The 106090-nt window shown below is 49.3% G+C and overlaps 2 protein-coding genes and 1 pseudogene across 2 annotated transcripts; 1 reads left to right on the top strand and 2 right to left on the bottom strand.

Annotated features, from left to right (window-relative positions):
- Positions 1-5684: 5684 nt before the first annotated feature.
- BCAS4 (breast carcinoma amplified sequence 4) lies at positions 5685-65327 on the bottom strand. The gene is made up of 5 exons (XM_065892968.1): positions 65139-65327; positions 49194-49265; positions 40056-40157; positions 33615-33749; positions 5685-5807 (listed from the first exon to the last, which is right to left on the bottom strand). The coding sequence occupies exons 1-5, from the start codon at positions 65316-65318 to the stop codon at positions 5685-5687; spliced, it is 612 nt and encodes a 203-aa protein (XP_065749040.1). The 5' UTR covers positions 65319-65327.
- LOC136134594 (ferritin heavy chain-like) lies at positions 7152-14144 on the top strand (annotated as a pseudogene).
- Positions 65328-86621: 21294 nt separating the features above from the next.
- PARD6B (par-6 family cell polarity regulator beta) lies at positions 86622-101002 on the bottom strand. The gene is made up of 3 exons (XM_065892981.1): positions 100937-101002; positions 96086-96308; positions 86622-87451 (listed from the first exon to the last, which is right to left on the bottom strand). Exons 1-3 carry the CDS (start codon positions 101000-101002, stop codon positions 86622-86624), a joined length of 1119 nt encoding a protein of 372 aa, XP_065749053.1.
- Positions 101003-106090: the final 5088 nt, after the last annotated feature.

Here is a 106090-nt window from a genome sequence, read left to right as displayed (position 1 = left end):
TAAGCCTCAGACCGCTGCCCCTCCCCAGCGGCTTGCAAGCCTAAAGTGCATCCAGCTGGTGCTTACCGATAAGAATTTTGATGCTTTTAAATCTACAGCGAGCACACAGGCCTCACAGAGGAAATTCTGTGACAGCTGCTCCGAGTCAGAATTGCTTTGAATTCTTTCAAACCCAAAGATGGTTGTGCTCTTGACCATAAGACAAAGCGAGGGGTCTCCCTGGTGGTGCAGTGGTTAAGAATCCACCTGCCAATGCAGGGGACATGGGTTCGAGCCCTGGTCAGGGAAAATCTCACATGCCACGTAGCAACTAAGCCCGTGTGCCACAACTACTGAGCCTGCGCTCTAGAGCCCGCAAGTCACAACTACTGAACCTGCGTGCTGCCACTACTGAAGCCCACGCACCTAGAGCCCGTGCTCCGTGACAAGAGAAACCACCGCAATGAGAAGCCCGCACACCACATGGAAGAGGAGTCCCCGCTCGCCACAACCAGAGAAAGCCCGTGCGCAGCGACGGAGACCCAACACAGCCAAAACTAAAAATAAATAAAATAAATTTATTAAAAAAAAAAAGACAAAGCAGGATTTTGCTTTAAGATGGGAAGGAAATGCCTTGATGCCTCCAGGTGCCTGGGTCAACAGGTCATCTCGAAAGAACTGGTAATCCTGGAACAAGACCCCTTTGGGGGTGTCTGCCTAGCTTCTAACCTCTTCTCTGAGAACTCCCCTTTCCACCCCAAGAAGGAGAGCTTTTATCATGAAGGGATGTTGGATTTTGTCAAGTGGTTTTTTCTGCATCTCTTGAGATGACCATGTGGGTTTTTTTTTACTTTTATTAATCCAAGTGTGTTGCACTGATTGATTTCAAGGTGTTAAACCAACCTTGCGTTCCTAGGAGAGAGCCCACTTGGTCATGGTGTGTAATCCTTTTTATATATTTCTGGATTCAGTCTGCTGCTATTTTGTTGAGGACTTCTGCAAATGCAAATACCTGTGGGGCCAGGCAGTAAAGAAATCAGTGAGATAACTTAGATACCAGAGAGACCCGGAGGGCGCGGCCCTGCTAAAGGGACTCAGCTGTGGCTCGTTGTTGTCTTGCAAGAATAGGAGCCCCATATTGCCTTATTTTCGTTTTTGAAGAGAAGCTGGAAATCCAGTTCTTAATGTGAACTGCCCTGATTTTTAATTGCTGGCAACTGATTTTAATTGAAGTTTTTGAATAGGGAAACACCAAGATATCAAAAGTTTAAAATAAAATGGAAAGTCCACTTCTCACCCACAGTAGATATTCACCATTCTCAAATATTTGTTTATCCTCCCAGAGAATTTGAATGCTTTTCTTTCTCACACAGATGGTAGCATATCAGGTACCTTTCCCTCCACTTTGGCTTTTGTGATATCTCCATACCAAGTCACAAAGAACTCCCAATCCATTTTTACATCTTCATAGGATTCCACCCATTCATGCATGTGTGGAGGTACTGTAACTGAACCAATCCCTAATTGATGGATACTTAGGTTCTTTCCAATCTTTTGCTATTTCAATGAGCAGTGAATAAACTTTTGCATTTATTGTTTCTCTTGTGTGTGTATACATATATTGGGAGGCTAGATCCCTAGGGGCGGAACTGGGCCCTAGGGGTCTAAGGGTATATACATTTCTAATTTTGATAGGTACTGCCCATGGACCTCCATGAGAATCATGTCCCACCACCAACGTATGAGAATGCACATTTCTTCAAAATTTCACCAACAGTGTCATCAAAAACGTTTTATTTTTGCCTGCATAAGTGAAAACTAATTTCAATATTCTTTATACTTACAGATTGAGTATCTTTTCATATCTTTAAAATGACTTTTGCATTTTCTGTGAAATACCTATTCATAACCTTTGCCATTTTTCTGGGGGGTTTCCTCTTATTTATTTGTAAGAGATGTTTATGTATTAGGGAGATTATCCCTTTGTAATACAAGCTGCAAATATATTTTCCCAGTTTGTCCTTTGTCTTTTTGGTCATTTGTCTTTTGAATTTGCTTAGGATTTTGTCGTTCTGTTTTAAGATTTTTTTTTTTTTTTTGGTTGAATTTTCTGTTTGTTTTTGCCATGCAGAGGATTTTAAATTTTTTAATATAATCCAATTCTTCATCTTTTATGGCTTCTGGATTTTTTTTTTATGACTCTCCAATGTTTCTGCCTCCTTATTCTATAAATTCATTTTACACATTTAACTCCTCCTTAATCCATTTGGAATTTTGGACCCGTTCCTGGTGTACAGAATGAGGTATGGAACTCGCTTTATTTTTTCCAGATGGTTACCCAGTTGTCTCAACATGAAAATCATTTTAAAACAGTTCAGGGCAAACCATACAGTTCTGCCAACCTGTGGGCCGCCGCCTTGAAACATCTTACTTTGAACAGACGTGAAGTTCACATCCACGGGGAAAGTGGGAATGATCGACCAAAGGGCCTTGCTCTTATGGAGACTCGCAATGGCCTATACCCTGGCGCCCCTGTCCAAAAACAGCCACCAATGAAAGAAAAAGAGAAAGAAAACGATCACCCTTTCGTAGGCTGCAAAGTGACCCTTGCCGTGGGCTTTGGGTTTGACCCTCTCAAGTCAGCGTCAAGGCTTTCGCTGATTTGCTAGGAGACACATCCGACACTTGCTCTAACGGGGGACGCCCATCAGGTCACCTGGCACCAGGACAGAGCACTAGCGGCTCAGAGGACTGAGGTCAGGAATTCCTGGCAGGCTCTGTGTCCTGGCTTTCCCTCCCCTTAAGTGTCGCCAAGTGTCCCTGAAAGTTCATTGTTTGGCACTGCAACCCCAGGAAACTTGGAAAGGCCAATTCTAGCTCATTAGTCACCTTTTCCCCATGGATATTGTCATACAACCTTACCCCTCCTCGCTGCCTTGTGGGGGGGTATCCCCAAAAGAGTCCCAGGACAGCAAAACCAGACGGTGCGAGTTGGACTCTGGCAGCTCTCGCTCTCCCGTGACTCGTTCTTACTCTGAAATGTCAGGCAGTTCTGAAGCCACTCACTGCTGAGGCTCTTGGATGCCACGAGCCAACTGAGAAACGCAGGACAGCGGGCCTTTCCCCCACCCAGCCTGGTCACCATCACAGCCACCTGTTACCCAGTGCCCATCGCCGGGCCCTGACACAGGTCATCTCATTTCCTCCTCAATACACCCCAACAGCCAGGCGCCATTATTCTCTGTATCTTACTGTGGAAGATCTTACTGAGGCTAGTCTCAGAGAAGGTAAGCAACTAACCCAGGACCACACAGCTGAGATGTGCAGGAGATGATGGCGCTACCCAGGCAGGCTGACCTCACAGCCTATAAGCTCTTAGTCATGGTCCTGTGGGTCTCTATTTTAGGACACCTCTGTTGCTGTGGCTTAATCCTGTGACATTCCCCTTCACCTCTCCCAGACCCTTCGTTCGGCCTCTGGAAGGAGAAAGAAGCCTGGGCGTCTTCAGCGATCAACATATAGCCGGTTTTCCAGAAACTGCTGTCCTCACCACTTGTCTGGAAAAGGAACTTGCCATTGAATCTCTGCTCTCCCTGAGCAGACCAGGGCACGGGGAAGATCTAAGCTTCCTTCGTTAAAAACAGTCCCTATCAATACATCACGGCCACGACAATGAACGGTCAGCAGCCACTGGGATGCCGCCACAGGCTCAGTGTCCGCCGGGGGAGCCAGGGACAAAGCTGACACGCTGAGTATACACACGCCACTCCGCCTCCAGTTACAAGGTACAGAAGCTGGCGACACCAGCACCGTCTATGCTGTGAGATGTCAGGGTAGTGTTAGTTTGGATGGGGGTGGGGCACTGGCTGGAAGGGAGCACGAGGGGGCGTCTGGGTGCTGATCATGCTTGTGTATTTCTAGATCAGGGTGAGGGTTAAGCAGATGTGTTCAGTGTGTGAAAATTCAGTGACCCATACACTTAGGTGCACCTTTCCGCCTGTAAACTTTACTTCAATAATTGAAAATAACGTCTTGACATTTTTAAATAAAGAATTATGTTTACTTTACAACAATTATCTCCGCAAAACGCTGGCTGTACTTGAAACAAGGGGTTCACTTATATCTTTTAGTTCAAAAAATCCTCCTAAGGAACTGCCCTGGTGGCGCAGTGGTTAAGAATCTGCCCGCCGATGCAGGAGACACGGGTTCGAGCCCTGGTCCGGGAAGATCCCACATGCTGCGGAGCAACTAAGCCCGTGCGCCACAGCTACTAAGCCTGCGCTCTAGAGCCCACGAGCCACAACTACTGAGCCTGTGTGCCACGGCTACTGAAGCCCGCACGGCGAGAGCCTGTGCTCTGCAACAAGAGAAGCCACCACAATGAGAAACCTGTGCACCGCAATGAAGAGTAGCCCCTGCTCGCTGCATCCAGAGAAAAGCCCACGTGCAGCAACGAAGACACAACACAGCCAAAAATAAAATAAATAAAATTTCAAAAAAAAGAAAAGCCAAGTGATTTGCTTATTAAAAAAAAAAAAGAATCCGCCTGCTAATGCAGGGGACATGGGTTCGAGCCCTGGTCCGGGAAGATCCTACATGCCGTGGAGCAACTAAGCCCGTGCGCCACAACTACTGAGCCTGCGCTCTAGAGCCCACGAGCCACAACTACTGAGCCCGCGTGCCACAACTACTGAGGCCCGCACGCCTAGAGGCCGTGCTCTGCAACAAGACAAGCCACTGCAATGAGAAGCCCCTGCACCGCAAGGAAGAGTAGCACCCACTCACCGCAACTAGAGAAAGCCCGTGGGCAGCAACGAAGACCCAAAGCAGCCAAAAATAAATAAAATTTTAAAAAATTGTTCTAAAATTGGCAAGACTCTACTCTTTTTTTTGCTTTGCTACCACGATCTCACTAGATTCATGATGTCAGATTTCCTTGAAATTCAAATGCTGGTCTGCAATACAGGTGTGTGTGTGTGTGTTTTCTTGGCTCTGGGAGGGATTCCAGAAACTAGAAATATCCATCACCAAAGTGAGGAATCCAACATTTCAGAACAATAGCAGGAAACTCATCTACATGAGAAGAAATTAAAGCAAACACACCTTGGAGGACTCCAGGGAATCTGAATGATCTCTGCATTCTGCTGGGAATCTGAAGGCCAGCTGCACCCTCCCCTCAGGCGAGGGGCTTCATAATAAGCAGATTCTGAGGATCAGGCTTGAGCCAGTGGCAGGAGCACCCATCAAGGAAACATTTACACCCAGGAGACCTGGACACGTTTATTGAGACGGTTCACAGGGCCAGTGGGCACTGGGGTTCACACAAACCGGCCGACACGCATGGACTGGAGCCACGCACCCTGGGGGCACCGCGCGAGCCCCTCACAACGTCTGTGTGAAGCCCTTCCAAGGCAAAGGGAAATCCAAGGCCCCACAGCCCATCCCCCTGGGTGACCACCTTGTCCAGAACACCAGGCAGGACAAACGCCAGTGGAGAAGGCCTTCTCCAGTTCATCTGAGGCACTGCCCACCTGTGGGTTCTAAATGCTTCTCCAGACTCTGTGGGCCCATGTGAAGCAAGGGGGAAAATTCAGAAAACGCATCCACAACAATAAAACAAAACAAAACAAAACAAAACAAAATGAACAATCTGCGCGGCACACAGAGTTCACTTCCCGACGTCCCTGACGGCAGGACCGCAGGGCTCACAGACGCCTTTGGCAGCTGGGGGCTCGGTGCGTTGCCTCCCCGGCGTCCACAGGAAAATAGTCCTCGGTTCTGTACAACGCGGGCAGCTCGAAGGTCGGGGCCGCCGGCGTCCACAGCTTCTGGAATGACAGAAAACCAGGTGCCCCATCAGCCTCGTGAAGCCACTTGTTCTGAGACCCAAGAACTCCACTTGCAGGAGTTCATCCTGCAGGGAGAATAGCCCAGTTGACCAAAGACTCCATGATACTTTGGTGACACTGCCTGTGACAGCCAAAGCCGGCCCATTTGAAACGTGGTGGGGAGCTAGGTTGGCAGGGCTGGTCCGTGTCCACGGAGCCCTCCACAGCATTAGAGAGAACCGGGCTCTGAGGAGGGATGACTGAGAAAGCCAGGTGTACCTTGTGCCACCGCGTGCCAAGAAGGGCCTCGAGCCGAGACAGCGCCATGGGCCAGGCCCTGGGAAAGCTGGGGTCGGGCCGATGCTTCTTTGAATGTGCGCCCATCTGTGCTGCCTGAAGGCTGGGCCATATGCATGTGTTACTTTGTTTTTTTTAATTGAACCATTTTAAGAAGTGCTTACTTATTTCTGGTGTGGATTTTTGTTGCAGGGAGGTTAGGGAGGGGAGATTTTGCATCAAGCAACCCTCCTCAAGCTCTAGTAACCCTGCGGGTTACCCAGGCATCTCAAGGTCAAACCAGTTTTACAGAGGACGGCCTCAAACAGTGCTTCTCAAATGTGACTGCACAGGGAACCTCCTGGGAGACTTATGGAATGCTTATGCCCAGGCTCCGCCCCCAGAGTCTGATGTCGTTGGTCTGGGGTGTGGCCTGGGCATCGGGGTATTTCAAAGCTCTCAGGTGATTCTCACGTAGAGCCAGGGCCGATCCCAATAACTGTGACCTGCTCAGAGGAGGGAGGGTCTGCTAGGCTCCGGGGCAGGAGTGTGGGGCTCCAGGGGTGCAGAGGGAGGAGGGCTCTGCACATCTCCACCTGGGGTCCCTCTCACCACCTTTCTGCCCTTCCCCCGCAGCTCCGTCTACTGTTTGATCTCCAGGCCACCTCTGCCCGCTCAGCCCAGAGCAAGCTATGCCCCAGCCTTCAGCTACAGTCACAGGTGCCAGCACACAGGCTCCAGCCCGTAGTTAATAACAGCTCCCCCAAGCCCAGCCCGTCCACGAGCTCTGCACTGCACTGGATGTGTACTTACCCACCCCCATGCTTCCTCCCCACAGTGACACCGTGACCATCCTCCCTTTCGTGGGTGGTTGGGGGAGACTACGCTCCGGGAGGTGCCTTACCCACCTCCCACCTGTCCGAGTATCTGTCCACTCAACCACTACCTCATTGAATGCCCAGGGCCGGCCGAGGGCACAGCTGTGAAGTAGACGCATCCCCAGCCATCATGGGCCTCCCTCTCTATCTGGAGAAAAAGGAACCAATAGGAAAACACCACCAACGTGCGATGAAGCACCAAGGCCCCTGGAACCCAGAAGAGGCCCATCTCATCCTGGAGGGATCAGGAGGTATTCAGAGGCTGAGCACCTAGGACCCCAACCCCCCGGCTGGAGGGGCTGCATGGAGGGGTAGCCGGAGGTGCAGTGGTCCAGGCTGTGGACACCCTGTGCACAGTGCTGAGTGGTGTGGTGGGCCGCGGGCACTGAAGCAGCTCAGTCTGGAGTCAGGCCGGGTCAGAGTGTAGACAGGGATGATGCTGCAAAGCAGGGCCAGATGATGTGGGCTCCTGGAGGCTGAGCTAAGAACTTTATCCTAAGAGACCAGGGATGGGGAGAGAGGGAGAGAGGGAGAGAGGGAGGGAGGGAGGGAGGGAGGGAGGGGGAGAGGGAGGAGGGAGGGGGAGAGGGAGGGAGGGAGGGGGAGAGGGAGGGAGGGAGGGGGAGAGGGAGGGAGGGAGGGAGAGAGAGAGAGAGAGAGAGAGAGAGAGAGAGAGAGAGAGAGAGTGTGTGTGTGTGTGTGTGTGTGTGTGTGTGTGTGTGTGTGTGTGTGTGTGTGAGCTAAGTGTTTTAGAAAGAGCAGAGACTAGACTGTAGGGGAAACGGGACCAGAGTGGAAGCTGTTGCAGGTAGGCATCCCTTAAAGGTGAGAGTGGCTGGATTTGGGGTGAGAATGAACAGATTCTAATGTCTGAGCCCCAAAGCCCTGAACTACCGCACCCCCCAGCCCTCTCTCTGCTGCAGAAGGAAACCACAAAAGGGCTTCAGATAAGGTGGACCGCACTCGGGTGTCTGGGGACCCGCTTACCTCCCTGAGTCTCCACGCATCTGGAAAGCCAGGACAAACAATTCACCTTGGCCAAGGGTCTGCCTCCCAAAAGGGCACAGGGAACATTGAACCAGCCGGCCCCGGGCCAGCCACTCGGCTCAGCCCGCTTGGGGGATACTTCGGACGCATTTGTCCCCCCTTCTCCCAGCACCTTCCCGGGGCTGCCACCCACCCCTGTGGGCTGGACTTGAGTCCTCTGACAGCGCTGTGACCAAAACACAACGGGGAAACGAGCCCCAAGATGCATCTCACAGCCTGAGGGATGCAGTCTGTGGATAAGCCATCGTTTTAGAATATCCTCACCCAGTTCCTCCTGAGAACTGGCCGTTGTGATATCTAGAAAATGCAAGATTCAAGTAATGACAGTTCAAAGACCAGCTCCCTTGTCCTGACACAAGGCTTGGGGGCCAAAGCACACTTGGTGATCCTGAAAAGACAGGTTCCTTTCTCTCCTGATCTCAGGACCCAGGCAAGGCCTCACGGGCCCCAAGGGTGAGTGGCCAGGCATGGCCAGAGCCGGTGTCCCTCTCCTGGAGATCCTGGGCCTCTGGACTCCCTGTTCTTTGTCAAATGGTTCTTCCAACAGGGATGGGGCTTCTGCCTCCTCCCTGAAGGAGACAGGCTTCCGAAAAAGGAGAAAATCAATATAATTATGAAGGAAACAAGGAGAAGTAATCCTGAGACTCCTTAGCAGCTTTAGATATAATCGTATCTTGAGTTCCAGTGAGATCTAATGCAAGCAGTGGTGGCATCTTTGCTGGTGATGGAGTGGAAACGTCCTTCCTGCACTCAGAAAGCAAGGAGAAGGGGGACGCAGGGAGAGGTGAGCCTTGTGCCAGCGCCCAGCCAGGCGGCACTGTGGATTATTAGACAGCAGCTACGCGTGCTCACCAGGACCCCACAGGGGCCCAGGAGAATGAGCCATTCCAAACAAGCTTGCTTCCCTTTTCAAAGGGGCCCCCAGCCAGGAAGGTGGCGAGGAAGGCCACAGAGGCTGGTGCAGCTCTATGCTGGCCCTGGACCGAGCCCCTGCCAACATCTTGGGGCACGTGGAAAATCTGTGGGAAAGTGACTCACAGCTCATTGGAGATCTGGGCCTGCAGTCAGCCAGGAAGGGGGGCCCTGAGCTGAGCCAGGGGGCTCCGAATGTGGCCACTTCAGCCCCAAATGCTGCTCTTGGAGAGTGGGTGGGCATGGGAAGGGCGTGGGATGTTATCTCGGCCTGTGCAGCCTCCACGTCCCATTCTGGTATCAGCATCTTAGCCGTCTTGTGGAATCACTGCTGCCAGCTCCCCAGTGGAGCTGCTCTGCCCACCTCCACAGCTGAAGGATGAGTGAGAGGAGGCCTGACCCATCGGGGCCGTGATTGGTCCAGCAGTGAGCAGGTGACCCCAGCTCACCCAATGAGAAGCAGCCTTGGGACTCTGACTCTTGGGACAGGGCTGCTTCCTGCCCCCGTCCCCCCTTCCCAGGTCCCAGTGAGGACGCGCCCGTGAGCCTGGCAGTCACTTCTGACACACTGAGGGGCCTGCCTGAGAGTGAAGCCAACACAAGGAAGCCGAGTTGGGAGGGGAAGCAACAGAGTCCTGACAGTATCATTTGAGCACCTGAATCAAATTTTGCCTGAGGTTAGTATCACCTTGGGACCTTTCCTGTTCTTGAGACCACGGGATTCTCTTCTTTGCTTAAGCCAAGGTGACCTGGGCTGTTGTCACTTGCAACCAAGCCTCCTGCCTAAAGCAAAGAATAAATCCACAGTAGTGCGGAGAAGCGCTTGGAAACCAGTGGCGGAATCGGCAGATGAGGGCCGGCGTGTGAGGCTAAAAGCAGCCTGAGGCCCCAGATGTTGTCAGGGTAAAGCAGGACCACACGCCGGAGGCCAGGCCCCAGTCGCAGGCACCCCGGACGCCAAGGAAACCCAGCCCTCTCACACCCAGGATGACCTGCAACAGGAGGAGTTGTCCCCATCGCAGAGGTCACAGGGGCCAGGGAACCACAGAGCCGGGGTTCACTCAGGCCTCTCCGGCTCCAGGTCCAGTCCCCGCCCATCGCCCTACTGGGCTCCTGCCTCGAACCCAAATCCTGGAGAATCTCAGAAGGGACTTCAGAGAGCTCCCCCTTTCCCCCCTCACCTGCAGCTGGTACTGAGGTCTTCTCCAGGGGCGGCCAGGTAAGCCAGGAGGACTGTCCAACTCCCTGGTACTTGCTCCAGGCTCCCACCCTCGCCTGCAGGCGGGAAGGTTCCACCAGCGGGACAGGATGGGAGGCACAGAAACCTGACACCACAGGTCCAGGGCTCCGCCGCCCTCCCTCCCGGTCCCCCACGCCCCCATCAGCCCGGGCTCCCAGCTGGAGGAGGGTCTCTGGAGCTGGGGCGCTGGGCCTGGCATGCTCTCCTGGGTCTACACAGCCTCCCACATCTTCCTCACTTCCACCCCGGACCCCCGAGTTCCCAAACCTGCAGCCCACACACCAGATGCATGTGTGTACTTGGTCGGCTGCATGATTTTTAAAAACTGGAATTAACTGCAAACATGTAAAAAGTCAGCAGATTTCTCAGGAAAACCAGACTGCCAGCTAGCTACTCTTGGAAAATCAGATGATCTGGAAGCTCCCGGTGGCTGGGCAGAGGAGCTACGGGTGCTCCCCTGTGGGCCCCAGGGCCCACGGGGCCACGTCACCTTTCTGGAACCTGCCGCTTCCGGTGGTGGGTGCCTCGGGGTTGGCCCTCTGGGCTGTCTGCACCACCAAGCAGCTCCTTTCCTGACAAAGCCCCCAGATGGCTGTTGAAGCACGTGGCAAGGGGGAGCCTCAGGCCAGCCTGGCTTCAGGGTCTCTCCTCTGAAGCCCCCCAGTCGGATCACTGTCTGCCCACCCACCTCAGGGCCTGTGCCATCTGCCCACTCCTGCCCCCAGAAATCCCGCACGGCTCCTCGTGAGTCCTAGCCCGCCTCGTATCTCCCTCTTGGAAGCCCCAGCTGTACATTCCCGATCCTGGGCTGCTTTCTCTTTTTTTTTTTTTTTAATTTTACTTATTTATTTTTATACAGCAGGATCTTATTAGTTATCTATTTTATACATATTAGTGTATATATGTCAATCCCAATCTCCCTGGACTGCTTTCTGTTCAGGCCGGGGTCAGCACACTTGTTCTGCAAAGGGCCAGATGGTAAATATTTGCAAGCCCCATAGTCTCTGTCACAGCTACTCAGCTCTGCCCTCCCAGCACCAAAGCAGCCACAGGCAACGTGTAAAGTAATGGCATGGCTGCGTGCCAATAAAACTTTATTTACAAAGATGGGGGCAGGCTAGACTTGTTTTTTTCAGTTTGCCCCAGAATTAAATCTATCTTCCTAAATAGAACAGGAATGACAAACCCATCTCTGTATCTCCCATGGAAGTGGGCACTAAGTGATAGGTCACCAGACATAGGATGCAGGATTTAGGCCCAGGCCCGCCTTGCTGACTGTCCCCAGGCCGGAGTATTATTTGGTTGGCTGCTCTTGGGTCATCACTGCAACTCCAGCCTGTCCTGGCTAAGCATCCCCCACCTCAAAAGAAAGGCCACACCGCTGTCCCACGTGTGGGCCAGGTTCTGAGGTTCCAAAGTGCGGGTCATCCTCTGGGAGGCTGAGGCCTCAGGCTGACCATGGGTGGAAGCTCAGGTAGCCAGAGACTCACCCTCATCCCCCAGGTTAGCAGGCACCTCCAGCCCCAGGGGACTTGGGAGAGGCCCATCCTACTGGGAAAACAACAACTACACTTCCTGTGGCCCAAGCTGCATACATTATCTCTAACCCTCCAGCACTGCTTCGAGGGTTTCTCTTCCTCTTGAGCCTCACTTTCCTCTCTGTAAAATGAGGATAATACCGTCGACTTCTTGGAGTCCTGCCTGGAGCGCAGCAGTGATGCTGGAGGTGCTGTACCCACCTTGGGACCATGAGGACAAAAGCCACTGGCTAAGGGTGGTAGGGCAGTAGCCAGGAGAATCAACTGGCCACTCAGGACTTCTTGTCACACGAAGGAAAAACACAAACCCTATTTGGTTAAACCACTTCAGTCAGGTTTCTGTTATGCCGCCGAACACAGCCTGATGGACACGTGCTATTACTCTCACCAACACTCCAGTTAATAGCAAGTTGCCCAAGGTGGCACAGGTGGTAAATGGGTGGAGCCAGGACTCAGCCCAGGTTGTTTGTATGATGAAATGGAGTGATCACCAAAACAGTGAAAACTTGTAGATCTCACAATAGTTCCAAAAGGTAAAATGGAATTCCAAATAACTGACGTACGCATTGCCCCCTCCAGGAGCTCCACTCCCCTTGAGTGGGCGCTGCGCGCGGTGACTTGCTTCCACAAAGTAGAGTAGGGAGGAGGGGGTGGAGGCGGGAGTAACAGCCTGGTGGAGACACCTGGCAAACGCTGCCTCGGCCAGAGGGTCATGGTTAACATCATCAGTGCTACGTCACGTTGACAGCATGTCCCCTGGATCTGATGTGATGAGAAGGGCACTTCACCTCTGTGGTCTTCCTCCCCCAAACCCATAACCCCAGTCTAACCAGGAGAAAAACATCAGATCAGCTCTAATTGAGGGACAGTGTACAAAATACCTAACCAATAATCCTCAGAACTGTCAAGGTCATCAAAAACAAGGAGAGTCTGAGAAGCCGTCATAAGCCAGAGGTGGCTAAGGAGACGTGACAACTAAATATAGTAGGGAACAGGAAAGGACATTAGGGAAAAACTAGTGCAATCTGAATAAACCACGGAGGTTAGTTAACAGCTGTGTATCGAGGTGGGTCCTTTAGCTGCGACAACGTACCACGGTAAAACAAGATGTTCACAATACAGAAAACTGCGTGAGGGGTATATGGGAACTCTCTGTATTATCATAGCAACTTGTCTCTAATTCTAAAATAAAAAATTCTACTGGGTGGGAGCGGGGTGGAGGGAAGCAGACAGAGAAGAAACTCTCCGTCCATCAGCACAGACCAAGCCCCCGGCCTCTCTCGCTTCAACCAGTGACCGAGTAGTGAGCACTTCTTGAGTGCCCAGCCTGTTGGTGGGCCCTGCAGGCTCCCGGCCCATTCGTGCCCACAGCCGCTGAGAGAGGCAGGTGTCCCTACTCCCATTTTCCAGAAGGGGAAACTGAGGCTCAGAGAGACACTTGCCCAAGATCACCCAACTGGGAACTGGCAGAGCTGAATTCAAACCCAGGCCCGCCCTGCCCCAGCACTGAGCCAGGACACGGGTGGCCCTGGGGCTGAGTGGGGCTGGGGGCTGAGCTCTCGCCCAGGACCTGGGATGTCCCTCCAACGTCTGCTTGCCAACCTTGGGACCCTCGGGAGCGCCCCCTTTAGCCTATTCAGAGATCACAAACGGGCGGCCTTTGGGTAGCGTCTGGCCCGCAGGCATGACTGGATGGGCTTATGCAAATTTAAAAATGAGTCTCCTGAGTCCTCGCGGAGAGTCGCCGCGGTTTCCTGCTTCAAAAGCGCTTGGAGGGAACCTGGCGCTCGTCCCCCGCTCCGGCCGGCCGCTCAGAGCCAGCCCTCGCCACCACCTCACAGCGCCCTCCGACAGCCCCAAGGTCCCCGCCACCGCTTCACCTCGGCCGCCCGCCACGACGACCGCGTCCCCCTCGCAGGTGCGCCAGAACTACCACCAGGGCTCGGAGGCCGCCATCACCCGCCAGATCGACCTGGAGCTCTACGCCTCCTACGTCTACCTGTCCGTGTCGTACTATTTTCACCGCGATGATGTGGCTTTGAAGAACTTGGCCAAATACTTTCTTCCCCAATCTCGTGAGGAGAGGGAACACGCTGAGAATCTGATGAAGCTGCAGAACCAACGGGGTGGCTGAATCTTCCTTCAGGATATCAGGAAACCAGACCGTGATGACTGGGAGAATGGGCTGAATGCAATGGAATGTGCGCTACACTTGGACAAAAGTGTGACTCAGTCACTACTGGAACTGCACCAACTGGCCACGGAGAAAAATGGCCCCCATTGGTGTGACTTCATTGAGACTCATTATCTGAATGAGCAGGTGAAATCCATTAAAGAATTGGGTGACCAGGTAACCAACTTGCGCACGATGGGGGCCCCCGAATCTGGCATGGCACAGTATCTCTTTGACAACCACACCCTGGGAAATAGTGATAATGAGAGCTAAGCCTTAGGCTGGCTTCCCGTAGCCACAGGGGTGACCTCCCTCGTCACCAAGCCAGTGCATGCACGTCTGGGTTACCTTTACCTTTTCTGTAAGTTGTACCAAAACATCTACAAGTCCTTTCCTTAGTACCATTCCTTCAAATAAAGTAATTTGGTACCCAGGAAAAAAAAAAAAAAGAGTTGCCTGCCAACATGGAAGAACCAGGATGGTTCAGATAAAGACCAAGGGCTTCCCTGGTGGCGCAGTGGTTGAGAGTCCACCTGCCGATACAGGGAACACGGGTTCGTGCCCCGGTCCGGGAAGATCCCACATGTCGCGGAGCGGCTGGGCCCGTGAGCCATGGCCGCTGAGCCTGCGCGTCCGGAGCCTGTGCTCCGCAATGGGAGAGGCCACAGCATTGAGAGGCCCGCGTACCGCAAAAAAAATAAATAAATAAAATTAAAAAAAACCCATCAAGTTCCTGTTTCTCTTGAACAATATAGCTACCTGGCCGCACTGGGCCCATATTCCTGCGGGGTGCGTCCAGCTGGCCCCTCTCCACTGGGCATGTGCTGTCAGGCTTGCCACTGTCCCCGCCAGGCCTGACTCACTTGTCCGCAGCACCTGCCGAGCCCCGCGGGCATCTGAGCTGGCAGCGGCTCCAGGCTCACGTCACCGTGGGGCTGTCGAGGAGCTGGACGCTTCCCATCCGTGGCCCAGGCCCCCTGGGGTGGGGATGGCCCGCCTGGGCCGCTGCCGAGACCAGCGGCTGCTGCCCTATACCCGAGGTCCCCTCCAGTGCACTCCAGGGCCCGGGAGGCAGGTATGGCAATGGGGCCGTTTTGTGGAGGGGAAAGCTGGCTCGGAGGGGACAGCGTAGGCCGCGTGTCCAGGGTCACACAGAGTCAAGCGGGCTCCTCTGAGCTCCTGGCATCGGCCCCCACCTCAGCCATCTCGCACGGCCCTCACCGCGGGTCCTGGCCTCCCTCCTCGGCCCCCCTCACAGGCTCTCTGCGCCTCAGACCACGCCTGCCCGTCCTGCCTGCAACGTCTGTGTCTGCTCCAGGGCCCCCAGGCTTCCATCCTGACAGCTGGGAGCAGAGCCCCTCCCATTTCTCTTAAGCAGCCCTGCGTGTCCGCTCCTGCCGGAAGGGCTGGGCTTGCCGGCCTCACGGTGGCTGCACGGGAGCTGCCCTCCTGCCCCTGCCTCTGCCGTCCCGGTCACCTCGGCTGCTGGTGGCAGCGGGAGGCTGCTGCAGCCCTGGCGACAGGAACAGGTCTGGGGGCTCCCAGATGGGGCAGCCCCTACCCAGGGGGAACCCCAGCAGCAGGGACAAGCTAGTGTAATCTTGTTAGAGGCGGTGCTGACCCCGGCAGCAGCCCTAGACGGCTTCCAGGTCCCCGTGGATTCGGCTTTTAGCTGGACGAAAAGCTTTAACACGGAAACCAGCAGAGAAGGAGCCCCAGAAGTTCTGCCAAGATACTGGCTACTAAATTCAAACTCATATGGGGTCTAGGAGGAAAGACAGGACACCAGGTAGGCAGAGTCATGGCACAGCCCCCTCCAGAACTAGGTCTCTGACCCGGAGTCTGATCTCTCCAACCTTGGCCCCTCTGCCCACTGCCCCGGGCCCTCTGCCCTCCCAGCACCATCTCCTGGAGGAGGGAGGTGTCTGACCTGGGCTTTGCTTCTCATCACCTGGCCACTCAGTGTACCTGTCTAATTACCATGGCCTTATATGTATACTGGGCACCTGCTACATTCCAGAGACTCAAATCTGAAGATCACAAAGGCTCTTTACAGACGAGCAAACTGAGGCTTTCAGGGGTCAGTTGACTCACTGTGGATCCACCCACTAACCGGAACCTCAGTCAACCCAGGTTGCCCAAACCGGCAAGCTGGGGGCCACCCAACTTCCCACGACACATCCAGCCCATCCTCAACCCCCTCTGCTAATTCTTCCCCTATCCCTCTCCCCCTCGCCACTGCCACCCCGTCCCCCAGCCTCTGCTCTAGCCCTCAACTCATTCTCCACGTGGCAGCCTGAGGGGCCGTCGTAAAAAACAAGTCTGATCCTCCAGTAAGTCCCGCTCCTCCACAAGGCCTTCGGGCCCTGCCACCGTGGTCCCCGACGTGTGAGCAGTCCTCAGGCGGGTCCTGCTTGGCTTCCACTGGGCTAAGTTTACTAGCACTGTTGTCTGGTTGTTGGTGTTCTCATACTTTTGAATGAAATGCCATTTCTCTTTAACAAAAGGATTTCAAGCTTCCCTTTAAAAAAATCTCAAGCTCTGGGCCACTGGAGAGTGATGGGCAACCGGCACTGAGCAGCGGCCCCTCCTTCCAGGAGCTGCGTGCTCTCGCCTGTGCGGTCCGCCGGCCACATCGCTGTGGCCACCTGTCTGCCAGCTGTCTGCCACCTTGGAGCTGGGGGGATTTGACCCCAGATCCACATGATCCAGCCTGATTCTCCAAACTCCGTCTGTCACCTCCCATCACTCACAACCCTCCAGCCTGGGGCCTTCTTTCTGCTCCTGGATCTCACCAGGGTCTGCTTGACGGGAGACCTTGGCACCTGCTGTCCCCTCAAGGCCTTTCCACAAGGTCTTCCTCTGCTGGTTCCTTCCTTCCTTCAGACTCTCCTAAGGGAGGCCCAGTTGCATCTGTGTCACCTTCCCTCCTTCACGGCAGCACTGTGGAGCCTAGCCTGTTTACCTCTCTCCTCGGTTACCACCCAGCTCCCCACCAGGCCGAGCTCCATCGGGACGGGCACCAAGCCAGTTGTTAGGGCCAGGGCCCCAGCAGCAGCTGGAGCCTGGTGCACAGGAGACACTCAGGCAACGGGAAACGGACGAATCTTCTCACCACCCCAGGCAGAGCAGGAAGGGCCTGGGGGTTGGCCTTTCGCCAAGTCAGGGCCCCGGAGCCTGAGACCAACGAGGACAATCACGTCTCCGGCTGAGGACGCCTGGTCGGACCCATTCTTGAGTCTTGGGGTGGCTCAAGGCTGGTGACCCCACCCTGGCCAGGTCTGTGACCCACATTAAAAATAGAGCACACGTAGGGGCTTCCCTGGTGGTCCAGTGGGTGAGACTCTGCGCCCCCAATGCAGGGGGCCCGGGTTCGATCCCTGGTCGGGGAACTGGATCCCGCACGCACGCCGCAACGAAGATCCCGTGTGCCGCGACAGAGACCCGATGCAGCCTAAATAAATAATCATTAAAAATAGATAAATAAATAAAAAGCACACAGGGGACTTCCCTGGCGGTCCAGTGGTTAGAACTCTGCGCTTCCACTGCAGGGGCACAGGTTCGATCCCTGGTCAGGGAGCTAAGATCCCACACACCGTGTGGCGTGGCCTAAATAAATCAATAAAGCACACAATAAAAGACATGCACTGCCCTGGACGGGAGCCTGGAACAGACAACAGACGAAGAAGAAAAATCTGGTAACATCCAAAGACTGGTGTTCAGTGAATGGTACTGGACCAATGTGGGGTCTTGGTCTTGACAGCTCTCCAGGTGACGCGAGATGACAGGATATGGGAGACGGAGTAAGGGGGGCACGGAAGCCCTCAGTAGTACTGTCTTTACAAGTTTTCTGCAAATCTAAAATTATTCAAAATAAAAGGTCATTTAAAAATAAATAAGGACTTCTCTGGCGGTGCAGTGGATAAGACTCCACGCTCCCAATGCAGGGGGCCCGGGTTGGATCCCTGGTCAGGGGACTAGATCCTGCATGCATTCCATGAGCCGCAACTAAGGAGCCCACGTGCCACAACGAAGGAGCCCCCGTGCTGCAACAAAGGAGCCCTGGAGCCACAACTAAGACCCCATGCAATGAAATAAATATTTAAAAAATAATAATAAATAAATAAATAAGAAAATAAAACTCATCCACGGCAGCATATGTGAAGCACTGAAGGGAACAACACAGATAATGAGCTATTAAATAATAATACTGATGTCACTGATAATAATAATAATAATGATGGCAGCTAAACCTTATATTATCTCAGTCACTGTCCATGACAATCCTGTGCAGAGGATAGGACTGTAAATCCCATTTTACAGACGTGGAGACTAAGACGCAGCAAGCTTAAGACCCACTCGAAGCATGATGCTTGCAAGTGACGGGCAGGGCCGGCCTCATGCTTGGTCTGATGCTCTGCTGTTACCGTCTTGAAATTCTTAGTAAGTTCTGACAAAGGGGCCCCAGATTTTCATTTTGCTCCGCACCCGCCAATTCTGTAGCGGGTCGTGGTGACAGAGGTGGATTCCAAACCGGGAACGGTGTTCGCCATCCTCAGAAAGGTCACTCAGGATCGGCTCTGTGCACAGCGTGGAGCCAGCGCTCCCGGCTAAGAAAACATCACGGGGCAAAGAGTGGCCGCAGGATCAATGGCAGAGTTTGGGGGGACAGCAGTGGATGGATTTGGCTGGAGCCGGGACTGTCATACTCTTGGCTTAGAGCAGGGAAAGGAAGATCCTTTTCCAGGCCAGGGCAACAAACCAGCTGCCCATGCCCAGCGGCATGCTCAGCCGAGTGGGCTCCCCGTCAAACGGAGATTCTCCACATTCACGTCCGTGAGCCCACACCAACAGCCGGCCAGGGCCCAGCAGCTGGCGACTGTCACAGCAGAGCCGTACATTTCTCACTCTGGTGCTGGTTATCGATAGAATCCTCAAGGTTTTGTTGGCTGACCTCGAAGGTGGTCGACTCCACAAAAGGACGTTAGAAATAGCACCAATTAGCTCTGGGAAGCAGAAAGCAAACACAGACACAATCGACCATTCTGTCGGGATCCCAAACATGGGCAGCTGTTCTCCATTAAATAAACAAGCCAACAGGGCAAAAACAGAGGCGTCCACCGGGACCAGCAGGCGTGCAGAAGCTGCCCACCTCTCGCCCCTGCCCAGAAAGACTCTTCACCCAGGACTGCAGGAACCTGCTTCTGAGGCAACGCCCGGACTGTCACCTGTCTCCCTTCTCTCCCACTCCAGGCATCTGGGTGGCCTCAGGAGCCCTTCCCAATCCACCCTTGACTCAGACACCGGTGCCCTCAGAGCTCCAGCCTGGTCTCAGCCCCAGCCCGTCCTTTACCACCGGGTGGCCTGTGAGCCTCGGACGGTTACCGTCACTGCACCAATCCCATCTCTGCAGCCCCAGGGGCCCGGGCACTGATTTCACGAAGCCCCTTCACAGGAACTCACCTCATGCGCTGTCCTGGTCGGACCAGGACGTTTCATCCATTGGGCCCCCTGAGCGTGGAAAGGGATGGTTTCCAAACTCTGGGAAATAACGTTTGAGAGCGAGAGAAAGGAAAAGAGGGAGAGACAGAGAGAGCTCGGTGGAAACAGAGATGAAGGTAATGAGAGCAGGAGAAGGAGACACAGACAAAGGGAGGTAGAGGCAGAAACAAACGACCAACAGACAAAACCCAAGAGAGAAAAATATAAAAGAGAGAGAATTGAAATCGATAGAGATGTGGAAACCAGATAAGGGGGGGGGGATTCAGAAAGAGGGGAAATGGATGAAAAGGAGGAGGAAAAAGATGGAGGAGAGAGGGAAAAATGAGGAAATAAGAGAGGAAAGGAGAGGGAAGCGATGAGTAGCCCTGACAGAAAAGTGAGGCAGCCAGGAGGCGGCGGCAGCAGTGGGGACCAGGGCGCAGGGAGTGGACTGTGTTGGGAGCTGGGGAGTCGGTCCACGGGTTCAGGGCTTCTCCAGCCCCGAACCCTGTCAGTGTGCACGCAGGGACACAGAAAGACTCCCCACCCTCACCCCGCCTTAAACCCCATCCCTGTGTCAAAGAAATAACAATATTCTGAAAGGACAAAGGCCGTCTCAGAAGACAGGTCAGTCTCTGTTGAACGGACTCCATCTGGCCTGAGGGGCAACACTTTGCTCTTTTCTCACTTTACTCAGGACTCCTGGAAACCTCTCGTCTGCACCCTCCACCCCAGGGAGGAGCTCTTGGCCTCATCGGGGTCCCCACCTTCCCTGGCTGCAAAGCGAGAAAAGAGGGAGAGAGATCCTGAGGTGCCCCCAACCCATCCCATCCAGCCCAGGCCTCCGCAGGCACCTCTTCCCATCTCTCAGTCATGGCTGCATCCCCTGCGCCTAGAACAGCACCTGGTACACAGCAGACGCTTAATCGGTAAGTGCTCACTCCACCTCCCTGGGTGATCCCATTCAGCCTCAGAGCTAAGGCCTCGGGCTCCATGCTGGATACCTCCAGCCCTGAACCCCACACTCCAACCCTGGCTCCACCTGCAAAGGCATCCAGACGGACTCGATTCACAAGGCAACTTGGATGAATCTCCGGGGAATTACGCTGAGTGAGAAAAGCCAATCCCAAAAGGTTACATTCCACTTATAGAACATTTTGGAAATAGCGAAATTTTATACATGGAGGACAGATTCGTGGCTGCCAGGGGTTGGGCGAGGGCTGAGGGAAGAAGGGTGAAGGTAGTCATAAGAGGACCTGAGAAATCCCTGTGGGGTTGGGACAGTCCAGAGTAAGGAGACAGGAGCCTAAATAAAATAAAACTGTACAGAATGGATACAACTGTATAGAACTTAAAACGCACACAGGTGAGTCCAGGTAAAACCGGGGACATCCCAGTATGAGCAACACATCGTATCCAGGTTGATATCAGGGTTGTGACGTTGTACCACGGTTTTGCAAAATGTTACCATTGGGGAAAACTGGGCAAAGCGTACGAGGGCGCTGTCTCTGTATTATTTCTTATAGCTGCCTGTGAATCTATAATTGCCTCAGTAAAGAATTTCAATTAAAGACACACACGCGTTTCCCCACCTCCACCCTGGTCCCTAGCCCAGGCCACCAGCATCTATCTCCCTCTGGACCATCCCAGCAGCTGCAACCACCCAACCTCCACCCTTGCAGTGCCAGCATCTTCCTCCACGTTTCAAAACCCTCCAGGGCCGAGTCCTTGCCTGGGCCCCACACCCTGCTCCATCCACGACCCCCCACCCTGACCTGCACCTCCAGCTCCAACACGCCGCCCACAGGCCTCACCGCTCCCCTTCCAGCCCAAGACACCTGTACACTCCCCTCGCCACCTCCCCCAGGGCGTCAGCCACCTCATCGCTGTGCTCCACGTTACCTTCTCAGCGAAGCCTTCCCTGACCACCTCCTGCCCCCAGACCCACCTCTCCCTGCCCTCCTTCACCTTTCTTTCTCCCCGGGACACTTTATATATTACACTAGACTATCGGCTGCTGGAGAGCGGGAACATTCTCTGTCCTCCCTGGGTTCCGAGGATCTGAAACAGCACCGGGCTCATACAGATGGTAGATGATAAGTATTTGTTGAGTGAATGAATGAATGAGTACATGAATGAAAAGAGGGGTGGTGGGTGGAGATTTGGCATCAAAGGAGTTAAGCCCGGCCCAAGGGCTGGGGAAGGAAAGGGTAAAGGGCTGGGATTGCACACGTGGCAGCTCCTCGAGCAGCCAAGAAGGACTTAAGGGGACCGTAGTGGGAGGAAGAGGCCGGTATGTGCGCAGTACAGAGGGGGATGGGCGGGGCTGTCCTCCAAGCACAAGATCTCTCTAGGCCTCCAGGAGCAAAAGCCCAAGGTACGGAGGGAGAGAAGCCAGGGCGATACCCTGCAGGACGGGCCACGCTGTCCACCCAACTCCCGCCCCGCAGGCTCTCAAGAGAACCAGAAACAGGGGTTGGGGTGGAGGCCGAGCTCACTTTCTGGGGCCTCCAGGGGCCGAGGGGCCAAGCCTCAGCGGCTTCCCACCGCCTGGCCATTCCCGCCGAAGTGCTGTGCTCAAGCTGCTTGTGGGAATGAGGGTGGGCGTGCGGACAGGGGTCACAGAGGACCTTGGATTTGCACTCTTAACATCCCTCCAAAGCCCTGCGTGGGGCTGCCAGTGCTGAGAGGAGGATCCCTTCCTCCAGCACAGTAAACGGCAGTGGTCCCTCTGTCTAGCTGTGTAACCTTGGCCAGGTCACTTAACCTCTCTGTGCCTCATTTTTCTCATCTGGAAACAGGGCTAATAATAGTTTCTACCTCATAGGGTGTTTTACCCAAATAACCCAAAGTGCTTAGAAAACTGGAAGTGCTCAATGAACGCTGGGTAATTTCATTATTATTACGGCCCCCTGAATTCTTTTAAACGATGTCATTAGCTTGTGAACAGCCCAAGTGTACGGTTTTGTAACACTGCGTTTTTAGTATTAAATGCATTCCGCTTCGAAACATGAACACTTAAACTGAATCACAATTGCGGAAGCCAGCCCAAGGAGCCTCAAGGATTACCCAGAACACCTCTCAACCCCTCAGAGGCACGGCTCACCCTCAGTCAGGCGGCCAGGCTCGCAGCAGATGCTCAGTAATGCCTGCTGGCCAGTGACACATTACGAGGGGCCACACCGGGCACAGATATGCTGGCAACCAGCCCTGCGAGCAGCCCCCTGGCCTGTGGCCTCTGAGTTCTCTCCCAGCAATGACTGCTGCCATCTGAGCCCCTCCTGCCCACACCCCCCCCCCACACACACTCCTGGGGGCACTGTCCGTGGCCTCCGGAACCAGGTCCAGGCCAGCAAAGAGCTGCCAGACACGGGAGGGGAAGAGGCAGTGCCAGGGCCACAGTGCTGAGATCCCCAGCCCAGGTAACCATGGGCACCTCCCAAGCGGTGCTCAGTGATGTCCGGCCCTGAAGCAGCCACCTCCCTGCTCTGGCTTCTTACTCCATGTAAAAGCCAGGATTCCCCCCTCTCTAAATTTCCCAGGTTAATTATTAGGACCCTCCAAGTAATGGGAACTTTGGTCTTGACATTCCGTCTGGCAACGTGACAAGGTGTGATGGTATCAGCTGGAACACGGACCTGGATGAATTTACTGCTTAATGAGACGTGGTTTATTTTCCCAGCAGAAAGCTGACCACGAATGGAGCCAAGTTCAAGAACTTCCCAGGCCCCTTAGGCATTAAAGGGATCATCACACTTTCTCCAGATGCCGCAACTCCAGCTGCAGGCATCACACAGGTTTCTGCACTAAGGAGGGACTCACCTCCCTCCACTCATCACGTCACCCGGAACCTGCAATCGCTGATGGGAGCTGCCTGTCCTCTGTGCGGCCCTGCCTCGCTCAGGAATGCCGTGCGACCCAGTGCCAAGCTGGTGCCACGCACTGGGCCATGCTGTCCCCTGCCACAGCCCTTTCCTGGCCTCTCTTCTCCCTTTTTACTTTTTTTTTTTTGTGCACTGCGCGGCATGCAAGATCCTAGTTCCCCAACCAGGGATCGAACCCGCATCCCCTGCAGTGGAAGTGCGGAGTCTTAACCATTGGACCACCGGGGAAGTCCCACTCTTATCCCCTTTTCTGTCATGCACAGGAGTCAGAAGCATGCAGCCCACCTCATAATTATCTGCTGCAACGCCCGCCTCTGGGCGTTTACTTTCTCGGGTGACCTAGAGCTCAGGCAGGGACCAGTCTCATCACTTCTGCATCCTCTGGTGCCCAGAGGAATGCTGGGAGATGCAGGCGCTGAGCCAGTTAGCTGGGGGCATCCTGGCTGCTCCCCTTCCCTCCCCCAGCCCACGGTGGGCAAGTGACTCTGCCTCTTCCTGCCTCAGTTGTCTTTTATAAGATGAGGCCAGTGATGGCAGCCCACCTCACTGCAGCCAGCAGAGGCTGGGTCACGCGCACCGAGGTCAGCCCAGGGCCCTCAAGCACGGCGATTGCTGTGTAGACATTCTCCGTGCACCTGGCTCCTCCTTCTGTGATCCACAAGCCTCGGCACCTGGAACAGGGCCCACGGCATGGTAGGTGCCTGACAGAAGTTCACCAAATAGAAAGGGAATCACGCACATCCAAACCCTCAACCTGAACCCCTGTGAGCCCCATTTCACAGAGGAGAAGCAGGGACCCTGCTCCAGGCCACGGAGCTAGCAAGCAACACCACCAAGGTACAAACCCAGGGCCACTGGGCTCCAGAGCCCATGGTTTCATTTATTTTTAAATGTTTTATTCCGGAAATTTTCCATAGTCATAGAACACAAGCAAAAGCCAAGAGGCGGCTATGATGAGCCCTACGTGCTGCTGCCTGGTTCTGACAGCGGTCATTCATCTGGGCCAGTGACGCCTAACCTGGGGCAGCCGGGCCTCCGGGGTACATTCGACAACTTCTGGACACCTTTTTTGTGGTACGCGGGCCTCTCACTGTTGTGGCCTCTCCCGTTGCGGAGCACAGGCTCCGGACGCGCAGGCCCAGCGGCCATGGCTCACGGGCCCAGCCGCTCCGCGGCATGTGGGATCCTTCCGGACCGGGACACGAACCCACGTCCCCTGCATCGGCAGGTGGACTCTCAACCACTGCGCCACCAGGGAAGCCCTGGACACCTTTTTGATTGTCGCAACCAGGGGGATGGTGCTACCGGCATCTAGTGGGTGGAGACCGGGGATGCTGCTAAACACCCTACAATGCACAGGACAGACCCCACCCCAGAGAATGGTCTGGTCCCAAATGTCAACAGCGCCGAGGGTGCAAAACCCTGGTTTGAGTCCAGTCCATGCTCTCAACTACGCCCTCTCCAAGTGCTGCAGGAGTTTGGTCTACACACTGTGAGAAAGGGGAGAGGCCTGCGCCATGATATGGGGACCTGGGAGGGCAGAATCGCTCTAGGAAGGGTGATCTTGAGAGTGATGTGCTCTGGTTAGAAAGTGGGTATTGGGAGCTGCATTTGTCAACACTTCACATAAGACTGAGGAAATTTCAAATCCTCAGAAAATAAGGATGCCCATGGAGAGTACTTGGAGAGGGCCCCACCGAGTGCCTCTGCCGGCACTGCCTCTGGGGAGAACCAGCCCCTTTCAAGAAGAGAGCTCGTGGCCAGCCCTGGGCCCTTGTAGCCCTCACATCTGCCTGCTCAGCACAGCCCGTAGCTCTCCAGGCCAATCCCCGCTGCTGTGATATCAGCCCCCTCTCTCCCTCCCTTAGTAAAGGGGCATTGACCCTCCAGACTCTGTAGTAGACACCAATTTACTGTAGGTCTTTGCCAAGACATAGATGGAGGCCTGTGAGGCAACAGGCCCCCTGAGGAGACTTCTTGGAGGCTCTCAGGCAAGTTTTCAAAATCAACTGATGTCACATAAAAACCTGCATCCCCAACCTCCCTTCCTTAAGAAAGAGCACGGTCAGACCACTCCGAGCCTTTGTTCCCAGCTGGAGGGGAGGGCACCTGCCTCTCCCATTGGCCACAGTCCCCACACAGCCCTTGGGCCTCACTCAGGGCCCTACCTGATTCCAGGGTTCGAAGTCGACCCCTGGGGCATGAAGAATACGGGGCTCTGAAATCAAATGGGGCCAATGCCTGGCTCAGATAAAATGTTCTAACTCCTCTGAGCCTCAGTTTCTTCATCTGTAAAGTGGGAATGTTGACAGTACCTATGTAACAGGTGGGCATGAAGATGAACCAAGCTAGGGCAGGTAAAGTGCTAACTTGTGTCAACCCAAAGAAGAGCCCAGAAAACTGGCTGCTGGCACCAACACTGTCGTAACTACTATTAGTAAGTCAAAGATAATACAGTCCTTACCCTTGAGAAACTCTTAGTCTTGGGGAACAACAGGTGAAAACACAGATGACTCCCCGAGGTGCTGTGCCAACAGTGGAATGAACAGGGGGTTGGGGAGTCCAGAGGAACGTTGCCTGGGGGAATCCAGGTGGCTTCCCAGTGGTGGTAACATTCAATTTAGCCTTGAACAATGAATAAACATTGCCAGGCAGGGAGCAGGGGACCAGCGTATGCAAAGGCCATAGGCAGTGTCCACCAGATCCAGGGATGGCAGGACTGGGCTTGAGGATGCTCACAGGGGACGTCCCTGACAGTGGCGGTGCTCGGAGATGGTGCACTGTGTCCCTCCAACCACAGAGAAGTTGGGGTGCTCCCACGTAGCCCTCAACAGTGCCCCCCAAAATAAAACTCCTCCTTGTGGTAAGGAACTTCCTCCCCACTCAAAATCTTAACAAAAATGCAACACTTAAAAAAAAATCTGACCCCCAAACCAGCCTGCCAGGGGCCCTCTGTCACTCCCCTGCACATGTGCCACCAGATATCTGGAGTCAAACAAATCTGTTAATGTGTGAGTGACTCCCTGAGAGCCAGGCTGGTGGGGGATTGGCAGGGGGGCTGGGGACCCAGCACCACTCGGCCTCCATTGTTGCGTTAATATTTGCCATCTGCTCATGTTGCATTTTTACCGCAAGGGATGATGGGGGCAGAAGCAGAAGGAGAGGCCGCTGCAGGGCCGGGAGAAGGCGCCATGGAATCTCCTCTGCCTTCTTTGTGTTGCTGCCTTGCTAGGCCTCCACCACTGAGATAAAGCCCCGGCCAGGCTGTGCCTCCTTCCGGGAGTCACCCCTCCAGGGTAATTGGGCAGAGGGAGAGGGAGGGGGAGGGGGAGGCGGCCCCAGCCAGACAGAGCCTCCCCCTTCCCTGGGTGGGGCGGGGCGGGGAGGGGAGGGGAGGGGGGGGTCCGGGTACGGAGCGGGGAGGGGAGGAGGCGCCGAGCCTGGCACTGACGACTCCTACAGGCCAAGCCTGGGCAGGACAGCTCCGCCCACAGCCTCCGCTACCTCCAGGAAAGCCCAGGACGCGGCCCCAAGCCGCTGCGGAGAGAGGCAGGCATGGACACTCATCCCAGCTCTCCACGGCCTGGAGACCACCTCCGGAGAAATCTGGGGGACGGGGGCTTCCAAGGGCCATGGAAGCCTTCAGAGCATCCATTGACTAGTATTTATTGAACACCTACTGCATGCTCAGCCCGGCTAGGAAACTCAAATGCCCACAGGCAGGTAATGACAATGGGTGTCTTAGGCCAGATGGCGGCTCAGCAGCGACACTGCTCAGGGGCCGAGACCTCTGCTTTTTCAAGCGAAGCCAGAGATGTACATTCTTCTGTGAACTTGGCTTTTCTAAATGCTGGCAACTAATTCAAATTAAACACATGCATATTAAACATATGCCAAGCTGGCCAAAGAATGTATGTGGGTGGGGCAGACTGGGTCCAAGGACCTCCAGCTGCAACTTCCACCTTCTAGGTTGTGGGTCCTGCACTCGGGAAGATCATAGAGAAGGGGAGAGACACTGAACGAGGTCTAAGCTGGATCAGATTATGGCTCTGTTGCCTATGCTGTGTGACCCTGGGCAAGTGAACGGCCCTCTTCGAGCCTCAGGTCCCCTTCTCAAATGATATCATTTACCTCTGGGGTTGTTACAGGAAGTCAAGACGAGGCACCGAAAATCCTTCATGAATGCTCTCAATACAACTACCATAGTTGATGGTAGATGTGTTCGTCATGCTGCTCCCAAAAGCTGAGGGCTCCAGCTGGGGCTGGTGCAAAGTGAAGGAAGACGCCATGGGCTTTCCACTCTTCCCTGGTCCCAAATGCCTCTGAAGGCGTGGGGCCTGTGGGATACAGGCCATCAGCCTGAGGTCCAGAGCTGGGGGGTGTGCTGGGTATGACCCACAGGCGCAACAGATTTTTCCCCAAGATGTTTAACGTTTAGAAAAATTAGTTGCTGACTTTTAGACATTAGAAGATTCATATAAAACTCCATCTGCCCAGCTTTCTCCCCAAAATAGAAAAATCTAGCCATTCTTGATCCCATTTCTGCAAGGCTGCTTCTGGAAATCTCCACCCCATAGGTAAGGCAGGGGCTCTGCAATTCGCCACAGTCTCCACCGCTCCTTACTGTCTCACACCTGGCAGACACACTCATTTGTGTTACCAGATCGCCCCCTGGGTATGTGCGGGGTGAGCCGGGCAGGCCCAAGGCCACAGTCCACCCCGGCAGCCTGGCTCTGTGCGGTGTCAGGACTTGGCTCCAAGTGGTTTTGCTATTAGCCAGAGAGCCTTCCTTGGAAAGCACCTGACTGTTATCCATTGGAAAAGTAAACAAAATGACACCTCGAGGGACTTCCCTGGTGGCGCAGTGGTTAAGAATCCGCCTGCCAATGCAGGGGACACGGGTTCGAGCCCTGGTCCCGGAAGATGCCATATGCCGCGGAGCAACTAAGCCCGTGCGCCACAGCTCCTGAGCCTGCACTCTAGAGCCCGCGAGCCACAACTACTGAAGCCCATGTGCCGCAACTACTGAAGCCCGTGCACCTAGAGCCCGTGCTCCACAACACGAGAAACCACCGTGATGAGAAGCCCACGCACTGCAACAAAGAGTAGCCCCCGCTCACCGCAACTAGAGAAAGCCCATGTGCAGCAACGAAGACCCCATGCAGCCAAAAAATAAATAAATTAATAAATTAATTAAAAGAAAAAATGACACCTCGTCAACATGATGTTTTGGCTCGGCAGAAAACAAACAGCGGTCTACAACAACTTAGCACGGCTCTTCTGTGCCCCTGGGTGTGGGCCCCGAGCGGAGGGCCTGGCGTGGTCAGAACACCTGTGGCAGCCACTTGGCCATGACCAGGCCTGGACCGAGGGGACATGGGGCCACCTGACGTGGTCTCCACACCCCTCCAAGGCCTGCAGCCCGTACGGCTCCACCTCCATCTCACTTTCGCTTCCACATATGTCTGAAACCGTCTCCAGATGTGAGGGGCCCTCTGTGTGCAGAGACAGGGCTGCCTCCTCAGGCAGGGTCTCTGGGACCCAGACACATGGCCAGGAGACCTGGGCACCCTGACTGGAGCGCCTTTTCTCTCTTCCAGTTGGACAAAGGCCCCGAGACCCGGCAAGGCGAGGATTCCAGTGATCTCAAGGCACAGCATGAGATGTTTCTAGGCCGAGGAAACGCACTCCTAACCATTGAACTCTGAGGCTTGAAGGGCACCTACGCACCCTGCTCAGCTCTCATGCTCAAGTCTAAACAAGACATCGCTGACCCTAAATGCCAGCCTTAGCTCAGGGTAGAAAATGTGCCCTGGAAATTCCCCAAGCAAAGCAAATTTACCAAGTCCCTCCCCTGCTACGAACACTTCCATGGCTTTCCATTGCCCTTAGAATAGTGTCCAGTCCCCCTGTGTGGCCTGAGACCCCGCCCACCCAATCTGGCCCCAACCTCGTCTCCCACACTCCACCCCCCCGGCTCAGTCCCCATGCTGGACTCCCTGCTGCTCCTCAGGCACCAAGCTCAGTCCCACCCCAGAGCCTCGGTGCCTGCATCCCCACTGCTGGGTGCACCCTTTCTTCTGACTTCAGGCTGTTCTCACTCACCATCCAGGTCTCAGCCTACATGGCCCTTCCTCGGAGGCCATGCCTGGTTCCCTCAGAGCAAGCCAGGGCTCTCTTTAGAAATGACTAGCTACTGAATTTTCTTAGGATTTGGTCATTGCCTCTATTCTTCCACTGGATACATGCTTCCTAAAGTAAGAGATCACAGCTCTCTCCCAAGGCAACAGAGTTAGGAATGTGGGTTCATATCCTGATGCCCAGCTGTGTGGCCTTGGGCAAGTTACTAAACCTCTCTGTGCCTCAGTTCCCTCACCTGTAAAATAGGGATAAAAATAGCACCTCCCCCGTGGGGTATTGAGGGTTGAGAACAGCGCCTGGCGCTGCAGGGCTGGCTCTGTCACCACTACCGATACCTGCTCACCGCTGAGGGATTAGGCAGTCTGTCTTGAACCGTTATTTAAAGGCAAAGCTGGCTTCTCAGACCCACCAATGCTCAGAACCCTCCGTCTGAGAGTTCTTTTACTCCCCACTGCTTTAGTGGAGGAGGCCCTCTTCATCTCACAGCAAATTGAAACCAGTTTTCTAGCAAGCAGAGCCTTTCTTGGTCAAGCCTGTGTCAGCCAACTAAGCTAAGCTGTCTGAGGCCTGCAGAGGCTAAGAGACTTACCCACAGTCACACAGCTAAAAAAATGCCACAGCGAAAGAGAGGTACAGTTCTGAGTTAAAATCTTGGAACATTTTAAAAATCAACGTAAAAGTATAGTTGAAAACTTCTTTGCAGTACAGCATGGAAATATGGACCTTTGTACCATGAAAATATGTATGTTAGCATTAAAATTGAAGCATGGAAGCATGTACATTTTTACGTCTGGGCGCAGAGGGCCCAGGGTGCCAGGCCAGCTCTCACCCCAGTCTGGGCACTGACTGCGCGCTTCTTCGGCAGCTCAAGTCAAAGGCCAAAGGCCTGGCCTTTGCGGGGGATCTCGTGACGAGGAGGTACACTCAGGCTGGCATTCCCGGGCCAGCCCAGGCCTCGGCCAGCACCAAGTCACGTGGGCAGGGGCGGCTCTGGGCCTCTGGTGCTGGAGAGGGGTGGGGGGCTGGCGGACTGCTTCCCAACCCCACTCCTGGTGTGCTGGGAGACCCTAGCCCCGGCGCTGCACACCCTCCCTGGGCCTCCCCACTACAGCTGCAAAGTGAGGAAGAGGAGGGAGGGAGAAATGAGGCCAGCAGGGCAGAAGGGGCTGGCAGAGTTAGAAAACACACAGACCAATTTTCTCCCCATCTCTCTCCCTCCCCAGGAACTCCTGTTCCAGCTGATGGAACAGCAGGGAGGGTGGAAAACACACCCCCAAAAGTCCCTGCCGGGCGCCAGGGGTGAGGGCTGAGGGCCTCCTGCCTGGGCCCTGTGAGGGAGTCCCCACTGATTCCCCTGATTCTCGGAGGGCCTGGGGGCAGCAGTGAGTGGCCTATTTCCTTTGGGGGGATGGGCTTCCACAGGAGTGGGGACAGGACCCTTCCGCACAAGAGCCTCTGCCCCACGCCAGCTCCCGGAGACGGAGGAGGGCGGGTGGAGACAAGAAGGCAGAATCTGGGCTTGTGCGGAGGGGCTTCCCACTGCTGGGGGGGCCTGGTGTGGACACCAGGTGCGGGCAGTGGTCAGTGAAGCGTCCACCTTGGGTGGGCACTGAGGGGAACGGACTGGAGACAGTGTGAAATCCTGGCTTGGTGGGTTCTTCCAGGTGGAAGAGACGGAGACCCGTCCGGGTGCTCTTCAAGGACCCCACCCCCCGGACTGCAGCTCCAGTGGTCGGAACCAGGCCCAGAAAGATGCAGCAGGGCCAAGTGGTGCAGAGTGCCAGCTCCAGGCCTAGGTCTCACAGGTTCAAATCCCAGCTCCACCACGTTCTGGGTGGGCAAGCACTTCGACCCTTTAGTGCCTCAGTTTCCTCATCTGTAAAATAGGGACAGTGACTAGACCTATGTCACAGGGTGGGATGTGAGGTGCCTGCCGGGTCAAGGCCCCAGTACAAGCCGTGACAACCATTATTCTGGAAGGGCCACTTCAGCTTGCACCCCCGGGTGCAGGTGCAGCCCTGGAAACCCTCGGGTCTGCACACGCGTGTGCGCACACTTGCCTACATTGCCTGCTCCACACAAAGCCCTCCCAGGGCCAAAATCAACACGCCGGGGTTGCTGAATGACTCACCACCCCTGGCTGGGACGCATTTCCTGGAACAAGTCACTGCAGGTAGGGCTGGGGGGCCCTGAGTCTGGTAGAGATGAGAGGATGCAAGTCTCCGCATGCCCGGCCACACCCCGATGGGATCCTGCAACAGGAGTGGGCGGCGGACCCCACTTCACAGCCCCACGGGCCTGAGTTCCAACCCTGGCGCTGACCTTGGATTCGCGACTCTCCCCCTCCAAGCCTTGGCCTCTGCCACTAAATGAGGACACTAGTGCCAACCACAAAGGGACAATTGTGCAGGCTATAGAAAAAGACTGTAAAGTACAGAGACCAAGGACCCAGCAGGCCCCACTGTTAGGATTCAGCCAAGGTCCTCTGTCCTTCCTCCCCCATGGTGCTTCTAAGCCATCAGCAGGCAGAGCACTGTGTGACTGGGGGGCTCCTGGTCACCCCGGAACAGTCACCATAACTCAAGGGACCAAGAAGGCAACTCCTGACTTCACTGAAAGGCAGGAGAGACCACATTTGGCTGGAGAGGGGGCAATGCCAGAGGGCTTCTCAGAGGAGGTGGTATTAAGTTGGCTCTAAAGGATCAGTAGGAGTTCCAAGATCATGAGATCTGTGAGGCCATTGTCTAGCTGCTACTGGCCTTGGGCAAGTCCCTCACCTGGAGGCAGGCAGGTAAGCAGCACATGCCTCAGGCAGGTGTAAGACAAGACAGAGCAGTGGGGTCCTGGCAGGGACTGGAGAGTGACACCCAGGCAGGCCTCCCAAGCCAAACAGAATGAGTTCACACGGGGCCAGAGTGGCAACACTGCAACTACTCCGTTTCCTCATCAGTCAAATGGGGATAACGTTCATTCCCAGCGTACACGATGGTCGGGAAAAGTAAATGAATTAACGCACATGAAATACCTCAGCAGTGCCTGGAACACTGTAAATGCTCGATATATGAGCCTTTGTGAGAACACTAAGTGGAGACAGGGAAGGGGGCCATGCAGGAGGGACAGAGAGAACAGAGGGGGACCCCCAGGCAGGGCCCAAGGAACAGTGAGAGACCCCACTGGGGGGCAGGACAGAGCAGCTGGCTGAGCAAGACCCCTTTCCTGGAAAGGGCAAGACCCTGGAGATAGGTCAACCAGGGCTCCAACCTGGCCTTGCTACTTGAGGCAGTGTGGCTTCGGACAAGTCCCTTCACCACCCTGAGCCTCGGTCTCCGCAACTGTAAAATGGGGAAATGACAAAAGTACCTTCCTCCAAAGACTGGCATGAGAACCAGATGCCATATACAACAGCACACAAAGTGCTTAAAGCAGACCTGACATAAAATTATCAAATCCAGCTTAGAGTGGGTTCTCAAACTCAGCACTACTGATGTTCAGGGCTAGATAATTCTCTGGTGTGGGGGGCTGTCCTGTACACTCTGTGGTGTTCAAAAGCATCCCTGGTTTCTACCCACTTGCCTCCAGTTGTGACAATTGCAACATCTCCAGACACTGCCCCATGTCCCCTAGACTAGGGAATCAGTAAGCCGGAAAGACAGAGGTGCTTAAACACTGAAGGTCTCTGCAAGGCAGGATCAGTCTGGCCTCAGTTTTTCCATCAGTAAAAGGGACACAATGACCCTTCTTTTCTTACAGGGAGGATCCCAGGAAAGCAGCAATGTGGGAGAGAGAGGCTTTTGCAAGCTGCGGGCTGGCTGCCCCTCTCACCGTCCCGTTTTCTGGTCTGCTAGAGGCCGACTTGTGCCTTGGGAAGGGGGACCCCGCCTGAATTCTGGAAGTCACTCTGAGCACGTCCTTAGGTGTGGAAGGGACAGGAGGGCAGGGGCTGCTTCTATTCGCCATGGTAACCCCAGATGGACCACAGTGCTTGGCAAACAGCAGCACTTACTAACCGGTGGGTGAGGCGGCGGGCAGTCACGGCACCGAAGCACGTGGCTCAGGGCACGCAGGGGCGCACAAGGGAGGCACTGCAACACTCCAGCCACCTAGCCAGCTCCCCACCGGCTGGCCAGATGCTGTTTCCTGTCTGCAGAAGCCAGCCGTGCCCTTTGAACTCCTGTTTCCTGAGCCCCTCTCCCTGCTCCAGGGTCTGGGAGGGGGCAGGGAGGTAGGGGATACTCACGTTCCCGAAGGCGGGGAGCCCCGAGGAGCCCAGCCACTTCCGCAGGGCCTGTGAGAGGGCCCCGTGGTCCCGCTCGGCCTGAAGAACGTGGGCTTCCAGGAAGGAGACGTGGTGCCCGGCCATCTTGACAAAGGCCTGGTGGGAGAGGGGAAAGCAGTGATGCCACATCTGTGCAGACTGGGGTGTGTTCCTGGCTGCCTCCCTCTCACCTGGCCCCATGGGCTCCGGGAGAGTTCAGGCAGCACCTGCCCAGCTGGGGGCACCTTCAGAAACCCTGACAGTAACAGTGACACCTCCCCCTTGGAGGCCTGGCCTGGCCGAGCCTCCACTCGTGTCCTCTCACCTTCTCCCCCTAGTGACCCTCTGTTTAGCCTCTATTTTACAGAGGAGGTAAACTGATGCTCAGAGAGGTTGGACCACCTGCCCAAAGTCACACAGCCAGGAAGTGGCAGAAAGGGGACTCAGGCTGCACAGCCTTCTTTATGAAAAATGGAGTTTTTAGAAATCGCTCACTTTAATATTTGATGGATATTGGGGGAGTCTCAAACTCAGAAGCTGCCAAGGGGCAGGCAGTTGACAAGCGGGTGAAGTAGGATGAGTGCGGACAGGGTGAACTGGAATGCCGGGTCCCGGCCCCCAAGGGTCACTCAGCTCTGGGTCTCTAGTGCAGAACCTCTAATTTCAAAAAAAAAAAGAAAAGAAAAGACAATGCTGGGGTCAGATTCTCTGGACTAGAATCCAGGTTCTATTACTTACTAGTTGTGTGCCTTTTGGCAACTTACTTCATTTCTATTATCCTCAATTTTCTTATCTGTAAAATGGGAATAATAATAATACCAACCTTGTTCTGCAGTTAAGTGCTTAGGGTATATTAAGAGCTCAATTAATATCAGATAACATCATTTAAAAAGAAAAAAAAAGGACATTCAGATTTTATGAAAAGTGTCCAGTTTTAAAAAACGTTAGCAATAATTTCACAGTTTAAAAAAGTACTGTGCAGGCCCGGTGAAACTCATTTGTGGCTTCTGGTGTGCCTGTGTGTTGTGTGCATGTGTGTTTCCGTGGGTACCTATGTTTGTGTGTTGTGTGCATGTGTTTGTATGTGTTGTGTGCATGTTTGCGTGTGTGCCCATACGTTGTGTGCATGTGTCTGTGTGGTGTGTACACGTGCATGTGTTTGTACATGCACTGCACGTACAGCCGGGAAGGCCGCCAAAGGTGGCGGCTCCAGTGCCATTTCAGACAAGCCCCCCTCGGCGGAGGCTTTTACTATTGGAACCTCCCTGTTCCAATAGTAAAATACAAGAGATTTTCTTGCACCAGGAAGAGGCAGGAGACCCTCTCAGTGCTGGGCCCCACGAGGGAGCCTCCCTTCACTGGATGGAAAGCCCCGGTCAGCCCATCCAGCAAGGCCCACCACCACCCAGCCCTGCCTCTCCCCGTGTCCCACACACCAGCCACACAGGCTGCCCTTTTGTTCCTTGAGAACGCCAAGCCTCACCCTCCACAGGGCCTTTGCACCAGCTCTCTCCAGACCAGCAGCACTTCTCTGTTCTCGATGGGGTGAACACTGCTTGTCTCTCAGGCCCTGGATCCACTGTCCCCCGACAGAGGGGCCTTCCCCAACCACCTAATCTAACATGCCCCACGTCACTGCGGAGCCACCCCGTTTCCCCATCTTCCTAGCTCTCCTCTCCCTCTGAACTTCCTGTCTGCTTGATCACGGTCCATCTCCCTCTAGATGTGAGTGCTGGAAGAGCAGATGCTGAGTCAGTGTTGTTCACAAGGCCACAGCCAGGGCCTCGTCAGCTGGAAGGGGCTCAGCTGGATGGTGGAGGCACGAATGCACGCAAGCATGCATGAATGAACGAGTGCGCACACACGAATGAATGTATGCATGGATGATGCATGCACGCATGAATGCACACATGCATGGATGAGCCAATGCACACACAGGAATGATACATGCACGCACGCATGCATGACTGCATCTTTAGCAAAAAGACATTGGATGAACACAAGATGGTGGCACTGCTGTGCTGCCGCCGCCCTGTGGTTCTGGCAGGGGCAGAGCTGAAAGGCTCTGAATAAGCCACATCAAGTGTGTGTGTGTGTGTGTGTGCGCGTGTGTGTGCGTGTGCGTGTGTGTGTGTGTGTTGGGGGGCAGGGAGACAAGGAGCCACAGGCTGGGCAGCTTCCCCTGGCCTTGCTGGGCCTGCACATCTGGTTGTAAGACACAAAAGAAAGTTCTACAGTCCCTCCTCCAGCCGATTCCAATTTTACGCTCCCTGCGTTAATACCGTTAATACCGATGTGGTGGGGAGTATGAGGGATGCTGAGGAATGTGCGCTCACGAGGTCGGAACCGCCTCCAAAGTGCCTGCCAGAGAGGGCAGCCCGGCCAAGCCGCAGCCAGGGAGAGGCCGAAACCTGGCCAGGAAAGCTGATCCGGGGAAACTGGAAAGACGCGGACACGCATCCACACAGAGAGGGGAGGGGAGGGGACAGAAGGAGGGTGACCGCTAATCGGGACCACCCTTGGGACTATAGGTGACTTCTATATAATTTTCTCTACAATGAAAATGAACCACTTTTATTATCAGAAGGGAGGGAAGGAAGAAGGGAAGGAAAGAAGGAAAGGGGGAGAGGGATGAGAGAGAAGGGAAAGTCACATTGTTTTAAATTTTATTTGTGAGTCCTGAATGATGTATCTGAATCCTTGTGGCAAAGGCCCCCAGCTTCAGAGCAGGGCCCAGTTCAGAAAGGGTGCCAACGCCAGCACTGACTTTTGTAATCCCAGCTCCACCACTTCCTAGCTGTGTGACCTTGGGTAAATAACTTTGCCTTTCTGTGCCTCAGCCACTTTCTCTACAAAATAGGACTAATAATGGGACCTTCCTCCTGGGGCTGCTGTGAGGGTGAAACAAGTTGTTTCAACTAAAGCACTTAAGAGTCCCTGGCTCGTAGCAGGTGCTCAGTAAATGTCAGGTTTTTCTGGCCTGAAAGGTCACCCCCATGGTTCCCAAGCCTCCCCTGCCATGGGTCACACTGATTTGAGAGCTGAGTGGTCTTGGGCTCCCTGGAACCCCCTGACATGTTAGGCCCTGGAGCCCCCAGTTGGCTGGGCCGAGTGATGAGCAGGTATCCCAGATTCTGGCTCTCAGCCTGTGGGCAATGGCCACCACCATAGTGATAGCCTGTCCTCAGCGAGCATCTACAAGATGCCAGGTGCTGAACTAACACCTTCACGATGACATAGTCACAATTTACAGAGGAGGAAACTGATGCTGAGAGGGTGAGTGAGTTACCCAAGGGGCAGATCTGAGGCCCAGGTGGTCTGGCTCTGGAATCCATCCACCTCAGATTGGGGTCTGATCGGGTCCTAAGTTTTATTGTTCTCATGTCACATGCAGCTTAGTGGGAAATACATATTCTCCCATTTGCCTTGAAATCCATGACCCTCTTGGACTAACTTTTTCTTCCTTTTTTTTTGCGGTACGCAGGCCTCTCACTGTTGTGGCCTCTCCCGTTGCGGAGCACAGGCTCCGGACGCGCAGGCTCAGCGGCCATGGCTCACGGGCCCAGCCGCTCCGCGGCGCGTGGGATCCTCCCAGACCGGGGCACGAACCCGTGTCCCCTGCATCGGCAGGCGGACTCTCAACCACTGCGCCACCAGGGAAGCCCTCTTCCTTTTAATGGAGACCCAGTTACAGAGAAATATCTCTAGTCTAAGGAAAGCAGCAGTTCCGGGGGGTTGACAAGAGGCAAATGGCACTTAGCCTCAATGCTGGGGAGACTCTAGGGCAGAGTGGGGACTGTGGCAGCCGAGAGATTCACACCCCACTGAAGGGGAGAGTTGCTTCTCAGCTCCAGCTCTTCCCAGAAAGTAAGGGGGGTGTGGCTTGGGGTTGGTCTTCTAATACCTGACTGCCCAGTATAGTCCTGGATCCTGCTGGCATCTGAGTTTGCAATCTCCATCTAAAGCTTACAGTAACTGCTGGTGGGAGAGTAAAATGGTGTCAACACTTTGGAAACTGGTCTTGGCAGTTCCTAAAAAGACTTAACCACATGACCCAGCAATTCCAGTCCTAGGTATTTACCCAAGAGAAATGAAAATGTATAGCCACGCAAAAACCTGGACATGAATGTTCATAGCAGCATTATTCATAATAGCCCCAAAGTAGAAACAACCCAAGGACCCATCAACTGATGAATGGATAAACAAAATGCGGTATAGCCATCCCTACAATGGAATACTATTCATTCATAAAAAGGAATGAAGCTCTGACACATGTTCCAACCTGCATGAACCTTGAAAGCATTATGCAAAGTAAACTAAGCCAGACACCACAGGCCACATATGATATGACATGTCCAGAGACAAATGCATATAGACTCAGAGTAGATGAGTGGTTGCCAGGGGCCAGGAGTGGGGAATGATTGCTAACCAATGAGCCATCCTGTGTCTTCAGTGGCTTCCTACTCCTCAGGAAAAAGGCCCCCATGCTGACCTTGGAGTGGAAGGCCTAGACAACGGGCCTCCTGCTGCCCAATTTCTCCAGCCCCGCTCAGGTCATGACCTCCCTCATCCCTGTAGTCTGGCCCTCCCCGGATCCTTCCAGTGTCCCCGTCTCCTTCCTGCCCCAGAGCGCAGATGCCCCCCGCCTCTGAGCCTCCGCCCGAGCTGTGCCCTCATGCGCCCAGCACAGCTCCTTTCACTCACCCTCCGGGGGCCAGAAGGTTCCACTCCTTGCTCACTACTTCCCTCCAGAGCACTCGACTCCCTCTAGGTCACCCTTGGTGAATGTGGTCAGCAGAATCACGGGCCCCCAAAATATCCCATCCTCATTCCCAGAACCTGTGGCCAAAGGGACTTGGCAGGTGAATAAGGATCTTGAGCTGGGGAGACTGTCCTGGATTATCCGGGTAATCACAGGCATCCTTATAAGATGGAGGCAGGAGAGTCAGAGGAGGACAGAGCCTGGAAGATGCTACGCTGTGGGCTTTGAAGGTGGAGGACAGCACCATGAGCTGAACGAGGCAGGCGGCCTCCAGACACTGGAAAAGGCCAGGACGTGAACTCTACCCCAGAGCCTCCAGAAGGAACCAGCCCTGCTGACTCCTGCTGACACATTTTGGACTTCTGACCTCAAGAGCTGTAAGATGCTAAATTCATGTTGTTTTAAGCCACTATGTTTGTGATAACTTGTTACAGCAGCCCCGGGAAATGCTATGGCCATGCTTTGTTGCTGTGTTTCTCCTGGCTGGAACACACCCTTGGACTCTGTCTTTCTCACTGTGAGAGCCCTGCAGCGGTGCATAGTAGGTCCTCAATAAATGCTAGCGGACCGAATACTAAGGAAAAAATTGGGCTTGAGAGTTGGGCCAGCCCAAGCAAGGCAAGAACCAGGGCTACAAATCTTCCCATTTTCTTTCCTCTTTCAAACATGTGGAATAAAATTCAAATGAATCAGCTATTCCAAGGGCAAAGTTTTAATTACATTCCTGCCTCATTCTCTGCTGACAAGAATGTTAATTCTCTGTTAACTCTGGGCCCACTGCCGGGCTCCTTTCCTCCACAGCTCAGAGGGGCACACATCCCCTTGGTCTAGGTGACAGCTATTAAATTGCAGGCTCCTCCAGCCTCCCGGTCCTTCACTGTGCAAGAAGCCAGGCGCCCAAGCCAAGGGCCCCAGTTTGAGTAAGAGCTTGGGCTCCAGAGGATGTGAACTGAAGTCCCAGCTTCACAGAATTAGCTGTGTGACCCCGGAGAAGTGGCTTACCCTCTCAGACCTCGTGTTCCTCCTCTAGGAGATGGGACGGTGAGGATACTGACGTTGCAGTGCAGCCAAGAGGAAATGAGATACCATGCACCTTAGCCTGGTGCCCACACAGGTAAAAGGCAGGTGAAATAAGTCAGCATTGAGGCAATAGGGCATGGTGCGGATTGTGGTGAAATGCAGAACACATGTCTCGTCTGAGGGGCGGCTGCCACCAGCTCTACCAGAATATAGCCTAGGGGTTGGAAATGTTTTATTTCTCAGTTTGGGTCATCTTCACCTGGGAGTTTATATGTGTAAAAATTCACTGAATTGTGCACTTACTATGTGTGCACTTTATGTATTTATACCTTAAAAAATAAACAGAATAAAGTATTTAAAGAAAGGTGGGTCTAGGGTTATGAAAGCTGCTGAATTTCCAAAAGCAGCTGAAAATTCAGATTTTTGTATAAAGTACCCTGATTTTTAAATGGGTACTTTATATAAATTCTTATTTGTCATATTTTAGAGATGCTGTGTAGGCCCCGTTTTGGCTACCACCCCACTCCACTGGGTCTAAGGCCTGACACTATCAAGGCCAGATCAGCATCTTGGAAGAGACAACGAGAGAGCCGGAACAAGTCTGTGGAGCTCACAAAGAAAGCTCATTATCCTGGACTCACCTCCAGCTGGTCCACTTTGGCGTAGATGCCACGCATTTCCATCACCTTGGCCTTAAGGAGGGGGATGTTTTCCTCCAAAATCTGTGAGGTATCGCTCCTGATCTGCAGGGAACAAGACAGCTCATCAGGCTCTCCGGCCCAGCCCCGCGTCCTCCTGCTGCCCTGGGGGCGGCCAGGCTCTTCAGAGACCTCGCTGATGGCCAAGACACCGAATGCCATCCTGCCCAGGGACAGGCCCAGGAACGACCCATAGTCCCAGGTGGGGACCAACCTCACTGCCTCTCGGCACCCAGACCCAACCAGGTATTATTTACTGAACTGCAAATTAATTGTTCCCCCTGACCAAACACCCAACACCACCAGCTCCAAACTAAATACCTTTATATTGTAAACCAGTGAACTGGACCAAATGGAAAGAATCAAAATCTCTTCTCTAAACTGAAGTCGAGGTAAATCAAGTTTTTGTTACACTGGAACTAATAATATCAATGAGAAGAGTTAATAATAATCATTAACATTAATAACGAGTCCATCATCGTGCTGCTTCCTACACGCAGCCACTGTGCTAGCATTTCCTGCGCATCATGCATCTCATTTAATTTCAAGATTCTTCTGCTTGGAAGGACCCCAAAAGCGACGGAGAACTTTGGGAAGCCACATCTTTCCCTTGATCACTGAGATCGGACACTTAAGCCTCCATTTTCCTGCAGAGCCAAAAGGACCAAGCCTAACCTTTAAGTGTGTGTGTGTGTATGAGAGACAGAGAGATTCCATTTCCATGTTACCATGTCCTGACCACACAGAGAAGCAGGATACATACCACTCTCAGATTCTAGGGAGCATGTGGATCCCCTGGAGGGAAGCCTGTTAATGCTGATTTGAAGGCTCCTCCAAGTCTGGTCTGGCTTGCGTAGGGGTGGCGGGCAATCTGTTTTCTGCCAAGCTCCAAGGCTGTGCTGGAGTGGCGGTCCGGGGACAGTCAGAGAAACACCAGTGGGCTACTAGGACTCAGACTGGAGTTTGAATTTAGCTCTACCCACCATAAGCTGTGTGACCTCGGGCAAGTCACTGTACCTCTCTGAGCCCTCCTTTGCTTGTCTGGACAGGGAAGCAATCAAGACAGTCCTTGCTTCCTTGGAATGCAGTGAGGATAGAACGTTTAGCAGACTGTTTGGCATGGCATGTGAGGGAAGCTTCTGACACGGTCCTCAACAAGCCCCACCTCCTGGTGTTCATGTTCTTGTGTGATCCCCTCCCCGAGACCATTGCCTGGATCTAGAGACTGGCTTCTAATGAACAGGAGTCAGCCAACGTGAGACATGGCCCTCCTGAGACTAGAAGACTGTCACTCCATCTTGCTGGCAGTCTCTCCCACCGCCTGGTTTATGCATGCTTCCCCCCACCCCCTCTTCCTTCTCACTTGCCCTCTCCTGCCAGCTGTGAAGAAGCAAGTTGCCGTTATGGAGAAGCCTGCCTCTGGCCAATGGCTGGATCCTGCCCAGAAACACTGACTTTGCCTGGAGGCAATCCTGCCGCAGTCGAGCCCTGAGATGACAACAGTCCTGGCCAACATCTCGATGGCAGCCTGTGAGAGACCCTGACCTACAGGACCCAGCTAGGCTGTACCAGAGTCCTGACCCACAGACACTAGCACATAATAAAGATCATTGCTTAAGTCACTAAGTATGGCGGGGGGGGGGAGGGAATTTGTTATGCAGCAATAGCTAACTAATACAAGGTGACAACTCAGCAAAAAATTTTAATTTTAAAAATGTTGTTGAAAACTGTACCCATTTTCCCTCCTCTTTCTGCCTAAGTATATGAGACCTCTGGTTCTCCTGCCATTCTGCTCCCATCACTGTTCAGGATGACACTTCCCTCCTTGCCCTGGGTAGCCATTCCATCACCTGCATGTCTAAAACCAAACCCTTCCTTCCTGGTCCTCCTCCTCTGGTCAGGGCACTGCCATCTCCCTGGGCACCTGGCTCCAAGCCCACTGTCCTGAGGCACACTCCTTTCCCATGCCCTGACCCCTTGGGGCCAAAAAGCAGCCCCGAGAGGGTGGCATCTGGCACCAGGCTGTCTGGCCTCAGTCTCTGCCCTGACCTCTCTGTGCCTCGGTTTCCTCATCTGTAAAGCGGGGATCAGACTAGTGCTTCTCTCAAAAGGATGCTTTAGGGATTATACAAGATGGTCCATGTCTGCATGTGGCCCACATATGTGGCTCATTTGGCCCACAAAGTGTTTTCGTTTTTAAATTTGACTTAATTTCCAACTTTAAAACTCAAGTGGGGCTCCGAGGAGAAATGGCTGATTCTAGGGTTGGGGCAGGGAACATATAAAAGCCTGGAGCATCTCATAGTGCCAGAAAGTAAGAAAGTGTTAAAAAAAAAAAAAAGAAAAGAAAAGAAGGATGGGGCAGGTCAAAGGAACACAAGAGCCAACCTGAAAGAGCCAAATGGCCCAAACTGGGACAATTTGAGCAACAAAATAATGTAACATTGGACGATATCCCCAACTATAAGATAAATACACACGAATGTGACAGGAACAAGGCACTGAACAGGTCGCGGAAAGGGGGATGTGGTGATGCTACCGCGGAGCCAGGCCACCAGCCCAGTGATGCCGTGTGGGTGTCACGTGCCCCTGATGTGATGTGATGAGAAGGCGCCTCAGCTCTGGGGATTCTCTCCAGAAACTCACAACGCCGTCTAAGCACAAGAAAACATCAGACAAACCCAAACTGAGGGGCCTTCTACAAAATACCAAATACCCCTCACAACTGCCAAAGTCATGGAAAGTCAGGAAAGAATGAAACTGTCACGGACTAAAGGGGCCTAAAGAGACCTGACAATTTAAGGCAATGTGGTGTCTCTGATGGATCCTGGAACAGAAGGAGGACATTAACGGGAAGCTGGGGAATCACAACCAAGTGTGGCGTTCAGTGAGTAGCCAAGGATCTGTGTTGGTTCCTTGGTTTTGACAAAGGTACCAAGGTGAGGTTAACAGTGGGGGAAACTAGATGAGGGGTGTGTGGGAACTCTTTGCAATTTTTCTGTAAATCTAAAACTATTCCAAAATAAAATACATAGATATGGCTTTAAAATATCCAACAGATTAAGTGTGGATTTATAACTTCTCTTAAGTCAGCAGCTTTGGCGACCCTGGGCCCACGTCTCCCCAGGCACCGCAGGCTGGGCTGAGTAGCAACTGCTCCCTCCCAATGGCACGCGCACTCCCAGTTTCTGCAGTGGCCACCCATCCCTAGCGCCTCGCCCCAAGCCCCTGACTCCCTCCATATCCTGCCTGGCTCCTGCAGGCGCCTGCGGTTGTTAGCTGGGATAGGGAAAAGGGCTCGATATCCTCCCTTGTTTCCCCCAGGCCAAATTTCTAGAGAGAAGCCCATCCCTAAACTCGGGAGAAACTGCCATGATGCGATGAAGAACAGAAACTCATGACAAGGTCAGAGCACAGGGAATCAAAGGCAGATCTTTTCTTTCTGTTAATTTCTAAAGAAACAAGCAGCGGAGAACAAGTGAGAATCAGGAGGGACTGGTCTCAGCAACTCACGGGGGTGAAGGGAACGCGGCAGAGATGAGATTCTGGAACTCTGCCCGCCTCCCCTCAGATCCTCAGGAACTGGAGGGCCAGAGGGTCTGCGGGCCGAGCAGGAAGGCCCCTCTCTGCAGAGGCTCCTCCACTGGCTGAGACTCAGGGCAGAGGGAACTCTCTACGCCTGCCCAGAAGGCAGCCTGCAGGTCCTTGGGGGGAAAGTAGAGGGTAGTCCTTGGAGCCTGAAACACCCCCAAACCTTCCTCTTGGTTCCCCCAAGAGCTGGGAACCGAGAGACAAAAACCAGGGTATTTAACATGGGCTGGGGGGGGGGCAGGGTACTGACACCCAGGAGCGTTCACCACGTGCTGGGAACAGACCGCGTGGTACAGGAATTGCTTTCTCTTCAACCTTGTTTTATAAGTGATGAAACTGAGAAAAACTAAATGAGCTGGGCAAGGTTGCAAACCTACAAAGTGGGAGATGGAGGATGCTAATCCAAGTGGGTCTGAGGCCACCTCCTAACACCAGAGGTCTGCAGTCGTGTTCTATCAGGCTCACGCAGAGCCAGCCTGAAAAACCGAAAGTACGACCAAACTAGGTGCCAAGATCTAAATTAAGGATATTTCCCTTAGAAACCCAGATTTCTGGCTTCTTGTGAGAAATCGGAAGACCCGGCCACACTGACATGCCACATGTTCCACCTGGCAACAATCAGCTGGCGCTGGGTGACAACAGCCCGCTTTGGTTCACCAGAGTCTCCACCACTACCTACAGTCTCCCCAGCATGGCGTCCGTGGCCACCTCATGCCCTGTTCATCTTATAGGGGAGTGGAAGGAAAGGGACACATTTCTCTTCTCACACCCAACCCACCTCACATCATCACATCACAGGCATGTGAGTTCACGCTTATGCATACTTCTCAGAAGAACAAAGATGTCAGGGAAGAATCAGTGCTTTTTGAGCCTCTAATGGGATGAAACTCCAGCCAGGTCTATGGGCCGGGGGGCCTGGCAGACCCTTCCCCAGCCTGTCCTCCCAGCTCCCTGGAGCTGGTCTCCGGAGCCCAGAAGCCTGGGTAGCGGATGCAGGGGGTTATCACAGAGCAAACATGCCTCTCCAGGATGGTGCAAGGCCCAGGAAGAAGAGCCAGATGCACTTGACCTAAGAACGCACACCAACGCCAAATGCAACTGCTGGGCCGAGGCCAACGGGAAATTTTCTCCATTTATGTGAGAGATGGGAGAGTCCGCTCCCTGCCAGAAGGTGGGCCCAAGGCTACTAGGGTTTCCAAGGGCCCAGACAAGCTGCCCAAACCCCCAAGGGCACTGAGCTGAAAGGCCTCACAAATCCAGTTTCTGCGGATAAACTCATCTGTGTCGCGGCCCTCTGGTGCTTTAATATTGATGACGATGATGGGTCACTTAATACATAGCAGGCACCATGCTAAGCATTTACTTTTGATTGAGTGTAAATGACATACGGTCAAGAGCCCAGGCCTTAGCGGACGGCTCGATGAATCGGTATGTGTGTTTACATCTGTGGAACCACCACCCAGACCAACGCATGGAACATCCCCTCACCCCATAAAGCTCCTTCTGGCGTCCTCCCTGTCACGACCACCCTCCCAAGGCTAACCTCTACCTGACTTCCGTCCCATGGACTGGTTTTGCCTAGGTGTGAACTTCATATTGTGGAGCCTCACACAGGAAGCACTCGTGTGTCTGGCTTCTGTCCCTCAACAGCACATTCGTGAGAATCACCCATGTTGCTGTGTACAGCAGGTCATTCCTTTCCACTGCTGTGCATTCCAGTGTATGAATAAACAACAGTTTATTTACCCATTTCTACTGCCGACAGATACCGGGGTTGCTTGCGGTTTGGGGCATGATGAACAAAGCCGCCATGAACATTTGTGTGCGAGTGTCTGCTCCACACGGCTGTCCCTTCGTGCATTTCCACCAGCCAGTGAAGGAGAGTTTCAGCTGTCCCGCATCCTCGTCCACACTTGCTAATGTCTGTCTTTTTCATTTTGGCCGTTCTACTGGATGTAAAGGGCACATCCCTGCCTCGTCTATCCCTCGCGATCACTCTTTGGAGATGGGTACCGTTTGCAGTAGATGATTGATGGCCACAAGTTCTGTACTTTCCTTCCATGATGCAGAGGGGTCTATGTCCTTTCCCCTTGGATCCGGGTGGGCTATGTGGCTGCTTTGACCAATAAGATACGACAGAAGTGACACTGTGCTAATTGCCATACCTAAGTCTCCAGAGGCTTCCACTTCCCATCTGTTGGAGCGCTGGCTCTGGGAGGCCAGACGGCCACGAGGAGAGGCCGCGTGGAGGAGAGTGATGCCAACCGGTCCCCAGCCAGCCAGCCCTCCCAGCCCAGACGTCAGACAAGTGAGGGAAGCAGCCACCCTGGATGCCCCCAGCCCAGTAGGTGCCACGGAGCTTGGATGAGCTGTACTCTCTGTGCCCTGTCCTGGCCCACATATTAAATTGGTGGTTGTTTCACCCCACTAAGTGTTGGGGTCGTTTGATGCTGCAGTACATAATCAGAGCCACCACCTCCATTTTACAGAGGAGAAAATAAAGGTACAGAAAGGTGACATGCTGTGCCCAAGGCCCCACTGGGAAGAGTCAGAGCTTGAAGTGATGGCAAGAGGTATTATATCTAAGGTTAGAACAGGTCAAGAGCACATGGTGTGAATGCTGGTCACTTAAGAGTGATCCGGGACAGACTGGCAGAGGACTTAAAACATCAGACAGGAAGGTGGACTCTCACGCCTAATAGCCTGATTTTATCAGAAATAAACCATTTCTCTCTGGACTGTGCACCAGGGAGCCCGGCCGTTCTGGGACCTCTAACTTGATCAGTGTTTCCAAAGGCCAAAGCAGGGCCCTGGGGATGGTGGTCCATGGTGTGACATCACCTGCCTCCCAGAGGTCCCCACTCATCCCTGGCTTGGATCAAAAGAGAAAAGGAGGTCCCAAGTCAGGGCTGATAGCTGGACAGCTCTCTCTCTGTGCCACGGAGCCCATGACACCTGGGCACAGACACACTAGGTAAGCTAAGCAGCAGCTGTTGGGGTCGAGAGGATTTCTATAATCTAAACGGCATCAGCACAGAGCCTCACTGTAGGGACTGCCAACACAAAACACCTCCATGGGCCACAAAAGCATCGTACGAGGCGCATTCTATTATTAATGTAGACATGCTCATTTGCATATAAACACACTGAAATAGTCTTCACTTCCCGGGAAGTGCGATCTCTTCCATTTCTTAAAAACATGGGACTCTCTCGGTCTGGTGGATATCTGCCTGCTTTCAGTAGGGCCCGAAGTACAGAGAAATGTTCTCTACCATAAAACACACGCACACAGCACAGGGATGGATGCACCTGGCAGGTGGCCGGGGAGTCAAGGAGGCTCCCACGGGGAGCAGTGGGGACGGTGACAAGCTGGAGAGCACGTGTGCTCTCCACAGGGGTGGCCACTGTCCAGCTCTGGCTGATGCTTGCCAGGTGACAACAAGCACGCACGGGGCAGGGGGCGGCGGGAAGGACAGATCTTTGCTTTTCCAGGAGAAGCCGGGAATCCATATTTTTTTGCATGACATTCTATAAATGTCAGCAGCTCATTCCTTTTTCTTTTTTTTCCCAGAGACATCCAACATGTCTGCAGACAGGATTGGGCCCATGGGTCATCTTGTGACCTCTGTATTTAAAATCTTTGCATAAATGCACCTCTAGGCTTTGAGTTTGGAGAGGATCTTCCCGACGCTGCATACAATCTTGCGCCCCCGCAGACTTCCCACCACAGGAAGCCTTGAAGTTTTTAAGGCAAGTAAGGCCTGGCCCCTCCCTGTCTATCCAAGCTGACTTCTGCCCAAAGCTCTCATTGAGGGTGGTTGGTGGATCTCCCTTCGTGGGAGGAGGATGCACTGGGATTTGAGAACAAAAATGTCCCAGGATCGCCCGTCCCCACCGTCTTCCCAATGTCCCACTGTGTGGGCCCACACTGTCCCTATGCGCCCAGCATGCCACCCCCAAAGGCCGGTCCCTCTGCCTGAATGCCCGCCCCCCCCCCAGCAATTGAATTCTTCCTGTTCCTCTTTCAAACCCCAAATTAATCACCACCTGTTCTGCAAAGACTTCCTGATTTCCCAGGCAGAATTTAACACCTCTTCGTTTTTTTAAAAAAAAGCAAACAGTCTTGGGATTATGTGCCCAGTTCCTTCTAGAACCTCTTTTCCTTTTCAAAACCTCTGCAGCCTCGCTTCGCACCTGGAACACACCTCCAGGCCAGTGCTTCAACCCTGGAGGACAGCGGCTGGTACACAGATCGCGTTTGGGGGATCGGGGGCTGTTGGACGGGAGGGGAGGGTGGATGGAGACAGATCTGTCTGTCTTTGCATCCTCAGGCTCACCAAGGGACCAGTCAGAGAAGGTGCCCAATGTTCGGTGATGAAGAAAGGACCATTCAGGGCATTAAAAGTCAGTCTCGTTACCCAGCTCCCACCTGGACCCACATCTGAACTAAAAAATTGGTACTCAAGAGAAAAACACAGATAGGTCCTTGTGGGAATGTTTGTGTCTTGTTCACTGCAGTGTCCCCAGGGGCTGGCACAGGCGCGCTCAGATGTCTGTTGAACGTATGGGGAGAAAGTCGTACCCATCGTGGCAGGTTGCTCTGAGGTGGGATGGGAGGATACAGGGAACACACTCTGTACGGAGCATGGTACAAAGTAGATGTTCAACAAACACTACTCCCTGGGGCTCTCACCAGCGTCTCTCCAGACGCTTGGTACACATCTGCACGTCTGGGCCCAGCTGGGCTTCCTGTGCTCGCGGGGAGAGGCAGGCCTGGTCCCAAAATGGAGCTCCACCCTTTGGGCCTCCAGGCCGAAGCCACGAACCCTGGCTGCTGGTGTGCCTTTAATAAGCTTGGGAACTTCCAGAACATTCTATCAGCCCTCAGGGCCCCACAGCTGTCCGGCAACAATCCTGGAGACACAAGGAGGAGTGGAGACCTTGCCTTCCCGGCCTAGGGCACCATCTTCCACGGTCCTCCCCACCCCGCCAGGAGGAGCCGCTCCCACCAAGCAGGGTAGGAGGCAACAGTGGAGGGACCAAAGGGCTGAGGAGGGCAGGGCCCTCGATGCCGCAGCCCTCCAGGGCCAGGGCCCGGCCAGGAGGCTCCTCCTAGGCCTCCCAGGCCTGAAGCCATTTCCTGGCTGTCTCCACGTCTGCCTGGCGAACTGTGCAGAGCAAGGAAAGTTAAATATAGTCTTAGCGTCCCCGCCGACCGGCTCCCCGCATCGGGCCCGAGAGTGCCACCTGGTGGCCCACTCCCGCCTCCTCGGTGGAATGAAGGCATCTCCGGGGAAGGGCGTTATCAAGATGGCCGCCTCAGGGAACCTCGTGTGGACAGAGGGAGAGGGTGTGAGCTGCCCCCACGCCGCTGCCCACGCCGCCTGCTGGCTAAGCCGCCACGCCACCGAGGTGGCTCCCCAGGGAAGCCCAGGAAGGCCCTGAAGTCTGGGCTGGGCCTGCACCCACGGCTCCCAGGCGGGCACTCACCATGTCAGCCAGGCAGCAAAACTCTTCCAGCCTGAGGAGCAAGCCCTCGACGGTCTCCTCCACCTCCGCCGCCTGAAGAGAGACAAGATCCTGGAGATTAGCAAGCGGTTTCCGGGGAGACAAACGCCCTTCATTGTCTTTCTTCTTTTTTAAAGCAAACTACATCTTAGGATTATCTGCCCAGTTCCCTCCAGACCTACTTTGCCTTTTCAGAACCCCTCGTAATTTGAAATCGGGATGTGCCCGCGTCAGTCTTGATAACCGTGGGCACCTCTGTTTAACCCCTCTGGTTCAAGCCACCGTGGACCATCCACTCGACGCAGCTCTCAAAAGAGATGAGATAAATAAATACTAACAGGAGATAACAAAGCGACCCTCATCACCCCCATTGTTTAGATGAGGAAACTGAGGCTCAGAGAAGTAAGGGAACCTACTCAAGGTCACAGAGCTAACAAGCACTGGGGCCCAGACTCTCCTGTAGGTTTGAGTCGCCAGCCTCAAAGCCTGCTCTTATCAACACTGAAAAATGCCTCTCCAGACAAACCACAGGGAGCAAAGTCAACTGCAGGAGAGAGAGAATATAAAACTACCCTTGTGAAACGTGTCTGCTTCAACAGAGAAAGGCCTGGGATGATACTACCAAACTGTAATAGTTAGGGGATATACTGACACTAAAAAAGTATTTGTTGTTTATCTGAAATTCATATGTGACTGGGGGTCCCGTAGTTTATCTGGAAACCCTATCGATAGTGCTTACTTAGCCCTGGGGAGTAGGAACTGGGGAATGAGGTCTGACACTCTGACACAGGAGCCCTGAATGTTTTATGTTACGTGAAAGGTCCAAACCTCAGAAGTTATCAAGGCCAGGCGGTAAGGTAGATGAACGCGAAGCAGGCCACTGGGGCTTGGGGTGATCTGAGAATCACTCTGCCTACTTCTGGAGCAGCCAGCCACTAGCAGCCATCAGCAAACACAAGGCCAGCACTGCCAGAACCTTCCATTTTCAAGAGAAGCCAGAAATTCTAACTTTATGGGAAATGTCCCAATTTTTAAGTAGTGGCACAAATTCAATAACGCTCCATGGGCCAAGCAAAATAGAACACGAAGGGTCTCCCTGCTTTACTCACTTGTGTAAAAATTAGTCTGAACCCTTTTTCCCCTCGAGCATGTACTATTTTCATGATTTATAAAATACCTGTATTTTTTTTTTCTAATTACCAGGCATCTAGGAAGGAAGTTCAGCTGGAACGTGAACCGCTTCCTTTGGCTTACCAGGCCGAATCGTTCTGCTCCAGGGAGGTGTTCCCAGGCATTTCTGGGCAGGCCTGGCGCCTGCCCCCTCACCTGAAGGCCGCCCTCACTGGCCACTTGTCCCCGGAGAAATGTTTCTACAGTGCAGGAGCCGCCCGCCGCCTGCCGCCTGGGCTGTCAATACCACAACCAAATAAACGGTTGCACAAAAAAACATCTTTCCGGCTGGAGTATAAATAGTGCCGAGCTGCAGTTTTAAACTCTGCAACCTTCATCTCACAGCTGGGACTATTTCTGTGCCTGACTGGGGGAGGCTTGACGGGGGAAGGGGACCGCAGTGGAGGGAGGACAGGAAGTCCCCCCCCACCCCCCAAAAAGTAAAAGCATGGTAAAAAAAAAAAAAAAAAGTGTCCTTAATGCACTAAGGGAGAAAGAAGGAGCTGAGAGGCCACTGAGGTGGAAGGGGGAAGGTTGGTGGTTCCTTTTGATCCAGAGGAAAGTGAGAGAGACGGGAGGGGGCACAGATGCACGAGGGAGCACAGTGCAGACAATCTACGCCCCAGTCCAAAGATGCCTGGGAAGACTAAACCTGCCAGAGGGACGTGAAGGACCACGCCCCAGCTGGCTGGTTGGCCTCCTTCCCAAGACACACTGCAGCTCTCTGCTCATAGGAAGAGCCTCTCGACCTCTCCTAGCGTGTTCACAAAGGAAGTCAGTCAGTCCTGAGTTCGAACCCCATCTTTCTCTTTTGCCAGCTGTATGACCCTAACCCGGGGGCGTAACTTGAGCATCTGGGCTGGCTCACCTGTGACAGGAAGTGCCACATCCATTTGGCAGGATTTTAGGTTAACCTCACATAATAGACATGGCTAAGCCATTTAACGGGGAGCAGGCACACAGTAGGCACATATAAATGGTTGCTCTATGGATCTCTCTCACTAGATAATAGAAACAAGGGCTAATCACCATATGTGGATTATCTCATTTGCTTCTCAGGAGAACTCTATACTGTAGATGCCATAATTTCCCCCTTTCTATGGATTGAGAAACAGAGGATCAGAGAGTTTAAGTCACTTGTTCAAAGACACACGGCTAATAGACACTGAAGGGAAAATTTCACTTCTCTGACTTCAGAAGTTTGTCACCACCAAGGTGCTCCCTGGGGAGGGGGAAAGTGTGCCCACTTTACTGTTGCCTGTCAACTATGGTCTCCCCACCACCCCCTCCTCCTGGTGCCTAGGGCGGTGGCCCAAAGCAGCAGGGAGGGAGCAAAGAGAGCATTTGCTGACTGCTTGGTCAGTTAAGGGAAGGACAAGTCCCAAGGCATTCCCAACCAGCAGGAAGGATTAGCGACCCCACCGTGCCCACAGATCATTCACGGGACAATTTTCTCTCACGGTAATTCCCTAAGTGGCCTCAGAAATAAGAGTCCTGCAGGCTGCAGCCCACATGCCTTTTTAACCAGCCCATAAGCAAAATGAATGCCCTCACCATCCTTTGCAACCCCCGGGCAGAAATTGTCCCACTCCGAGGGAAAGGAAGCAAATGGCTTGCTTTAAGTGACATTCAGGGCGTGGTCAGTGGGGATGGCAGGCAGGCATCTTTTTAACACGTGTGAATCATGGCATTCACCGCCTTCTTCCACATCTCCTGCTCAAAGTGCCAATCCCAGCTTCCCAGCTGGGCATGTCAAAAGCCGAAAACGGGCTGGCTCTGCCTACCAGCAACTGGCACAAGGAAACACGAAATGATCCTCCACCATCCGTGGTCTTCTCCATCTCCACAAAGGGAAACTTCATCTTCCAGGTACTCAGGCCAAACACATGGGAGGATCCTGGACTCGTCTTTCCTTCCCACTCCCAACCCCATCCAACCTTTATGCAAACCCTCTCAGTTCTGCCTTCAGAATATATCCCAGATCCAACCACTTCTCTCCACCACTCTGGTGCAAGGCACTGCCTTCCCTCGCTGGGGCCGCTGCAGTAGCCTGTTACTCACTGGTCCCCTGCTTCCTCTTTTGCTCCCCTTCAATCTACTCCTCAGAGATTCTGTTAAAACCAAAGCCCTCCTCAGCTCAAAATCTTCCACCGTACCACGTCACAGCCACTAGAATGGCTACGATCACAAAAACGGCAAGTGACAAAAGTTGGTGATGACGTGGAGCAACTGGAACCCTCATCCACTGCGGGTGGGAATGTGAACTTGTGTGGCTGCTTTGGAAACCAGCCTGGTTTGGAAACCAATCTCAAAAGGTCAAACATAGAGTTACCCTATGACCCAGCAATGTATCCAAAAGAACTGAAAACAGAGGTTCGTACAAAAAACTTGTACATTATTCATAATAGCCAAAAAAGTAGAAATAACTCAATGTCCATCAACTGATGAATGGACAAACAACATATGGCATGTACATGTGATGGAATATTATTTGGCCATAAAAAAGAATGAAGTCCTAATACGTGCTACACCATGGATAATCCTTGAAAATATATGCTAAGTGAAAGAAGCCACATATTACATGATTCCTTTTATGTGAAATGTCCAGAAGAGGCAAATCCACAGAGACAGAAAGTGTCTTAGTAGTTGTCTCCCCCATGGAAAGGGGGGAGGGGGAGTAGGGAATAACCGCTGATGGTTATGGGATTTCTTTTTTGGGTGATGGAAATGTTCTGGAATTAGGTTGTGGTGATGTCTGAACAACATCAAGAATATACTAAAAACCACTTAACTTTATACTTTAAAATGGTAAATTTTATGTTATATGGATTATGTTAATTTTTTTTAAAAGTCCTCCGCCATCTTCCATCTCAATCAGTAAATGCCTACTGGAGGCCTCCCCAGCAACCACACCAACCATGTCCTCACCCCAGGGCCTTTGCACCTGCTGTTCCCTTCACTGGTAAAGCTCATCTCATACTTCCTTCTAGCCTTTGCTCATATGACTCTCCTTAGTGAGGCCTTCCCTGACCCTGTAGCTTCCCTACCACGCCACATCCTGCCCCAATTTATTTCTCTCTTTAGCCTTTATCACCATATAATTTACTATATATTTCACTTGTTTCTTGTCATCTTCCCCCAACAGAATGAAAGCTCCTGGTGAACAAGGGTTTTCTTTTCTTTTATTTACCTTTGTGTTCCCAGGGCCTAGAATAATGCCTGGCACATAGTAGGTACCTGTGTTTCCTAAGACAGCCTTCCAACTCTCTCCCATCTCACGTATCTTTTTGCAATATGACCTTGCCACTCTGCCCATGAAGAGGTAGGATCATTCCTTTCCACCCGAATCTAGTCTGTGACTTGCTTTGACCAGTAAAATGTGGTGGAAGCAACGCTCTGTGACTTCCGAGTCTAGAGACCTTGCAGCTTCTGATTCACCCTCTTGGAAGACAACAGCAGGCAAGTTTGCTGGAAAGGCCACAGGGCGGAAAAGATCCTGGAGAATGAGAGGTCGTGCAGGAAAACTGAGGTGCCCCGGCTGGAGCACCAACTGCCCAACACATGAGTGAGGCCATGTTGGACCTTCCACTGCAGAATGCAGCCTCATGAGGCAGCCCAGCCAACACCACGGGAGCAGAACGGCGCAGAGGAGCTCCACCAACCTACAAAATCAGGCACTATAAAATGGGGGTCGTTTTTAAACACTAAGGTTGGGAGTGGTTTGTTACTCGGCAATTGGTAACCAATACAGTGCTCAATGAATATTTGTTACAAGAAAGGAAGGAAGGAGGGAGGGAGGAGAAAAGAAAAGGGCCATGGGAAGGAGGAAGAAAAGTGCTCTCCTGGAAGAGCTACAGCCTGAGAACAGCAGCCGCGATGGCGTCTTAGTCCCCATTTGCATTCATGCTGTGTGGTCTTAACTATACCTCTGACCATCTCTGTGCCTCGGTTTCCCCACTTGAAAGTGGAGGTGGGTGGGAATCCTCCGACTCTCTGTGTTTGGAGATGGAAGCTGAGGAGGGTCAAGTAACTTCTTTCTCTAGGTTACTCTTGGTGAGATGCTCCACCCATGCAGGAGATGGCTGTGACCCCACCAGGGTCTCCAAACTCAAAAAGACACAGAAGCCAGGCAGGAAATGAATACTAGGGAAGGGGGCCATGCTTATGAATGTTTTCTTCACATTGCTTATCTCAGTTTCCCACTTTTGACAGAGACGTTTTACTTTCCTCCGAGAAACACAGCAGCACCAGCAGAATAATAAATGGCAGCTGGGGCTTCCCAGTGGTTAAGAATCCACCTGCCAATGCAGGGGACACGGGTTCAAGCCCTGGTCCAGGAAGACCCCACATGCCACGGAGCAACTAAGCTTGTGCTCCACAACTACTGAGGCTGTGCTCTAGAGCCCACGAGCCACAACTAATGAAGCCTGTGCACCTAGAGCCTGTGCTCGCAACAGGAGAAGCCACCACAATGAGAAGCCCGCGCACCGCAACGAAGAGTAGCCCCCGCTCGACGAAACTAGAGAAAGCCCGCGTGCAGTAACTAAGACCTAATGCAGCCATAAATAAATAAATGGCAGCTGACGCCATGCAGGGAGACAAGAGGGAGGGGTGGGGACTGTGGCAAATGGGAGGCCCCGTCTAAAGAAGACACCTGGGAACTTCCCTGGCGGCCCAGTGGTTAGGACTCTGCGCTTCCACTGCAGGGGGCATGGGTTCAATTCCTGGTCAGGGAACCAGATCCCACGTGCACGCCGCAACTAAAAGATCCCGCGTGCCGCATCTAAGACCTGGCGCAGCCTAAATAAATAAATATTAAAAAAAAATAGAACACTTAAAAAAAAAAAGACAAAAGGGTGATCCAGATATTTATGAAAGCTCTTCCAATTCGAAAATGTTCAAAACTAACCTAAAAAATTAAAAAACACTATGACGGCCAAACAAACCTGACTGTAGGCTGAACAGGGCCTTCAAACCTCTGACCGATTGGTGTCTTTAAAACGCAAACATCAGGCTTCCCTGGTGGCGCAGTGGTTGGGAATCCGCCTGCCAATGCAGGGGACATGGATTAGAGCTCTGGTCCTGGAAGATCCCATATGCCGTGGAGCAACTAAGCCCGTGTGCCACAACTACTGAGCCTGCACTCTAGAGCCCGTGAGCCACAACTACTGAGCCTGCAAGCCACAACTACTGAAGCCCACGCGCCTAGAGCCCATGCTCCGCAACAAGAGAAGCCACTGCGATGAGAAGCACACGCGCCACAACGAAGCGTAGCCCCACTCGCCGCAACTAGAGAAAGCCCGCGCGCAGCAACAAAGACCCAACGCAGCCAAACATAAATAAATAAAATAAGTTTAAAACAAAAACAGACAAACAAAAAACCACACAAACCCAAACATCTATGAAATGTCCAGAACAGGTAAATCTTTAGAGACAGAAAGTAGATTAGGGGTTCTTGGTGGAGGGAGAGCTCAGGGGGACAGGGTTTCTCTGGGGGGTAATGAAAATGTTCTAAAATTGATTGTGGTTGATCGTTGTGCAACTCTGTGAATAAACCAAAAGCCATTAAACTGTACATTTTAAATGGGTGGATTGTATGTCATGTGAATTATATCACAATAATGCTGTTTACAGACACACACACACACACACACACACACACTCTCTCTCTCCCTCCCCCTCCCCCTCCCTCTCTCTCTCCCACCCCCCGGAGAATCCTTCTAGAAACCACAAGGTCCACTCAGCCCAGGAACAAGGCCGCTGAAGACCTGTAGCTTTTGCTGCAACATTTTTAAAGAAGCCAGACATTTGGATTTTTATGTGAAAACTCCCACTTTTTTAAAGTTGGCATCTACTTAGCATTTTAAAAAGCAGATCACCATGCCAGCCAGAGGACACCCACATGCAGCCAGTTCAGGGGAGGGTGTGGTGGTAGCTTTGCCTGACACCTGGCGCTATGGCCTGACCTTGCTCCTGCTTCTTCCAGCCAGGCTGGGCCAGGGTCCATGAGTACATGACGGGGGTGAAAATGAAACAGGCTCAAGGACTGTGAGGCCTGCCCACATTCAGGGCATGTAATTAGTAATGTCACCTCTTCTCCAAAAGCACTCATGGTGGCCCCTTCAGATGACAGGGAAAGTAAAGGTCTTTAGAGGAAGCAGCCTCATCTCTGTGCACAGGATGGAAGGGCTGGATCAATGGCAGAAAGACCCTGGGAGCTGGGCAAACCAAGAATGAAGGGCTGGAAAGAGCAAATGAAGGGATTCTCCAGATGGCCTTGTGCTGAAATCGCAAACTGAGAGGACCGGGCCCTTTAGATGATGATCCACTTCCCAAAGAGGGGACACGGGAACTCCTTCCTCCCAGGCCCCTACAGCAGCTCAAATAAGAGTTCCCATCCCCCAGAGGGACCCTCGACCTTGAGGTGTGAATGTCTAGAAGGGCTGACTACTCTACTCTACTCTCGCCTTGACCCTGACTTCTAAGAAGGTTAATTTGGTAACAGCAACCAAAATTTTATATGCATATATCCTTGGACCCAGTAATTCCCCCACTGGGTATGTGTCCTCTGGACATATATGCACAAATGCAAAATGATGTACGTACAGAGATACTCATTGCAACAGACTTTGTTTTGGGGTTTTTTTTGGTTTTTATTTATTTATTTTTGGCTGTGTTGGGTCTTCATTGCTGTGGGTGGGCTTTCTCTAGTTGTGGCGAGCAGGGGCTACTCTTCGTTGCGGTGCCCGGGCTTCTCATTGTGGTGACTTCTCTTGTTGAGGAGCACAGGCTCTAGGTGTGCGGGCTTCAGTAGTTGCGGCGTGCGGGCTGCAGTAGTTGCGGCACGTGGGCTCAGTAGCTGCGGCACGTGGGCTCAGTAGCTGCGGCACGTGGGCTCAGTAGTTGCGGCACGTGGGCTTTAGAGTGCAGGCTCAGTAGTTGTGGCGCACGGGCTTAGTTGCTCCGTGGCATGTGGGATCTTCCCAGACCAGGACTCAAACCCATGTCCCCTGCATTGGTAGGTGGATTATTAACCACTGCGCCACCAGGGAAGCCCGCAACAGACTTTGTAACAGTTAAAGAATCCATGTAACCTAAATGTCCATCAGTAGAAGAACGGTTACCTAAATTATAATTCAGACAGACAATGAGATTCTGTTTAGCAGCTAAAAAATAATTGGTCAGCTCTCTGTGCACTCATATGGAAAGCTGTCTAAGACACAGTGAGTGAAAAAAGCACAATGCAGAAGGGGGAGGCGGCAGGTGGGGACGACAGGGGACACAGGCATGGCCTGCAGCGGCCTCTGTAGAGCAGCAGGGGCTGAGAACCGGGGGAGGCAGGGCCTCACTCAGCATTCCATGGTCACCGGGACCTTTGGATTTTGTAACATGTGCATATATTTTTTATTTTTAAAACAAACTTATTTTAAAACCAACTCCAATTCACTTAAAAGAACCACAGGCCAAATTTCCATCACACTTGCACCAAGGAATAAATTCAGATCCCGAGATAGCTTAAGAGAACCGGGGCTCATGCTGACCGTGGATGCAGCAATTATGTTTTGCAAACCAAAAACTGGAATCTATGGTTGGTCTCACGTACACAGATACAGAAAGTTAACATTGGACCTCCAGGCTTACACGAGGTCATGCTAGTGAGAGAAAATTCACCATCTTCTGCACAAGCGAAGGGCTGAAATCGCCCTCTTGCAAACACTGTGTGGAAATATTAATGTGTGTCACGCCCACCCTCCCACCTGTTCTGAGAGCCCTGAGGGCGGTGGGCCTCTCCTGCACTTTTGCTTTCCAGCTCCTGACATGGGGTCCGCACCTGGTACCTGCTCCATAAACAACTATAGAATGATTAAGTGAATAATTGTAGCTAATGCACCAGATCGCTTACTGTGGTCCTGACCCTGAGCCAAGTGTTGCCCGTGAATCATCTCATCCAACCCCACAACTGGAGGAGAAAAGGCAGAGAGAAGCATGAGCGCAAAGCCGAGATCTGAACCCAGGCCATGTGGCTCCAGAGCTGGTCCTCCTACCACTCAGCCTGACCAGGAGCAAGGGGGTTGGGGGGAGGCACACATCTGTAAAGGATGCTTCTTCAACTGATACGTGAGGCATCAGTAGCTGGTGCGGTAGACACAGCAGCAGGCAGGACCGACGAGTTTTCTGTCCTCCTGCGGCAGCTGGAAGCAGGCATTCCTGGGCATGGGGCCAGTCCCGCTAGCACTGACGGAAGCTGTGAGCCCCCGGCAGGCTGGCCATCAGAATCTCCGGAGGGGCGCTTACAAGTCCAGATCCCCAGGCCTGGGGTGCCTCCAACAGTTAGCAGTCGTGGTGACTGTCCAACAGACTGATCAGTCTCGGCCACTCCAGGCTTACAACCCTGCTGGAGGGCTTTCAGCGTTCCAATGCCCAGGTGGCACCCACACCAACGAAATCAGAGTATCTGGGGGTGGGAGCCGGGCATCAGCACTTTTTGTTGTTAATCTCAGATGATGCAGATGTTTGGCAAAGGTTGGGGACCACGCCCTACACCAGTGCTCTCACCTTGGCTACGCTCCACCTACCACCCTCACCCCCACCCCCGCGATCGATTTAACTGGATCTCCTATTTATAGATGCACGAAATAGGTGTTTTTTGCCTTTAAAGTTCTTATTTACACTGCACACACCTCCGTGCATCTTGCTTTTCTCCCCGGTGCCGGAACGGCACGTTCAGAGCTGACTCGCTGCCGCCGCGAGCTGTCCCGCTGCCGCCGCGAGCTGTCCGCTACACGGGAGCATCGCTACATGACCAGCCTGGGCTGGTTGGCACCAGGGTCACTTCCCGTCTTTGGGAACCTGTTTCAAAGCTTCTCGGTTCGTGCTGAGAGTCAGCCAGACTGGGAACTTCTAGCCAAGGTTCCGAGGTGACCCTCCCCCAAAGCCCAGCTGTCCTGTGATAAGAGATTGTTCAGAGCCAGGGACAGGTCCTTCCACTGCTGGGCAGTTCTGCGGGGAGAAATGTAGGAACTTTCTTCCGAGAAATGCTGCCCCTCTCCAAGCGCCCACCTTGGCCTTGGCTCTCACACCCCCGAAGGTTCTGATTCAGGGAGCCTGGCCAGCTCGGTGTACGTCCACCGGGACATCCACATCTGTGGTCTCCCTGCTGCCACGCCAGCCCCTCCGACGCGTTCCGGCACTGCAGCCCTAAGTCCACAAATCTGATTCCGTCTTTCCCCTGCTCACACCCAGCTTGGCCCTGCTTACAGCTTCTATCCATGACACCCCAGAATCGAATCCAGACTCCTCCCCTTGACCCCAGGCCCTGGTCTGGCCCTGTCCCCTCTCCCCTTTATCACTGAGGTCCACCCACTCAGGTACCTCTGGAGACCTCATTTTTCCCTGTCTCCAGCGACACACATGATGCCAGATCTTTGCCTGGTGGTTCCTTCCAATCTTCCTGTGTGTCGCTATCACGGCCCCTCAGGTGTCTCCCTCGTGGCATTTATCACCGTTAGTTACCCTGTTGGGTAACTCCTAGTGGGCTCATCTTCCTGACTGCAGTGCCAGACCTTGAGGGCAGGCATCGCCTCTGCCTCACTGGCCTCTCCCCGGTGCCCAGCACAGTGCCTGGCACACAGCAGGTCTTCCATAAAGATCTGAGGGGGCTTCTCCGGTGGCGCAGTGGTTAAGAATCTACCTGGGGCTTCCCTGGTGGCGCAGTGATTGAGATTCCGCCTGCCGATGCAGGGGACGCGGGTTCGTGCCCCGGTCCGGGAAGATCCCACATGCCGCGGAGCGGTTGGGCCCGTGAGCCATGGCCGCTGAGCCTGTGCGTCTGGAGCCTGTGCTCCACAATGGGAGAGGCCACAACAGTGAGAGGCCCACGTACCGCAAAAAAAAATAAATAAATAAAAAAAATCTGCCTGCCAATGCGGGGGACGCAGGTTCGAGCCCTGATCTGGGGGGATTCCACATGCCGTGAAGCAACTAAGCCCGTGAGCCACAAGTGCTGAGCCTGCGCATCTGGAGCCTGTGCTCCGCAACGAGAGAGGCCACAGCAGTGAGAGGCCCGCGCACCGCAATGAGGAGTGGCCCCCACTTGCCGCAACTAGAGAAAGCCCTCGCACAGAAACAAAGACCCAACACAGCCAAAATAAATAAATAAATAAATAAAATTTATTTTTAAAAAAAGATCTGAGGAATAAATTAATACAGAACTACATCTCTAGACAGAGTAGACTGTGCCCTGGCACCCACCCACAGACTTCTAATCTGAACATCCAAATTTGAATCCCGAAAGGGGACCAGTAGGTCACAAGAATAAGACACATGCCAGGGTTCCCATAGGCACAGGGTGTTTGCAGGTTGGACACAATAAAATATTCTTTACTTCCACAAAGAAACAGTCTCTTCTACATTTTTTCTTGAAACTCAAGGGCATTTTTGGCTAATTTATGTTTTCCCATTTCAGTCCAGATACACGGTTTGGAAAAATAGTTCCCTTTCCTCTTATCATGACTACAGAAAATTCAAAGGTTCAAGCACAAGGGTAAATGGTAACTGATATCAACTTCGGTATGAGGGATACAATGAGGAGGAGTGGGGACTGTGGCAAACAGGAGACCACAACTAGGAAACAGGGACCTAGGATTACCAGACTGTCCATATTTTAAATAAACAAGAAACTCAGATTTTCTTCATGAAAATTCTCCATTTAAAAACCCCTATGTGAATTGAACCCATCATATCAGAGTGCTGGATTCAGCCTCTGGGCCACCAGTTTGCAACCCCTGATCTAATCCACATGTGGTTAACAGGCGCTTTCCCCCATCATCCTTTGCCCACTCAAGCAAAGTCCCTCGGTGTGAGAAAGTGCTGGCTTCCTTTATTTCCTTCCATGTAGGCCATTAACCCCATCTGTGGGCAAATCTGTCCCGTGTTCCAGCACAGGAACCAAATGGAATTCTCAGAGTCTGGTCAGGAATTCACCCTTGGGTGGGTATCAGGAGTCAGCCATTCGGGAGGGCCCTGAACTCCCCTCCCTCCTAAATCACAGGGCACCCAAGAGGCAAACATCTCTCTCTCTCTCTCTCTCTCTCTCCCTGCCATCTTGAAGCAGCTTCCGGAGATCCTGCCTGAAACTTCCCCCAAAAGAGGAAGTTCAAACCAGAAAAAGAGAGAAAGTAAAACACAAAAAGCTGGTTGGACAGAAAAACCCAAAGGCACTAGAAATAGTAAAATGCTCACCTGCCGACTCATCTCAAGCCGCCCTTCAGCGGCTCCTCGATCGGGGAGGCCGTGCAAAATCCCAACACGGTTTCTGCCCCCTCACTAGCCCCGCCTCCCACAGCTCCCCCCTCTCCCTGCTGCTTGCTCTTCTATCCTGGTGATCACCCTGCTCCATCCCACCCCAGGATCTTTGCCAGTTGTTTCCTCTGCCTGGGATGTTTTCCTCCTACCTCTCAGCCTGGTCAACTTCTATTCATGCTTCAGAGCTCAGCCTAAAATGATGCTGCCTCAGGGAAGCCCTCCCTGAACACTCCCAGACAAAGTGGGGTCCCTCTGCTAATCGCCCTCCTGGACCTCTGTGCTTCCTCTTCCCTGCCCATTCCTAAGGGGTTACCACACGGGTCTCAAGCTTTCTTGGAGAGGCCTTCCCCACCCCATGTCTCCCAGACACAAAGACACCCTCTATCACATCACCCATGCCCATGTTCTCCATGGCATTCATCACAATTTAGAGGTTTTGTATGTTATGTGTTTACTGTCTGACAGTCGGGCCATGAGAGCGGGAGCCCTTGTGTGTTTCACTCCCCGCACACGGCAGGGGTTCAAGGTGTTGAACGAAGAAGGCCCACTTCCCTAAGAACCCCAGGACACCCCTAGGACTGGAGCTGGCTGGTCTGAGACTCCTACTGCTCCATTTAAAAGCCCAAAGTGGCCCTAGGACAGGGGCTGGTGCAGGAGGCACTGGCTGCCCAGACCTGTTCCCAAACCAGACTTTCCCTTTCCAGTTCATTTGCCCATCTGCAAACAGCTTCAGCGCGAGGAACTGCCAATGAATTAAGCTTTAAGTAGAGGCTGCAAGTGACTCCACCCTGGCAGTTTTTGCTTCTTTGGGTAAATAAACTTCAGCAAGAGCTCTAAGTGGCTTTATTGCCGCGTGGAGCTACAGGGAGTTCGGCTCTTCATTACAGCCATTACAAACGAGCGTGAGCCAGCCTGCGTCTGAGTTAGAGAGAGCCCTTTGTGAGCAAATGAAGTTAATACATGCAGCTTCTCCTGAAGGCTGTCCCTAGTCAAGACAAGATGAGGCTGGGTTGAGCCGCTGGACACAGTGACACCTTGCTGCTGAGAGCAAGGGGGAGAAAGAACACGAAAGATGCTCAGGTTACTTAAACCCTTAAGCAGGTACCCAACCTAAATGCCCATCCCTGGAGGCGTGGTTCAGAAATTACAGGACATTCATAGAATGTTGCTTATTCGGTGAGGGCCTCAGTTTTCAGTTATGAAGCTGACGTAACGTCCTAGCCACTGGGTCACTGCCAGGATGCAATGACATAATCCATGGACAGAGTGCTGCACGCTGCTGGCACATAGTATGTGCTCAGAAAATAGGAGGAATTATTCTGAAATGGTGGGACACGAAGAAGCCAAGGAATGATGAAGACCTACACTCTCTGATGCAGAAGCCGCCAGTGTCTTATGACTATTAAGTGCTTAAAACGTGGCTGGTCCACACTGAGATGTGCTGTAAGTTCAATCGTCCAAGCCTGATTTTGAAAACTTACTTCAGGACTTCCCTGGTGGTGCAGTGGTTAAGAATGCGCCTGCCAGTACAGGGGACACGGATTTGAGCCCTGGTCCAGGAAGATCCCACATGCTGTGGAGCAACTAAGCCCGTGCACCACAACTACTGAGCCTGCACTCTAGAGCCCGCAAGCCACAACTACTGAGCCCCTGTGCCTAGAGCCCGTGCTCCGCAACAAAAGAAGCCACCGCAATGAGAAGCCCGCACATGCACGGCAGCGAAGAGAAGCCCCCGCTCGCCATAACTAGAAAAAGCCTGCACGCAGCAACAAAGACCCAATGCAGCCAAAAATAAATAAATTTATATATATAAAAAAGAAGGAATCACTATATAAAAAAAAGAAAACTTACTTCAAAGAATGTAAAAATCTCCTTAAATTTTTTTACGCTGATGACATGTTGAAAGGATATTTTGGAGACACTTATTTTAAATACATTGAAACTTGTAGATCTAAATCTTATAGTGTTTAATGTCAATTAAATCTCAATAAAACTGGAAAAAATTAAATATATTGAAACTAATTTCATCTGTTTCTTTTTCCTTTTTTACATGGCTCCTAGAACATTTAAAATTACATGGATGGGGGACTTCTCTGGTGGTCCAGTGGTTAAGACTCCAAGCTCCCAATGCAGGGGGCATGGGTTCAATCCCTGGTCGGGGAACTAAGACCCCAGATGCCACGTGGCATGGCCAAAAAAAGAAAAAGAAAAAGAAAATTACATGGACGGCTCACATCTTTGGCTCAAATTATATTTCAGTTGGACAGCTCTTATAGATACATTCTGACATGGAAATATGTCCATACTATTTTTTTAATTGAGATATAACTCATATACCATAAAATTTACTCTTGTAAAGTGTACGATTCTGTGGTTTTCAGTGAATTCACAAAGTTTTGCAACCATCAGCACTAATTCCAGAACTATTTCATCACTCTGAAAAGAAGCCCTATACCTTACCATTAAGTCACTCTCCATTTGTCCATGCTATTTTGAATAAAGAAAAGCAAGTTACAGAACATTATTCTAGTATCACGTGGGTTTTTTTGGTAAAAACTAATTATGTATAATTATTAGTATATATGCATACCTACATTTGTAAATGCATTTTTAATATGTTTGGAATGATGTACACCAAACTGTGAAAGATGGTTATCTCTGGGAACTAGAATTGAGGTGAGAGAGAAAAAGGAGAGGGTGCTTACCCTTTATTTTAAATACTTCTGTACTGCTTCTGAGATTTAAAGAGAGAATGGCTTGACTTTCTGGCCCTACATAACTCCTGGCGAACTTCGGTAAATAACTTTCATGGCACTGTCAACATACTGGCTTCAGCTGGAAGATAAAGAGGCTAGCTTTAGATCTACTTTTTGTTCTGTGCTTTTAAAATAGAAAGTACAGCCAGAGACGAGGTATTTTCCCTCCTAGCAACAGAAGCGTACCGAGGCCGGCAGCATCCTCGCACAGACGCTGCCTGCCCGCCTCCTCCCGGCATGTAGCATCAGCTCAGAGCAGAGCAGGCCGAGCGCCCGGGCAGGGGCAGGACCGGGGGTCAGCCTCCCCCGGGGCCCAGGCTGGCAAAGGGCAGCAGCTCCGAGCGCGCCTCAGTCTGGCATCCCGGAGGATGCTGGGGGTGGTGGGGCGGTCTCAGGTAGGGATGGGAAGCGAGTCTGGGCCCCCGAGAACCGGGGCTGGAGGAGAGGGCGGGCGCGACCTGACGCGCATCTCTGCGCGACGCCAGACAGCCACCGCTCCGCAAAGGAAGGACCCCTCGGACCCCCAGTGCGGGTCCGGAGCCCCAGCGCCAGGTACGAGAGAATGCTGCGGGGAAGCCGAGGCTCCGGGTCCAGCGCGCAAGGGGTCTCCACTCGTCCACTCCTCTCCGGGGGAGCGCGAGCCCTGGATCCCGCAACCCCGAGACCCGCCTCCCCCACTTCCAACCCCGTCCCGTACCTCGGCCCCGGGCTCAGGGGTCAGGAAGAGCGCGAGCTCGCGCGCCCCGCTGCGCACGGGCTCCGGCCGATCGGCGTCCACGAGCAGCATGAGGAGCGCGGCAGAGTCCAGTTGGCGGCGGCTGCCCGGGAACCCGACGCCGCGTCCTGGCCTCGGAGCCCCGCCCCCGACCGGCTGCATGCCCCGTGGCCCGCCTGGCGGAGGCGGGGCAGGTGCGCACCCAGTGGCCGCGGCCCACGCCTCCCGGAACGCCGGGCCGAGCGGGCAGCGCCACCCAGTGGCGCGCGACGCTCACTACGCCCGGCCCCCGCACCACCTGGTAAACGATTCTCAAACTCGCTTTCAGATTGCAATCACCTGGGGCTCCTTCAAAACTTCCGAAGTCTGACGGCCACACACAACCTTTAGGGTTGGAACCTGGGCATCAGTACTTTTTATGTTCGCCAGGTGATTCTTACATAGAGCCAAGTTTGAGAACCATCGGTATAGACCACCCCTTTTCACTGGAATCCGGTGGAGCAGCGGTTCCAGCTCCCACAGCACTTTAGAATGCCCCGGGGAGTTTCTAAAAGCCCGGAAGCCAGGCCTCACCCCAGGCCGATTCAGCCGGAATCCCTGGGGGTGGGGCTTGGGCATCAGTTGTTTGTAAAGCTCCCCGGGTGGTTCCAGCGTGCATTCAGGATAGAGAACAGATATCTTAAGAGGATCCTTTCATTTAAAGACCACCCCTCCCGCCATCACCCCGCCCACAGGGCCTCTCCTAGGACAGCATCTTGTTTGCGCCGGTCCGAAAAATTAGGCAAGTCGGGCGTAGCGATCCTCTTCCTCCCAGGGGCAGCTTTTAAAATAAGCTCCCCAGGGAATTCTACAGCGCACTAAATTGGACACAGCCCCGCACCCTTAGGAGGCTAGTCTAGACCCCTTAGAAGCTGAAGAGGGTGGGGTCCAAAGCAATGCTAGTGAGGAGAGTTCTAAAAAAGGTAACGAGGTATAGGGAAGTCTAGCGGTCTCATTTTTCCTATGATGTCTTTTAAAATGTTAAATTCGTTTTTAAAAATCGGGCTGCGCTTAGGGCTGCAAATAAATATACAGGACTCCCCTCACCCTCGTCCTGTTAAATCTTAATTTATATTTTATCTGACAACCTTAGGTAGGGGGCGTGAGCACATGCTTGATTTGTCTTTTGGGTAATCCATCACTGTACAGTTCCCACTGCTAATTTCTCGACATCGCCGCCCAAACATTCAGGCCTTCAGGCCAGAGTAATTTTCTGGAAAATTCTTGGCAAAGACTTGGGCCTCAGGTGCTAAGGAAAAGGATTTAATAGGAACTCACTGAACCCGCACGTGGCCGTTCATTACTATGCTGACGCTCAGAGCCCTTCTGTATCCCACACGCACCCAGAAACCCAGCTCCGACCCTCCCCCTTACCGGCTGACTGGGGCCCTCCCTCGGAAAAGCCCAGAACCGGCCTCAGATGAGCCACAGTCGTGAGCACAGCAAACTTCCCCTGACGGACGAATTTCAGAAACATAATGCTAAGAAAAAAAGGCAAATCGTGAAGGCTGTGTAGGGCACGCTGCCATTAACATAAAGGTTTTAACACATGTGAAATCGCGCTATATATTGTTTGTGGATACCGACATTGGAGTAAAAGTGTAAAGCCGTGCATGGGAGTGATGCACACCGCATTCAGGAAACGGGTTACTCTGGGGTGGGGGAGAGGAAACGGGGGAGGGGTTTCAATTATATTTGTAACGTTTTATTTCTTCTGTTGATGTTTGTTATAGTATTTAAACTTCTAAAATGCCCGATATGACTCACTGGGAAAAAAACAAAAACCAACAAAACCCTAGGATATTAGCTAAAAGTGCTGCCCCGACCCCCTTTCCCTGGAGATGGGGGGTCCGGGAAAGAGATCTTCGCTCTTCACCAGCCTCTCCGCGATTCATACCCTAGGCCACGCTGGCTAGCCAAGAGTCATTTTGTTTCTAGTCTTGTTTTCTAAATGTAATGATGCCTTAGAAACATTGTGCTTACAACACAGATGCCCACCCCCCACCTTTCGGAATCGCAGTCTTTGGGGCGAAGGGGAGCTGGCAACAGCTTTTAAAGCTCTGCCGTTGACTGTGACGCACGCAGCACCCCGCAGGCTGAGAAGAGCCCCTCTCCGGTTAGTCCAGCTGGCTGTAGCCAGGGACCCCCGTGGGAGGCCGAATTAATGATTTTAAACAAAGAAGATGAATTTTTAAACAGCCTCCCCGGCCTCTCACAGGCGCTTGGGGTGACCCTGGGGCAGGCGGCAAGCCCGAGGCCTGGAATGCAGCCCGCCTGGGCCGCACCCTGCCCAAACCAGTTTGAACCAGCTGTGGGGATGGAGCCGTGGCGCGTCCCCACGAGCTCCCTCTGGCGCCCAAGACGGGCTCAGAGCGGCTGCTGCGGCCTCCTGCTCGGGAGTCCTCCGCGGGGCCAGGCAGCCGGCTCCCTCCCAGCCGGAGGTCGGGGCGCCCGTGGCCGCCTGGCCCCGAAGACCCCCCCGGGAGCTGCAGTGGCCCCCGGCTGGGCCCCGAGGCCACACAGCCTTCCACCCCCGCACCCCCCGTCCCATCTGGCTTCACCTCCAGCTACAAAATGGTTGCCTGTCTGTGTCTTTTCAAGGTCACCTCTGTCAGCTCAGGCCTCAGGCACACAGGGTTCTAGGTGCGCATCGTTCCCAAGCTCGGCTGCGCCTTGGAAACTTCCAGAAAATACTGTCGCCGTGACCACGCCCCAGTGATTGGGATTTAATTGGTCGGGGGCGTGGCCTCGGTTGGGGAGGTTGAAAGGATGCCCCAGGTGATTCTGATCTGTGCTGCTCCAAAGCTGGTGAACTCCGCGGGCCGTTTCTAAGGCCCGTTGGTCTCATCGGGAACGTGTCCTGAAAGCTTACTAAGTGCCAGGCTCTGTTCAAAGCTCTTCACAGAGACGCCCGCCTTGAATCTCCTCCGCACCCTGTGAGGCAGGGAGGCTCTGCTGATGCCCCTTTTAGAGATGAGGAAACTGAGACACGGAGAGGTTAAGTCACTTGCCAGGGATTGTAATCAGTCAAGGGAAGAACCCAGGTCCTTACCTGCTCCTCACGCTACACTGGCTGTTGCAGGGAAGCCTGGCACCGGGAAAGCTGGTGGCTGCCTGCCCCTCTGCCAGCCCCCCCTTTTCACTGCCCTCCCAGAGCACCTGTAGCCACCTCTCTTCCTGCTCTTAATTCCCCAGTACTCACCAAGTGAAGTTCAAACACCTCCACCCCCCAAGCCTCCCTTGCCAATCTGTCTCCTGCTTTTCTCTTTGAACCCTAAGATGCAAATGGGAGCCCACAGAGCAGAGCCAGGGCCCGGAGGAGGTACGAGAGACATTTGGAGTACAAACTGTTAAGGGAGTCTCCCGGTCAGGATTGGCCCCAGGGAGTGAGAGTCTCCTTTTGTTGTGTGCCCTGGGCATCTCGCCTGCCTCACCTGAGTCCTGGCCCTGCCACACAGCCTGCCGTTATAGACCAAAGGTTTGTGTTCCCCCAAGTTCATACATTGAAATCCTAACCCCAAGGTGATGGTCTCAGAAGGTGGGGGCCTTGTGAATGGAATTAGTGCTCTTACAGAGGTGACCCAAGAAGACCAGGCTGGGGTGTCTAGTCCACAGGAAGATCTGTGCCCCCATCACCTTCACAAAGGTTAACTCGAAGACAAAGGAGCTCTGCAGAAAAAAAAATATGTATATACATATATATTTATATAAAAGAAAAATATAAAAATATAAAAGAAAAATTAAAAAAAATTAAGAGACCCCAGGAGAACTCCCCTGCCCTTGCCACCGTGTGAGGACACGCGGAGAAGTCAGCCGCCTGCAATCCGGAAGCAGGCCTTCACCAGAACCTGACCCTGCTGGCACCCTGATCTTGGGCTTACAACCTCCCGATCTGTGAGAAATGAATGTCTGCTGTTCATAAGCCACGCAGGCGATGGTGTTACTGCGCGGCCCAAACGAAGGCATCTGTAGGTGTGTTAGCTTTGCCCAGCGTCGTGCTTAAACCCCTGCATCTTTCAATGGTACCTTTCACAGTTCACACGTTCAACTGCGGCTTCTCTCGAAAAGAAAGGGAAGCTCAGGAAACTGTGGGCCTGCCCTGCGGCAATTAGGAGCTGCCCCAGTTTGCGGTCTCCCCACCCACTCTCTGACCTCTTGGTCTGTGAAAGTGTCTGGGTGTTGCTTCCGGGGTCCCCTGAATATGCCAAGTCTGCCGGGCTCCACATCGGCGTCCAGCGTTTCCATCTGCCCCTGGGCCCACTGCCCTTCCTGCCTTCCACCCAGCCTTCAAGGTCGCTCTTCCAGGGCCCTTTTTCTGACCCCCAAAGAGATGAGCCCTTTAAGCTTACCTTCTACCTTCGGCTAAGTTGAAAGTAAGGCCACCATCAGACAGAAAGTTCCTGGAGGACAGAACACACGTCTCGGGCGTTTTGGGGGGCTTGCTGTAGGAGTCCAGTGGCTGCCTTTGCACCTAGAGGTCAGTCCTCAATAAACACATTCATCTAAAGCTTGGAGTCACTTTCCTGCTTAGTGTCTCTGTTTCGCCACCAGCAAAATGATGTAGAACAGCACCCCTCTTGATAGAAGCATGGTGAAAACCCAGGTTTTAAAAGCATTTTCCTGGGCTTCCCTGGTGGCGCAGTGGTTGGGAATCCGCCTGCCAATGCAGGGGACACGGGTTCAAGCCCTGGTCCGGGAAGATCCCACATGCCGCGGAGCAACGAAGCCCGTGCGCCACAACTACTGAAGCCTGCGTGCCTACAGCCCACGAGCCGCAGCTGGAGAAAGCCCGCGCGCAGCAACGGGAATGCAATGCAGCCAAAAATAAATAAATAAAATAAATAATAAAAGCATTTTCCTATCACAGTTTTGAAATGATCTCTCTATGGTAATAAGAGATAGCACATCCCCTTCGTTCCCTGTAAAAGAAAAGCTTCTGATTCTCCTCAGGCATTTGATCCGTTTTTCTCTGCACCTTTTCTTTCCACAACAGAGCTGCACAAAGGGGCTCGTAGCTTTGGAGGCAAGAGGCCAAGCGTCGAGACTCAAAGTGCTCCCTATGTGTCGACGTTTGGCTTTCCAGCTAGAGCTGCCCCGGTCGTGGAAAGTGAGGGGAGAATCCTGGGTTTAGAGGAAAGAGGCATTTCCTTCCCCCTCCAGCTACTGAAATGTGGGTCCCAGGCTGTTTGTTCTGCCTCCGTTTAAACAGACGCTGGAGGGAAAAGATCCTACCCAGCAAGGTGTGAAGTGGCCGGGCTTCGGTGACCCAGGCGGGAGCTTAGCGCCTTCTGTAAATTCTCCTGCAGGCTCAGGCAGTCCTGGGCATTACAGGTCCACCACCCCTAATGCAAAACCCTTGGGGCCAGACATGTTTCAGAATCAGAACTCCTGGGTTTAGAATGTTAACACGGAGCACATAGGACACCCGAGGTGACAACTCCAGGACGAGTGGGGCAGCACCCTGTTATCAGACTTCGTATTTCTCAGTAGAATGTATGAATAGTCACCTTATATGAGCTCATTAAGGGTCTTAAATAAATCTCATGCCAGTCTGGCTCAGGTTCTGCTGGTCAATGCATTTCTGCTGGCCCGCTGGGGAAAAAAGCAAATGGTTTTCAGTTTCCTGGATTTCAAAGTTTCAAAAAAAGGAATTATGGACTTGATTTTCTGTTTCGCAGTTGGGGAAACTGAGGCTCAGGAAACTGTGGCCCAGGCCCACGTATGTAACTGCGTGGAGTTGGGTTTCAAGCCCATGGCTCTCTCATCTATATCACACTGAGATGAATCGGAATACGTCAGAAGATGTTAGAAAATAGTTAAGTGCCCTGGTAAAACAGTATTCATTAGACTATTTGGAACATTGGAATATATTTGTTTCTTGCTTCAGGAAGCTGTATCTCTATTCACTAGGATTCAAAGGCCCTTAAGTGTCTTTGGAGAACAGGGTACGGCATTGTGTACACAGTAGGTGTTCCATAAAAGAGATCCTGCTCTATACGAAACCTGCAGGCATATCAGCAGCAGACAATAAGCTGAGAGGGGCCCCTGGTTGTAACAATGGCCATTAGCAAACACAATGAAATTTAGCAGAAAAAAAAGTATTTACTTTTTTGAGGATTATTGAGCATGTGGGAAACCTCGTCTTCAGCAGTTCATGTGACAACCGCAGAGCATTTTTTAATTGATTTTGAGTTTAACTTAAGATATTGAAATAACACAGCTGCTAAAGAGCAAATGAGGATGAGGATGCATTAACTAAAAAATACAGAATGCAGTGCAAAGAGCTAGAAGTGGACTGTCTTCTGGCCCCTGGAGGGCTCCTGCTGGGTACAGAATGTACCTCTGGGAGGGAACAATGCACAGTGACTAACGGCACAGGCTCTAGAGTCAAACTGTCTGGGTTCCACCCACCTAAAAGCTGTGTGACCTTGGCGGAATGACTTAACTTCTCTGTGCCTGAGTTTCCTCAACAGTAAAATGGCATGATACAACTTCACAGCGTTGCTGAAAAGATTCAATGAGACAATCTACATAAACTTCTTTAAACACTGGCTGGCATAAAGTGCTCAATAAATCCTACATTATAAATGGAATATTGACAAACTAGAGTGTCTTCAAGGGAGGACAAAGAAGATGGCCAGATAGATAATATAGTTGATGGTGGCAAGGTTTTGGTCACCAAGAATGCATTTGATAAATATCTGTTGAGATGAACTGAACATAAAGTCAGTTTATGACTGATTTTATGATCATGTGATGCTCATGTGACCTTATGACATGTAATGACAGTTTGAAGGATCAGGGGCTGTTTTGCCGGGAGAAAGCTTGCATTATCTAAAGGAAGATCGCAAGGAAGGGGTCGATGAATTCCGTGGGGCTGCTGAGAGAAGAACGACAACTGAGCCAGGGACACGAAAAAACAGAGAAACCGCACCTGCCTAGCTGTGCAGAACACCACTCACATAGACAACGGGCGTGCATGGCGTCCCCTGGAGTTGTGTGGAATTCTAAGATTCCAGCCCACTGATGTACATCACCTAATCCCCGAGTATGGGGGGAGCCGGAGGATCTGATGGGTTATCATTCCCATGATAAAGTTACTGATTAGTTGACTTGGAGTTAATCAAAAGGGAGATTATCTTGGGTGAGTCCAACCTAATCAGACAAGCCCTTAAAGAGGCTCTCGAGGTCAGAGCTGGAAGGAGTCAGGGAGGCGCGCCCCTGCTGGCCTGGAGGAAAGCAAGCAGCCACGCTGTTGTGCACCCCTCTGGGGGCCCCGGAGCAGCGAACAGCTGGTGCCTCCGGGAGCCCAGGGCCTCACACCTACAAATGCAGGAACTAAAATCGACCTGAATGTGCTTGACGTTGGATGTGGACTCGAGCCTCAGATAGCCCCAGCGGCACCTTCACTATAGCCTTGTGAGAGAGACCCTGAGCCATGGAGCCGGGTAACTGTACTGAGACTCCTGACCCACAGAAACTGAGATAACAAACGTGTGTCGTTTTAAGCCTCTGAGTTTGGGGGAATTTGTTAACACAACAAAATAAAACAAGTACGCAGGTATGACTAAAGGGAAGCGGACTTCACCTTAAAGTGAAGGGGAAAGTTTCCGAAGGTGAGTTGTATGTGAATAAACAGATGGGGTCTCCGAGGGGTGAGGCTCCACCTCGGGGGCAATTCAAGCAGAGTCGGGCCGTCTCCTCCTAGACAGGGACGGTATAGACAGGGTTTCTGCTTTGGTTGAAAAGTCACCTCTAGATCACTGGTTCCTAAACTTGAATGTACCAGGTGAATGTACCAGGTGAATGTACCAGGTGAATGACGCGTCACCTGGGGATTTTGGTAAAAGGCAGATTCTGATTCAGCTGGTCTGTCCAGTCACTTGAAACCGCTATTCTTCAAGAAATGTGAATTAGAAGCCAGAAGAATTTCTGGTCTCGGAAATTTCTTTTTTCAAGTATCTTCTTTCCAAGGATACAGTGTGAAAGCAGGTCCACTAGATGTTAGCTCCATGAGGTCAGGAACTGCACCCTCTTGTTCACTGCTGTGACCCCCCAACTGCCACAAAGTCCACATTGGCACAGTTCATATATTTTGAATGAATGGGGTTTGTGAATCATTTTTTAACAACTTTATTGAGCTATATAGTTCACATACCATACAGTCCCCCTGTTGAAAGTATACAGTCAATGGTATAGACTAAAGTACATTCACAGAGTTGCTACACTACTTAGCCATTGCTCCCCAAACCTCCCATCTACTTCTGGCCCCGGCAACCACTAATCTAATTTCTGTCTTTATGAATTTATCTATTCTGGACATTTCATATAAATGCAATCATATGTTGTGGGACCTTTTGCGTCTGAGTTCTTTCGCTTAGCATGAAGTCTTCAAGGTCCATCCATGTGGTGGCACACATCAGCCCTTTACTCCTTTTTGTGGCCCCCAAATATTCCATTATATGGATGTACCACAGCTTGTTTATGTATTCCTGAGTTGATGGACACAAATATAGTAGAAGTAAAAAATGAATAATTACTTAACCTCAGAGTGTGAAAGCATCTCTTATTTTGACACAAAATTCAGAAGCCATAAAAGAAAATTTCAACTATAGAAAGGTGAAAAGTTTCTGCACGGCAAACACTACTCTAAGCATATTCCAAAATAATATAAGAAATGTCCGATATCTTGATTGTGGTGGTGGTTATATGGATGTATTCTATTTGTCAAAATTCATTGAACTGTCCATTCAAAGTACATTGTATTGGAATCAATTACATCTCAATAAAGTTGCTTGTTAGGAAAAACAATATGACAAGAGGGGAAAAAAATATTTGCTGATACATAGTCAAGGTGTAATCTTCAACTATAAAGGACTTCTGGAAAATGATAAGGAAAACATCAAATGAGCAAAGTATATGCAAAAATAATTGAAAGAAAAGCTAATTCAAGTAGATTATCATCATATGAAAAGATGTTTGACCTTCCTCATTATAAGATACATTCTTCAACCATCAGAGTGGTGAAAATTCACAGGTTTGGCAAGGTTATGGGCAATCCCACTCTTTGTGGCTGGATTATACAAATTGACACACAAACCAGCAGACTCTATTGAAATTAAAAATGCATGTGCATTTTGCTCAGTAATTCCTCTTCTTGGTATTTACCTTACAACTATATTTCAGCATGTGCAAAATGACTTATGAATACAATTATTAATTACCACATAGCTGCAGTGGCAAAAGAATTGATACAAACCAAAGGTCCAGCAATAAGGGATTGTTTAATATATTAAATTGGTTGCATGTAATGGAGCTGCAAAAGTGAATGGGGATTAAATGCAACGTGGTATCCTGGACTAGATCCTGGAACAGAAAGAAGACATTAGTGGAAAACTGGTGAAATCCAAATAAAGTCTAAAGTTCAGTCAATAGTAATGTACTGTTATAGACTGAATAGTTGTTTCTTTCCCCCTTCCCAAATTCATATGTTGAAGCTCTAACCCCTAGTGTGCCTGTATTTGGAGATGGGGTCTCTAAGAAAATAACTGGGGTTAAATAAGGTCACAAGGGTGTGGCCCTGATCCTATAAGATTCGTGCCTTTAGTGTCCTTATAAGAAGAGATGCCAGAGAGCTCTTTTTCCCTCCCTCTCTCTCTTGCACAAAGGAGAGGCCATGTGAGAACACAGGGAAACAGCAGCAGCACCTTGGTCTTGGACTTCCAGCCTCCGAAACTTTGAGAAAATAACTCTCTGCGGCTTAAACCACCCAGTTTGTGGTGTTTTGTTATGCAGCCGGAGAAGACAAAGACATGTACCAATGTTAATTTCTAGTTTTGACAAAGGTACCATGGTTATATAAGATGTTAGCATCAGAGGAACCTGGGTGATGCTGTACTATCTGTGCAACTTTCCTGTAAATCTAAAACAATTCCAAAATTAAAAGTTTGTATTTAGAAAAAGGAATGGAAATAAATGAATGGGGAAGAATTTTATCTAGTGATAAGGAAAGAATTACCAAAGATATATTAAATGAGAAAAGCAAAGGGTAGAATATGCTGTTTTTATATAATAATAAGAGGGGACATAGTATATTTTCATACTGTCTGATTTACATTAAAAATCTATGGAGAGATAAGCAAGAAATAGAGCATAATTGGTACCGAAGGGAAGGGAATGACAGTTGGGTGAACTGGGGACCAAAAAAGGTGAAAGTGTTTTCACTATGTACTTTTAAAAACTTTTTTTGGTTGTTTGAACCATGTGAATTTATTTACCATTCGAATAACTAAATTTGTAAAAAATAAACAATTGGGGAGGAATAAGAGGGCTTGCTCTACAGATACTAAAATGTATTTTAAAGCTTCAGTAATCAAAACAGCATGAAATTCTTCCAAAGCAGACAAGTAGATTAACAAATCGTGATTTGGCCAAAACAAACCCAAGAACATGTAAGAAACTAGCAAATGATAAAGGTGGAATTACAATGCAATGAGAAAGTAGTGTCTTATTCAATACATTATGATAGAACAATTAATGGAGAATTTAAACAAAAAAAAAATCTCAGATCTCTTAGTTTAACCAAAGATTAGATAGCCAAAGAATTATCAGATGGATTAAATATTTAAATGTAAAAAAAAATCATAGAAGTATGGAACTTAGAATAAAAGCTGGGTAAGCATTTATATAATTTGAGAGGGAAACTACTAGAGAAAAGAATAAAGAATTTTGCCATGGACAATAAGAAATTCCTACAGAATAAATACAAAAGCCAATGATACACACAGTAAGGAGCAAATGACTAATTAGGAAAAAATGATGACCAAAAGGTTGACTTCCTTAATCTACAAAGCACTTCTATATTAAGAAAAGACTGATACCTCAATTTTTAAAATGTTATGCAAAGGACCCAAACAGAGAAGCTAACAAAAGAAGAAATACTAATAAACAGTTTTTTAAAAGCCCTCAAACTAATAATCAAAGGTATGTAAAGCAAAATAAAGAGACGCTTTTTCCCCTATTAAGTAGGAAAAGCATAAAAATAATAAATCTGGTGTTTTGGAGGGGAAAACGACTCACACATACCCCTGGTGAGGAATTAAATTAGAACAACCTTTCCGGAAGGAAACTGGATATATTCATGAACCAATGCCCCCTCCTTCTCCAAAACAAAAAAAAAAACAAACAAAAAAAGACATGCATTGACCTAATGATTTCTCTTCTAGGAATTTATCCTAAGGAATTAACTGAACAAAGAATAAAAATATGTATTTACAAAGCTGCTCACCACAGCACTGTTATAATTGTGAAAAAAAAATGGAAAAAGCAAACGAAAGGCAATTGGTTTTATTAAATGAGGGTTCATCTATACAATGAAATACAATGAAGCCATTATAAAAGATGTAGAGCTGTATTGACAGAGCAAAGACATGCACAATATATTGCCCTCTGAAGAAAGCAAATTACAGAATAATTTAGATGTATGTAAGATCCTGTTTCTGTCAAAATCCATATTAGGTAATATATATCATTGTGCATATGTACTGAAAAACTTAAGAGTGGTTATCTCTGAATAGTGCTTTTTTGAGGGGGTGACTCTTTTCTTTCATATACTTTTTTCCCTAAAGTTTCTTCTGAAATAATATATTACTTCACTGGCCACACAGCTTCCTTAGCCAGTCTAGTTTTTATAAGAGATAGTTATGTATGCAAATATATTTTTCTCTTCCCCAGGTTATGTCTCTGAAGCTCTGAGTTAACTGTAAGGACCAGAAATGAATATTAAAAAAAAACCTTGCCTCGAATTTTGACTTTTGCTTTTGATGAAGAGAACATCTAGGAATGAGTACTTCGACAACAATGGCAACAAATTATAAAAACAATTAGCCCTAGGAAGAACAGAGTAAAAATAAGCATGATGTCAGTTTGCCAAGGAGACATCATGGTTCTGAGAAGTCCTAATTGAGAGCAAACTATTGGGCTGGAAATGAGCAACAACTCAGGAATAAATTATGCATGGCCACTGTTAAATATTTTATCCATCCTTAACCATTATTTATCTTCGCAAGGCTAAAAGAGGAAAGACAAAGAAAATACTCAGATAGTAAGCATTATCAGTCTTGTCATCTTTCCTCCATCCTAGAAGCCATCAACATTCAGGCACAAACCCTGCAAAAGAGGAAAAACTCTAACCATGATCACAATAAGCAATCGGCAGGCTGAACTTGAACTTCATGACTTGATTAAGGGATGTCAAGGTGACCTCACCTTCTGCATCCAGTTTGTTACATCCCTCAAAATCATGAACATTTCGCTCTGCTTAACATGCTGTTTTAAAAACAAACGTTTATGAATTCTTGGCGACGTCCAGGCAAAGGGGTTTTGTGTTCCCCTGGTACCCACGCAGCGAGCGGGAAAGGACAGCGAGGATATTTGAGGAGCTGTCAGGAGTTGATGTAGCCCATTCAGCCCTTTGCCATTTGGCCAGCTTCCCAGCCACTCTGCCTCCTCCCCTGGCTCTCTCCCTTCACTGTTGATTTCCTCCCTCTCTGCTGTCTGCTTGGCTGATGGAGGCCCATGCCAGTCCCACTGGGCACAGGCCCTGTGAGCACCAGTCAAGGCCCCGTGGTGGTGGAGGGAGGACATGGACGCCAGCTCGCTAGAAAAACCCTCACGGGCCGCAACTGAATTGCGAAGACTTTATTGCAAAGGTTTGACTGTTGCCTTCCACAAGGGAATGAAAAATTTTTACGATGGCCATTTTGGGGTGAGATTTGTTTGGAATCATTTTTCAAGTATTGTCTGGCATTTTGTATATGCGTGTGTCAGAAGCGTACATTATGTTGTTATTCTTTTTTTTGGGGGGGAGGGGTGGGAAGGCGGGGCTGCACCAGGTGGCATGTGAGATCTTAGCTCCCCCAGCAGGGATTGAACCTGTGCCCCCTGCAGTGGAAGTGCAGAGTCTTAACCACTGGACCGCCAGGGAAGTCCTTTTTTATCCTTTTTTTTTTTTTTTGCATTACACTAATGTTAATTCCACATTCTGGCAGACCAGATGTGTATGTGTGTGTGTGTGTGTGTGTGTGTGTGTGTGTGTGTGTAAATGCATGTACCCAATTTAAACATCAACTAGTTAAAAGTTGTCTGTATGGGTGTTTTTACTTTTTTTAATGTCTATTAATTTAATTTATTTATCTATCTATTTATTTATTTATGTATTGGGGGTATAGTTGCTTTATGTATGTTTTTAAACCAAGAATCCTTTTCCACATTTTTCTGCTTTACCAGATAGAGATTAGAATGAAATCTACCTTCTTGTTAAGTTACCTGGTGTGGATTGTTACTCCTGAGAGTGACTGATTGGGGATTCTGATTCCAGATGATTCTGGCTTTAGTCACTGATCCACCCGGGAAGCAACACTGACCAGGACTGCTGTTCCCATGCTGTCATCATCACGGCATTGTTGGAGGCCCACATTCTAAAGCCCTCTCCTTCAAGCTCCCTTTACCCATGCTTGGCAGGTATTTACCAAGTTAATGATTTAGTTTCTGAGTCACTAAGCATACAAATTTTTGCTGGAGTCACCCCGGGTACATACCTGAGACAGCAGCTAAAGGCCTCTGGGAATGTTGGGGAAAACCTGATTTGCGACTGACTACCCAGATTTAAAGCTAGCACGCGCTGGCAGGACAGAAAGCCTGGGAACAGAACTCTTACGTTCCATAAGAACAGTGCCGTTTCATCTGAGTGGAACCTGTTCCAGGTCTTAGTGGAACAATGCCATAAAATCTATTTCCTTGTCGTTTCAGGCATTGCTAGGAGATGGGATGGAAAAGGAATGCTGTACTGATACAATCTGTGAGTTGTACTATTAGTCAAATTCTAGCCTTTTTTTGTCTTCTCTTTTGGTGGATAGCCCAGAACAAAAATCCAACCTGGACTTTTCAGAGGCTTATTTTCTGCACACCTCTAATGATCTGTGTGGGGAATTACTGTATTCGATCAACCTTGCGATTCTGGAAAGTCAGATTATACTAATTTAAGGAAGTGGAGTCCCTTGCACAGGGGGCTGGAGACTGAAGCTTACTTTCGCCAAGTTAACAGTACAGTGTATGCCAGATGAGTAGATGAAGGCTTTCCGTACATCTTTATGAATTTTAGAAGACCTTATAAGCCATGCTCATTAAAGCAGTTCTGCTAAGAGTGAAGGAAAGATACAGATGGATCTGAGGACTTCTCAGACTGTAATATGCACAGGAAGCACCTGAGGAGAGCTTGTTAAAAATGCAGATCTCTGGGCTCCACCAGCAGAGAGTCTATTCGGCAGAACTGAGGTGGGGCCTGAGCATCTGCATCTCTAACTTCCATACAAGTGATGCCGAAGCTGCTGTCTGGGGACCACACAGTTGGAGGACTGCTTTGGGCTGGTCGCTGAATCCCTCTGGACCTCAGCCATCTCCCTGAGAAGTGGACAGCACAGCTGACATTCAGAGCGCTTATTAATCCTCAGGCACTGTCCTCAATCCTCGCCGTGACCTATGAGGAGATGGTTTCACAGTAAAGGAATGAGAGCCTTTGATGGTCCATGGTTCTGAGCTTCTGAGACAGCATTGGCAAACAGGTAGCCTGCAGGCCAGCTGGGGCTGGCCGGTCTGTTTGGTCTGTCTCACGAGTTGTTTTAAAAATCAGGATGTTCCACGGGAAATTCTGGATTTCTGGTATCTTCTTAAAAGTTCGAAGAGCTGGCAACGCTGGGCCCATACATATCCAAGTGGCAACAACGCAGTGGGGTGTGTGTGTAAGGGGAGACTCTGGCTTACCAGTCCCACCCACCCTACCCCATTCCAACCCCTTGGGCATCACATTTACCCATTACTCTAAGACCATGATTCTCTCGTTTCTGTATTTCAAAAGTAATGAATTTTTGAACTTTCTGCCATTTCAGATTAAAGTTTCTACGTACTCTTTATACATTACATTTGTATCAGATTTAGTTATGGTAAATACAATCAAAATAAAACAATAATATCTGAAAACACAAAAGCAAACGTTGCCATTATTATGAGATTTAAACTTTTCCATCAAATTCAGAACAGGCCACTAGACCCCAAATTTCATTTCCACTTTTACCATTTTCCTTTGACAGAGGACTGCCCTCTGTCCCCATTTACCTTTTGCACAGTACCTTATGCTTTTAACTCTCTCCTTGATGAGAAATGCACACCCAAACACTCTTAAAAAAAGCTGCAATTGATACCACTGTGTTCACTTCCCTTTCACAGGGTCCTTCTTTTGTGAGGTGACAGCACCCTGATGCCTTGATTCTTCTTTGAGGAACACCCCTCACCAACCCAGCGCAGATGTGGGCTCAGGACCCAGACAGAGCCAGAGAGAGTGGGCTCTGAGGCTTTGGCTGTGATTGGTGGGGAGCGGAGGCTCGCTTCCGGGTGGGTAGTTAATGACAGAAGGTACACTAGAGTTGCTGCAGGCCATTTTTGTCACCACAAAGGGGTAATTTGAGAAAAAGCAAAGCAAGAAACAGAAATTCTAGCTTGTGTTGTAAATACAGCAGCCACTTGCTCCGTGTGGCTATTTAAATTTAAATTCATTAATTAAAACTACATAGAGTTAAGAATTCAGCTTCTCAGTTGCACAAGTCATATCTCAAACATGCAGTATCCATGTGTGGCCTAGTGACTCCCATTTGGACTGAGCAAATGAGCAAATAGGCCACTCCCCTCATTGTATTAAGTTCTACCAGCCGCACTGTTAGATAATATCTGTGCTGAAGTTCTAGCCCTGACTATTCAGCTACGTGAGCCAATAAATCTCTTTTTAGTGAAGCCATTCGAGTTGGATACATTCATAATCCAAAGCCAGAAGCCTTCAGTTAGCGCTCTAGAGCACATGACCGCAGGATTTAAGTTTCATTGGGGATGGTTTTCTTCCACTCAGGTCAGTGCCAGAAAAAATAATCACTGGGTCCACAAAAAGTACTTAAGCAAATGACACTCAAGAATATTCATGCCATTTCACCATCTTCTATTGTTTCTCCAATCAGAAAACAAGACACAGAACGGATGGATCTGAAAACAGATACACTTCCTAAGTCCCCGTTCACGTTCATCAGCTTGAGAATAATTAGAATAATTAAGAATACAAGAACCGTTTTCCCCCCACTGAAAAGCGTTTTAACATGAACAATATTGAAATAAAATGACATGTGCCTTCTGACACGGTACAATGAGGATATCATATATCTGTAGTATTCTTGCCAAAAATGCGTAACTTGAATTTAATTATGAGGAAACAGACAAACCCACACTGAGGGACAGTCTACAAAACAACTTGTCTTTACTTTGAAAAAATGTCAATATTATGGAAGACAAAGGAAAGCTGAGGAACTGTTCCAGATTAAAGGAGACCAGAGACATGACACCTGAATGCGATGCATGATTCTGGATTAGACCCTGGATGGAGAGATGATTTTTCTGCAGAGGACATTACGGGGGCAACTGGTGAGATTCTAGTATGGCTTTTGTGTAATAAATATTACTGTATCAATGTTAAATTTTTTGAATTTGATAACTGAACTGAGGTCGTATACAGGAATGTATGAGAGAATGTCCTTGTTCTCAGGAAAATATATGCCTGTCTTTAGGGGCTTAAGGGGCTGTGATCTCTGCAACCAATTCTCAGATGTTTCAGGAAAAATGGAGAGAGAAAGCAAATGTGGGTATGATCGGGGTGAAGGGTATAAACTGTACTTTTCATGCAGCTCTTTTCTAAGTTTGAAATTATTTCAAAATAAAAAAGAAAGCAATGCAGCGCTTTTTTCCCCCCCTAGGAAAAAAAATATACTAGTATTTTCCATGGCAAATTTCTCAAGTGGAAAACAAAGTGCTTCACAAGAGTTTTTCAAATAGTGCATCCTGAAATTGTTTTGGGATGGCCCAATAAACATTTAAAAAATGGAACAGAAAATCAGCATTTTTCATGTAATGGTTTCGCTCTGTGAAACTTTCAATTATATATAGGTGTGTAGTATACCCATCCATACACATGCATACACACATCTGTGTACTGGATCACAACATTCAATGCATTTCTTACTGTGGTGTGCAGTTTTTAAACAATGTTTGAAAGCCATTATACTACAGTATCTTTAAGATAGTGACTCACAATTTACCTAAAACACCTTAGTTTGTACCTGCTGTCCTGCCATAATTATAAATTACAGTCACTCATTTTCAGCCACTTTAATTTCTTTTTATAACCAAGTACCGTATGAATAAATATGCTTTGTGGACAAAAAAGAATTTTAGCCTTTTTTAAAAAAAATAATAAGAATTATGTATTATTTGTATAATTGAAAAAAATGTTTAAGTTATCTTTACTAATACTATATTAAATAACTTTGCTATCCATCCCTTGGGATTATAATGAACTAGATAACTATAATGAACTAAAAAAAAGATTTTCTATTACACGGAGAACTCTTCAAGAAAGCTTTTTAAAATGGGAAAACACCTAAATACAGCTTGTAAATAAAATACGAACTCTATTTAATATTAATTTATAAAATACACATCAAATTTTGTAAAGTAACTGGACAAACACATTAGCTTTTAAAAATATATTATGTAAATCTTGTTTACAGGGAAGAACTTGGTAGACTACTACACACTAAGGGCTTTTCAATTATTAAATCTAACAAATTTCCTTTCTTTTACCTTGTAATAGCTAGTCAGACACCCACCCAATTACAGCACTTAAGTAGCATGTAATATAGCTAAAGGCACAACTAATGTATGCTTTACCTTACAGGTAACAGTCACCATCAGCAAGTGATATGCTGTCACAAACAACAAGGTCAAGACTTTCTACGTCTTCTAAGTCAGGTGCTCCCCAATCTGCTGAGCTGCCGAAGTCACTGACACACACACAACCCTTAATGCTTTGTCACCCACAATTAAACCTTTCATCAGTCTAAAAGATGGGAAAATCAGAGCAAACAACCAGTTGCTGCTAACCATTAATTCAAGTACCTTAAGGCAAACGACCAGAATAGGGCTAGCTTTTCCTTATACATTTCTATGACTTCGATGATTTTTTCCTCAAATGTAATTTTTTACCCAGACTGGAAACTTGGAAGCAGCAGGGATTTAGGATACAAAGAGCACTGGGGTCGTATTTGGGGATGAAAAGGATCTTTTAGTTCCATACCATTGTTTCATGGACCCTGAAACCAAGTGCATCAGGTACTGAGTGCAACACAGTCTGCACCAACGGACGATGTGAAGGGTTCTATGTACACGATGTTGAATTTTTTACTCAGAAGACTTTCAGTTTTTAAACTGGCAGAAGGAATCGGTTATTATCCTGCATGCTGGATGGCAGAGGAGTTAGTGCAGAGATCGACTTAGCCAATGACCGGGTGACTAATTTGGGATTAGACTTGGCTCAGGAAGAGGGTCTGTTTTATCTCAGGCCTTTTACAGTGTTCAGCATAAAGTGAACTCAATCCATATAGGCAATACCTGTACCTGGGGTGGTAATAAAAAGTATAACTAAGTGAATTTGAATTCAGAAGAGAAACTTTCACTTTACAAACAACTTTAGCCTTATTTCAAATAATCTTAAACAATGTAAGTGATAATTCTATATGGATATCATGCATAACCTCGCACATTATCAGAATTTAACTACATTTTAAATGCCCTAATCCTAACCCTAACCCTAACTCTAACCCGGGCCCTCGGCAGTGCAAGCGCGGAGTCCTAACCACTGGCCCGTCAGGAATTCCTGGTGTTGATCTTCTAAAAATTAAGGAAGCCAGGATCTTGTTATAACTTAGCAATTTTCTCCCTACCCATTTGCTGTAATGGGTGCTTGGTAAATATTTGTTGGGTGACTTTTCATATATTTGCAGACAAGAAAGTAGCCTTTATACAAGTCTATCTTTATTTGTAAAAAATAATATACAACTAAAGCTAATTTGATTTTTAAAATCAAAGCTCATTTAGTGATAATGTACATTTTATAATAAAATTGTAGTAAAATACTGACATTTGATAGTTTAAACAAAGTAGCATTCATGTAAAAATCATGTTGCATGTAAAATTTAATTAGAAAATCCATAGTTCACAAAAGTACATATATTTTGTTGATAGCTCATGAGGACATTATCATAAATTTACTTAAGATACAGAACAAAATTCACAGTTAGCTTGACATTTAGTACTATAAAATTTTATGCTGAGTCCACTGATATTTTTGTTAATAAGGTACACTTGAGATAATTCAGACTACCAATGAATCGACATTTTATTGTATAACCAAGATCTATTGGTTTTACAATACGTCTAGCAATCAATTCTTTCACCAATAATTTAAACGAGAGATCCAGTTGAAAAGACCGTTGACATATACCCTTAGTGGGAATAATTAAAAATCACTAGCAGGGCTTCCCTGGTGGCGCAGTGGTTGAGAGTCCACCTGCCGATGCAGGGGACACGGGTTCGTGCCCCGGTCCGGGAAGATCCCACATGCCGCGGAGCGGCTGGGCCCGTGAGCCATGGCCGCTGAGCCTGCGCGTCCGGAGCCTGTGCTCCGCAACGGGAGAGGCCACAACAGTGAGAGGCCTGCGTACCGCAAAAAAAAAAAAAAAAAAAAAAAAAAAAGCACTAGCAGCTTTGATTTCCATTTTCATGAATACATACAAGACAAATCTGTATTTTACAGTTAAAAGTTGTACAAAAAGTCAAGCCCTGAAGTATTTCTTCCCCTAAGAGAAAAGTTCTGATGTTAAAACTTTGTTAAAAAAAAGAGAAAGAGAGAGAGGTAGTATGTGAAAGCATTTTTACTTAAAATGTTGAAGCCCTGCACCGCTTATAATTATAAATGTAATGTAACCTTCTACTTATTAACATTTTGCCATTCAAGAGTCAAATTTATAGAACTCAACAGAATGTTAAACCTGGAATGCCATTAAAAAATAGTGGTTATATAACTGGAAGAACTTCAATGAATTCAACAAGTACACTGTATTACATAATGTTGTGCAGTTAACAGTTTAGTGATAACATGTTTCGTGGTAAAATGTGGGCAAAATATACTGAAGTATTGAGTCAAGAGAGCTTCATTTAATCAACTTTACTTCATATACTTCTACCATATAGAGAAAATATCCTTCAAAACGGAGTCATTTGATTCTTCATTGTTTTAATAGCACACAATTGTTATAAGGTATCCATTCTAGCCCTAGCATAAAATTAATCAATAAATAACTCTGAGAGAAATATCCATAAGTCACAGGGAACTCATGTAGTTCATACTATTCTTAGTCTCTATATACAAGCTACTGTAGTGCCTGTGCACCTCCATACAATGAAACCAGGCAAGGAACGAAAGTTAGCAGCCTTACTCTTACCTTGCTAAGTGGATGCATCGGAAAGTAATAAATAGCCTCATAAAATTAATCGAGATACACTCTACCTGTCAGAGGTGAATACGACATACTTTTCATAAAGTGTAGGCAGTGTTCCTAGAAATCCCATTAAGGAAAACCCCAAATTTTCATATAAAAAGTGCACAAGGTTGTCCTGTGTGTAAAAATCTCTTAGTTTGGGTGCATTTTTTTTTTTAACGAAAATAATTCACACTACTCAAATACATTAAAAGAGTAAAAAGGCAGACAAACAAAATATACACACAAACAACAAAAGGAATGATTTCTAATGAGATTTGGAATGAGGACAAGAAGAGGTTATGGGAGAGAGTCTCCCATGGGCAAACACGGACCTGAACAACTGTTAGAGTTTCTTAATTCAGGAACATAGCTTCAATGCTTTATAACTTAGGAAGCAACCCCTAAAAACAGTCAATTGATTTGATTTCTTAGAAATTAGGGGAAAAAAAAGCATTTGAAAAAATTACTCGCTACAATTAGCAACAGAGGAACAATATTAAAAAATCAAAATACAACATGGGGAATATAGGAGCCAAGGTCCCAAAGTACCGAAAGAGAGACTCAGACTTCTTCACGTTAGAAAATATACAGTTAAAGGAAAAATCAACCAGGCTCTGCACAGCAGGTTAAATATGCAACCACTTCAAACGGAAATGATCTAGTCCTTATGTGTAGTTCTGGGAATGTGCTCTAACATCCAGTCCTCTATAGACAAAATAGCAAAAGCACATCATTTCATTAGCAAAGGCCCCTTTGTTTTAGGCTTAAATTCACCTCTGACCCACTGACGTTTATATTAATTATCGAACTACTATTTTAATAACATTTTAAGCTTGCAATATATTTTTTTCATGCCTATCCCAGATCACTGGTTCAGAGGTACATATGCTTTAAACTAGCCAATTTACAAGTCTCCATGGCATCCTCACTCAGAAAACATTCAGACGCGATGGTTTCATAGTGTTATGATCGTTCCATCTTCTTCTAAGAGTTTTTGATCTGGAGCGCGCGTTTCAAATTCTGTATTTGTGCCACTTGCTAAGGGCGCTAAGCTCACTTCATTAGAAGGAATAAAACCGTTCTGTCCAGATTCAAAACTGAGTTCTATTTGTGTTAATGATTCTAGGCTCTCGGTGTTGCGAACAGCCTTAGGGATCTGCTGTGGCACACCATTGTCTTCAATAATAATGTCATCTTCATCGCTGTCTTCATCCTCTGGCTCAAAGCTCGGTTCGATCTGCTGTGGATAGCCAGGAAGGCTGTTGTCAGTAGACTGGCCAGAGCTGCCGGAAGTCCGACTGTTCCTAATGACGTTATTCCTCTGGTTTGCTGGTCTCACTGTGATGATGAGGTTGCGGCTGTTTGCAATCATCATGTCAGTTACTTGATCTAGACTCTTCCCGGAAACTTCTATGCCATTAACTTCTAAAACTTCATCATTAACGGCTAATAGTCCTGTGCTTTGAGCCAGACCTCCTGGCACAAGTCTGGATATAAAGATCCCTGGGACCTTCTCTAAGCCATGGGGTGTCACCCTGACACTGGAGCCGTCCCGGATGTAGAATCCTAGGGGTTTCTCAGTGCCATATTTGTAAAGACGGACCCTACGATGTGTTTCTGGGAGAATATCCACGTCTATAATAGAAGACACAGGTCTGAAGTCCTGGGGCATACTAATGACTATGTGTGGCTTTTTTCTATGGTTGTCAGGACGCAACACATTGGTTAAAACATTCTTCTTCTTTATTAGTGTGTCTGTACCAAAGGCACTGTAGTCTGCTTCTTCTGTTTAAAAATAAAATACAATAATTATAGAAATGCTGTAAAAACGCCCATTTATCTACAGTGAAATCTGTACAGAAAGGACAACTCAAATATATTTGATACATAAACAAACTCGTTAAATATCTGCCTGTTCCTATCGGCTGAAAATGTAGCGCAGTAAGACATGCTATACCAGAAAAGCCCAATAGGTGGCCCTCTCGAGTATTCACCATGAAGTTACCAAAAGTTGAAGTTAAATTTGAAAAAGCTCAATGACTCAAACATTAAATATGGCAGATGAAATTCTGATAAGCCCCGCACACACATTCTTAAACACCATTTAAAACAAGTTATTTACATTGTATTTTCCCTATGTTTGTTTAAACACCTCCAATTTGCATGTTTATCATATTTGACTCAATGACACGAAATTGGGCACTTTTGAAACTCAAATACCTGTACTAGAGTCTGGGAGGACAGTGTACAAGCAGACTTCTTTTTACTGCGCTTCGCAGATAATTGTGTTTTTTTACAAATTGAAGGTTTGTGGTGACCCTGCACCGAGCAAGTCTACCGACGCCATTTTTCCAACAGCATTTGCTCACTTCGTATCTCTGGGTCACATTTTGTTAATTCTCGCAATACTTCAAACTTTTAAATTATTATACTTGTTACGATGTGCTTTGATCAGTGATCTTTGATATCACTACTGCAGAAAGATTATGACCTGCTGAAGGCTCAGGTGATGGTTAACATTTTTTTTTAGCAAAAAAGTATTTTAAACTTGAGTTATGTATTTTTTTAGACATGATGCTATTACACGCTTAATTTGTGCAAGAATTCATGTGACTTGCTTTATCGCGATATTTGCTTTATTGAACCCACAATATATCTGAGGTCTGCCTGTAATTAAATGAAATGGATAATACACATAAAATGATAATGTAATTAAATGAATGCATATCAAACACAGGAATTCTGGTCTTCTGCAAATACACTCTCCCTCAGTTTTCTGGGGGAGTTCTTAACCTTTCATTTTCCCACTTTTGAAAGAGGCTGAGGTATAAGACAGAGACAACAGGGAGGGGTGAGGATTCTGGCAAAGCTGAGAGCTCCTGCCCCATTTAATGGCATGGCTTTTCTCGCTCCAGGCAGCTTTTCTTCATGGACTGTAGGAATTTGTGTGGACAGTCCAACTTGTCAGAAAGTCTTGTTTTTTTAGGTTAAAAAAAAAAAAAACCTTCCCATTTAAAATGCCGACACCTAATTAAATAACAACAAAAACCTGTTTGAGCAAAATAACATCTGGGGGTTGAATTTATTCTTCAAGCCAGCAATTTATAATCTCTGATGTAAACCAGGGAAAACAGGGCACTAAAACTAGATCTCCTTAAATCCCACAGCTGGAGGTAGACAGTCTACAAACAACATGTCTCATCAGAGGATGAGGAAACAGAATTAACAGCAGGCATAAAAGGTGAAATCACATTTCAAAAATAACTGGAATGGGGATAAACTAAAAAGTCACAATCTCCAAGGATGAAAAAAATATTTAATAAGAATAAAAAAGACACAAGTGCCCCCACCATCCCAAGAACTAGTTTAAAGTCCTAGTCTCAATCACTGCTACAGACAACAGTAACATCACCAGACTGTGTCTGCACAGGGCTTCCATCTGTAGTCTCTTGTCACCCAACTCTCGGCCCCCCTGTCGTTAAGTATTATTACCTTTACTTAATAGACCAGGAAATTAACAGTACAAAATAAGGTACAGACAGAAGACTGGCCCCAGGTTTTCTTACTAAGGCCAATACCATACATGTTCAATTCACACAGTGAATGTTAAATGTCCACTGTGTGTCAGAGCCTGGAGAACTTCAGTATTTTTTTCTCAGTGCTGCTGGAACACTCTTCAAAAGCTAGTTTCAGATAAATGTACAAGACTAGGGGTACCTGGGGACTTCCCTGGTGGAGCAGTGGTTAGGACTCTGTGCTCCCAATGCAGGGGGCCTGGGTTTGATCCCTGGTCAGGGAACTAGATCCCACATGCATGTCACAACTAAGGAGCCCCACCTGCCACAACTAAGACCCAGTACAACCAAAAAAAAAAAAGCCTAGTGGTACCTGATTTGGGGGCATTTTCCCCCTGGGGATAATTTTGCTTCATTTATGGAGAAAGTACTTACACTGTGTTCTTACAAAGACAGAAATTTATTTATAATTTGGCTTGGGAAATAAACTGACTGACAAAAGAATCTTTTGGGCAAAATGTAGCCAGAAATCTATCAACAATGATCTTCTACTGAATGTGTTTATTCAAAATTGTATATTTCATTTTACAATCAATTAAGAAAGCCCACACAATTTTTATATGGGAAATTCCAGACCATAGGAAAGGAGAACAAAACTAAGTTGCCTACATACCTATTCATGGGAAACCTGACCAAAAAACCCCCCAAATCTGCATAATTTGGCATTGCATCCAGACTCTGTTTGAATGCTCTCTGCTAAATTCTCAAAAGCAATATGCCCCAGTACAAAGGCACCTTTGTTCTCCCATCTAGCTAATCAGTTTCCAGCCACTGGGAAAAGAAATATTTTGGCAGAAAGCCAGGGTGCAGGGTGTCGGTTTAAAGTGTAAAGGTGAACATCTACAGGGAACAGGCCTGACGTTCCACCTGAGCATGTCTGTCAAAGTACAAAACTCAGAAAGAGACGGAAAGTTGGAATCCTGGCTCACGGCAACCTTTCACTTGTATAAACCCAGGCTTTATGCAACAGTGTGTGATATAGGCTCAGCGAAACCTCACCTATCCCGAGCCTGACAATCTCAGCTCACCGAAACAGACAAGGATCTACCCCTGGAATGCCGCCAAACAGCCAAACTGGATGTCTTACTTCCTTACACACAAAAAGCCCCTGTGCTTTACTCACAGAGGAAGGGAGCCCTGAAGGGCCTCCCTCTGAGTCTCTTACTTTTTAAACATTAATTCCAAAAAACCCTGGTTATCTCATTCCTCAGCTCACAGTCTTAAGTCACAGTCAGGGGTAAGGGTCCACCAGTGAGTGGCAGGCACAGATACAAAAAATAAAAGCCTACAGTGAAGAAAAAGCAAACCTGAAAACAAACAAACAAAACAAAAGCGTTATATAAATCCCAGCAGCATCCGTGTACAGTAACAAAACAGTAACAGTTCATGGTAGAGTCATCAAGAAAGTTCAAGATTATGACCCATTCAAGTTCAGTAGGAAGACAGGGGAAGAATGAAATAATTTTTGAAATTGTTCTAATCAAGGGGTGGACAACCTTTTTCTGTAGAGTTTGTACAGTAAATATTTTAGGTATTGCAGGTCATACGGTCTCTGTTGCAAAAGCAGCCACGGGCAATACAGAACGGAGTGATCATGGCTGTGTTCCATGAAAACAGCCAGTAAGCCTGAGTTTGCCAGCCCTTGTTCTAATCCAAAATGGTTAAATGAAATACATGTGGCAACTTTAAAAGGATTAAACATCACTTAAAGCAATATTCAAATTCTGCAGATCCCTTCACTTCCTAATATAAGGAATAACAAATGCCAGACACTTAAGAAGCACCTGCTACCATGTGGCTAGACATCGTGCTGGGTGCTGCAGATCCAGCGCACCAAACAGCTAAGGTGCTTGCTTTCATGGTGCTTACAGACTAAAATAGATGGCAATTAACAAAGAACTTGAAACCATTATATTATTACAAAGGTGCCAAGAGCTGTGAAGTTTATCAGTGGGAACTCAGCCTGGTCTGCAGGGTAAGGCAAGGCTTCTCTGGGGAGCGTGGTTTATACTGAGACTGGAAAACAAACCAGTAGCTAATCAGGTAGAAGGGAGGGAAGAACTTCCGGGTGCCGATACAACAAATACAGAGCCGGGCAGGATGGGGTCGGCGGAGGAGACGGTGAGAAGGCAGGGTGGGAGGGGAGAGAAGAGGAGGAGCTGGAGCCAAGTCCAGGCGGCCAGGGCCCTGCAGACAGACAGGGCCTCCGGGGAAGTGGGGAGGATTACCGGCTTCAGCCTGAGGGCAAAGGGAAGAAAACCAAAGATTTTGGTTTTCCTACAAAGCTCACTCTGGCTGCAAGCTGGAGGAGGGACCTGCGGGGAAGACAGGAGGTTTTACTGCAGGTAATTTAGGATGGTACCTGGCCTGGGGCAGAGGCAGTGGAATGGGGAAATAAGCTTGAAGAGTAATTAGAACACATTTTTAATAGGCTTGGTGACTGAAAAAAAGGTATGTGTCAAAGGTGACACCCAGGTTTCTGTCATAAGCAACTGGCGTCACATTCTGAGCTGTTACTCAGAATTTTTTTATTTCTGGGGCCGTACCTTCTGTTAAACAATTTTTCACAATTTACTATTAAAATGTATACTCCTTAGACCATTTCTAAATTCAACCCTGACTCACTAAAATATAACCTTAAAATACAGCTCCCAAATAACATCCCACACACAGTAAAGTTCTAAGAGACAGTTTAAGTGGCTGCCCAGTTCCAGGTGTCTGGGCCACAAGGCCACGTCCTAACGCAGATGAGGCTTAAAGCAAGGCCCTTCTGGTATTTCCAACATACTCCTTTGAATAAACCCATGGTACAAATGTGTTTGTCTGATGGCACACAGAAACAGACTGTGACACAGCAAGAAGTTGTGGTGTAGGTATTCTGATCAGATCTGGCGAGAAGTCCGTGCAGGTCAATGGGCCTCAGACTTGGCTGATCATCACAACAGGCTTTTAAAAAATACACATTTCCCTGGCTGCATTCCAAACCTACAGGAATGACCTGAGTACTTTTTCTAAAGGTGCAACCTTTAAATATTTTCTGAGATTGTTTACCATACAAGAACCACCTGAACAACAAGAGAAGAAAAACTCTCTTTTTCCCTCAAATAAATGAGGAAATTCTAAACTCTGACAGGGTAAGGGGGCTGGCAAAAGCCCTAGGATGCTCTGCGAAAGTAACTTTTAAAATATCAGGTTTTTTGTTTTGTTTTTGCTTCCACAATAACAGCCCTGGAAATAGAGTCTGGGTTTTCTCCTCTAACAATAAATTATTGTAAAACATAAAACTTTTCAAGATATGCAATGACGCTACCCCCGAGTTCAAGCTATGAAGTGGTTTATGCCTTCAATCTTGAGCTTTCACTTCAAAGAAGCTTTATTTGGTAGAGGGTATCAGATTTTAAAAGGTCACACGGTTTAAAATTTAAAATCGTTTTCATGTCTGTCTTTTAAAAACATCGCCTGGTGCCACATCAAGTGCAACTGCTGCCCTACTGGTTCCTAAATTGGAAGCAACAGGCCCGTAAAACAGAAAATGTGCTGTAATTAAGCAAGAAAATGTAACTGTACTTAATGCCATGTTTTACATTAGTTTCCTGAATTTAATGTTCATTAAAGTTTAAGTAAAATCAGCTTTCTACTTAAGCATCTGTTGAGCTCTGCTTAAAAGAAAAAAGGTATCACCACAAACTACAGGGCACTGTGTAACTCTGTAAGACAGACAACAAACATGTTAACTCTACCTAAATAACCAGAGAGTAATGTGGTAAAGGTGGAGGTTGGGGGGCCCTAGCTAGGGTGGTCAGAAGAGGCCCCTCTGAGAAAGTCATCTGAGCTGAGAACTGAGGGAGGAGGAGGCAGCCATGGGACCAGCTGCAGGAAAAGCGTTGCTTACAGAAGGAACAGCAAGTGCAGAAGCACAGAGACGGCAACAAGCCCGCTGAGTCCTAGGGACAGAAAGAAAGCCAATGTGGTTGCTGTGAGGGGGGAGTGGGAGAATGGAGGAAGGAGACGCTGCTGTGGAGCACAAATCAGGATGTATTTTATTCTGGATGCAACGGAAACCATTGGAGGGTTTTCAGCAGGAATGAATCGACTGACTGACTTTTCATGTTTTGCTTAAGTCATATTTGTATTACAGTTACTTTTTTTTTTTTGGCCGCATTGGGTGGCATGCGGGATCTTAGTTCCCCGACCAGGGATTGAACCCGTGTCCCCCTGCAGTGGAAGCATGGAGTCTTAACCGCCGGACCACCAGGGATGTCCTAAAGTTACATTTTTAAAAACAAAAATTTTCTGTTGAACACACTGCCTATTTCTAGATCAAATTCTAAGGGCTCTGAATTGTATTGGTTATTTACCTCTACAGCATAGAAAACTTTTGTTTACATCTAAACATATTTGAAAAGGAAACAGCAGATGATAACCGCCCTTAAAAGATGTTAGGATTAATCCTATGATCACGTAAGTGTTACAATTCCAGTAACAAAAACATGTGGTAGTATAATCCAACACCTATAATCTTTCTAACGAAGGGGATAATCCAACAAGTTCTGTCAGATGGCAGTAGTTTAAAAATAGTCATTCTATATTTAAATACATGTTCCAAACAGCAAATTTATAATGAAAATTACAACTGCTAACAAGACAGGCCTTCTATGCAACAACGATTTAAATTATTCTGCTTAAAGTGACAAGTTCCACTCCAATGTTTTGTCTTCTCTTCCTTCTCCAACATTCTATACATAGCTTTCTAAGAACCATCCCTGCTCTTCATCTCAGCAAGCCCTTATGTCCACTCCCCAAAATTTCAACTATCACTTTTCTGCAGACTTTCAGCTCTTTGATCAGCCTCTAGATTTCCACCCTAAGCTCCAGCCCATCATTTCTGATTTCCTACGGGACAAGGTTGAAACTCGCCAGCCAGATAAGCTTTTTTGTCCTATAACCAAATCAATTTTCTTTCCAAGTCAATCTCTCTTCCAGACTGTACCTGTTTTATGGCACCATCAGGCTCAAATCCAGAAAGCTATTTTCCTCTGGACGCCTCTTCAACCCTCTGCCCTCCAGGGGGGAGCGCAGTGACTCTCAGATCCTCCCCTTTATCTTCCTCACCTGGTCTCCTGCCGGGGCAGCTTCTCAGCGTCTCTCACCCCCCTGCTCCTTGCTCTCTCCTGTAAGACTGCTGCATACTCCAATTCATCCTGAACAGCCAAATGAGTCTTCCGGAAGTAACACTCTAATTGTACCACACCCCTGCCACATACCTAGGAAATCCATCTTAGGGGTCTTTGGGAAAATGAATTTGCATGTTTGTAAAGTATTTTGTAAATAGTCAAGTGATACAGATGTAAGTTACCCTACCCTTGGAGGTTTATTTTGTTGGCCGGACTTTAGTTCCTCCAAACCCAGAAGCAAAGATACACAATCAGTGGAATTTCAAAGCCCTAGGAGTGGTCCAATGCTTATCAACTGATTGGAAAGAAAGTTTCACCTTCAAGGGTAATTTCTACCCACTCTCTCAAACTGCTTTCTGGGTTGGTTTACAAACACAGTAAGGCTTTGATTATCCCACCAATACTGGGCTTGTGGCTCTCATGTCACCTTTCCAAATCTCTTCATTTACCAAAGACAAAGGAATAAATGGCACACACCATGGCCATCTACAGGCGGACACAGATAAACAAACACACACACACACACACACACACACACACAGAGGAGGCCACAAAGTTAAAAGTTTTAGGGCTCAAAATACGTTTCAATTTTTGCCATATAGAGTGGTTATTTTAAAATGTTCTTTTGCAAGACCAATATCAACGTTTACATTCCTCCAAAATAATGACTTGCTCTCTGATTTTCCAGATAATTCACTAGTTTTATTTCTGTGAAAAATGCCTTAAAAGGAAAGAAAACATTCACCGGAGGCATACTACATGCCAGAGCACTGCACTGAGCTCATTTAAACTTCCTAGTAATCCTATGAGATCGTATGTTCATTCTATAGATAAAGATACCGCGACCCAGGAAGAATAAACAGCTTTCCTTCAGGTACCTATTAAGTGGTGCATACAGATTTCAAAGTTAATTGCTACCAAAAAAGTAGAATGTTTCCCTGACTCCAAAGTCATACTCCTCCTACCACATCTTTCTGAATGGACAAAATTCCATTCAACAAAGTGAAGATTCAATAAATTCCTAATTTCCATTTTTAAAAAATCTAAGAGGTTATAAAGTAATTAAAATCACAATCTTTCGGACTTCCCTCGTGGTGCAGCGGTTAAGAATCCGCCTGCCAATGCAGGGGACACGGGTTCAATCCCTGGTCTGGGAAGATCCCACACGCCACGGAGCAACTAAGCCTATGTGCCACAGCTACTAAGCCTGCACTCTAGAGCCCACGAGCCACAACTACTGAGCCTGTGAGCCACAACTACTGAGCCGGCGTGCTGTAACTACTGAGGCCCACGCCCCTAGAGCCCGTGCTCCGCAACAAGAGAAGCCACCTCAATGAGAAGCCCGTGCACCACAACGAAGAATAAGCCCCGCTCGCCGCAACTAGAGAAAGCCTGTGCACGGCAACGAAGACCCAACGCAGCCAAAAATAAAATAAAAATAAATTTTAAAAAAACCCGCAATCTTTCCAAAGTATACTTAGTGAAGTGTAAAGATGTCAATTAAACCAATAATATCACAGATGTCTTAACTCACTTGTTAGTTAATATGGTAAGAAGATTCACACAAAATGTCTATTCATTAAATTTGTAGTGAATTCTGTGTATCCTATCAATGAGGAAAATAAACAACTTCTAATTCTAAAATAATTTTTCTAAACATTGTTACTTACCCTTTTTTTGTATAAAAATCCTAAGCAGTGGGTTGGCCGTTGAAACAGCTTTGTGATAATTATCATCGTTATTTATAGGTAGTAAATCTCCGTGGATGTCTGCATAGCCTACTAAAACGTCAACATTGGGTATCTTATGAACATGTTGCAGTAATCCATAAAACTCCTCAAACTTTCCAGGTTTTGATCTTTCCAGTGAAAACCGACGAAATTCAGCTCCAAACTATAAATAAACATATTAATTTTAAAAAAGGTAACAGGATCCAATCTTAAAATGCACGACAGAAAAATTCACAGGCACAGTATTTCCCTTAATGAAGAAGACAGTTCCAATAACACGGTCTATTGTCAGAAACCTCATTATCAGGAGATAAAACAACGTAAGGAAGGCACAGGAATGTGTCTGCTCACTGCTGCATCTCTGAAGGGCATTCCCTTCAAGAGATGCAGGCTCAACTTAATCCCTGGGGTACCCAGGTCTCACTGGGGACTGTCCTGCAGTGACTCAGCTCAAACAAACCCTGTCTGCAGCCCAGATCCTGACAGCAGTACCTGCTCCTCACTCAGGCCATGGGGTAACAAAGATGTTCCTAAGTCTTTATTTTGACTGGTAGCAAAAAGCATCTAAGTTTCCTTCCCCATAAAAGGAATTACAATTTCACAGGAAGTGGCAAGAATTAACAGCAACATATACAAAAAGGACTTTGAATTTCTTGGCACTAAGGTAGGATACAAATGGAGGTATGTCATATAAGAAACAGGTCTAGAGATAAGAAGTGTCTTCCCTATGTTAATCTTAAAAAAACACACACACACAATACATTAAATATATGTCCTACAACTCTCCAATTAAAGCAAAAGTGTTTACGTGCTTGGCACAGTGCTAGGCCCTAGAGAATGAAAGGCTCAGGCCTGCACCAGAGCTCAGAAATTAGTGGGGAAAGAGAATAACTATATGAGAGGCATTAAGGGATCACACAAACAGGGAGGACGACACTTCCATCATGCCCAATATTTATCTCCACAATTCTGGTTCTCGGGTCTGCTTCCCTACTCTAGATTCACACCTCTGCCTTCCAAATGCCAAATTATTTAAGTGGTTCTTACTCAACACGAAGGACTGGCTTCATCTAGTCCATAATAAACAGGATCCATGACTTAACAATGGGACTAGCATGGCATTTCCTCAAATGTGGAAACGTAAGAAAGATTCATCAGCCTTCCTCAAAAAGTGCCCCAGTCACACAAGTTTGGGAAATGCTACATAACTATAATTACACTCTTAGGAATCACTGTGGAGACCAGATATTAAACGCTCAGTTAAGTCCTGTGGTTGATAAAAAAAAAAAAAAAAAGTTTTTAAACAAATGTTTGCCAAATATGTTTGACCACTGAACTCATTTTTCCTCTAAATATCTATTATTGGCAAGAAACACTAATGTACCCCTAAGACAGCCTTAAGCATCTTGCAGAGAAAGTCCCTATCAGAATAATTTGAGCAGGTTACAAATGTGTCAGTTCATTTCCCTAAGGATCCCATGGTCTCTCTGAACTCACTGCTTTTGCTATCTCGAAGAAGTTCATCTGCCTTGCTTTATACCCACACTACTCACTAGTTTTAAATTAAAATGAAAAATTACTAAAACCACTTCTTACCTCTAACAAATCAAAAGTTTCCAAAACACATTCCTGAAACATAAACACTAACATCTGTCAAGAACATAAGGTGACTCATACCTAAAGCACTCAAAGTGTAGTCATACCTTCACGTTTCAAAGTAAATAATAACTGGGGAACACCCTTCATATCAGAGTTAGTCTTATGATGTTATAAAAAGTCATAGTTTCTTCTCCATTTTCTTTATTCTGGTATCACAACATCCTAGTGCTTTCTGATTCATCTCAGGGTTTTATTACTTCCCCTGGTGAATGGGAGTAACATCTAATAATTGAATATTTTAGGGCTGCAATGTTTTTGCTAAAGCTTGTGGATAAAAATTCTTTGCTCAACATTTTTTTCTCTTGCTTAAATGTTATGATAAAAACAATGGAAAATTGTATGGCTTCACAAGTAGATGTGCCCTTTTGCAATGTTAGCAGGAAAAAAAAAGAGAAATTGTTATGCTTCTTGCAGCAAAACAATAGGATTAAGAGAACTTTTTACTACATGAAGAAAAATACTAAAATAGAGATAACATTAAGACCCAATCAACAACTATTATAACTTTTCTTAGCCTGGTCTAGTTTGCCTTGGTCACCCAGAATGTGTATGGACACCTGTCTCCCAGCATCTTTTGGTACACTCTAGAAATGAAAACTTAATATTGTTTGCCCATGAATAATAACTAGGAAATGTACAGCTCAAAGACTATTCCAAGTGTTTAATAACCTAAGGTTATTAAAGGACATCACCTTGATTATTAAGAGCTTTTCCAACTCTGGAGAAACAGGAAGATAAATCAGTTACCAAAAAAAGTCACATGGTAACTGGTATCACAACTTAACTATAGTTATATTTGCATTATCCATTACTTTATTTGTACCAATTTCCCCCTTCCATGAGCAAAGATATGACGTTGACACTGTTTTCTATGCAGAAGAAAAAGAAATCCTGAAACGTGGATCTGTACATCACCAAGTTGTGGTTACAGCCTCTTAGCGACCAGCTTTGTAAAAAGCTGTGATATCACCAAAGCAGTGAAAAAGGAAGTATTGTTTCACACATCTGTCCAAATATTTTTTAAATGGTAAAGATGCCAAATGTTTTATTTAATCCATTAAATATATATTTAAAACATAAGGTGCCACTGACACACTAGAAACAGCACCTCTACTGTGCCTATTTATCAGCGGCTAGAACACTAGTGGGACCACACTTTATGAGATGCAGGTTCTCAGAATGCCTTGATTCTATTTAAGAGACACGGTTCACCAGAAGTCCAGTATGGCACGTCAAATGTATAATGGGCAGTATGGGAAAGATTCACAAACCAGATGACAGAAAAAAAGGGCAGAAAGCCTGAAATTCCAGTCCCCAAGTGCTCGAGGTTTTCTAGTCTGAGAGATAAATTACCATTTGACTGTATTTATCAGAACACCTAGAATCCCTACTCATTTTTTCCTATGATAAAAAGATTAAATACTTGCTACCAAGATTAGGACCACAAACTGAATTGTAAGATTATGCAACATCATAAATGTCTTTCTTTTCTTAACCTCAACTCCCACAAACCCAAACTAGATTTATGACAAAAATGCCATGAGAAGGTTCAACCACTGGCCACGGAACTACCACCACTATACTGCTAGAGGAAAAGCTCTCTATATTTTGAGTTATCTTAACCCTTAGTTCAAGGGTGTCACTTCAATTTGCTATGGCAGTTCCACGGAGGACACAGGAGACAGCATAGTCGTGAACCGGCTATGACTACATTTCTATTCTTATTAAGCAGAAGGGTTTCTTAACTAGTGCCTATTCTGATACACGAGTTAAGTCAAAAATAACATTGTAAAATAATGTGAAAAATGAATGCAGATACTCTTGATGTGATCATCTCAGTTACAGCAACTTACAGAACTTTGCTTATAAAGTTCCAGATAATAAAAACCATTCTACCACAGGCTCCAGGGAGCCTTCCTACTCTACTTCACTGAAAATCACTCCTGGATTTTGCATTCTCCTCCCCGCTACCCCACCCCATAGTCTTACATTCAATGATGTTTCATTATTCTTAGAGTTGATATGCTTTTACTTTTCTCCTATTCTTTCATGTGTTTTGATCTTCCCAACTCTTTATTTTCAATGTTCTCAGGGCCCAGCCCATGTCCTCTTTTTTCTATTCTATAAAGCCTAAAACTTATTTTGTAAAAGGTTTTAAGGTTTTGTCATAAAAAGCACACCTTGTCGAAGTCATAAGCTTTCTGAGCCCCCCGTCTTCTCAGAGGATCAGACTAGGTTATCTAAGTCCCCTTTGGCTCTTCAATTCATGAAATGCTTGCTGAAAATGTTCCCGTAGCCGCCGACCATCTTCAAATTCCATCTCAAAACCCCCGTTGGAAAGCATTCCCTCACTAATCCCTATACACCGTCCTGCTCAGGGAGCCCTGCAATTTAGGAATTCAGTGGATACTGACGTAATTATCAGCAGATTGGCATACCGTTGGTCAAGAGTGAAAACACTTGATGTGAAAAGGTAGCAGGATGGAATGAAGAGGGCACCCAGACTCAAACTGTGAAGTGCTACTCAAACGAAAGGCGATAGTGTTAATTTTATAGATTAAATGCATACCAAAGTTAGTGCTAGAAAAATCTCTAAGCAGGAAGCAAAGCTAACTTTACAAGGGCTCTTGAGTTCCCTGGGCTCTCTCCTTCACCACTTGATGCACCCTTGAGCCACAGAAAGGGGTAACATTTTGTGACCACGGATGTTCCAAATACTCTTTACTCAGAAGGCCAAGAGGTAGAATTCCTCCAAACCTTTCGTACCACGTTGCGCTCAAACGCCTCCCATCCTCGGCTATACCTCGGCCCTTACTCCCATCCTTGAACAGGAATGATTTTTAAGGAGATAGATTAAGCGCTCAGCTGGTCTCCTCCCTACCTGGGGCAGGGGCAGACACAACCCCCCACGCTCGTCCTCTTCACAGCAAGCGTATTATCTACCATCTCCTGCCTCCAAATCCCACCATCGCGCCCACCACGGTCCCAGACAGCGGGCAGCTCCTCAGGCCGTCGCCGGCCAGCCCTTGGCTTCCCCCAGGCCTCCCCCAGGCCCCGGGAGCACCCCCCTCAAGGCTCTGACCGCCAGTCCCCATCTAGCCGGCCGCTTCGCCCAGCCCGGGCCCCGCGCACCTTGCTCTTCACCTCCATGGTGCCCAGGCAGCCGCTGCCCGCTCCGTGCCGGTGGCTGCGGTTCATCCTGAGGCCTGACCCGCAACAGCCTCCTCCAGCCGGGCCGCCCCTCGGAGCGCGGAGAGCGAGTGCCCGGCCGCTGGGCTCGGGACTCGGCTGCGGCCCAGGCGCCTCCTCACAGGCACCTGCAGAGGGGCGACCGTGGCTCGGGTCTCCGCGCAGAGCTCCGCTCGGCTGGCTCCTCACGCGGTGGGACCGAGGGTGAGACTGGCGGCGCGGCGGGCGGGAACGCGGCTCCCTCCCTCCGGGCCTCTGCGACGGCCGCGACGGCGAAGGAGGAGGGGGCGGAGCACAGGGGACAGGCGCCGCAGCCTAGCTCTCAGCCTCTTCCCCCGCGAGCCCGCGCGCGCGCACCCCAGCCGGGCGGGAGCCGCGGCACGTGCGCGCGCTCACCTGCAGCCTCTGTAGACGCCTTGGAGGCTCGCGCTCCGCCCACACCCAATGGGAAGCGCGCACCTGCGCCCCCAGCGCCAACCAATCGGTACACGCCTCGCGCAGCGCGTGGGCGGGCCGCCTCCGGGAAAGTCCCGCCCGCCGCCGTACGATTGGTCCCACGCTACGAGGGAGGGGCGGGATCACCTGAAGCCGTGGACCTCCTCTCCCGACCTAGCAGGAGAGCTGGAAAGCGCATGCGCGGGCCCTGGAGTTTCCGCCCCGGGAAGGCAGGCCGGAAGCGCGAGCGCACCTGGAGATGAGCTAGGGCGCTGGGCCTTTTGCGCACGCGCAGGCGCGCGCCTGGTTGACCCGGACCCGGCTCGCGCGCCGCGGGGGAATGGGAGGCGAGGCCCGGCTGGTGCGGAGGCGGGGTGGGGCTGCTATGTTTCTGCCACCCCTTATCTTCCTTCCCCCTTGGGATGCTGCAGCGTGCAGCTACGCCCCTCCACCACCCATTTGCGTCGTTTAGGGGTCTGGCTGCAACACTGATTACAAAATTAAAGTTTTCCCGCCTCTGCAACAGTCACTGGGGAAGAATCTCAGGGCTCTACTGGCTTAGTTTTGTTGGTAGTGACTCTTTCTGCAATCCGTCAAGTCCCATAGGGTCGAGTAGCCGCTGGGAGGGAGGGAAAGTGGGCAGAGGCTCGGGATGGCTCCTCGAAGGTCCGGCTTCCCCGAGTACTTCTAGACCGGCCCTCCAGGGCTTTCTTTTTTTCTTTTCTTTTAAATTTATTTTTAACCTCTGAAGTCTTCCTCTCCCTCCAGCCATTTCTGGGCTATTCGTTGTGTCCACCAATGACAGCCTCCAGATTGCCTTTGTCCCCCTCCCCCCAGTGGAATGACCGAGCTATGTCTGATAACAAAAGACTGACTCCTTCTCTCTAAATGCCCCAGAGCTGGGTTTGTTCTCCCAGGGGCCCTTTTCAGCACTGGCCGTGCTGGGGAGGTGAGGAGGAGACCCCCAACGCTCCCCCACACACACCGGCAGGGGGCTCATCATGGCACTGCGGCTCATCAAGGAGCTGTGAAACCCTCCTTTGAGCTGGACCTGGGCCGGCGGGCGGGGTTTCTAACCTGAAATGGCCAAGAAGATCTGGTTAGGGTGCTGCATTCCACCTGAGTCCTCCGAGGCTTCCTCCCCTTATCTCATGCCTCCAATCCCTCCTCACACTTTGCACCCCTCCATCCCAGCACTTGTGTCAAGTTCCGGTTTCCCCATGTGTTTTGGGAGTAATCTGCTCCTGACCGAGAAGGACGGCTCTGAGAAGGCAGCGGTCTGCTTTGCTCACTGTGGAGCAGTAGCACCTACCTGACTCCTAGCAGGTACTCAGATATGTCTCTGCTGGGTGCTGGAGCTGAGGAGGGCGATTTCTCCATACTAACTTTACCCCACCTGGGCTCAAAGGTGAGAAACCCATCTTTCCCCCTGAGGGGTTCAGTCCAGCAAATATTCGTGGGGGAATTTAAAGTTTTTCTGGCCATTTTGGGTGGAAGTCCAGATGGAAAGGATCCCATCCCAAGCTGAGTAATAATAAAACTGCCTTCTCTACCCCCTGTTCAAAAGCACCTACTATGTGACTCAAGCTAAACTGGAAATGAAGTGTGGTGCTGTGATGGGGCGGCATGGCAGTTTGGTCTCAAGACCCCTTAATACTCTTAAAAATTATGGAGGGCCTCCAGGTATTGTGTTTATGTGTGATATGTCTTTCAACAGTCATTGTATTGAAATTGAGAAATGTTTAAAACACAAGAATACACAAGCACACATACCAATAGTCATCAGGGTGATGATATCGTCACATGTCCTGTCCCTTCTGGAAAATTCCATTGTATACCTGTCTGACAAGGAAGGTGAGAAGAGCAAGTGACATCTTAGTATTGTGAAAATAGTTTGGGCTTTGAGACTCACCTGAAAAGGTCTCAGGGACTCCCAGGGACCGCTGGGATCTCTGTTCTCAGCTGTCACCTCCCAACCCCCAGCTGCCAGGGCTACATACTGGGCCCTAATTCTGTGGGAGCTATTGCTGGGTGGTGGAGCTTTATTACTGTTATCGGTACTGATTTATCAAGCCCCTTTTTAAAAAGGAAGTTCATGGGTGCCAACACACCTGCGTGGGCCCTGCATTCCTGGAGGTGTCGTCACATCCTCTCTGTCCTCCCCCGGGGTGTGGCATCCCTCTTGGACTTTCCTTTCTAGAAGGGAGGGCCCGAGCTTTCTGGATCTCCTAAGTGGAATGTGCTCTGAGGCCTGCGTCACAAGTGCGCCTGGGCTGTGTAAGGAAGGAATGTGGAAAATAGTCTGAATTTGATAAAGGTGGTGTGGAGGAGGGGAGCCCTTTCATTCCGAGACGGCTGTTCCGGGCACACGTTTGTTCGCAGGGCCTGAAATTCAGCCTTTCTCAAGAAGTATGAAGCCCAGAGAAACAGCAGAAACAGAGAAGGGTTTATATTTTTGTTTCTTTGGTTTGAAAACTGAACCCTAATCTCATTTCTCTCCATCCTCCCTCCCCACCCCCAAATCCTCAAGCTAAAGCTGATCAAGTCCTACATGGGGGATGAAAAGCTAGTCCCAGGCCTGGGAGAATTAATACTCAGTGAGTTAGGGAGATAAGCAAAGTGAGTGGATGACACAGATTCTATAAATTTCAGGTTCACAAAATCATTAGTTGGGAATGAGTATCACACCCACACACTGTCATATCTCCCCCGCCCCAGCCCACCTCCACCCTCTGAAAGAAGCTAGTGAGGGTTCCATTTCTGCTTTATCCCTCTTCCCAATACTTTCTGTCTTTAGTTCTTCTACAACTTAACACAACTCTTGTGTCTGTTTGAAATTTACCTTGTGAGGTGGAAAGAGCTTGTAATTTTCCACAATTCATTTTATTGATTTACATCTTGCATAACAATGCTTATTTCTTTCCTTCCTCCGCTTAGGGGGAAAAAAAAGAGGTGGCAAGAAATCACGTATAATGGTGGTGAGAGATTTTTTTCAAGAAATTTCTCTTGCCAACTCTTTTCCTCCTTGATTGCTCAAGTACCAGTTTTGATGGAGCTGGTTAATAATTCTTTGAGAGAGAGGTGAAGTGTACATTTATGAATCTCAGACTACTCACCGAAGCATTTTAAGCCCTTTGCAGAGTTGGAATTAAGTCACATGATCCGTTTTCTGGTTAATAGCTTATAACACTCACAGCTAGGGAAACAAATGAATTATCTCCTGTAGCTTGTAAGAAACTCAATGCCATTTTACTTAAAAACCCATCTTCATGGGAGGCAGCGTGTGCTGGGCAGCGTGTGCCGGGCACCGTGTGCATGAGCCCTGCCCTCGAGGAGCTTTGCTTTCTGACCTCTTGCCTCTCTGGGACTCAGTTTCTCCATCTGTAAATGCAGACGGAAGAGATCATCTTGACAATCCCTTCCAGCTCTTAACATTCTGTGTACCCCTGGGATAACGGAGATTGATCATTTATTTCAATGAGTTCATGCCAGGGATGAACTAGAATGAAACGCGTAACCTTTCCATCAGGGTCAATAGGCAGGCAGCAGTCATCAGCTAAAATATTCCACTTCCTAGGACGTGTTGATGAAGATGATGATAACTAACATTTACGAGGGTCCACCCTGGTGCTGGGAACTGTGCTACGTGCCTTCCCCATGAACTATCTTATTGGCTTTTAAGGAGCATGGAAAAGCTTTATACTTGGAGGCCCTGAGATCTTAACTTTTTTAAGTGATAGCTGTTAATTTGAGCCCTTGCTCTGTCCCTTGCTGGCTGAGTGACCTTGACCCTGTTCGTTTAACTACTCAGAGCCTCAGATTCTCTCCTCAGATGAGAAACTATACATGAAACTGCTTTGCAAACCATCAGGTTCGGTGAGAACATTGGCGGTTATTATTTAGCACATAATATTGCCTACCAAATCTTTTGGTAGAATTTCAAGAAATTCTTTGAAATAAAACAGAAATGTGTAATAAACCATTCTTCTTGTTTTCACACGGGGTGACCTTTTAGTGGCCATCTCTTAGAGATGCCGAGAGGCAGCCTAGAGGAGTCCTTAAGAATGTGATTCCCAGATGCCCACCTTCACTCCTGCCTCTGGCATTTCCTACTGGTGTGACCTTGGGCAAGTTCTTAAGCTCTCTGAGCCTCGGGTTTCCTCACCTGTAGAATCAGGATAATAGGAGCATTATTTGTCTTCATTCATGTACAAAGCACTTAGGATAGGACCCAGCACAGAGTAAGGGCTCCTTAAATGTTACCTATTATTGTCATAATTGCTGTCTATTTTTATTACCTACTGCCATAATAGAATTCATTAATGTAATAAATATTTATTAAGCCTCGGCTGTGTATACAATACGGTCCTCGGCATGGAGTTAAAGAATAATTTAAAAAAAAAAGAATGAAGGTTTGATTTCTACCATCTAGAACTTCACAGTTCACATAGACGTTGGCTGAGCAGGCATCCTTGAATGCCTACTAAGGATCAGGCAGAGACAATACTATGAATGTGATCAAGTTCTTGCCTCCAAGAATCCAGAGTCTAGCTGAGAGTCAGACCCTTGGAGAGATGCCTTCTGGAAGCGATGTGTGGAGTAGGTGAGGGGGGAGGTTTGCTGGAGTTGACCATCCTAGAGCTCACATCTGGCTCCATCACT

Source organism: Phocoena phocoena, chromosome 15, assembly GCF_963924675.1.
Source record: "Phocoena phocoena chromosome 15, mPhoPho1.1, whole genome shotgun sequence".
Taxonomy (NCBI): Eukaryota; Metazoa; Chordata; class Mammalia; order Artiodactyla; family Phocoenidae; genus Phocoena; species Phocoena phocoena.
Note: the sequence above shows the minus strand (reverse complement) of the source record. Positions and strands in the feature narration are given on the sequence as shown.

Excerpts from the sequence above, each read along its gene's own strand:
- PARD6B (XM_065892981.1), bottom strand. The coding sequence starts at position 101,002 with ATGAACCGCAGCCACCGGCACGGAGCGGGCAGCGGCTGCCTGGGCACC. Across the intron at positions 96,309-100,936 it reads CCATGGAGGTGAAGAGCAAG|TTTGGAGCTGAATTTCGTCG; the intron begins GTGCGCGGGGCC and ends GTTTATTTATAG. Across the intron at positions 87,452-96,085 it reads GATTTTTATACAAAAAAAGG|AAGAAGCAGACTACAGTGCC; the intron begins GTAAGTAACAAT and ends ATTTTTAAACAG.
- BCAS4 (XM_065892968.1), bottom strand. The coding sequence starts at position 65,318 with ATGCAGCCGGTCGGGGGCGGGGCTCCGAGGCCAGGACGCGGCGTCGGG. Across the intron at positions 49,266-65,138 it reads CCCCTGAGCCCGGGGCCGAG|GCGGCGGAGGTGGAGGAGAC; the intron begins GTACGGGACGGG and ends GTCTCTCTTCAG. Across the intron at positions 40,158-49,193 it reads TTTGCTGCCTGGCTGACATG|ATCAGGAGCGATACCTCACA; the intron begins GTGAGTGCCCGC and ends TGTTCCCTGCAG.